Raw genomic sequence first — 144,179 nt, 5'->3', positions numbered from 1 at the left:
CCAGCTCCGCCTCAGCAGCCTCCCTGCCTCTGGCCGGGCACTGCCAGCCACACACCCACTTGAATCCACTGTGTCCCTGGAGGCCGCTACACGTTTTGGGTTTTGGAGCGGGCGGGCCCCCCTCGGCTTCCGTAGGCCATTCGCCTGTGGAGCCTGCCAGACCCCTGGCTCTAGGAGGAAGCCAAGGTGACGCGGGAAACTCACCGCAAGTGCTAGCTAGCGGCAGTGGCCGGCGGCGGGGTGAGCACACACACCTGCGGGTGTCCCCAGGCCACAGACACTACTGCCGTGCCTGGTCAGTTTTCAAAGGAGCCCTCTGGGAATCCTCCCCCTAGGGGCTTGTGGGTGGGGCCGACACAGGGTGGGAGGGTGGGGAGGGCTGCTGCTGGCACACACCCACTCCTGAAGCCCACTGGGGCTGTAATAGGAAGATATGCTCGGAGCTCGGGCATGGGCTGTCCAAGAGGGCCTCATGAGAGTGTACGGACACGCCCAGGGGCCCTCAGGTTTTGCCTGCAGGACCAGAATCTGGGCACTCCTGCATCCGGTGCGCCTCCTGGGTTCACGCCACTAGCCTTGGGCTGGGATGAGGTGCCACCTTGTGCGTGGAAGCCCCGCCCACAGGCAAGAAGCCCCCTAGGCCCACGGCTGCGCCCAAACCTGTAGCCTGCCTGTATGGGGGCAGCCACAGAGACGGGAGGTCTTAGTTGGCAGTCCCCACTCCCGAAGCCTCCGCTGGCAGTTCCATGAAGGGCTGGAGCCTGCTGCAGCTCAACAGCCAGACTCCCTCTGGCCGGGCACTGCAAGACACACACCCACGTGTGTCCCCTGTGTCCCTGAAGGCCTCAGCACGTTTTGGGTTTTGGAGCGGACGGGCCCCCCTCAGCTTCTGTAGGCCATTCGCCTGCGGAGCCTGCCAGACCCCTGGCTCTAGGAGGCTGCCCAGGTGGCTCTGCCAACTTCCCCCAGGTGCTAGCTAGTGGCAGTGGCAGGCCACAGGGCAAGAACAAATGGTTTTCCCCGGGCCTCACACACTGAGCCCTCTGGGAATCCTCCCTCTAGGGGCTTGTGGGTGGGGCAGATGCAGAGTGGATGGGGGGGGGGCTGCTGCTGGCACACACCCACTCCTGAAGCCCACTGGGACAGTCCAAGGGAGATGAGCTCGGAGCTCAGGCACAGGCTGTCCAAGCTGGGCCTCCTCAGTCTGGACAGAAATGCCCGGTTGCCCTCAGCTGTTACCTACAGGAACGGAGTCTGGGGACTCCTGCGTCTCCGAGAGCCTCCTGTTCCTGCCACCAGCCTTGGGCTGGGAGGAGGTGCCATGTTGTGTTTGGAAGCCCCGCCCATAGGCAAGAATCCCCTAGGCCCATGGCAGCACCCAAACCTGTAGCCTGCCTGTCCAGCTGCAGCCACTGAGACTGGGAGGTCTGAGTTGGCAGCCCCCACTCCCGAAGCCTCCGCTGCCAGTTCCCCGAAGGGCTGCATCCAGCTGCAGCTCAACAGCCTCCCTCCCTCTGGCCGGGCACTGCAAGACACACACCCACTTGTGTCCCCTGTGTCCCTGGAGGCCGCAGCGCGTTTTGGGTTTTGGAGCGGGCGGGCCCCCCTCGGCTTCCGTAGGCCATTTGCCCGCAAAGCCTGCCAGACCCCAGGCTCTAGGAGGCTGCCCAGGCCGCGCTGCCAACTGAAACCAGGTGCTGGCTAGCGGCAGCGGCCCGCAGGAGGGGGAGCAGACACACCTGCGGGTGTCCCCGGGCCTCACACACTGACTGCCCTGCCTCCCCGGGTTGCAAATGAGCCCTCTGGGAATCCTCGCCCTAGGGGCTTGTGGGAGGGGCCGATGCAGGGTGGGAGCGTGGGGAGGGCTGCTGCTGGAACACACCCACTCCTGAAGCCCACTGGGGCTGTAATAGGGAGCTGAACTTGGAGCTCGGGCATGGGCGGTCCCAGCAGGGCCTCCTCAGTCTGGATGGACACGCCCGGGGGCCCTCAGGTGTTGCCTGCAGGACCAGAGTCTGGGCACTCCTGCATCCCTGAGCGCCTCATGGGTTCCCGCCACCAGCCTTGGGCCAGGATGAGGTGCCACCTTGTGCGTGGAAGCCCAGCTCATAGGCAAGAAGCCCCATAAGGCCACAGCCAGGCCCAACCCTGCAGCCTTCCTGGCCGGCTGAAGCCACAGAGACGGGAGGTCTGAGTTGGCAGCCCCCACTCCCGAAGCCTCCGCTGGCAGTTCCACGAAGGGCTGGAGCCTGCTGCGGCTCAACAGCCTCCCTGCCTCTGGCCGGGCACTGCCAGCCACACACCCACTTGAATCCACTCTGTCCCTGGAGGCTGCTACGCGTTTTGGGTTTTGGAGCGGGCGGGCCCCCCTCGGCTTCCGTAGGCCATTCGCCTGTGGAGCCTGCCAGACCCCTGGTTCTAGGAGGAAGCCAAGGCGACACGGGAAACTCACCGCAAGTGCTAGCTAGCGGCAGTGGCCGGCGGCGGGGTGAGCACACACACCTGCGGGTGTCCCCAGGCCACAGACACTACTGCCGTGCCTGGTCAGTTTTCAAATGAGCCCTCCAGGAATCCTCCCCCTAGGGGCTTGTGGGCGGGGCCGACGCAGGGTGGGAGGGTGGGGAGGTCTGCTGCTGGCACACACCCACTCCTGAAGCCCACTGGGGCTGTAATAGGAAGATGAGCTCGGAGCTTGGGCATGGGCTGTTCCAGCAGGGCCTCCTGAGGGTGGACGGACACGCCCGGGGTCCCTCAGCTGTTGCCTGCAGGACCAGAGTCTGGGCACTCCTGGGTCCCCGAGTGCCTCCTGGGTTCCCGCCACCAGCCTTGGGCCGGGATGAGGTGCCACCTTGTGCGTGGAAGCCCAGCCCACAGGCAAGAAGCCCCCTAAGGCCACAGCCGGGCCCGACCCTGCAGCCTGCCTGGCCAGCTGCAGCAACACGGAATGGGGGGTCTGAGTTGGCAGTCCCCACTCCCGAAGCCTCCGCTGGCATTTCCCCGAAGGGTTGGAGCCAGCTGTGCCTCAACAGCCTCCCTCCCTCTGGCCGGGCACTCAAGACACACACCCACTTGTGTCCCCTGTGTCCCTGGAGGAAACAGCGCGTTTTGGGTTTTGGAGCGGGCGGGCCCCCCTCGGCTTCCATAGGACATTCTCCTGCGGAACCTGCCAGACCCCTGGCTCTAGGATGCTGCCCAGGGGGCACTGCCAACTGACCCCAGGTGCTAGCTAGCGGTAGCGGCCTGTCACGGGGGGGGGGGGAGCACACACACTGACTGCACTGCCTCCCCAGGTTGCAAATGAGCCCTCCGGGAATCCTCGACCTAGGGGCTTGTGGGTGGGGCGATGCAGGGTGGAAGGGTGGGGAGGTCTGCTGCTGGCACACACCCACTCTAGAAGCCCACTGCAGCTCTAATAGGGAGATGAGTTTGGAGCTCAGGCACAGGCTGTCCCAGCAGGGCCTCCTAAGGTTGGATGGACACGCCCGGGGTCCCTCAGCTGTTGCCTGCAGGACCAGAATCTGGGTACTCCTGCGTCCCCGAGCGCCTCCTGGGTTCCCGCCACCAGCCTTGGGCCGGGATGTGGTACCACGTTGTGCGTGGAAGCCCCGCCCGTATGCAAGAAGCCCCCTAAGGCCACAGCCGGGCCCGAATATGCAGCCTTCCTGGCCGGCTGCAGACACAGAGACGGGAGGTCTGAGTTGGCAGCCCCCACTCCCGAAGCCTCCGCTGGCAGCTCCCCGAAGGGCTGGAGCCAGCTCCGCCTCAGCAGCCTCCCTGCCTCTGGCCGGGCACTGCCAGCCACACACCCACTTGTGTCCCCTGTGTCCCTGGAGGCCACTACACGTTTTGGGTTTTGGAGCGGGCGGGCCCCCCTCGGCTTCCGTAGGCCATTCGCCCGTGGAGCCTGCCAGACGCCTGGCTCTAGGAGGCTGCCCAGGCTGTGCTGCCAACTGCCCCCAGGTGCTAGCTAGCCGCGGTGGCAGGCCACGGGGCAAGCACACACACCTGCGGGTGTCCCTGGGACTCACACACTGACTGGGCTGCCTCACCGGGTTACAATGAGCCCTCTGGGAATCCTCCCCCTAGGGGCTTGTGGGCGGGGCCGATGCAGGGTGGGAGGGTGGGGAGGTCTGCTGCTGGCACACACCCACTCCTGAAGCCCACTGGGGCTGTAATAGGGAGCTGAACTTGGAGCTCGGGCATGGGCTGTCCAAGAGGGCCTCATGAGAGTGGACGGACACGCCCGGGGGCCCTCAGGATTTGCCTGCAGGTCCAGAGTCTGGGCACTCCTGCATCCCCGAGTGCCTCCTGGGTTCCCGCCACCAGCCTTGGGCCAGGAGGAGGTGCCACCTTTTGCGTGGAAGTACCGTCCACAGGCAAGAAGACCCCTAGGCCCACGGCCGCGCCTGACTCTGCAGCCCCCCTGGCCGGCTGCAGCTACAGAGACGGGAGGGCTGAGTTGGCAGCCACCACTCCCGAAGCCTCCGCTGGCAGTTCCACGAAGGGCTGGAGCCAGCTCCGCCTCAGCAGCCTCCCTGCCTCTGGCCGGGCACTGCCAGCCACACACCCACTTGAATCCACTGTGTCCCTGGAGGCCGCTACACGTTTTGGGTTTTGGAGCGGGCGGGCCCCCCTCGGCTTCCGTAGGCCATTCGCCTGTGGAGCCTGCCAGACCCCTGGCTCTAGGAGGAAGCCAAGGTGACGCGGGAAACTCACCGCAAGTGCTAGCTAGCGGCAGTGGCCGGCGGCGGGGTGAGCACACACACCTGCGGGTGTCCCCAGGCCACAGACACTACTGCCGTGCCTGGTCAGTTTTCAAAGGAGCCCTCTGGGAATCCTCCCCCTAGGGGCTTGTGGGTGGGGCCGACACAGGGTGGGAGGGTGGGGAGGGCTGCTGCTGGCACACACCCACTCCTGAAGCCCACTGGGGCTGTAATAGGAAGATATGCTCGGAGCTCGGGCATGGGCTGTCCAAGAGGGCCTCATGAGAGTGTACGGACACGCCCAGGGGCCCTCAGGTTTTGCCTGCAGGACCAGAATCTGGGCACTCCTGCATCCGGTGCGCCTCCTGGGTTCACGCCACTAGCCTTGGGCTGGGATGAGGTGCCACCTTGTGCGTGGAAGCCCCGCCCACAGGCAAGAAGCCCCCTAGGCCCACGGCTGCGCCCAAACCTGTAGCCTGCCTGTATGGGGGCAGCCACAGAGACGGGAGGTCTTAGTTGGCAGTCCCCACTCCCGAAGCCTCCGCTGGCAGTTCCATGAAGGGCTGGAGCCTGCTGCAGCTCAACAGCCAGACTCCCTCTGGCCGGGCACTGCAAGACACACACCCACGTGTGTCCCCTGTGTCCCTGAAGGCCTCAGCACGTTTTGGGTTTTGGAGCGGACGGGCCCCCCTCAGCTTCTGTAGGCCATTCGCCTGCGGAGCCTGCCAGACCCCTGGCTCTAGGAGGCTGCCCAGGTGGCTCTGCCAACTTCCCCCAGGTGCTAGCTAGTGGCAGTGGCAGGCCACAGGGCAAGAACAAATGGTTTTCCCCGGGCCTCACACACTGAGCCCTCTGGGAATCCTCCCTCTAGGGGCTTGTGGGTGGGGCAGATGCAGAGTGGATGGGGGGGGGCTGCTGCTGGCACACACCCACTCCTGAAGCCCACTGGGACAGTCCAAGGGAGATGAGCTCGGAGCTCAGGCACAGGCTGTCCAAGCTGGGCCTCCTCAGTCTGGACAGAAATGCCCGGTTGCCCTCAGCTGTTACCTACAGGAACGGAGTCTGGGGACTCCTGCGTCTCCGAGAGCCTCCTGTTCCTGCCACCAGCCTTGGGCTGGGAGGAGGTGCCATGTTGTGTTTGGAAGCCCCGCCCATAGGCAAGAATCCCCTAGGCCCATGGCAGCACCCAAACCTGTAGCCTGCCTGTCCAGCTGCAGCCACTGAGACTGGGAGGTCTGAGTTGGCAGCCCCCACTCCCGAAGCCTCCGCTGCCAGTTCCCCGAAGGGCTGCATCCAGCTGCAGCTCAACAGCCTCCCTCCCTCTGGCCGGGCACTGCAAGACACACACCCACTTGTGTCCCCTGTGTCCCTGGAGGCCGCAGCGCGTTTTGGGTTTTGGAGCGGGCGGGCCCCCCTCGGCTTCCGTAGGCCATTTGCCCGCAAAGCCTGCCAGACCCCAGGCTCTAGGAGGCTGCCCAGGCCGCGCTGCCAACTGAAACCAGGTGCTGGCTAGCGGCAGCGGCCCGCAGGAGGGGGAGCAGACACACCTGCGGGTGTCCCCGGGCCTCACACACTGACTGCCCTGCCTCCCCGGGTTGCAAATGAGCCCTCTGGGAATCCTCGCCCTAGGGGCTTGTGGGAGGGGCCGATGCAGGGTGGGAGCGTGGGGAGGGCTGCTGCTGGAACACACCCACTCCTGAAGCCCACTGGGGCTGTAATAGGGAGCTGAACTTGGAGCTCGGGCATGGGCGGTCCCAGCAGGGCCTCCTCAGTCTGGATGGACACGCCCGGGGGCCCTCAGGTGTTGCCTGCAGGACCAGAGTCTGGGCACTCCTGCATCCCTGAGCGCCTCATGGGTTCCCGCCACCAGCCTTGGGCCAGGATGAGGTGCCACCTTGTGCGTGGAAGCCCAGCTCATAGGCAAGAAGCCCCATAAGGCCACAGCCAGGCCCAACCCTGCAGCCTTCCTGGCCGGCTGAAGCCACAGAGACGGGAGGTCTGAGTTGGCAGCCCCCACTCCCGAAGCCTCCGCTGGCAGTTCCACGAAGGGCTGGAGCCTGCTGCGGCTCAACAGCCTCCCTGCCTCTGGCCGGGCACTGCCAGCCACACACCCACTTGAATCCACTCTGTCCCTGGAGGCTGCTACGCGTTTTGGGTTTTGGAGCGGGCGGGCCCCCCTCGGCTTCCGTAGGCCATTCGCCTGTGGAGCCTGCCAGACCCCTGGTTCTAGGAGGAAGCCAAGGCGACACGGGAAACTCACCGCAAGTGCTAGCTAGCGGCAGTGGCCGGCGGCGGGGTGAGCACACACACCTGCGGGTGTCCCCAGGCCACAGACACTACTGCCGTGCCTGGTCAGTTTTCAAATGAGCCCTCCAGGAATCCTCCCCCTAGGGGCTTGTGGGCGGGGCCGACGCAGGGTGGGAGGGTGGGGAGGTCTGCTGCTGGCACACACCCACTCCTGAAGCCCACTGGGGCTGTAATAGGAAGATGAGCTCGGAGCTTGGGCATGGGCTGTTCCAGCAGGGCCTCCTGAGGGTGGACGGACACGCCCGGGGTCCCTCAGCTGTTGCCTGCAGGACCAGAGTCTGGGCACTCCTGGGTCCCCGAGTGCCTCCTGGGTTCCCGCCACCAGCCTTGGGCCGGGATGAGGTGCCACCTTGTGCGTGGAAGCCCAGCCCACAGGCAAGAAGCCCCCTAAGGCCACAGCCGGGCCCGACCCTGCAGCCTGCCTGGCCAGCTGCAGCAACACGGAATGGGGGGTCTGAGTTGGCAGTCCCCACTCCCGAAGCCTCCGCTGGCATTTCCCCGAAGGGTTGGAGCCAGCTGTGCCTCAACAGCCTCCCTCCCTCTGGCCGGGCACTCAAGACACACACCCACTTGTGTCCCCTGTGTCCCTGGAGGAAACAGCGCGTTTTGGGTTTTGGAGCGGGCGGGCCCCCCTCGGCTTCCATAGGACATTCTCCTGCGGAACCTGCCAGACCCCTGGCTCTAGGATGCTGCCCAGGGGGCACTGCCAACTGACCCCAGGTGCTAGCTAGCGGTAGCGGCCTGTCACGGGGGGGGGGGGGAGCACACACACTGACTGCACTGCCTCCCCAGGTTGCAAATGAGCCCTCCGGGAATCCTCGACCTAGGGGCTTGTGGGTGGGGCGATGCAGGGTGGGAGGGTGGGGAGGTCTGCTGCTGGCACACACCCACTCTAGAAGCCCACTGCAGCTCTAATAGGGAGATGAGTTTGGAGCTCAGGCACAGGCTGTCCCAGCAGGGCCTCCTAAGGTTGGATGGACACGCCCGGGGTCCCTCAGCTGTTGCCTGCAGGACCAGAATCTGGGTACTCCTGCGTCCCCGAGCGCCTCCTGGGTTCCCGCCACCAGCCTTGGGCCGGGATGTGGTACCACGTTGTGCGTGGAAGCCCCGCCCGTATGCAAGAAGCCCCCTAAGGCCACAGCCGGGCCCGAATATGCAGCCTTCCTGGCCGGCTGCAGACACAGAGACGGGAGGTCTGAGTTGGCAGCCCCCACTCCCGAAGCCTCCGCTGGCAGCTCCCCGAAGGGCTGGAGCCAGCTCCGCCTCAGCAGCCTCCCTGCCTCTGGCCGGGCACTGCCAGCCACACACCCACTTGTGTCCCCTGTGTCCCTGGAGGCCACTACACGTTTTGGGTTTTGGAGCGGGCGGGCCCCCCTCGGCTTCCGTAGGCCATTCGCCCGTGGAGCCTGCCAGACGCCTGGCTCTAGGAGGCTGCCCAGGCTGTGCTGCCAACTGCCCCCAGGTGCTAGCTAGCCGCGGTGGCAGGCCACGGGGCAAGCACACACACCTGCGGGTGTCCCTGGGACTCACACACTGACTGGGCTGCCTCACCGGGTTACAATGAGCCCTCCGGGAATCCTCCCCCTAGGGGCTTGTGGGCGGGGCCGATGCAGGGTGGGAGGGTGGGGAGGTCTGCTGCTGGCACACACCCACTCCTGAAGCCCACTGGGGCTGTAATAGGGAGCTGAACTTGGAGCTCGGGCATGGGCTGTCCAAGAGGGCCTCATGAGAGTGGACGGACACGCCCGGGGGCCCTCAGGATTTGCCTGCAGGTCCAGAGTCTGGGCACTCCTGCATCCCCGAGTGCCTCCTGGGTTCCCGCCACCAGCCTTGGGCCAGGAGGAGGTGCCACCTTTTGCGTGGAAGTACCATCCACAGGCAAGAAGACCCCTAGGCCCACGGCCGCGCCTGACTCTGCAGCCCCCCTGGCCGGCTGCAGCTACAGAGACGGGAGGGCTGAGTTGGCAGCCACCACTCCCGAAGCCTCCGCTGGCAGTTCCACGAAGGGCTGGAGCCAGCTCCGCCTCAGCAGCCTCCCTGCCTCTGGCCGGGCACTGCCAGCCACACACCCACTTGAATCCACTGTGTCCCTGGAGGCCGCTACACGTTTTGGGTTTTGGAGCGGGCGGGCCCCCCTCGGCTTCCGTAGGCCATTCGCCTGTGGAGCCTGCCAGACCCCTGGCTCTAGGAGGAAGCCAAGGTGACGCGGGAAACTCACCGCAAGTGCTAGCTAGCGGCAGTGGCCGGCGGCGGGGTGAGCACACACACCTGCGGGTGTCCCCAGGCCACAGACACTACTGCCGTGCCTGGTCAGTTTTCAAAGGAGCCCTCTGGGAATCCTCCCCCTAGGGGCTTGTGGGTGGGGCCGACACAGGGTGGGAGGGTGGGGAGGGCTGCTGCTGGCACACACCCACTCCTGAAGCCCACTGGGGCTGTAATAGGAAGATATGCTCGGAGCTCGGGCATGGGCTGTCCAAGAGGGCCTCATGAGAGTGTACGGACACGCCCAGGGGCCCTCAGGTTTTGCCTGCAGGACCAGAATCTGGGCACTCCTGCATCCGGTGCGCCTCCTGGGTTCACGCCACTAGCCTTGGGCTGGGATGAGGTGCCACCTTGTGCGTGGAAGCCCCGCCCACAGGCAAGAAGCCCCCTAGGCCCACGGCTGCGCCCAAACCTGTAGCCTGCCTGTATGGGGGCAGCCACAGAGACGGGAGGTCTTAGTTGGCAGTCCCCACTCCCGAAGCCTCCGCTGGCAGTTCCATGAAGGGCTGGAGCCTGCTGCAGCTCAACAGCCAGACTCCCTCTGGCCGGGCACTGCAAGACACACACCCACGTGTGTCCCCTGTGTCCCTGAAGGCCTCAGCACGTTTTGGGTTTTGGAGCGGACGGGCCCCCCTCAGCTTCTGTAGGCCATTCGCCTGCGGAGCCTGCCAGACCCCTGGCTCTAGGAGGCTGCCCAGGTGGCTCTGCCAACTTCCCCCAGGTGCTAGCTAGTGGCAGTGGCAGGCCACAGGGCAAGAACAAATGGTTTTCCCCGGGCCTCACACACTGAGCCCTCTGGGAATCCTCCCTCTAGGGGCTTGTGGGTGGGGCAGATGCAGAGTGGATGGGGGGGGGCTGCTGCTGGCACACACCCACTCCTGAAGCCCACTGGGACAGTCCAAGGGAGATGAGCTCGGAGCTCAGGCACAGGCTGTCCAAGCTGGGCCTCCTCAGTCTGGACAGAAATGCCCGGTTGCCCTCAGCTGTTACCTACAGGAACGGAGTCTGGGGACTCCTGCGTCTCCGAGAGCCTCCTGTTCCTGCCACCAGCCTTGGGCTGGGAGGAGGTGCCATGTTGTGTTTGGAAGCCCCGCCCATAGGCAAGAATCCCCTAGGCCCATGGCAGCACCCAAACCTGTAGCCTGCCTGTCCAGCTGCAGCCACTGAGACTGGGAGGTCTGAGTTGGCAGCCCCCACTCCCGAAGCCTCCGCTGCCAGTTCCCCGAAGGGCTGCATCCAGCTGCAGCTCAACAGCCTCCCTCCCTCTGGCCGGGCACTGCAAGACACACACCCACTTGTGTCCCCTGTGTCCCTGGAGGCCGCAGCGCGTTTTGGGTTTTGGAGCGGGCGGGCCCCCCTCGGCTTCCGTAGGCCATTTGCCCGCAAAGCCTGCCAGACCCCAGGCTCTAGGAGGCTGCCCAGGCCGCGCTGCCAACTGAAACCAGGTGCTGGCTAGCGGCAGCGGCCCGCAGGAGGGGGAGCAGACACACCTGCGGGTGTCCCCGGGCCTCACACACTGACTGCCCTGCCTCCCCGGGTTGCAAATGAGCCCTCTGGGAATCCTCGCCCTAGGGGCTTGTGGGAGGGGCCGATGCAGGGTGGGAGCGTGGGGAGGGCTGCTGCTGGAACACACCCACTCCTGAAGCCCACTGGGGCTGTAATAGGGAGCTGAACTTGGAGCTCGGGCATGGGCGGTCCCAGCAGGGCCTCCTCAGTCTGGATGGACACGCCCGGGGGCCCTCAGGTGTTGCCTGCAGGACCAGAGTCTGGGCACTCCTGCATCCCTGAGCGCCTCATGGGTTCCCGCCACCAGCCTTGGGCCAGGATGAGGTGCCACCTTGTGCGTGGAAGCCCAGCTCATAGGCAAGAAGCCCCATAAGGCCACAGCCAGGCCCAACCCTGCAGCCTTCCTGGCCGGCTGAAGCCACAGAGACGGGAGGTCTGAGTTGGCAGCCCCCACTCCCGAAGCCTCCGCTGGCAGTTCCACGAAGGGCTGGAGCCTGCTGCGGCTCAACAGCCTCCCTGCCTCTGGCCGGGCACTGCCAGCCACACACCCACTTGAATCCACTCTGTCCCTGGAGGCTGCTACGCGTTTTGGGTTTTGGAGCGGGCGGGCCCCCCTCGGCTTCCGTAGGCCATTCGCCTGTGGAGCCTGCCAGACCCCTGGTTCTAGGAGGAAGCCAAGGCGACACGGGAAACTCACCGCAAGTGCTAGCTAGCGGCAGTGGCCGGCGGCGGGGTGAGCACACACACCTGCGGGTGTCCCCAGGCCACAGACACTACTGCCGTGCCTGGTCAGTTTTCAAATGAGCCCTCCAGGAATCCTCCCCCTAGGGGCTTGTGGGCGGGGCCGACGCAGGGTGGGAGGGTGGGGAGGTCTGCTGCTGGCACACACCCACTCCTGAAGCCCACTGGGGCTGTAATAGGAAGATGAGCTCGGAGCTTGGGCATGGGCTGTTCCAGCAGGGCCTCCTGAGGGTGGACGGACACGCCCGGGGTCCCTCAGCTGTTGCCTGCAGGACCAGAGTCTGGGCACTCCTGGGTCCCCGAGTGCCTCCTGGGTTCCCGCCACCAGCCTTGGGCCGGGATGAGGTGCCACCTTGTGCGTGGAAGCCCAGCCCACAGGCAAGAAGCCCCCTAAGGCCACAGCCGGGCCCGACCCTGCAGCCTGCCTGGCCAGCTGCAGCAACATGGAATGGGGGGTCTGAGTTGGCAGTCCCCACTCCCGAAGCCTCCGCTGGCATTTCCCCGAAGGGTTGGAGCCAGCTGTGCCTCAACAGCCTCCCTCCCTCTGGCCGGGCACTCAAGACACACACCCACTTGTGTCCCCTGTGTCCCTGGAGGAAACAGCGCGTTTTGGGTTTTGGAGCGGGCGGGCCCCCCTCGGCTTCCATAGGACATTCTCCTGCGGAACCTGCCAGACCCCTGGCTCTAGGATGCTGCCCAGGGGGCACTGCCAACTGACCCCAGGTGCTAGCTAGCGGTAGCGGCCTGTCACGGGGGGGGGGGGGAGCACACACACTGACTGCACTGCCTCCCCAGGTTGCAAATGAGCCCTCTGGGAATCCTTGCCCTAGGAGCTTGTGGGCGGGGCCGACGCAGGGTGGGAGGGTGGGGAGGGCTGCTGTTGGCACACACCCACTCCTGAAGCCCACTGGGGCTGTAATAGGAAGCTGAACTCGGAGCTCGGGCACAGGCTGTCCCAGCAGGGCCTCCTGAAGGTGCATGGACACGCCCGGGGTCCCTCAGCTGTTGCCTGCAGGACCAGAGTCTGGGCACTCCTGCGTCCCCGAGTGCCTCCTGGGTTCCCGCCACCAGCCTTGGGCCGGGATGAGGTGCCACCTTGTGCGTGGAAGCCCCGCCCGTATGCAAGAAGCCCCCTAAGGCCACAGCCGGGCCCGAACATGCAGCCTGCCTGGCCGGCTGCAGCCACAGAGACGGGAGGTCTGAGTTGGCAGTCCCCACTCCCGAAGCCTCCGCTGGCAGTTCCATGAAGGGCTGGAGCCTGCTGCAGCTCAACAGCCTCCCTGCCTCTGGCCGGGCACTGCAAGACACACACCCACTTGTGTCCCCTGTGTCCCTGGAGTCCACTATGCGTTTTGGGTTTTGGAGCGGGCGGGCCCACCTCAGCTTCCATAGGCCATTCGCCTGCGGAGCCTGCCAGACGCCTGGCTCTAGGAGGCTGCCCAGGCTGTGCTGCCAACTTCCCCCAGGTGCTAGCTAGCCGTGGTGGCAGGCCACAGGGCAAGCACACACACCTGCGGGTGTCCCTGGGCCTCACACACTGACTGGGCTGCCTCTCCAGGTTGCAAATGAGCCCTCTGGGTATCCTCACCCTAGGGCCTTGAGGGCGGGGCCGATGCAGGTTGGGTGGGTTGGGAGGTCTGCTGCTGGAACACACCCACTCCCGTAGCCCACTGGGGAGGTCCAAGGGAGATGAGCTCAGAGCACGGGCATGGGCTGTCCCAGTAGGGCCTCCTGAGGCTGGACGGAACCCTCCCGGGGGCCCACAGGTGTTGCCTGCAGGACCAGAGTCCAGGCACTCCTGCGTCTCCGAGCGCCTCCTGGGTTCACGCCACCAGCCTTGGGCCGGGATAGGTGCCACCTTGTGCGTGGAAGCCCGCCCACAGGAAAAATGCCCCCCAGGCCCATGGCTGTGCCCAATCCTGTAGCCTTCCTGGCCGGCTGCAGCCACAGCGATGGGAGGTCTGAGTTGGCAGCCCCCACTCCCGAAGCCTCCGCTGCCAGTTCCCCGAAGGGCTGGAGCCGGCTGTGCCTCAGCAGCCTCCCTGCCTCTGGCCGGGCACTGCCAGCCACACACCCACTTGTGTCCCCTGTGTCCTTGGAGGCCGCAGCACGTTTTGGGTTTTGGAGCAGGTGGGCCCCCCTTAGCTTCCGTAGGCCATTCGGCTGTGGAGCCTGCCAGACCCCTGGCTCTAGGAGGAAGCCAAGGCGGCGCTGCCAACTGAACCCAGGTGCTTGCTAGCGGCAGCGGCCCGCCTGATGGGGAGCACACACACCTGCGGGTGTCCCCGGGCCACACGGGACTAGAGGAGGAGCAACTGGGACAGAACCTAGTGCCTCAACTGAGGCTGGAACCCAGTGTGCTGGTGCTGCAATCATAGGATTAACCTAGTGAGCTGTGGTGCCAGCCAAATTATTCCATTTTTTGAAACATTTATCAATGGCATAGACTATAGTCAGAGCCAAAGTCAATTCCCTAGTCTTTGCTTTACTTGAATATTTTGCCATCTTAAAATATTTATATACTGGGCCGGCGCCGTGGCTTAACAGGCTAATCCTCCACATTGCGGCGCCGGCACACCGGGTTCTAGTCCTGGTTGGGCCACCGGATTCTATCCCAGTTGCCCCTCTCCAGGCCAGCTCTCGGCTGCGGCCCGGGAAGGCAGTGGAGGATGGCCCAAGTGCTTGGGCCCTGCACCCGCATGGGAGACTAGGAGAGGCGCCTGGCTCCTGGCTTCGGATCAGCACGATGCGCCAGCCGCAGTGGCCATTGGATGGTGAATCAACGGCAAAAAGGAAAAATTTTCTCTCTGTCTCTCTCTCTCACTATCCACTCTGCCTGTCAAAAAAAAAATTTATATACTTCAGAAAGAAGAAGTAGGTTGAAATATATTGAGACTTTTTTGAAAAAAGATTTTATTTATTTGAGAGGCAGAGTTACAGGGAGAGGAGAGATAGAAAAGTTTTTTTTTTTTTTTTTTTGGACAGGCAGAGTAGACAGTAAGAGGGAGAGAGAGAAGAAGGTCTCCCTTTTTGCATTGGTTCAGCCTCTAATGGCTGCTGTGGCCAGCAGGCTGCAGCCAGCACACCACACTGATCCAAAGCCGGGAGCCAGGTGCTTCTCCTGGTCTCCTATGCGGGTACAAGGCCCAAGAACTTGGGCCATCCTCCACTGCACTCCCGGGCCACAGCAGAGAGCTGGGCAGGAAGAGGGGCAACCGGGACAGAATCCAGCACCCCGACCAGGACTAGAACCTGGGGTGCCAGCGCTGCAGATGGAGGATTAGCCTATTTAGCTGCAGTGCCGGCCCCAGAAAAGTCTTCCATCCACTGGTTCACTCTCCAAATGGCCCAAACTGCTGGAGATGGGCTGATCCAAAGCTAGAAGCTTCTTCTGGGTCTCCCAGGCCATAAACAGAGAGCTGGATCAGAAGAAGAGCAACTGGGGCCAGTGCTGTGTCTTAGTAGATTAAGCCTCTGCCTACAATGCTGGCATCCCATATGGGCACCAATTTGAGTCCCAGCTGCTCCCCTAATGATCCAGCTCTTTGCTGTGACTTGGAAGAGCAGTAGAGGATGGCCAAAGTCTTCAGGCCACTGCATCCACATGGGAGATCTGGAAGAAACTTCTGGCTCCTGGCTTTGTATTAGCCTAGCCCCAGTTGTTTGTGACCATTTTGGGAGTGAACCAGTGGATAGAAGACCTTTCTTTCTGTCTCTCCATCTCTGTAACTCCACTTTCAAATAAACAAACAAATAAATAAATAAATCTTAAAAAGAAGAAGAATAGCATCCAGGAACACATACTGTTGCCCATGTGAGATGCTGGCACCATGGGTGTAGTGTTAGCCTACTATGCCACAGAGAGAGAGAGAGAGAGACCTTTAATCCACTGATTCATACTTCAAATGCCCACAGTAGCCAGGGTGGAACAAAGTCATAGCTGAGAGCCAAGAATGTAGTTCTGGCCTCTCATTTGAGATGCAGAAGCCTACTTGCTTGAGTTGTCAGCACTGACTTCTGGTGTCTAGATTTGCAAAAATCTAGAATTAGGAGCCAGTGCTGGAAGCACAGCCAGAAATGTTATTGTAGGACTAGGGCACTAGCATAAATGACTGCCTCACTTCTAGAATCTTTTGCCTTGCCATAGTTGAAACTACTAGACAGCCTTCTGGAAGCCATCCTGTTTGTATCATGACATCACTGATGGTTTCTTCTCTTTTTACTGGTATCTTGTTGATTCCATGCTGCAATTCACCTTGACAGGTTTGACCCTATCTGGTCTGACATGTCTGTTTCCTTCCAGCTTGTATTTCTTGCACAGTATATATACCACTATATCTATGCCCTGTTGAGTGTTTATTTGTAGCTGTCCAAATGGCACCTCATGCCACACAATTCTAAATTGAAAACCTGGGCTGACATTGTGACATTGTGGTATAGTGGGTTAAACAGCTGCCTAGGATGCTAGCATCCCTTATGGGTTCTGGTTTGTTTCCTGGTTGCTCCACTTCCAATCCAGCTCCCTGCTTACGGCCCCTGTGAAAGCAACAGAAGATGGTCCAAGTGCTTCGACACCTGCCACCCATGTTTGAGACCCAGATGAAGCTTCTGGCTGTTGGTTAGTCTGGCCCAGCTCCGCCTGTTACAGCTATTTGGAGACTGGAGCAACAACTGGAAGATCTTTCTCCGTCTTCTCCTCTCTCCCAAAACTATGTCTTTCAAAACAAATCAGTTAATCATTAAAAATAAATAAGATGAAAAACACATAATTTATTTTCTTTTTAAATATTGCTACCAAGTATCCTTGACCCAAATCATCAGAATGAAAATTTTCCTGGAATGCTCTTCTGTCTTTTTTCCCCAGAAACCTTTTAGTTAAGGAATACAAACTTCAAGCTTTTCATAATTAAAACTTTAAGAAAACAGTGATTCTTCCAACCATACCCACCCTCCCACCCACACTCCTACACGCTTTCTTTCTCCTCCTATTTGCATTCTTATTTTTCACTAAGATCTATTTTCAAATAACTTTATACACATATGATTAATTATACTAATTAAATATTTCAACAAATAATATGAAAAAAACTCTTCCTCAATAGTTGAGACAAGGGCTATTCAGTCATTGCTTCTCAAAGTGTAAATTTCATTTTTATAGATTACCTTAGGTGCTCTATTAGTTATCACAGATCAGGGGGAACATATGGTATTTGTCCTTTCTGGACTGGCTTACTTCACTAAGTATGATGTTTTCCAGTTTTATCCATTTTGTTGCAAATTAAATGATGTTTTTAACCTTTGTCAGTATTCCATGGAGCACATATCCCATAAGTTCCTTTTTAAAAAATGATTTATTTATTTATTTTTTTAGCGAAATACTGATTTTAATTAAACATAATAAGGTAAACTCTAGGCATCATCATCTTCCAGTCTAAAAATTAGCAAAAACTGTTGAAACAAGGCACAGTTTTTTCCGCATACTTGTTCCGTGGCTCCAGTTACAAAAAAAATAATAATAATAATAAAATAACTTTTAATGAAAATGTTGAACATAAAAATAGAAGTCTTAGGCCGGCGCCGCAGCTCAGTAGGCTAATCCTCTGCCTTGCGGCGCCGGCACATCAGGTTCTAGTCCCAGTCGGGACACCGATCCTGTCCCGGTTGCCCCTCTTCCAGGCCAGCTCTCTGCTGTGGCCAGGGAGTGCAGTGGAGGATGGCCCAAGTTCTTGGGCCTTGCACCCCATGGGAGACCAGGAGAAGCACCTGGCTCCTGCCATCGGAACAGCGCGGTGCGCCGGCCGCAGCGCACCAACCACGGCGGCCATTGGAGGGTGAACCAACGGCAAAAAGGAAGATCTTTCTCTCTGTCTCCCTCTACTGTCCACTCTGCCTGTCAAAAAAAAAATAGAAGTCTGAGATTTTAAAAAAAAGATGTATAAAAAGCCCCACAAAACTCATCAACGTTGTCTCTTATCCTACAAAATAGCACCAGTAAGAAGAGTAAAAGGTGTTAAAAATCGTCACAGACAGCATTTCTGAAATGCAGCCTACTTAGCCTGGCCTCCCCTTCCTCTAAAAACATGGGATAAAAAAGGATTCTAAAATCTGCAGGGGAGGGGCGAGCTGCTGCTGCACATCCCCTGGCCATCTCTTAGATGAGAGGAAAGTGAGAACCTGTGCTTTCACCCCTGGCTGTAGGGGCAGGATGAGGCCTGAGGGTTGGAGTGGGGGGGGCATCATGTGGGAGGTCCCTCCTTCATGCCCCTCACACAGGAAGAGGGGACAGCCAGGACTTGTCTACATAATATGGCAGCTTATACAACACAACCAGCCCACCCCTTCCTGAGGTCCCCTGAGAAGTGTCCTGCACTTACTGGGAGGGACTTAGCTACAAGTGGCCCCTGCCCTTGGGTGTGTGGGGGAAAACAGCCCTGTACATGGTGATGACGTCATCCCTGCTGACAGTCACCATTGTGGAAAATACAAAGGTCCTGACAGCAGCCTCCAGTCCTTGCACCCCTTGCAAGAGGAGAATGTGCCAGGTCAAAATCAAGACCAACATTTACATCCATTCCTGTTGCTAGCCCTAGAGACAACCCAGGCCCTGAAAAAGAACCTTCGCTACATGTCTCAGAACACAGAGGGGCAGGCTTTGTTAAAAATCTGGTTTACAGTTGCTGTCTTGAGCCATCTGCCAGCAACAACCCAAATATTGGAGAGCTGTCGGCACTGTGGTTTTGGTATCTTAGCCATCGTTTCCTCTGAGCGGTAACCCAGGCCGGGGGAGAAACTACCTACTTCAAGTTTTTAACATTTAGAAGTAAAAATGAGCACCGTGTGTGGTCGCTCTCAGCAGCCAGGTCTGAACTGTGCACAAGCAGGTGGCACCTTGCGGTCCCCTGGAAGAGACAGGGTCAGGCGGCTCTGCTCCCACCAAGCAGGAGAGAACTGAGGTACACGGTGAGACCCCACCAGCTGAACTGAGGCAGGGCAGAGCCTGGTGCTGCCCCTGCGTGCACCTGTGCAGGACTATTCACAGGCAAAGTAGTCCTTCAGTGGGGGATTTATTTATTATTTATTTGAAAGTCATAATTACACAGGACAGGCAGAGAGAGAGAGAGAGTCATCCATCTGATGGTTCACTCCCCAGTTGGCCTCAACAGCCAGAGCTGCACTGATCTGAAGCCAGGGACCAGGAGCTTCTTCCAGGTCTCCGATGTGGGTGCAGGGGCCCAAGGACTTGGGCCATCTTCTACTGCTTTCCCAGGCCATAGCAAAGAGCTGGACTGGAAGTGGAGCATCCAAGACTCACCAAACCAATGCCCATAGGGGATGCTAGCACTGCAGGCAGCCGCTTTACACACTACACCACAGCACCGGCCCTGATAATCTTTTTCATCTGTATTTCTCAGCATGGCACTGATTTTGGTAGAACTTAACCTTCAGATCTCTCTTTTTTGCTTTCTTTGGACATTCATAGGCTTCCCAACTTTCCTTTTTTTCTCATGGTAATCCAAATGATACTCATATTTTATGGTGTAATTCAATAGTCATAATGTTCCATGTTGCACTCAAATCCAGAATCTTGAATAATGCCAGGCCCCCTTGTTCTCCCCAGGGGTAGCTACCCTTGGCCCCTAGACCCTTTCACAGAGAAATAAGTTATGTGCTTTCTGTGTACCCCATGTAGAGGCTTAGAACATGAGGGGGAATCATAGCAATCTGCCCATTTTGGGGGCAGAAGTAGGGAGAGACCTCTGAGTTCACACGAGACACTCTTCACAGAGGCCTTGATTATGCACCCTTGCTGCACATGTCTCTGCCCTCTGCAGTGTCCTTCCTCTGCAATCCCACTGTATCCATTGGCAAGGACTCTCAGGGTTAGATTGCTTAGGTGTTGTGTTTCCTCTGTATCACTCTTGGCCTCTCTACAGCTTAAACCCTCCATACTTTTTTGTCAGTAATGTTGCTTCTGACAAAATAAAAAATAGACTTAGATATATGTTTGCATAATTTTAGATGGGGTCAACTTTTTGAGACATGATGTTTTAATCTTGCCTTTTATGATTTTTGAAAGCCATGTTTTATGTATATTTCATTCTCCTTTCCTTTGGCCAATTTTGAGCATTTAGAAGCATTTACTTGGGGTCTATTTAACCCATTCACATATTGAACAGTGTTGTCATTGCCATAACCTTCAGTTATCAGTTACTTGAGAGATGACAGATTGCTCTTGATTCCCAAAGGATTGCTTGTACTTTTTATAAGAACTGGAGGAGGCAACCTTAAACAATAATATATAAAATAAGAATACTCTCTGACTCCTATTACTTGTCCAGCATGGTCATGTTTCATCTTTTTTTAATGATTCATTTATTTATTTGAAAGGAAGAGTTACAGAAAGAGGAGAGAGATTCTATCTGCTGATTCATTACACAAATGGCTGCAATGACTGCTGCTATGACAGTCTGAAGCCAGGATTCTGGAAGAATCTTCCACATCTCCTATAAGGACCATGCCCTTGGCTCATCTTCTGCTTTCTGAGATACCTCAGCAGGGAACTGGATTGGAAGTGGTGCAGAGAGGCTTGAACACGCACCTATATGGGATTCCAGTGTTGCTGGCAGTGGGTTAACCTTCTATACCACAGTGTTGGCTCCAATATTATTTTATTTTATTGAACCACCCAAATAGGAGTTTTCATGGGGATTCTTTGAGTCTTGCAGGTATAAATTGTGTGCAAGTAATAATTTTTTTCAAGATTTAAAGGTTAAGCTATAGCCTGAATCCAATATGGGTACCAGTTTGAGTCTGGCTGCTCCACTTCTGATCCAGCTCTCCTAATGCACCTGGGAAGGCAATGGAAGATTGCCCAAATCCCTGGGACCATGTAGCCATGTGGGAGACCCAGCAGAGCCTCCTGACTCCTGGCTTCAGTTGATTCCAGCCCTGGCTTTTGCAACTGTTTTGGGAGTGAGCTAGCAGATGGAAGATCTCTCTCTGTGTCCCACTTCCTCTCTCTCTAACCCTGACTTTCAATTAAATAAATATTTTTTACCAAAGAAATATTTTAAAATGTATTTTCTCAATGCCTTTGTTGATGATCATGAAATTTGTTTCAGTAGACCTCTGAATATCATGAAATATGACAGGGGTACTTCATAAATGTTTGGGAAATAGAATTGAGATGTAAATTATTTTTTGGTGCTGCAAATCTTGAAACCATATATACTCAATAATTTTTTTTAAATGTATTTATTTGAAAGACAAGAGTTACAGAGAGGGAGAGCCAGAGGGAAGAGAAGTCTTCCATCCACTGGTTCACTCCCCAAATGGCCACAAGGGCAAGACCTGGATCAATCTGAACTCAGGGGCTAGGAAATTTTCCAGCTGTCCCATGTGGGTGCTGGGCCCCAAAGACTTGACCATCTTCCACTGCTTTCCCCGTCCATAACAGAGAGCCTATTGGAAGTGGAGCAGTCAGGACTTGAACCAGCACTCATAGGGGATGCTGGCACTGCAGACAGCAGCTTTACCCACTATGCCACATAGCTGGCCCCAGATTTTTTAATATTGAGATTTTCATTATCCCTGGAATAAACATTAAAATTCCTTCTCTCCTGTCCTTTTTTTATTATGTCCTTCCCTACCAGTAGGTGTCAGAGTTTCCTCAGATCCTGTTCACATTCCTTTTCACATTATGTTATCCTGTTCTTTATGATATTTCATTCACTCTGATCACTGATATTCTGCTACTTAATCTCTACACTGAACTCTACCTCATGTTTCTAGGTGCATTTTGTTGATCCTGACATAATTAACAACAGAAACTTCAAACACAATGTGTCCAATTTCAGTCTCATGTCTTTTCATCATATTCTTGCTGATTTTTTTCCCAATTTCAACATCCTATGCTAGTGCCCACGCAGTCTTTCATACATACATCATGGAATTGAACTCCACTTTTGATCCTTTGCCCAGCCAATTATAACTGAATTGTGTTCTTGTTTCCTGTCTTTTTTTTTTTAATTTTTGACAGGCAGAGTGGACAGTGGAGGGAGACAGAGAGAAAGGTCTTCCTTTTTGCCGTTGGTTCACCCTCCAATGGCCGCCGCGGTAGGTGCGCTGTGGCTGGCGCACCGCGCTGATCCGATGGCAGGAGCCAGGTGCTTCTCCTGGTCTCCCATGGGGTGCAGGGCCCAAGGACTTGGGCCATCCTCCACTGCACTCCCGGGCCACAGCAGAGAGCTGGCCTGGAAGAGGGGCAACCGGGACAGGATCGGTGTCCCGACCGGGACTAGAACCCAGTGTGCCGGTGCCGCTAGGTGGAGGATTAGCCTAGTGAGCCGCGGCGCCGGCTGTTTCCTGTCTTTTCTGTTCAGTATTCTTACTACTATATCTAAAGGTTAGTGGTCATGTCTCTTTTTGATTTCTCCTCTAATTCTTCCTCTCTGTGACTCCATTCTCTTTCCAGAGTTTGGCTCTTAAAATGCAAATCTTCTGAGGGTCGGTGATGTGACATAGGTTAAGCCTCTGAGTGTGGTACCAGCATCCCATATGGGTTCCCATTTGTGTCCTGACTGCTCATCTTCTGATCTAGCTCTCTGTTTGTGTCCTGGAGAAATAGTAGAAGATGGCCCAAGTGCTTATGACATGCACCTACATGGGAAAGCTTGAAGGAGCTCTTGGCTCCTGGCTTCTAAGTGACTCAACTCTGACCATTGAGGCCATTTGGGGAGTGAAGGAGAAGATGGAAGACCTCTCTCTCTCTCTCTCTCTCTCTCTCTCACTGTCTCTCTCTCTCTTTCTCTCTCTGCCTACAACAAAGCCATCCAGTCCTGGGCTTTTCTTTTTTTGGGAGGGAGTTTAGTACTCATTCAATTTCTGTCTTGGTTATGGATCTGTTTCAGTTTTCTATGTCTTCATGGCTCAATTTAGGTAGGTTTGTTGTGTCCAAGAACCTATCCATTTTCTAGGTTTCCCAGTTTGTTGGCATACAGCTCTTTATATAATTTCTGATGATTCTTTATATTTTTGGGTGTCTGTTGTTACAATTCCTTTTTCATCTCTAATTTTAGTGATTTAGGTCTTCTTTTTTTTTTTTTTTTTTTGGTTAGTTGGTCCAATGGTGTATCAATTTTGTTTATTTTTTCAAAAAACCAGTATTTGCTTTTGATTACTTCTGTGTAATCTTATGATCAGTTTTTGGAATTCCATTCCTTGATCTTCTTCTATCTCATCATCTTCACAATCTAGTACTGAAATGCTGTTCTTTTGGGGGTGTCATGTTGTCTTTCTTATTGTTTCTTGAATCGGTTGGTTTGTTGTTTGGCATTTGCAAATTAAACTCTGCTGGGTTGAATATTATTTCGTTCAAATATACTTGGAATCTCAGAATGTGATTTTATTCTGAAATAGAATCTTTGCATAGGTAAGTAACTAAACCAAGACCTTTCAAGATCAGAATGGGCCCTAAATTTAATGTGTTTTTTCTTAATATTTTTTATTTATTTGAGAGGCAGAGGTAGAGGTAGAGAGAGAAAGAGAGAGAGAGGGAGAGAGAGAGAGGGAGAGAGAGAGAGAGAGAGAGGTCTTCTACCTGCTGGTTTGCTCCCCAGATGGCCACAGTGGCTAGAACTGTGCTGATCCAAATCCAGGAGCCAGGAGCTTCTTCCAGGTCTCCCATGTGGGGGCAGGGGCCCAAGGACTTGGGTCATTTTCTACTGATTTCCCAGGCCACAGCAGAGAGCTGGATCAAAAGTGGAGCAGCCAGCACTCGAAGTGGTGCTCATAAGGGATACTGGCACTGCAGGTGGAAGCTCCACCTGCTACGCCACAGTGCTGGCCCCCAATATGTATTGTTTTTATAAGCAGGTCATATAGGGACCAGTGCTGTGACACAGAAGTTTAATCTCCACCTGTGGCACCAGCATCCCATATGGGCACCGGTTCTAGTCCCGGCTGCTCCTCTTCCAATCTAGCTCTCTGCTGATGGCCTGGGAAAGCAGTAGAAGATGGCCCAAGTCCTTGGGCCCCTGCACCCATCTGGGAGACTTGGAGGAGCTCCTGACCCGTGGCTTTGGATCAGCCCAGCTCCAGCTGTTGCCACCATTTGGGGAGTCAACCAGCAGATGGAAGATCTTTCTCTCTGTCTCTGCTTCTCACTGTCTGTAACTCTACCTGTCAAATAAATAAAATAAAATATTAAAAAAAGAAAGCCATATGAGGACACACAGAAGAGAGATGTCATGACAACAGGGGCGGAAATTAGAGAGATACAGCTTCTAGCCACTAAATGCCAACGACTGCAGGAAATCATCAAAAGCTAGGTAAAGGCAAGGAGGCATTCTTCTCCAGAGCCATTAGAAGGAACTTGGCCCTGCCGACACACTGATATCAGACTTCAGGCCTCCAGTACAGAAAAAGAATATATATTTATTCCACATTTTTATATGCCTATCCCATTTTAGTTGTTTTAAGTTACCTATTTTGTCATAATTTTATGGCAGCATAGGAAACAATACACATTCAAATGCTTCTATCTTTTACTCTGAAACATCAGATTCTGCATTTATTCACTAGCAAGGCATTAATCTTTCAGTCTGTCCTTCTCCAAGATAAATCTGCATTGCTTCAAACATTTTTGATGTAGCACAGTTACTACAACCTGGTTGATTCTGTATCCTGCAACTCTATGGAATTCATTTTTGGATTTAATAGTTTTTTTTTTTAATTTTCCTTTTTAAAGATATATCTATTTTAGTCCAGCCACCACCTGCCATTCCGCTATACCATGTGTACACTGATTAGAGAGTCCTGGCTCCTCTACTTCCTATCCAGCTTCTTGCTAATGCACTAGAAAATCAGGGGAAGATGGTTCAGGTGCTTGGGCCTCTGCAACTCATGCTTCTGGCTCTCCAGCCATGCCACTGTAGACATGTGGGCAGTGAACCAGGATCAAAGATCTCTCTATCTCCCTGTAACTCTGCCTTTCAAATAAATGAAAGAAATCTTGAAAAATATTTATTTGCTATGTTTGCTTGCTATAATATTTATTTGAAAGGCAGTTACAGAGAGAGAGAGAGAGAGAGAGAGAGAGAGAGAGAGAGAGAGAATCAGTTTTTCCATCTGCTGGTTCACTTCTGCAATAACCAGGGCTGGGACAGGCCAAAGCCAGGAGCCAGGAGCTTCTTCCAGGTCTCCCACGTGGTTGCAGGGGCCCAGACACTTGGACTTTGGACCCAGGTGTATTACCTGAGAACTGGAATGGAAGTTGAGCAGATGGAACCCACACTGGTATCCATATGAGATGCTGTCATTACAGGAGGCCACTTAACCTCCTCTGCCACAGTGCTGGTCCCTATTTGTCTTAAAAGCAGGAGACTCTGAGATAGGCAGAGATAGATGGGGAAAGAGAGTGAGAATGCGAGTTTATTTCTTAAATGGCTACTACAACAGCCAGATCTTTGGCAGGCTGAAGCCAGCAGCCAGAAAATACATCATTGTCTCTTACACTGGGTAACAGGCACATAAGGCTTGGACCATCCTCTACTGCTTTCCCAGGCATATTAGCAAGAAACTAGATCAGAAGCAAAGTAGCTGGGATTAGAGCTGGTGCTCTGATATGGGATGCTGGCAACACAAACAATGGCTTGACATGCTGCACAATTCAGGACAATGAATAGCCTCTCATGGAATCATTAGGGTTTCTAAATAGCTAAGTTCCAGTTTTATTTCTTTTTGTCACTAATTGCTCCCACTACATGTTTCAGTCCTATACACAATTGAGGTGATGAGAGCAGACATCCTTGTATTTTTGTTGTTACAGGAAATGTCTTTCTTTTTTTTAAGATTTATTTATTTATTCCAAAGTTAGAGTTACACAGAAAGAGGAGAGGCAGAGAGATAGAGGGGTCTTCCATCTGCTGGTTCACTCCCCAGATGGCTACAACAGCTAGAGCTGTGCCATCAGAGGCCAGAACCCAGGAGCTTCCTCCGGGTCTCCCACATGGGTGCAGGGGCCCAAGAACTTGGGGCCATCTTCTACTGCTTTCCCAGGCCACAGCAGAGAGCTGGATCAGAAGAAAAGCAGCTGGACTAGAACCAGCACCCATATGGGATGCCGACACTTCAGGCATTAATCATTCAGGCTTTAATCCATTGCACCAAGCGCTGGCCCTGGAAATGTTTATATTTTCAAGGAGTCAGGAGAAACAGAGAGAAATATTCCATGCTCTGGTTTATTCCTGATGGCTGCAAAGGCCAGCCTTGGGCCAGCCCAAAGACAGGGGCTTCTTTTGGGGCTCACATGGGTTACAGGGGCCTAAGCACTTGGAGAATCTCCTGCTGACTTTTCCTGGTCATTAAAAGGGAGCTTCATCAGAAGTGGAGCATCTGGGACACAAACCAATGCCATATGAGAGGTTGGCATTAGATGGTGACTTTACCAAGTATTCCACAATGTCTGCCTGAGAGGAAAAGTTTTCAAATTTTCACTGTTGACTGTGGTGAGCTTGTCATTTATGGCCTTTATTTTATTGAGATACATTTCTTTTTTAAAAAGATTTATTTATTATTTGAAAGTCAGAGTTACACAGAGAGAGGAGAGGCAGAGAGATAGAGGGAGGGAGGGAGGGAGGGAGGGAGGGAGGGAGGGAGGGAGGGAGGGAGAGGTCTTTCATCCAATGGTTCACTCCCCAGATGGCTGCAATGGATGAGCTGTGCCGATCCAAAGCCAGCAGCCAGGAGCTTCTTCTAAGTCTCCCACACAGGTGCAGGGGCCTAAAGACTTGGGCCATCTTCTACTGCTTTCCCAGGCCATAGCAGAAAGCTGGATAGAAAGTGGAGCAACCGGGTCTTGAACCAACACCCATATGGGATGCCAGTGCTTCAGGGCATGGTGTTAACCTGCTGCGCCACAGCGCTGGCCCCTGAGATACATTTCTTGTACACTTAATCTCTTGACAGTTTTTTCCTTTATCAGGAAAACAGGAATTTCACCAAATGCTATTTTTGCATCAACTGGCATGATCAAATGTTTTTTCCATTTAAAAAATTTATTTTCATTTAATTTTTTAAAATATTTATTTATTTATTTAATTTTTATTTATTTCTGACAGGCAGAGTGGATAGTGAGAGAAAGAGAGACAGAGAGAAAGGTCTTCCTTTTTGCCGTTGGTTCACCCTCCAATGGCCTGCTGTGGCCAGCACATCTCGCTGATCCGAAGCCAGGAGCCAGGTGCTTCTCCTGATCTCCCATGCGGGTGCAGGGCCCAAGCACTTGGGCCATCCTCCACTGCCTTCCCGGGCCACAGCAGAGAGCTGGCCTGGAAGAGGGGCAACTGGGATAGAATCCGGCACCCCAACCGGGACTAGAACCCGGTGTGCCGGCGCCGCAAGGTGGAGGATTAGCCTGTTAAGCCATAGCGCTGGCCAAAATATTTATTTATTTAAAAAGCAGGTTTACAAAGAGACAGAGGCAGAGAGAAAAAGAGAGAGGGATCTTCCATCCACTGGTTCATTCCCCAAATGGAGATAATGATCAGAGCAGGACTGATTTGAGGCTAGGAGCCAGAAGCTTCTTCCAGGTGCCCCACATAGGTGCAGGAGTACAAGAGGTTGGGCCCTCTTTTGCTTATTTTCCAGGCCATAGTAGAGAGCTATGTCAGAAGTTGTGTAGCAGGCACCTATATGGAATGCTCTCCCTCTCCCTCCCCTTCTCCCCCACTCCCCCTCTCCCAGTTGGCAACTGGCCCCAAGATTTAATAATTTTTAACACTTTGCTATATGCAATTCATATGTCGATGTAATACGTTCATGTTGCATCACACTTTTTTTAAAGAGTTATTTAATTTATTTGAAAGAGTTACAGAGAGAGGTAGATACAGAGAGAGAGGTCTTCCATCCGCTGGTTCACTCTCCAGATAGCCACAATGGCCAGAGCTGTGCTGATCTGAAGCCAGGAGCCAGGAGCCTCTTCTGGGTCTCCCATGCAGGTTCAGGGACCCAAGGACTTTGTCACGAGTGCATATTGTCATGTAGCTCAACAGTAGCAAGTGCAACATAACTACTTGGCCTGAGCACATAACTTAACATAACTACTTAACACACTTATCAATATCACTAGTATCACTATCAGTAATATAATTACTATCACTTAGTATAACTTATAGCTGACTTAACACACTTGCTGAATTACTTAGCTTAACACAACTACTTACCTTAATATATACCTAACTTAACAATATCACTTATTGGCCAGAAAATCAATATTCTTACACCACAAGTCACAACAAACACTATTAAAGTAATCTCAAGTACTATCACAATGAACAACACAAGCACAGCGAAAGATTCAATACATGACATTGGTTTGCTACGTATCTAGGCTTGCATCACTGTCGTGAATGTGTTTCTCCTGTGGGGAGTGTGCAGTGTCCAGGGTTCAACATCCCAGCAGGGACGGTCCTCAGATCAGTCACTTCCAGGCAGCAGGCCTGGAGTTCTCAGATGAACGGGGAAGTGTGAGGCAATGGGTAGGTGATAAGATGGTGAGGTGGTGAGGTGAGGCGATGACTCGGGTAGCACAATGACAGCCCTGCTACTAGTGCATGGCGGCGAGGCAGTGAGGTGGCAAGGTGGCAGCTTCACTGGTCAGGCAGGGCAGCACAGTAGCAACACAGCAGCTCCGCTGGCCTCTGGATCCCATTGTTGCCTTGTACCGCATAGCTAGAAAGCTAACCAGCTGACTCTTCGGCTCAAAGTGTGAGGAGATCCAGAGGTTCGCATGCACTGGGCCATACACACACACACACACACACTCACAGAGACAGTGGATATTACAGCTCAGGGACAGCTCTGCAGGTCGGCTTGTGCTGCTGTCTGCTCCATGACAGTAGTGGGCTGCCTCTTCAGCTCTGGATGTGTGGAGATCCAGAGGTTCACACATACCAGGCCCTTGGTTCAGTGGCAAAGCCAAAAGTGTTACAGCAACTTTTATTAGACAGGAACTAGACAGGAACAGGGCAGCTCATGCGGCTAAGGCCACTCAGGAAACTGTGGCTGGAATGGCTCAGGAACGGGTGCAGCTCAGGAAGCTGTGGCTCAGACAGGTCAGGAACGGGTCAGGAACTTGTCAGTGACAGATCAGTGACAGCTCAGCTCCGCTCCGCTCTTCTTTCTTCTGCTCCCAGTGGTTTCACACAGGCCATGGTCCTTGAAAAGATGAAGAGCAGTGCAAGGGTTCCCCTTTTTATCCCCATTTTCTGGCAGTCCTCCAGCTTGCCATCCCCTGACTTGTCCAATCAGTGCTGTTTCCTCCTTGCTTATGTTTGAACAGTCCAGTCTGTGTGGGTAGGAATGTATTGCCTATAGCACACTGTTATCTGACTGACCAGAGATGTCTGCTCGGTATGATTAGGAGCATCTCCCTAACAGCCATTAGGTATTGCATCAGCTCCTGACTTATCATGAATAACTGCACTTTACTTTCTTGTGTGGCTAGTGGTAACTTTTTACTTTTTACTGTGGAGTTTCCACAGTTCACCTCCTTTCCAGGTAGCGGTGATCCGTGACTTATTTTGAGACTCCTGTGGGATTACCCACAGACTTGGGCCATCTTCCACTGCTATCTCAGGCCATAGCAGAGAGCTGGATCAGAAGAGGAGCAGCCGGGACTAGAACTGATGCCCATATGGGATGCCAACACTTCAAGCCAGGGCTGTAACCTGCTGTGCCACAGCACTGGCCCCATGTCACACTTATTGATTTGTATATCTTGAAATGTGCTTGTGTTTTATGAATAAAAGTTGTGGTAAATGATCCTTTTATTTTTCATATGTTTAAGATCATATCATTAGCAAGCAGAAAACTAGCCCTTTTATTTGCAAGTTTTACTTTCTTATCCAATTGCTTTGATGTGAATCTAAGTGTTAGATTCAGCAGATGTGAGAGTGCGTATCTTTATCTTGTTCTTGAACTTTGAGGGATACTTTTCACCAAGAATAGTGTCATCTTTAGCCTTGTCGTTTCTGGCTTCTATTATAATATGGTATATTTTTTTCTATCCCTAATTTCTTTCCTTTTTAATGATTTATTTAATTATTTAAAAGACAAAGTTACAGAGAGAGAAGCAGAGAGAGACAGAGAGAAAAAGAAACCTTCCATCCACTGGTTCACTCCCCAGTGGCCACAATGGTTGGCGCTAGTCCAGGCTAAAGGCTGAAGCCAGGAGGTTCTTTGTTGTATCCCATGAAGGTGGTAGCTGAAGTGTTGCAGTTGGGATGTGAATCAGCACCATGTGGGATTCTGGCATCACAGGCAGCAGTTTTAACTGCTTTGTACAATGCTGACCCCTCTTGCAGTTCTTATAGTCTTTTTTTTTAAAAAAAAAAGTTTATATACTTCATTTATAAGGCAGAATTACAGAGAGAGGGAGAGACAGAGATCTTCCATTCACTAGTTCAACTCTCCAAATGAATGCCCAACTGATGGCAGGGCTGGGCCAGGTCAAAGCTAGGAGCCAGGAGCTTCATCCAAGTCTCCAACATAGGTGCAAGCAGTTGGGTCATCCACAGCTGCTTTCCCTGGCATATTAGCAGAGACCTGGATCAGAAGTGGAGCAGCTGGGACTTGAATCAGTGATAATATGGGATGCTGATGCTGTAGACAGTTGCCTAACCATCTGTACTGCAACACTGACCCTGTCTCTCTCTCTCTTTTTTAAAGATTTATTTATTTGATAGTCAGAGTTACACAGAGAGGAGAGAGGCAGAGAGAGAGAGAAAGAGAGAGAAAGAGAGAAAGAGGTCTTCCATCCGATGGTTCACTCCCCAGATGGCCACAACAGTTGGAGCTTTGACAATCCGAAGCCAGGAGCCAGGAGCTTCTTCCAGGTCCCCACTTGGGTGCAGGGGCCCAAGGACTTGGGCCATCTTCTACTGCTTTCCCAGGCCATAGCAGAGAGCTGGATCAGAAGTGAAGCAGCTGGGTCTAGAACCGGCACCCATATGGGTTGGCAGTGCTTCAGGCCAGGGCGTTAATCTGCTGCACCACAGCATCAGCCCCTGGCTCTGTCTCTTGAATTTTTTAAATAATGAATCTGGGTTGGTTTTGCCAGATGCTTTTTTCTTTGCAACTGTTACAGAATACAAAATTAAGAGAATTTATATAACCTAAGAACCAATTTTTGAAAAACAAATTCTAGCAGAAAAAAATAAATATATAGGAGTGAATTTAATCTAGGAAGATAATTACCTGAATGCTGAAAATTTTATAATATTGATAAAAGAAAATACAAGAGAAATAATTGAAACATTACTCAAGTTCATCAATTAGAATAGTATTAGGATATTCTTACTATCCAAAGCAATATACAGACTCAATGCAATTGCAAAGTTTCAGTGTTATTCTTTAACAAAACTTTTTTAAAGATTTATTTGAAAGAATTGCAGAGAGACAGAGAATGAAGTGTTCCATCCACTGGTTCACTCCACAGAGGGCCGCAAAGGCTGGGGCAGGGTGCTGATCCAAAGCCAGGAAACAGGATTTCTTCCAGGTATCCAAGGACTTGGGCCATCTTCCACTGCTATCCTAGACCATAGCAGAAGGCTGAATCATAAGTGGAGTAGTCGGTACTTGAACTGGTACGCGTATGGGATGCTGGTACTGCAGGTGGTGGTTTTAGCCACTGAACCACAGTGCCAACCAGCCCGTCTTTAACAAAATATTTTAAAGTCCCCAAATTGTACAGAACTGTGAAGGATAATGAATAGTCAAGTCAATATTGAAGTAAAAGAAGAATGCTGGAATGGTCACACTACTTAATATATTTTACAAAGCTATAGTAATCAAAATAGCATGTCACTGGCATTAAAGCAGATACACTAAGCAATGGGCAGAATAGAGAACAAGTCATTAAACTATAGCCAATTGATTTTTAAGGTGTCTAGAACAGATGATGAAAAATGAGTAGTTTCTTCAATACAAGATGTTTGGAAAAGTCAACCTATTTTTTGCATTTGAAGAGAAATTATCCAGATAACATCAAGAGCCTAGAGTGCTTCATGAAATTTATGGAGTAATGTGAGGGTATTTTAAGGATGAAAAGAGAGGAGGTTGTAGGCATTTCTTTAATTTATTTATTTGCTTACTTATTAATTAACAGAGAGAGAGGGAGAGATCTTCCACCTGCTGTTTCACTTCCCCAGATGGTGGCATCAGCCAGGGCTTGATCATGCCAAATCCAGGATCCAGGAGCTTCTTCATGGTCTCCTGCTTGGGTGGCTGGGACACAAGTACTTGTGTCATCTTCCACTGCTTTTGCAAGGCCATTAGCAAAGTGTTGGATTGGAAGTGCAGCAGCCAAGACTAAAACCAGTACTCATATGGGATGCTGGAGTCATAGTTGGCAATTTCACCTGTTACACCACAACAGCAGCTGCTGTAGGTGTTTCTTTAAGAAAAAACTCCCTAGTTCTGGGTTTAGCTGTAGTGATCTTCTGTATAAATAGAAGGTTTACACAGCCAGCTTCTGCATAGCTTTATCTTGCAGGTGCATCACCATTCTACATCAGTAATAAATGCAACATGCTAGCATTTCTGTACCTCAAATGAAACCAGAGAAATTAGTGATTTTTCTGCCAGAAAACTTTCCGTTGAAAACCAGGAAGAGTCATTGATTAAGACTTTGTGTGCATGGGCTTCCACTTTAGTGTAGAGGATAAAGCCACTGCTTGCCTTGGCAGCATCATATGGGCATGGGTTTGAGTCCCAGCTGCTCCACTTCTGATCCATCTTTCTGATAATGCACCTGGGAAATGAGCAGAGGATGGCCCAAGTCCTAGGCTCCTGCAACCACTTGGGAGACCTGGAAGAAGCTCTTGGCTCTTGACTTGGGTGGGCCCATCTCTGGCTGTTGCAGCCATTTGGGGAGTGAACCAGCAGATGGAAGATCTCTCTGTCTCTCCCTCTCTCTCTTTGTAACGCTATCTTTCAAATAAATAAATAAATATTTAGCAAAAATAAACAAGACTTAGAATGAGGCCAGACATTGCATTTTAAGACATGTTGAGTTAGGAAGCAGTCCACACAGCAGACTCATAGAATGACAATCATTTTAAATAGCATATAGATGTAGCATTAGGTGTGAGAATATTAAGTATCATATCTAGTTCCCATCTCTTTTTCAAGATGGGAGAGCACTCTAGAGATTATAGTTCTAGCAGAGTCTTTTTGTGTCAGTTACTTCCATCATTCATTAAAAATCTTTATTTATAACTTTTTTGCTTTATCTAATTTGCTTTAGAATTCACACCAGTGACTCACTGCATCTTGACTTTTGTTTCTTCCTTGTGTTCAAGATCTATTTCTGAAATCTCAGCTGATCAGTCATGTTCCATCTGTCTCTTGTTGCAAAGTTGTATTTGACCTGGTTTTTCATGCAGACCCATGTCAAGATAGAAACATTTGATGAGAAGATGTCAGTGTAAATATGTTTTTAGTCACATTTGATTAACAATGAAGATTTAGGAGTGGTCTTCAGGCTAACTTTATCTGTAGTCCATTGTTAAACTTAGATCTATCTGTTCTGTATACAGAAGTCATCGCCCTGAAGTACCTAGCCAGGATTATTTTGCTGGGAATTGTACTTCTATAGAAGTAAGCCATTCAATAGGCCCAAAATTCAAAATAAAAGTGTTTAACAAAACCAACCAGATGATAACAAATTGAGTTACATCTATGCATATAAGCTATGCAGAAGTTATATGTTAAAACAGTGAACAAGGTTACAAGTGAATAGCAGAATACCATAATTAACATCACATAAGTACACAAGAAATGACTATTAACCTCAGTGAAAGTTTTCAGGCCCATGAACATGGGATGGTATTGTGGCCCAGTGTTTCAGCTGCCATCTTTGATGCCTACATCCCATATGAGTGCCAATTTGAGTCACTTCTGATTTGACTCCATGGTAATGGACCTGGGAAAGCAGTAGAGGATGATATAAGTGCTTGGACCCCTGTCACCCATGGGGAAGACTCAGATGAAGTTCCTGATTCCTGGCTTCAGCCTTGCCCCATTCCATATATTGCAGCCATTTGTGGAAGACCTCTCTTTCTCTGTCTCTCCCTCTTTGTCTGTATTTCTGCCTTTCAAATAAATGAAAAATTAAATATTTTAAATAAAACAAGAACAATGAACAGAGTTGTGATCTGAAAGAAGGGGTATTACAGTGTGCTAGCTACTTACATTAAATACGTATAATGTCTGGTCCAGAAATTCTAAAAGTTTAAAATTGAATCCAAGACAGGCTTATGTTTTCTTTTTTAACTGCAATATCTGGTATTTTCAAGTTTTGGGGTTCATTAAGAAGTGACAACTCTATTCACTAATTGCAAGGCTAGGAGTTCATCATGCCAGATATTCTGTGCATAATCTTTGTGTTTGCTAATGTTTTCAAGGATATTGTGGTATGATGATAATAGATTCTTCTTTTTTTAAAATTTATTTATTTTTATTTGAAAGCCAGAATTACAAAGAGGCAGAAGCAAGGGGGAGAGAAAGATGTCTTCCATCTGCTTGTTCACTCTTCCAAATGGCCACAATGGCCAGTGCTGGGCTGATCTGAAACCAGGAGCTTCTTCTGATTCTCCCACACTGATGCAGGGGTCCAAGGGCTTGAGCCATCTTCCATTGCTTTCCCAGGCCATAGCAGAGAGCCAGATCAGAGATGGAGCAGCCGGCACCTGAATCATTGCCCATATGGGATGCCAGCACTGCAGGTAGCAACTTTGCTTGCTATGCCACAGTGCCAGCCCTGATAATGGATTCTTACTGAGATCATACAATAACGTTGCCACAAGAAATCAAAAAAGTTTTGCATGTTAGAGGAATCAAGTAGGTGGAAAAGTAAACATTTCCATCTGTTTACAAAACTATACTAAAGTATATTAACCAATAGAAATTGTAGAAATCTTCCTGAATCTAGATGAAACACTGAAATGCAGAACCAAAAATTTTTAAATAAAAGCATAGAAATCCATAAATATGATTCATTCAATCTCATTTAACTAATTCTTGTTTGAATTCCACTAGCAGGTTTTTTGAAAGAATTATTTTATTTATTTGAAAGACAGTTACAGAGAGAGACAGAGACAGAGAGAGAAAGCACTTCCATTTGTTAGTTCACTCCCCAAATGGCTGAAACAGTTGGTGCCAAGCTTATCTGAAGCTAAGATCCAGGAGCTTCTTCTGGGTCTCCCATGTGGATGTAGAGGCCCAAGGACTTGAGTCATCCTCTGTTGCTTTCTCAGGAAGATGAATAGGAAGCTGGATCAAAAGTGGAGCTCCCAGGACTCAAACTGGTGCCCATATGTAATGCTGGAGCTTCATGCCAGGGCTTTAACCCACTGTGCCACAGCACTGGCCCCTCTACTAGCAGTTTAATGGGGTTTTTAGTTTTTTCTTTCCCTCAGCATTCTGGAAATTATTGTCTAAAGTAGCCTAAGATCTGTATTTAAGAATTTTTTTGTTAAACTGATTTCAAGTGTTTTTAGAGAATACAAAATTATGGATGGCACAATCTTTAAATATACATGGTTAAAATGAAATTGATTAATTGACATGAGCCACTTACATTCATTCCATACAGCATGTTACAAAGCAACTAAAGAGAGTGTCATCATTGTGGCATAGCATGTTAAGCTGCCACCTCTGATGCCGGCATCCCATATGGGTTGCTCCACTCTGATCCAGCTCCCTGCTAATGCACCTGGGAAAGCAGCAGAGGATGGCCAAGTGTTTGGGCTCCTGCACCCTTTTGGGAGGTATGGGTGATCCTGTCAGACTGCCTGCCTTGCCCATGCAGGAGGTTGAAAAGGCATGGTGCACCATGCCTCCCAGGAGTGACCCCATGGCCTCCCTCCTGGCAGGCAATGGGATCCCTGGGTGCATTTCCCTTAACCACCACCAATCAGATAAACTACTCCTGGGTGTGGCCCAGGCCCACCTGGAAATCTACTCTTCCAGCTTAATGGAGAAGCATAGCAGTGCCAATGTCAGCTTCATCCTGTAGAATTAGTATTGCCCTGAATTAGTTATGCTCCCGCTGCCTGCCCTTTCAAAAGTATACATGGTTGTTAATAAAGCAGACATGATCACCAAAGCCTGGCCCATCCTTGGCTATTGTGGCCCTTTGGGGTGTGAACCAACAGAAGATCTGTCTCCCTCTGTCTTTTCTTCTCTGGAATTCTGCCTCTCAAAAAAATAGATAAATCTTTTTAAAAGGAAAGAAAGAAACGGAATGAGTTTACAAACCTATTGTCTCCCGTCCCGTAGGCCTCTGGGTCTCCTTTTTATCAAGATAACCATCATGACTGATAACAACACAACAGAATTATCAGATTTTAAAACTTATATAACTTTTAGGAAATTTATATATCAATGGTATATCTATATTAATATAATTTAAAATTGAGCATAATTTCATGACAGTACTTTACATACAATCTAAATTGCATAATCATCTATTACCTCTACAAGATAGGATATATCCTTTGAAACATCAAGGGTTCCTGTTGGAACTCTCAAAGTGAAAAAATTTAGAACCTTGATTCTGAGAAATCTGTTAAGGATGCCAAAGGGGCTTAAAATATTTGGTCAAAATAAACTCCCTATTAATTTTGAAATAACATCCATCCACTTAGAGTGATTCAACCAGTTATAAACCAGATTTATTTTATCTGATTTTTTTTAAAGATTTACTTATTTGAAAGAGTTACACAGAGAGAGAAGAAAAGGCAGAGAGAGAGGTCTTCCACTTGCTGGTTCACTCCCCAATTGATCACAATGACCAGAGCTGTGCTGATCTGAATCCAGGAGCCAAAAGCTTCCTCCCACTTGGATGCAGAGGCCTAAAAACTTGGGCCATCTTCCATTGCTTTCCAAGGCCATTGGCAGGGAGCTGGACCAAAGTGGAACAGTTGTGACTCAAATCAGCACCATATGGGATGCTGAGTCAGATGGCAGTTGTACCTGGTACACCACAACACCAACCACAACACCAACCCTGTAGGCATCTCTTTAAATAAAGTTCCTAGTCTTGAGTTTAGCTGTAGAGATCCTCTGCAATTTTTTTTCAGCTGGTACTAAACAATTCAGCTTTTATTAATTTATATCTTGCATCTTAAAAAGGAAACAAACAAAAAATAGATGAGTTAGCAGAGCCTGGAGAGCTCCCTGCACAAATGCAGACAGAGGCAGACAGGATTCAGGAAGCTGGATGAGCACAAGGAGGCAGCACCCTCCGGGAGAGGGCCTGGACCCAGGGGTGCCTCAGGATCTGGGCCAGGGGCAGCCACTCTGACGGCTGGGATCTCAGAAGCCTGGATATCAAGTCTCGGGCTCCCAAAGACATTGTTACAGGAAACTTCACATCCACCTTAAGGATGCGTCTGTATGTCTCTGTGAGAGATACTCTCAAAGGGTGAATTTCCCACCAGCAGCTCGTAGCAGAGCACCCCAAAGTGTTGCACTGCCAGTTTCTGCACAGATTTTTTTAAAGATTTATTTATGTGGAAGGCAGAGTTATAGAGAGACAGAAGCAGTGAGAGATCTTCCATCTGCTGGTTCACTCCCCAGATGGCTACAATGGCCAAAGCTGAGCTGATTCAAAGCCAAGAGCCTTGGTGATTCTTCCAGGTCTCCCATACAGGTGCAGAGGCCCATGTATGTGGGCCATCTTCCTCTGCTCTCCCAGGCCATAGCAGAGACCTGGATTGGAAGTGGAGCAGCTAAGACTCAAACCAGTGCCCATATGGGATGCTGGCACTGCAGGTGGCAGCTTTGCCCACTATACCACAGTGCCAGCCCCTCTGCACAGCTTTATCCTGCAGTTGCATCACCATTCTATATCAATGAAACCAAGAACACACTACTATTTCTATACCTATAATGAAAGCCAGAAACATTAATAATCTTTCTTCCAGAAAACTTCCAGTCCAAACCAGGAGTAGAGTTATGAATTCAGGCTTAGTGTGGATGGGGCTGGCACTATTGTGTGGAGGGTAAAGCCACTGTCTGCTTCACCAGCCTGTGTCCTAGATGGGCACAGGTTCAAGTTTCAGCTGCTCCACATCTGATCCATCTCCACGCTGAGATACCTGAGAAAACAGCAGAGGTTGGCGTAAGTGCTTGGACCCCTGCACCCACTTGGGAGACTTGGAAGAAACTCCAGGCTCCTGACTTCAGGTCAGCCCAGCTCTGGCTGTTGCAGGCATTTGGGGAATAAACCAGCAGGTGGAAGATATTTCTGCCCCCCCCACAACTCTGTTTTGCATGTAAATGAATAAATCTTTATATTAAAAAAAAACCTTAGAGTTGGTCTAGACATAGCATTTTAAGACATGTTGAAAACACTTTGCCAGTGTTTAATGTGCAAAATCACACTCTCCAGTCTTATCTATAGAACAAAGATGAATAGCTAGATTTCATATGAATGGAACAGAGATATGGACTAGCTACAAAGAAAGTTTGGGTAACACAGATTTCTGTATACCTTTTCCATCTTTCTTGAACCCAGGGAAGGCCCAAAATATGTCTTTAATCAATATTCAGACCATCAACATCCCTCTTTCCTAACTCAAGTCAGTGTGAATTGTGACTCTTACTTTCTCCTAGACATAGGCATGGGTGAGGGCTTTGAGTTTAGCATTCTGTACTAAGATACCTTGTAGCAATGCTACTCCTTCCCAAGTTTCCTGGGGAGTTACTGATGCATATTCAGCATGTGATTCTTGTCTGTGAAACTGTTTCCACCCATGATTGTTTCTAGTCTGTAGTTTCTAAAGCAAAGGACATTTCTTCCAAGGGCCATCTGTATATCTATACCATTATTCACAGGCCATACCAAATTATCAATGTAAGATTTAGCCCAGGGGCCAGCACTGTGGTGTAGTGGCTAAAGCCGCTGCCTGAAGTGCTAACATCCCATATGGTCACTGGTTCAAGTCTTGGCTGCTCCACTTCTGACTCAGCTCTCTGCTATGGCCTGGGAAAGCAGTAAAAGATGATCCAAATCCCTGGGCGCCTGCACCTGCTCAGGAGGCCCAAAAGAAGCTCCTGGATTCTGACGTTGGATTGGCCCAGCTCCTACCACTGTGGCCATGTGGGGAGTAAAACAGTGGATGGAAGACCTCTCTCTCTCTCTCTCTCTCTCTCTCTCTCTTGCTCTCTCTCCCTCCCTCTGCCTTTCAAATAAATAAATAAAGATTTAGCCTGCTATAGTTTATTGGATTTCAAATCCCATTTCAGTTTCCATAGCAGGGTCAGACCAGGTGATTTCACGGGCTTTTTATGGCCTACACTATGGATGTTCCCTACTTCTGCTAAAGGGACATTTGTTAGATCCAGCCTGCTAGTACACACTTGTTGAATGTCATGATTATTCACATATATGTGTCCCAGAGGGGTCTCGTGGCAAGATGGGTGGACTATCTTCTACTGCTTTCCCAGGCAATAGCAGAGAGCTGGACCAGAAGTGGAGCAGCTGGAACTCAAAGCTGTGCCCATATGGGATGCCGGCACTGCAGGCAGTGGCTTCACCTGCTATGCTACAGTGCCAGCCCCACTTTTATATAATTTCTATGACATTTATATCAATAACATATCCATGTTAATATAACAACATTTAGCATGATTTTGTATAATAGAACTTTATATAAAATCCAAATAGACTAAGTAGTTATTGCCTCTATAAGATGAGATGCATATCCTTTGACATATCCAAGGGTCCAGCTAGAAATCTCAAGGTCAAAATGCTTACAACCTTGATCCTGAGAAATCCTATCAAGAATGCAAAAAGGGCTTCACATGTTTGGTCAAAGCTTTTCTTGTCATGGAATCCTCTCTGGATTTGGGGGACCAAAAGTTGGGAATTTCTTACACCCAGGGGGCTGAAGCTCATGGCTCTAAGGCAATCACCATGCTGAAAAATTATTATATTGACTCCTCAGGTATCCTAGTCTCTACTGTGGACAGCATATTGATTGTCAGAGTGCTTTGCTTGCACACTAGAGTTTCTCACCTGATTTCACCCCGATATAAAAGTTGTAGGAAATCATGGGAGTAGCCATTAGGAGCTTAGGTCTTGAGACATCACCAGACACTGGGTTCCACATTCCCCTTCCTTCCCACAACTAAGTTCAGCTAAGTCAAAGAAAAAGGGTAGCTCTTTGTATTTTCTTTCTGAAAACATCAATGCTAAACACATTTAAGTGAAGTCTTCTTTAGAAATTTCAAGTTGGATGGGCTGGCACCATGGCTCACTTGGTTAATCCTCTGTCTGCGGTGCTGGCATCCCTTATGGGCACCAGGTTCTAGTCCCAGCTGCTCCCCTTCCAGTTCAGCTCTGCTGTGGCCCGGGAAAGCAGTGGAGGATGGCCCAAGTGCTTGGGCCCTGAACCTGCATGGGAGACCAGGAAGAAGCACCTGGCTCCTGGCTTCAGATTGGTGCAGGTCCGGCCATTGTGGCCATTTAGGGAGTGAACCAAAAGAAGGATGACCTTTCTCTCTGTCTCTCTCTCTCACTGTCTATAACTCTACCTGTCAAATAAAAAAGAAGAGAAAGGAAAGGAAAGGAAAGGAAAGGAAAGGAAAGGAAAGGAAAGGAAAGGAAAGGAAAGGAAAGGAAAGGAATTTCAAGTTGGAGAGAGAACATTTATCCAAGTTCTATGATCTAGATATCTGATTATTTTTAGCATCTTTGAGCAAGAATTGTTAATGAGCTTTTCATCTTCAATCACCAAAGTCCTTCTTGAAAATCCCATGTCCCACTCTCCCTTTGTCTGACCCCCATTCATATTAGGCATCTGCGTGAACACATGGGACAGCACCCAACATTGCACATACGGTTGTCATTATGACCCACAACCTGCATACATTAACCAGAATCTCATCTGGTGGTCTCTCAGCATCACCCACCCAGGTTGCTGCACTCAACTCAGGCTCATCTAAGTTCAGAGGAGCATAAGGGGAAGAGCATGCAGTCAGGAGGCCACACTGCCTTGCAGGGCTACCCCTGCCACATCACCTTCTGAAAATATTGTTGCTATGGCAACTTTCCAACCTTGAGGCCAGTGCTTCATACTTCTTCTGACTGTAGGTCTACACACATCCCTTGGCCTCATCAGGCAGTCCAGGAGCAGACTCGCTCCATGCATACTGCAGTGCTGGCCAGGCAGAGGCAGGATTAGCTCAAACCACTGCCACCAGTCATCCCTGATGTGTCAACAGCGGCAGCCAGTACCACGAGGCCACAGCTCACAACACGTCTTCAGGCCTTCTGTGAGCATCCTACTCTGTGGGCAGATGTGTGATGCGGCAAGCCTCTGATCTTCTGCTGGACCCTTTGACCAATGGGCTCTAGAGGGGCAGGGCTTTCCCTCCCCAAATGTTTTCTACACTGTCAAGACAGTGCCTGCCCAACTCTGGTCTTAGGGGATTTGTCATTGCTAGAGCACTTCTGAAGTGTGAACAGGATTTTCTATTTATTTTTTCTGCTTTGTAAGGAGGACTCTATGGTTGAGCATGACCAAAGTCCTCTGCCTCAGTTTTCTCCCCTTCAAGTACACCCATAAGGTGAGAATAGATTCATGAGCCTTCCATTTACATGATACCTCAAGATTCTGTTCATTCAGCCATTCACATTCACATGTGCCCTGTGATGTGGGGCTATGGGAGGTCTGGTGGCTTGAGAGGTTTATGCTAAGAAGACAAGGCCAGAAAAGAGCCTTCCTATGAAAGAGGGAATCTCAGGGTTAAAAAGATTCTGGCTTCAAATGTGGGGAGCTCCCACAGTCCCCTCAGCCAAAGCCAGAGATGATTTTCTCTTTCTTGGTTATGCCTCTCTGCAAAGACATGGACACTAGGATAGAAGTTGGGAGATCCCAGCCTTGTCCAGGTTAATGATTGGTTTGACAGCCTGCCAGTCAAGATCCATGTGCTGATCCCAGCTTCAGTTACCAAGCTTCTACCTACCATCTGCCTATTTTCATTTCATACAATGGTGTCATTTCTGGGCTCTGCTACCTCTGAGATCTGACCCTTTTAAAAAATATATTTGTTTATTTATTTATTTATTTGAAAGTCAGAGATAGAGGCAGAGAGAGAAGGGGTCTTCTTTACACTGGTTCACTTCACAATTGATGGCTGCTATAGCCAGAGCTGCACTGCTCAGAACCCAGGAGCCAGGAGGTTCCTTCAGGTCATCCCATGAGGGTGCAGGGGCACAAGGACTGGTGCCATCTGCTTTCCCAGTCCACAGCAGAGAGCTGGATCAGAAGTGGAGCAGCTGAGAATTGAACCAGTGCCCATATGGGATGCTGGCACTGCTGGGGGTGGCTTTACCCTCTACACCACAATGCCAGCCCTGAGATCTGACCTTAACCTGGTGGTTTCTGCCTGATGGGCATGGCATCCACAAATGATGTAGGTGATTGTATTGTGCACCTACAACTTTTCTCACATTGTTTTTAATTATCTATGTCCTTGTCATCCATCCACCAGGACTGAAATTGCCTTTAGGGTAATCATGATATTCACATTATTCATGTTGCATCAATTATACCCAGGAGAGTACCAGGCATAATACAGACAAGTCACCCCATCTCCATTCATCCTCTGCTCCTCGTTCCCACAGTGCTAGGGGCTCTTGCTCTTCTCCTCCTCCTCCACCCCTCCCTCTGCACAGCTACCATCACCATGAGACCCTCACACACCCTGCTCCTCTACTCCCTCTGACCCCATATGCTCTCCAGTTCCAGTGGATCCAAATGGGATGACATATCAAGTATGGAAGTTTAGTTGTACTCATGAAGCAAAGAAACAGTGCTCCACTATCACTAAGTGAATTGTTGATCTTGGCCTTGAAAGCTCTGATTGTCGTGCTCAGTTCTATGGTCCTATGAAAACTGAGAGCATGGCAGAAATTAAGGAGATGCCTGCCTGCATATCACATTCAGTTAGGAGCCACAGAGCTCTGCAGCATTGTTGTTGGAGCCCTTTCCATTTATTCACTGCTCAAACCTATTGCTTTATTTCCTGCTTTGTGTCCATCCACTTGTATCAGAGTAGCCAGGACAGAGTGAGTTTTTATGAGTCATGATGGTGAGCCAGTGGCTAGACACCTTACATGGACTTTATAATGTGTATTTTGGTTATTCCAGGAAATTGTTTTTTAAAGATTTGTTTATTTATTTGAAGTAGTTACACAGAGAGAGAAGGAGAGGAAGAAAGAGATGGAAAGGTCCTCCATCTGTTGGTTCATTCCCAATTGGCTGCAATGGCCAGAGCTGTGTCAATCTGAAGCCAGGAGCTAGGAGCCTCTTCCAGGTCTCCCACATGGGTACAGGGGCCCAAGGCCTTGGGTCATCTTCTACTGCTTTCCCAGGCCATAGCAGGGAGCTGGATCAGAAGTGGAGCAGCCAGGACTTGAACCGATGCCCATATGGGATGCTGGCACTGCAGGTGGCAGCTTTACCCACTATGCCATAGTGCTGGCCCCTCCCCAGGGAAAATTTTTTTACTTCTTTTCTGCTTAATTGTGCTTTAGTTACCTAAGGTTGGTAAATATATAAATTGTGAATTAATGAGGTATTCCAAATTTAGCTTTGAATTACACGATTTTGTGGGTGTATTTATTCATTCATTTATTTATGTATTTGAAAATCAGAGTTACACAGAGAGAAAGGTCTTCCATATGATGGTTCACTCCCCAATTGGCCACAATGGCCAGAGGTGTGCCAATTTGAAGCCAGCAGCCAGGAGCTTCCTCTGGGTCTCCCATGTGGGTGCAGGGGACCAAGTATCCTCTACTGCTTTCCCAGGCCATACCAGAGAGCTGGATTGAATATGGAGCAGCAGGGTCTCAAACAGGGGCCCATATCAGATGCTGGTACTTCAGGCCTGGGAGTTAACCTGCTGTGCCACAACACCAGCCCCTGAATTTTACTTTTTTATTTAGACCTTTCTTATAGACATGGATTATGTGTTTTAGTTTCTAAGTAACTGCATCATAATGAGGACCATTGTAGATTGTAGCAGTTAAAAATATTTGGCTTGATGATCAACATAAGGCTTATAGATAAGTAGCTACCCATGAGATTGTGTCCTGGATTTAGGGGAAGTTTATAAGTCAGTTGGAGGTAGCCTTTTATTACTGATGAACATGAACGTACTGAGAACACCTTGTCCATTAAATAATAAAATCCAAATGAAGGTTTACACATGAGTTCCCTCCTGCCTCATCTACCACTGAAATCCTGTTGTTTCTGCCTTTTGGATCTCCCTGTAATTTGTTGCCTGTTCTTCATTCCCACTACCACCATACCTTGGTTCAGATCCTACTAAATTACCATTGATATACTTTTTAATTGAACTCTCTGCTTTTTGTTTTTCTTACCTTTGTGTCAAAAGCCTCTTAGTTCATCCCAACCTTTTCTGATTGCTCAGGATCTCTTATTCCAATATCTAGGAAAATCATGTGGCTGGTAGTTCTTTCAACACACCACACAAAAGAATGCTCAGTAAATGCTTACTAAATAGTGAATGGAAAGCCTTACAAAGCTAGGGTGAACATTTAACCTGCTTGGCCCTGGATGGTTTCTGTTTATACATTTCAGCCCTGTGTCATTATTAATATGTTTCTTTTATTATCAAAGTTGTCTCTGAGCAACAAATTATACATTCCTCTAATTGTGGCAGTCATCAAATAGGTATCTATTTCATTGTCTCTTCAACTATGTAGTTCTTGGGGATAAGAGATTGTATTTGTTTAATTTTTATAGCCTCATTTATTCATTCAACTAAAAGAATGACTCTATCAAGATGCTGAGTTTTAATGTCAAAGCAAACATGTTTCTTGCCCTCCTGAATTTTCATTCTGGCAAGAAAAAGCAGTCTACACAAAGAATATTTCCTGACATAAACATTAGTGTGAAGGCCGGCGCCGCGGCTCACTAGGCTAATCCTCCACCTTGCGGCGCCGGCACACCGGGTTCTAGTCCCGGTCAGGGCACCGATCCTGTCCTGGTTGCCCCTCTTCCAGGCCAGCTCTCTGCTGTGACCAGGGAATGCAGTGGAGGATGGCCCAAGTGCTTGGGCCCTGCACCCCATGGGAGACCAGGAGAAGCACCTGGCTCCTGCCATCGGATCAGCGTGGTGTGCCAGCCACAGCGCACCTACCGCGGCGGCCATTGGGGGGTGAACCAATGGCAAAAGGAAGACCTTTCTTTCTGTCTCTCTCTTTCTCACTGTTCACTCTGCCTGTCAAATAATTATAATAATAATAATAAACATTAGTGTGAAATGAATAGATACATTTAAGCATTCCTCATCCAGCAATTCTAATCCCATGAATTATAATTAACAGAAGTAATCACAAACAGAACTCCATGTCATCCTGCTTCCATTTACATTTCTACTTAAAATCTTAAAAATCAAACACCACACATATACCTAAGAATGCATAATATTTATATGCTATCTTGATATTAAACATGAGAAAAATAACCATATAGCAATAGCAACTTTGAATCTCCTTTCTTTTTTAGAGAAGTTATAATCCTATGTGTTTCTCTACAGTGAAGATTAGGATTGTAGATACTCTTCCTCTTCCTCACTTTTTATTTTAGAGATGAGAAATCTGGGTTTTAGAATCTGGGCCCCAAGATAAAAGAAATATTTCTTTTTTTAAAGAAGATTTTTTTTTTATTTGAAAGGCAGAGTTACAGAGAGGCAGAGGCAGAGAGAGAGAGAAGTCTTCCATCCACTTGTTCACTCCCCAAATGGCTGCAATAGCCATAGTTAAGCTGATCCAAAGCCAGGAGCCAGGAAATTCTGGGTCTCTGATGTGGATGCAGGGTCCCAGGCATTTGGGCCATCTTCTACTGCTTTCCCAGGCTAGACCAGAAAGCTGGATTGGAAGTGGAGCACAGGAACTTCAACCAGCTCCCATATAGAATGTCGGTGCTGAAGGAGGAGGCTTAGCCCACTATGCCACAGTGCTGGTCCCTAAAGATTTCTTAAACCAATATTTCACTTTGGTTGGCCTTTAACCTAGACTTTTTTACCATACTTCCATGGGCAAATTTAATTCTAATCTCTTTCCACCTCAGCTTTCTCTTTGTAAATTGAGAATACTGTCTCCAGAATTAACCTAAGGTATAATTGATACAAAGTAAGGCATTTACTCTGGTAATCTGGCCCCTAGAAGATATTTGGCAATGTTAGTCCTGTATCCAGTTCTCTCTCTCTCTCTCTCTCTCTCTCTCTCTTTTTTTTTTTTTTTTTTTTGTACTTGGTGAATTAGAGGGTGGTGTAAAATGCTTTGAAAAGAACCACAAATAAAAGACACAAATAAAAATTGTATTCTCAAATCTAGATGTTAAACTATGCTGTGTACACCTGTGCTAAGAGTTACATTGAAATCCTTGTCATTCATTACTTGAGAGAAGCTGTCCAGGAATAAAGCAACCAGTAGGATTTTTCTGAGGGAAACAGCGTGTGTGAGGCAACCGGGATTTGGGACTCAGCAGCAGTGGCTGTCACTTCTTAAGATTTTGTTCAAGAAAGGAAGAACAGCAGCTGACCCTTGAGATCTGGGGTGGGAAGGAAGGGAAGGCGGGATGTAAACAAAAGCAAACGCCCTCTGGTTCCCAGCCTGTCTCCGCCCACCCCACACTGAAGTCCTAGGAGAGGGCCAGTAAGTCTATCCAGGAATGCCCTGGCCTGGACTCCATTTCCCAGAGTCACCCGGTGCTCTTACGTTTTCCTGCTCTGAACGCCTGTGCGTGTGCATGCGGAAGAACGTGCGCATGCGCGTGCCTTTCCAAGTGGCTCAGAGTTGGGAACAGAAGTTCATTTACTGATCAGAGAGGGCCCTGAGAGGCCGCGCTGCTCCTTCTCCTGCATTCACTGGGCAGTCTTGCTCTGCAAGTGCAGTTGCAGGCAGTTCGGGAGCACACGCCCCAGACCTGCCGCCCGCCGCTTCTGTGCCTCTGCATCTGCCACCGTGGGTCCCAAGTTCCAGCGACTCCTGTCCCACACTCCCCGCTTTGCTCCCCGTGTGTCCTGAAGAAAGGGGACCTGCTACCGAGATTTTCCACGGCAAGTATGGAGAACAGGAGGGGGCATCTATGCGTGTGTGGGAGAGGGGTGGGTGGGATGGCGGGTGGCGGCTCCCAGACCTCGATCACTTGCTTCTCAGTGATCCTGGGAGCTTCTCCAGCAGAGTCAAGGCTGGGGCCCAGGTGTTGTGTCTCCCACAGCCACTTCCCAGTCTCCCAATTCTCGGCCGGTCCCACAGGCTGCCTCGCTCAAATTCTCCTTAAAGTACACTGGACGAGGAACGGCACAAGCAGGGCAGTTGAGAGCACGCAAAGGAAGGAGTCCCATTCCCTATGTTTAAATAAGCCCAGTTCTCACTTTGGGTGGGTCAGAGAATGCCTTGTGGCTGGGCCTCTGGCTATATCCCCTGGTATTTCCAGCTGGGCGGGGCTCGGTGGCCCTCAGCTGGAGCCTGAGGCAGTGGAGAGGTGGGGATGGAAGATCAGAGTAGGGTCTGGCTCCTGGCCCCCATGCTGGACCCTGTGGACACATCTGACAGCTGGGGCGCTCTGTGTTTGGCTGACTTTCCCAGCAGCACGTGAAGCTTGTGCAGTAGCTTTGTGGATTGATCGCTCCTCCGTGTTTAATTAACAGACTCTTTTTCAATCTGGAGCTTGAGGCCATGGAAACATAGCTGATTTATTTTCCTGCTTTTCAATTTCTGTCTTCAACCCTTCTTTCTTCTCATGTTATTAGGGATGTCAACTTTTATTACCTGCTGCTAACCCCTTTGCAAAGTGAGTAGTGAACTGAAATTAATGCAAGTCTACCGTGTGAGTTAATAATGAGCTACTTCAATCTGGATTTTCATAATGGAGAGCTACGAAAACATAAATACAGAAAAGTATCAATTTTTCTTGTCTAGTTCTTTACAGTCACTCAATGCTCCACCGAGCTGATTATCTTACAGTCCACATGGTTTTAATTAAGAGGGCCAGTTAATTTTTTTTTTTTTAATTTGACAGGCAGAGTTGGACAGTGAGAGAGAGAGACAGAGAGGAAAGTCTTCCTTCCGTTGGTTCACCCCCCAAATGGCCACTATGGCTGGTGCACTATGCTGATCCGAAGCCAGGAGCCAGGTGATTCCTCCTGGTCTCTCATGTGGGTGCAGGGGCCCAAGCACTTGGGCCACCCTCCACTGCCCTTCCAGACCACAGCAGAGAGCTGGACTGGAAGTGGAGCAACCGGGACAGAATCTGGTGCACATATGGGATGCTGGCACTGCAGGCAGAGGATTAACCAAGGGCGCCGTGGCGCTGGCCCATTACTTTTTTTTTTTAAATTATTTATTTATTTGTTTGAAAGGCAGAGTTACAGAGAGGCAAAGACAGAGAGAGAGAGAGAGAGAGAGATCTCCCATCTGCTGGTTCATTCCCCATATGGTCACAATGGCCAGAACTGCATGGATCTGAAGCCAGAAGCCAGGACCTTCTTCCAGGTCTCCCACACAGGCACAGGGGCCCAAGCACTTGGGCCATCTTCCACTGCTTTCCCAGGCCAATAGCAGAGAGCTGGATCAGAAGTGGAGCAGCCAGGTCTTGAACTGGCACCCATATGGTTTTACCCGCTCAGACACAACACCAGATTCAAGTTACTTTTCTTATTCTGGGTTCTGTGTTTAACCCCATGACATTTTAAACATGGGAGGATATTAGTGGTAGATTTTCAAAATGACTGGTCTGTGGAAGCCTTCTTACAAGGTGTTAATGTGAAGAGGGGTAAGGAAGAAAAGAGAAAATGTGCCCCTCTCCCTGCACAGAGATGCCCACACAGTACTGTAAAAGATGTGGCTTTGGGCTGGCACTGTAACTCAGTAGGTTAATCCTCTGCCTGTGGTGCCAGCATCCCATATGGGCACCAGTTTCAGTCCCAGCTGCTCCTCTGATCCAGCTCTCTGCTATGGCCTGGGAAGGCAGTAGAAGATGAACCAAGTCCTTGGACCTCTACACCCATGTGGGAGACCCAGAAGAAGCTCCTGGCTCCTGGCTTTAGATCAGTGCAGCTCTTCTGGCCATTTTGGCCAACTGGGGAGTGAACCAGCAGAAGGAAGACCTTTCTCTCTATCCATCTCACTATCTGTAATTCTACCTCTCAAATAAATAAATAAAACATCTTTTAAAAAAAGAGCAATGTGGCCCTGAAAACTAGTGCTATAGACTTTCAGTATAATGAAGTTTTCACTTGATTAACTCAGTGATTCATAGATTCTGTTAGAGTCCTGTTGTCACCAGATTACTAATCTGTGAAACTCATTTAACATAGTGAGGTTACCTAGGAAGTAAAAATAGAAAGGGAATCCTGGATAGAGGTTGCTAGGGTAACAGCATTCTTCCTCTGAAACCCAGTGTGTTTTTGACCTTTTCTCCCATGTACTCCCTATCACAGTGCTTGTGAGTGGACAAGCAGTTATGTGTTTCTGCTAAAAAGAGTTGCTTCACACACAGGAAGCAACTGTAAGACACTTTCTCAGCAACTATGTTGTGTGTACATTAATACGAACTTGAAAACAGCCAAGAACAGGCTTCCTGGACTACTCAGGCTAACTCACTTTTCTTGGCACATCATCCCCTGCTCTGCTAGAAGTTTCCAGCAAGTTCTTTAAAATTTTTAGGAGAGACATGTTTCATATGAGAGACATAATCTGATAATGTAGCAGTGATGTCTTTAAGAAAAGATGCCATGTGAGGAAGCAGTCTGATGTGTCCACTCATCTTCCTATTAATAACTCTCATTGATGTCTAGCACAGGGTGGCAGAAGCAATCCTCCTTCTGAATTGCATCAAGCCAGGAGGATTCATCTACAGTTCATCTGAGCTTTCTTTGTATGAGGGAATAACCAAAATACAACATTGTATAGGTTTTTTTTTTTTATTCATTTTATTTACTTGAACAGCAGATTTACAGAGAGATGGAGAGACAGAGAGAGGTCTTCCATCCATTGGTTCACTCTTCAAATGGCCACAATGACTTGGGCTGGGCCAGGCTAAAACGAGAAGCTAGGAGCTTCTTCTGGTTCTCACACTTGATTTCAGGGGCCCAAACACTTGGGCCATCATCCTTTGCTTTCCCAGGTGAATTAGGGAGCTATATTGGAAATGGAGCAGCCAGGTCTTGAACCAGTGCCCATGTGGGGTGCTGGCACTGCCAGAGTCTGCTTAACCTGCTACACCAGTCCCATGTGCATTTTTCAAAGGGGGAGAGGGGTTAAATTTTGTCTAATATGATTCAGAATAAAGATTATAATTTGTAGTAGATGATGATTTTGGTTATATTTTGAGTTTCATTAAATTTCTATATTTTTTAAGTTAATGAGTACTAGTAGTTACCTTATTTTTTTTAAAGATTTATTTATTTTACTTGAAAGTCAGAGCTACAGAGAGGAGAGGCAGAGAGAGATAAGTCTTCATCTGCTGGTTCACTCCCCAAATGGCTACAGTGGTCGCAGCTATGCCAATCCAAAGCCAGGAGCCAGGAGCTCCTTCTGTGTAGTAGTTATGTTATGTTATGTCATCCTTGCTTTGGATAAACAAACTCTCTCCCATCCCTCATTTAAAATGCTTTTTAAAATAGGTTTATTTTGAGGGCTGGCACTGTGACATGGCAGGTGAGGCTGCCACCTACAGTGCTGGCATCCCTTATGGGTGCTTGTTTGAGATCCAGCTTCCTGCCGTGGCCTGGGAAAGCAGTGGAAGATTGCCCAAGTTTTTGGGTTCTGCACTGCATGGGAGACCTGACAGACGCTTCTGGCTCCTGGCTTCGGATAGATCCAGCTCTGGCCGTTGCAGCCATTTTCAGAGTGAATCAGTGCATGGAAGACCTCTCTCTGTGCCCTGCCTCTCTGTAACTCTGCCTTTTAAATAAATAAATTTTTACATGCTACACCATGGAGCTGGCCCCAAGACCTAACAGGTTTTCTGGGTGCTTATCCTGGGGTTCACTTTGAGCACTAAGCATAGTTATTCTGTGTGACTGAATATTTCATGTTCCTTCTTATGGAAAAGTTTTTCTCATGATCTGAGTAGTTGGCTACATCTGCCCATAGTGGAAACTAAAACTTAATTTGGCATCTGAACACCCAGAGTGCTGATTCCTGTAATCTTCTGAATTTAATCAGAAAATGTGTTTTGAAACATTTGGTTTATGAGTAGGCAGGGCAGTTTTCCTGGAGCCCGTGCGAATTGGTGAACTGATGGTGTTTTTCTACCCCACATTATATTCTGAAATTTACTTCATTTTATTTTCTTAAAATAACTATATTTGTAATTTGCTCCCCCCTTCTGAAGTGTTTGTGCTGAAGTGTTTCTGAAGTGTTTGTCCTTCTTATAACCATAGACATAAGTAGCCCTTTTCATTCTCTTTATGATGCTATAAGAGCAATGGGACATTGCAATTCTCTCCCCTGGCAGCACATCTTCCTCAATGTTTCTCTTTGAATTAGTCCCTGGGTTAACTTGGCTGCACAAAAGGCATATACCTAAACCCAGTGTACCTATTGAATGAAAGTCATCATAAAATCAATGTGCCTTGTAAACCTCTCATCTTTTGTTTTGAAATGTGTTGTGAATGTGTCTTATGTCAGTGTCTGTAAGCCAGAGACTTCCCACTTGAGGCAGAAGCCTGCTGAGGGACAGCACAACTGTAGCTTTGCTCTGTTACTTTACTGTGGCTACTCTCTCACACTTTCTCTTTATTTTATTAAGATTTAAAAATTTTATTTTAAAGCAGAGTTACAGAGAAAGAGGCAGAGACAGAAGGATGGGGATCTTGCATCTGCTGGTTCACTCAAGAGACTGCAATGAATAATGCTGACTCAGCCTGGAAGTCCAACCCAGTGTTCCACATTGGTGCAAGGACCCAAGTACTTGTGCCATCTGTTTCTGCTTCCCCAGTTGTGTTAGCAGGGAGCTGGATCAGAAGTGGAACAGCTGTGACTCAAACTGGCACTCATGGGGCTGGCATTGTGGCACAATGGGGAAAGTCACCATCTGCAATCCAGCTTCCCAGATGAGCAGCAGTTCATGTCCCAGTTGCTCCACTTCTAACCTAGCTCCCTGCTGTTGGCCTGAGAAAAGCAGCAGAGGATGACTCAAGTGTTTGGGCCATTGTAACCCATGTGGGAGACCCAGATGAAGTGCCTGGCTCCTGGTTTCTGTGTGCTTCAGCCCTGGCCATTGCAGCCATGTCAGATGGAAGATCTCTCTCTTTTATAGCATTTATTTATTTATTTGCAAGGCAGAGATAGAGAAAGGGAGAGAATGAGAAAGAGATTTTCCATCTGCTGGTCTACTCCCTAGATGGCTGCAATGGCCAAGACTGGGCCAGGCCCAAGCCAGGCACCAAGAGTTTCATTCAGGTCTCCCACTTGGGTGGCAAGGACCCAGGTATTGGACCATCTTCTACTTTTCCAGGGCCACTAGCAGAGAATTGGTTAAGAAGTGGAGCAGCCAGGACATGAACTTGTGCCTATACCAGATGCCAGCACTGCAGGCAGCAGCTTTACCTGCTAATCCACATCTGACTCTCCCTCCTCTCTATAACTCTGACATTTTTTTTTAAGATTTATTTTATTTATTTGACAGAGTTACTGATAAATATAGAGACAGATAGAGAGGTCTTTAGTCTGCTGGTTCACTTCCCAAATGGCTGCAATGGCCAGATCTGAGCTGATCTGAAGGCAGAAGCCAGTAGCTTCTTCCAGATCTCCATGTGGACAAATGGCCAAGGACTTAGGCCATACTGTGTCACTTTCCAAAGCACATTAGCAGGAAGCTGGATTGGAAGTGGAGCAGCCAAGACCGGAACCAGGGACCATATGGGATGCAGGGATGCCTCAACCAGCTATGCCACAGCACTGGCCCCCAAAACTCCGACCTTCAAATAAATCAATCTTTTTTAAAGGGTGGACACACATATTGGATCCCAGCATTTTATTTTGTGGTGGCTTAATCCACTGTACCACAAAGCCAGACCCACCCTTTATCCTTCTGATGACTTGTGTGTCATGATCTTGGTGATATCTGCTGAACAACTGTTGGTATTGTTAGACTCTTCTGTTTTATTTTGGTTCTCATTTGTTGAGTTTATTTTGGCTGCCACTTTTGGGTAGCAAGCTGTGATGTCATCAGTGGCTAAAGCTGCCATGTGTTAGGCTGGCACTGATTCTACCTTTCCATTTCTTCAAATAGAAGTGGAAAATGAAATCCTCTTAAGACTAACATGCTACAAAGTAACAACTGGAAATCAAGCTTCCTTTCTTCTCACCTAACAGACCCAACTGGTCTCTGTGTTTCTCATTTTAGCCCAAACCTATATCAGATTCATAGAGCAGAAGGAGGCTTATTTTTTAAGGCAGAATTCATAGATGTGGTTGTCCATTCACCTCTGAGAATTAAAGCCATCACTCTGCTTTTTTACTGGTTTTCAGTCTGTGGTGGTACCATCCTTCACAGGAAGACTGATTCCTCACAGAAGAATACACCTAGGTGGAGAAAACTTTATGGAATGGGCTTTCCAAAGTGAAATGGAATTCTGGCCTGGACATCCTTGAGATCATGATCAGCAGAGTGGGGAAATTCTTAGCTATGTCTATTCACATACTTTCCTTTTCGTTCAATGTATTCCTCCCTTACATAGTGCTCTGTGCTCTCCTTCTGTTGCACAACACAAGGAGTGTCTGTGATTGAGGCTGTTTGTGTACCACTGCAGTATCTGGAGTTGACTTTGTCTCCATCTCTAACCAGAAACTCAGATGCAGAGTGAGGAGGAGAATGCCAGCCTGCCACACAGGGTTTGGGCCCCTTGCTCCTTTACTTTTCTTCAGTGCAGGAGCAGCCTTAAATAGAGCTGTACTGGGTAATATTGTTTCTTTTAGATTTGAGGGCTTGGATAGCAAAAGAAATACATATTTTTTTTTCTTATAGAATGGATTGAGGAGGCACTACATAAAGTCAGCAGCAACTTTCTTGGATCCTGTTACATGTCAAGATGAGTCAGAATATTCAGGGCCATTTGTTAAATTTTTAAAAAAATTAAAAATATTTATTTGAAAGGCAGAGTTACAAAGAGAGAGAGACATAATCATTTATCCATTGGTTCACACCCCTATTGGCCACAATAGCTGCAGTTGGACTGGATTAAAGTCAGGAGCCAGTATCTTCTACATTTCCCATTTGGGAGTAGGAGCACAAGTACCATCTTTTGTAGCTTTCCTAGGCACATGAAGGAACTGGATCAGAAGTAGAGCAGCAGCTGGGACATGAACTCATGCACAATATGGAATACCAGCATCACAGGCAATGGCTTTCCCACTATGCTCTACTGTCTGTTTTTATTATTACTATTTTTATTTGAAAGGCAGAGTTAGAGAGAAGCAGAGGCGGGGGGGGGGGGGGGAGAAAGGCCTTCCATCTTCTGGTTTACTCCCCAGATGGCTGCAATGGCTGGAGCTACCCTGAACTGAAGCCAAGAGCTTCGAGTCTCTTCCAGTTATCTCACATGGGTGCAGGGGCCCAAGGACTTGGGTCATCTTCTACTGCTTCCCCAGACTTTAGAAGAGAGCTGGATCAGAAATGGAGCAGCCGAGACTCAAAGCAGTGCCCACATGGGATGCCAGCAGTGCAGGCAGCAGCTTTCCCTGCTGGGACACAGTACCAGCCCCTCTATTGTCTCTTTTATGGAAATATATATTTAAGGAATATTAGAAGGCCATTCAGGCCCTCCCTACAAAACATTTTGAAATAATGATTGACAGTCCAGAAGACTGCTTCCAAAGGGCGAGAGCTGCAGGGACAGAGAGGCAGTGATGTAGAAAGTGTATGAGGAACAAGGGAAGATATGAAGACCAGAAGACATCTTGAAAAGTATTCTGAAGGATAAAGTAATAGGACACAGTTCATTTGTGCAGATTTCTATTATAGGGTGTTCCTTTTTTTTTTTAATTAGAGATAATTTCTAACATAATTTGTGATATACTTGACTCACTTTTCAGTTTTCTTCTTACAGATAAGATGTGCTTATAAGATATAGAGGGGCTGGTACTGTAGTTTAATCCTCTGCCTGTGGCACTGGCATCCCATATGGGCACGGGTTCTAGTCCCAGCTGCTCCTTTTCTGATCCAGCTCTCAGCTATGACTATGACCTGAAAAAACAGTAGAAGATGGTTCAAGTGCTTAGGCCCCTGTACCCAAGTAGGGGACAGAAGAAGCTCCTGGCTCCTGGCTTCAGATCAGTGTAACTCTATCTGTTATAGCCATTTGGGGAGTGAACCAGCAGACAGAAGACTTTTATCTCTGTCTCTTGCTCTCACTGTCTAATTCAACCTCTCAAATAATTAAAATCTTATAAGATGTAGAGAAGTACTGGAATTAAATGCAATAGTACACTCCTAAATATGCAGTTAGCATTAAATTTTTGTTGAGAAAGGGATGAGCTTGGCTTTATGTGTGTCTTGCTTAGAGCAGAATTTTTTTAAAAACTTTTATTTAATGAATATAAATTTCCAGTGTACAGCTTATGGATTACAATGGCTTCCCCCTCCCATAGCTTCCCTCCCACCCGCAACCCTCCCCTCTCCCGCTCCCTCTCCCCTTCCATTTGCATCAAGATTCATTTTCAATTCTCCTTATATACAGAAGATCAATTTAGTATAAAGATTTCAACAGTTTGCACCCACATAGAAACACAAAGTGAAACATACTGTTTGAGTACTAGTTATAGCATCAAATCAAAATGTACAGCACATTAAGGACAGAGATCCCGCATGAGGAGCAAGTGCAGAGTGGCTCCTGTTGTTGACCCAACAAATTGACACTCTAGTTTATGGCGCCAGTAACCACCCTAGGCTGTCATCATGAGTTGCCAAGGCTATGGAAGCCTTCCAAGTTTACCGACTCTGCTCATATGTAGACAAGGTCATAAAAGACAGAGTGAGGATAGTAACCAATGATCCTAAGAGTGGCATTTACCAGGTTTGAACAATTATACAGCATTAAGTGGGGAAGAGGACCATCAGTACACACAGGTTGGGAGTAGAGCCATTGGTGGTAGAGTAGAGGTTATGATTACAAAGGAATGAGGCCCAAGTACGCTAGACAGGGTCTAGAACAAAGGACAGAGTCATTATTAGAGGAGCTAAGAAAGGTGCTGTCTAAGCTACAATTAAGTTTTCTGATTGAGAGGCAAATAGAACCTGATAGAAGGGGCTTGATAATAATCTGTTGGGCTTTAGGCCTTGTAAGTTAAGAGGCCCAGACCTATCTATCTCTTTGCATGGGGTACATCCTAAGGGAGGTGTGAACCTCCTAGGGGAAGGCACTCTGTTGACTTTCATTACTTGGCTGGCCTGGGAGGAGAGCTGGCCAGGTAAAGGCAGGTGGCATCTCTAACAAGAAATTTACAGTTCTGCCTGCAATTTTGCTAACCCTACTTGGCTGTCCCCTCAGCTGCAGTGGTCACTTTGGAAGCTGGGCTGAGTGAAGGGCTTTTCAGCTTAGAGCCAATAAGATCTGTGGCTCTGACCTGGGCATCCTTCGACTCCAGGGCAGGTCCATTTCCAGTGATCCAACTCTTGGCAGAGCTGCCAGGGCTCTTCATAAGTTGACTTCTGCTGAAGCCAAGGCTTACCACATTGAAAGCCACTGCAGTGGACTGGCCTGTTGGGTCTCCTTGAGGGCAGATCACTGTACAGATCAGCCATTAATAGGCCTGCCACCCATTGCTTCTGATGCCGAGCTTTCTTTTCCTCCTGGTTTGTGTTAAAGCAGACCAGAGGATGCAAGTCAAGGGAGTGCCCAAGTCCCATCTCTAATCTTCAGTGGCCTGAACTACAAGTCTATAGTCACAGGCATGTTCTGTAGTAGTTTTTCTAAGGTAGACAATGCCCATGAGGAAAATTATATTCTCACTTTAAAACTTTCTTTCCCTTTGGTCTGAAAGGGAGGCTTTTTCTACTTACTGTATACTACACTGATGGCAAAGTGAATCTAGCTATGAGATTATTATTTAAGCTCTTATTTTGCTATGCTATTACAGAAAAATGTTAGCCATCTCTTTTATAAGGTCTAAAGATTAAATTGTGCATCCTACAGATTCCTTCATAATAGAATTAGTTTCCTACCTTGAAGAGAATAGAGAAATGAAAGAAGTTGGGCTTAGAATAGAGAAATGAGGGAGTAAGTCCTGGATCGCTTGCTGACAATAGCAATATCACATGAATACTTAGTAAACAGGTTCAACCATTAGATAACAACTTAAGAAAACATTTACCAGAAGGTCCAATGCCTTCTATAAATTTTAAGAATCATGTATTTCAAAACACCTCTTAAATATCTAACATGGTGTGGTTTGTTTAACCAGTAAACTTAAACACAACCATATAAAATGATTTTAGTTTCTTTCTACCAACAAGTTTAAAACATATGATACAGAGATTAAGGTCACACAAATTAAAATATATCTTTGATTGATTTTAGCAGCTTAAATTTATGGACAATCTTATCTATAAGCCATTTAAAATAAAACTCAATAAAATTTCCCCATGAGGACATACAATATGTACACACATATAACATAGCATAGTAGACCAATATAGCAATTTTAACAATAGCTTTTAAAATCTTTAACTCTTTTTGTAGATTGCCAATTGATTTGAATTGCTTTTTGTTTTTAGTAACTTCAGTTAACCATACTTTCTCTCAGTTGGTACTGTTAATACATTATTGGCTTCATCTGTTTACAGAGCCATCCCAAAGTACTGAATACAATAGAAGTGGCTGGAAAAAGTCCATAGGAACCTATAGGAGGACAGCTAAACACAGAACCAACAACGCTTTAGTTTTATGAGCAATAAATCAGATACAACTGTGGATGACAAAAGACTTTAAGTTGCCATGTTTAAAATTATAAACTCATCAGCCAACAAGAGGCACTTGCTTACTTCACAGTATTTTTGAAATTACCTGTAGGATTTTACAAGTATTTAACCCTTTAGGCCTCTGGGGCTTTCTCATTAAGATAACTATCATGTCTAGTGACACAAGATCATTAGACTTTTTAATTCTCAAACATTTGTATTAATAGCATTTTCCATTATAGAAACTTAAAGTCTGGTACCACATCACATCTTGACAGTACTTCTAATATAATCCAAATAGCCTGATTAGTTGGTGTCTCTATAAGATGAGAGACATAGGTTCTTCAATTTTTTTCAGTTGGGCCCAAACTGGAAAAACCAAAGTCCAGCATTTACTGGAAATTTTAGAGGCCAGATTGTTTGAAACTTTGATTTTTTGAATGCCTGTCAAGAATGCCAAGAAGGCTCAAAATCCAAAATATCTCATTGAAATAAGATTCCTTAAAATCATGACATAACATAGACCAAATTTGATCATTGTTACAAGGTGATTATTCAAATCTTTGAAAATAAGCATATATTTAAATAACCCTTAGCTCTTAATAAAAATTCAGCTATTTTTGAACAATTAGAATTTAACAGACATCAAGAGAACATAATAGATTACTTTAACACATTGCTTTACCAGAGCATCAGAGTTTAATTCTATGTCAAAGAGAAATTGAGCTTCCTGTGATCTTTTGCTGTGAGGTTTCCTTTCTTTACCTTCTTTCATATTGGTGACCATGTTTCTGTGTTTCTGTGTGTAACACATCTTTAAGCATCTTTTGCAGGGCAGGATGAGTGGCAACAAATTCTTTCAGTTTCTGTTTTCTATGAAAAGTCTTAATTTCACCTTCATTCACAAATGAGAGCTTTGCAGGATATAATATTCTGGGCTGGCAGTTTTTCTCTCTTAGTACCTGGGCTTTGTCTCGCCATTCCCTTCTAGCTTGTAGGGTTTCTGATGAGAAGTCTGCTGTAGGTCTAATTGGAGATCCTCTAAGAGTAATCTGACGTTTCTCTCTTGCACATTTTAGGATCTTTTCTTTATGTTTCACTGTGGTGAGTTTGATTACAACATGTCGTGGTGAGGATCTCTTTTGGTCATGTTTATTAGGGGTTCTATAAGTTTCCTGTACTAAGGTGCCTCTATCCTTCTCCAAACCTGGGAAATTTTCTGCTAGTATCTCACTGAAAATGCCTTCTAATCCTTTCTCCCTCTCCATGCCTTCAGGAACTCCTAGAACCCGAATGTTGGGTTTTTTAAGAGTATCCTGTAGATTCCCGACAATATTTTTTAGATTTCTAATTTATTCTTCTTTTCTTTGGTTTGCCTGTTTCCTTTCCTGTTCTCTGTCTTCTAAGTCTGATATTCTCTCTTCTGCTTCACCCATTCTGTTTTTAAGGCTCTCTAATGTGTTTGTCATTTGATCTATTGAATTCTTCATTTCATTATGATTTCTCGTCACTATCACAGTTTCTTGTTCTACTAGTTGTTTCATTTCGATTCCTCCTTAATATTTCATTTTCCCAAGAGTAATTTTCTATCTTGTCCATTAAGGATTTCTGTAGTTCAAGAATTTGTTTTTGAGAACTTCTTAATGTTCTTATCAATTTTTTGAGATCCACTTCTTGCATTGCTTCTATCTCATCATCTTCATAATCTTGAATTGGGGTGTTTTTTCATTTGGGGGCGTCATAGTGTCTTCCTTGTTCTTCTTACCTCGGTTTTTGCGTTTGTTGTTTGACATGTTGGAGATATTTGGTTTCTTCACTGTGGTGTTTTTTCTTGTTACACTATGGCTCTATATTAAGTGGACTGTCTGCTTTCGGTGGAGCCTTAGAGGCTTGAGATGAGTGTGGACTGAGAGCTGTGTTTGGTTCCTCAGGGTTGAGGGTGTGTCAAAGATGACACTCCCAGGTTAGGTGTGGTAAATCTCTCTTCCTATCTTTTTTTGATTCAAAAGTGAAGTAATTCCGCACAGCTGAATGTAATTGGAGGTAGTTAGCAGGCAAATGATATACCCACAGGAGCCAGAGCTTGGAAACTCTTTCCCAAGGACCACACAGGGAATCTGTGCTGCCCTCGGTGTGGGCTCCAATTCTCCTGCAATCTCCCACTGGGTTGCCATGTTAGATGCTAATCTCCTGTTATTTCACCCCTCCCCCCAGAGTCAGGTTTTTCTGCTAGGCTCAGGGCCGGTGCAGACCTGAGGTCGCCCTGCTTATGACGTATGTCCAAAATGGCAGCTGCTCTTTGTCTTGCTAGCCCTTGAGTGGTGAGCGGAGAGAGAGAAACTCGTGTCCATATCGGTCACTTTTTTTTTTTTTCTCTCTCTCTCTTCTAGTTAGCCTGGTGAACTTTTCCCCACGGAGTTTCAAGCCTCATTCCCTCTAGTCTCCTCTTTCCACTTGCCCGCTGGTGTCTCTGGCTATGGAGATTCGGCTCACCTCGCGTTCCAGCACTGGTGCATTGAGTCTGCCGCTAGTGTCCCAAACTTGGGCTCCCACGCTCTCCACGCAGGTTCACTGTGAATCACTAGTTCCAGAAGAGTTTCCTCTGCTGTTTTTTCCCCTACTCTTCCTTGACCCTGCAGTATCTCCACTTTTATTAACCTGTCTCTTCCCTGGACTAATAGTGTGCTCCCTTCCTATTCCGCCATCTTGCCGCTCCTTAGAGCAGAATTTTTATGACTGAATTTGAGATAATTAAAAATCAGTTTCATAGTTGAAACATTGACCATTTTTACTACTGCAGCCTCCCCCTCACTCTGTATCCCTATGCAGATAATCCACATGAAGGTACAACAGAAAGAGCAGCCTGCATATCTGGAGTAATGCAAATATGCCCTTTGCTTAAACAAGGGGATTGATCGACTGGAGTTCTTTGTGATTCAGTTTGCGTTTTTCTGTAGAGTGAAATATAGTGATTTGGGTAAAGTATCTCATCTTCTAGTAGATGATTCCAATTGGCTTTCTTATCCATCTACTTCACATCACAGGTGATTCCCAAGACAGGTATTGGGCTCTATCAAATAAAAAAAAAAAAAGTAGTCTCTTCAGAGTTGATGTATTTCTCCTGGAAAATTGGAGAAATGTTTTGTAAGAATCAGTTCATGGAGGATGTGTACTCCCCTAATAATGAGACTGAAGTGATTCCCTTTAATTGCCCCTCCCTGAGCTAGTTCTTGAGGCTCATTGATCAGGACAAGAATGCTAATATTTATAGGCCAATTATGAATGATGCATGTTTGTCTTACACATGAGATGTCTGCAGATCTGTTTCTCAAGGCCTTTAAGATAAAATAAGAAAATTTTGTAACAAAAGAGAAGGTTGGCATTGCCTGTTGCCTTGGTCTAGGATCTGTGCATTTATTACCCACTTAGTACTCTGACTCCTATTGTGCGCATCTCCTGATGGTTCTTTTTTGGCCATTCCTGTGTCCAGATTCCTTAATGGGTGACAATCTTTGTCCAGACTTCCAGTCTGATAACTCAGCCCAAATTGGAGTTGACTAGTTTGTGTACCCACTTTAGGATTAAGGTGGTCCAAAACTGCCAGTGCCCAATGACTGGGCTGCCTTTATGCTCACTCAAGAGGTAAGACTCTGGGCACAGGTCTCAAGTGGTTTGTTTGGTCCTCTTCCCTTTATCTCCCTGGTGACCAGGCTGATTCTCAGGTAGGCAGGGAACTTGTTGGCTCACAGAAGTCTCAGATTTCTGTTTTGCATTCATCTGCAAAATATTTGAAAGTTTCCTCTTGGATCACCAAAGTCCTGAGTAGGGAGTTTTATTTTGTATTGAGATGTGTCTTTATAAAGACAGGTGTCACTGAAGACTGTGTGTCCTCAGAATTAACTGAACTCACCCAGGCCTGGATGGGGTTCCAGGATCCTTGCTTCAGGCTGAACATTGCCTGCTGTTGTGAGCATTTGGGTGGGTACCAGAAAATGGAAGAAATCTCTCCCCCACTCCATCTCCCCCTGTCTTTCAAATAAAATGAAAAACAGATAAAAATTAGGAAAAAATTACTTTTTCCTTGTGTCCTAAGGAAAAAGTAATTACTGTTGCTTCAGGTAGAACTCATTTGTACACTTCACAAATACTCATCAATCTCAGGTTAAAGGTTTGTTGATCACTGCTGGATGGACTGCCTACTCAGCTCCCATTCTGTAATGCATCCCCTTCCATCATCTGCAGTTCACTTTGGGTGCTCATAAAACACCAAACTGCCTGCTGACTTTGCAGCCCTGTGTTCTTTATGCATAGCTTGGCCATCATCTCACTTTATTTAGCAGCATGCTAATTTTTATGAGTACTTCACAGGCAAAGAATAATGAATTCATTGATTTTCTCTGAGCTTTTGCCCTAAGTGGTTTATTTTCTGAAATTGATTTTGGGTGATATGTAGCACTTTGCTAGATTAGAAGCTGGGGTGCAGAATTTGATATTAGAGAAATAGGGCTGTCACTGCCACTTGCACTGTGCCCCACCCTGCAACCTATGCCTGCCTTTGGATTCTGTTTTTATAGTGTTGGAATGAGGCAGTAGTGATTCAATAAAGGAATAAATTTTCAATTGTTAAACATTTTTATTTTTATTAATACAAAGAGAACAGATTGCATAAGAATGTAATTCCAGAAGAACATAACCATACTTCTCTATTTCCTCCTCCTTTCTTCCTTTCTCTTTTTAAGGATTTAATAAGCTGGCTTTTTTCCCTAACCTAGTCTTTATCCCTTCATCTCCAGCCTTCCTGTCCATTTGTTACTACTTTACAATCTGGTACTTTAAGCTTTTTCCCCCTTCTTTCATGCATGTTTTTGCCTACTCCTACCCCAATTCCAAAGAAGGAAAAATGAATAAAAATCATGATATTGATTCAATGACAGGAATCCTATCCAGAAATACAGAAAAAAGTTACCTCCTTTTTCTTTTTATTAACAATTTATTATTGATTTACCTTTCTGGAAGAGGCAGCTGGAAGTTCTCCGAGGTCTGTCCTTAGGATGTGAGGAGAGCCAGAGATATTGGATAGACTCTTTACAGTCTGTTTTACTGTGAGAGATGTTGTTCCACTTGCCTGTGGCAGAAAAAAATGAAATTTCAATGATTTTTTTCTGCATTACTAATTTTTATGATGAGTCTTTTCTTTATCAATGGATAGAGACCTGTCAAATTTGCCATGAGCAAAAAATTTCACAGACACAACTGCTTCCAGAGGAGATGCATGCCTCTCCATTCCCATGTGGCCTTCCCCTGAGATCTCCATGTGGCTTCTCTTGGTCTCCTGAAAGCAAAGAGAAGATTCCAACCACAGAAAAAGTTCACTACGACAGTGGTGTTGTTTCTTGGAAATTCCTGTCCAAAAAGTAATCATTTAAGAACACCAGGGGCATTTTATTAGTTTCACAGGACTCTCTTCTTCCTGGCTTCAGTGGAAAGGAAAAATAACCAAAGTTGAAGTATGATTCTAGGCAAAGCACAATTATTTTTCTGCATAATGAAAATCCTCATTTTTTTCTGCACATTGTTAGTCTTACGTGGGTTAGAAAGAAAAATACCATTTAATGTCTTAGAACTCTCCAGTGTTAAAAAGTGCAAGAATTAAAAATTGCTATTTTATGCTCTTATAAAGCTCCAAAAGCATTAACATTGTGCATTTCTGGGTGATTGGAAAATTCTAAATTTGAAGTCAATTAATTGGCTTTGCAGAGTAGGAAGAAAATAATTGGTTTATTAATTATTTATAAAGAGAGACTATGAGAGAAGCTATTCATTGCTACCAATTGTCTATGATAAGCTTTAGTGTTTATGAAACCATGATTCATTTTATTTTATGAACTATGTCCACTTGAAGTTGCAAAAGAAAACATACAATAGTGGTTGCAATTCACTTTAACAGATTTTTTGAAATATTTTATTTATTTATTTGAGAGGCAAAGTTTCTGACAGTGAGAGGTAGAGACAGAGAAAGGTCTTCCATCCATTGGTTCACTCCCCAAATGGCTGAAGAGCCAGAGCTGCTCTATCCAAAGCCAGGAGCCAGGTGCTTCTTCCCAGTCTCCCATGGGTACAGAGGTTCAAGCACTTGGGCCATCTTCTACTGCTTTCCCAGGCCATAGCAGAGAGCTGGATTGAAAGAGGAGCAGCTGGAACTAGAACCGGTGCCCATACGGGATGCCGGTGCTGGAGGTGGAGGATTAACCTACTGCACCATGGCGCTGGCCCCACAATTCTCTTGAGAACAGAGACATTTATTCCTGAGTCTTTTACTCTTCATATATTTATGAGATGATGTCTGATTTCTTTTGGAGTTCTCTTTTGTTCTTTGATTATTTTCTATGACTAGTTTCTTAAAAGGACTTGCATTGTTAACATCTACAGTTAGGCCAATGAAGTCCTGACAGGGCACTTGTCTCTAGAATTAGAGGAGTGCTCATCATTCTCATACTGTGTTCTGTCGCTGTTCAGCCTGTGACAGTGAGACATGTAAATAAAAAAATAGAAATTCAGCATGTGGTTATCCCACAAGGAATCTTACCTTGTCTGCATCTGAATAATTGTGATAGCCAGGTGTTTTTAAGTTGCTAAATATTCTCCTAATTTGTATTTATTTAAAGACTATTGACTTAATACCATAATTTTTATTACCATAAGTTGATTGCAGATAAGGAATTTACAAATTCATACCTTGACTAGAAGTTTTACTTTGTAACAATCACAGACTAGCAGAACTCATAAACCATTAACCCTCATTTTTCTAAAATAAGAGGTTGTAATTAATATGAGTATATAAAGAATATATTTTTTGGGATGGCGCCATGCTCAATAGGCTAATCCTCTGCCTGTGGCACCAGCACACAGGGTTCTTGTCCCAGGCAGGGCACTGAATTCTGTCCCAGTTGCTTCTCTTTCAGTCCAGCTCTCTGCTGTGGCCCGGGAGTGCAGTGGAGGATGGCCCAGGTTCTTGGGCCCTGCACCTGCATGGGAGACTGGGAGGGGGCACCTGGCAGCATGGTGCGCCGGCTGCAGCATGCCAGCCACAGTGGCCATTGGGGGCGGTGAACCAACAGAAAAGGAAGACCTGTCTCTCTGTCTCTCTCACTGTCCACCCTGCCTGTCAAAAAATATATATATATATTTTTAAGATTTTATTTATTTATTTGAGAGGTAGAATTACAGACAGAGAGAGGGAGAGACAGAGAGACAGGTCTTCCTTCTGTTGGTTCACTCTCCAGATGGCTGCAATGGCCAGAGCTGCACGGATCTAAAGCCAGGAGCCAGCTGCTTCTTCCTGGTCTCCCATGTGGGTGCAGGGGCCCAAGCACTTGGGCCATCTTCCACTGCTGTTCCAGGCCAAGCAGAGAACTGGACTGGAAGAGGGGCAGCCAGGACTAGAACCGGCACCCATACAGGATGCCGGCACCACAGGCAGAGGATTAACCTCTGCACCGCAGCACCAGCCCCAAGTACATGAAGAATTTAGAACAGAAAATATACCAACCTCATGGAGTTTATCTCCTTTTCAAAACTTTTAAAAATCTTTAGTATGTAAAATGCTAATTTAAGGTGCTGTAATTAAATTCACACAAACAAGAGATGTTTTAGTATGTTTTACTTCATTATTTAAGTTAGATACTGTTAGGAAATTCTAAATTATTTTGTGGATAAATTGTAATTTCATTTCATAGGTGTATTTGAGTAGAAACACAAGCTTTTATAATCAATTATTTATGTTTAAAACATATGCTTATGTATGTTTTATATTAAAATAACAGCATTTTATGAAGTTTAGATATATCTTGTTCAATACAAGCCTATTTTTTTTTAAGTTTTCTTTAAAAAGAATCTTTGTATTTATTTTTTTAACACAGCAAATTCAGAAAAAAGCATTTGGGAAACCAACATTATTAATACTAACTCTGAAAGCCTTTCTACCTCTTTACTGAATGATTTTTCCTTCTGTCAACTTTAAACTCTAATGAATAAAAATTGTGTTTTGAACATAAGTTTTTCATGTTAATCTAACACTTTAGGGCATTTGTTTTATAAGTCTTAAGGAAAACAATAAGGTAATCTTTCATCTAGACAATTCTGGAATTTTTTATTAGATTTAGAATTTTACAGCAAAGTAATATGATCTCTTTGTCCAAATATTATGGTGTTTAAAAAATTTCTCTTCATGTATGTAAATTAATAAAGCTTATTTCCAATATATATTTTCTGTGTTTTCATTTGCTGAAGCAGGGTTCAAAGGGTGTTTTTAGGATCTTGCCAACATCAGCCCTATGTACCTATAAATTATTGGAGCCATTAAATGGACAATAAAAACTGGTTGAGGCTACTGATGAATGCTTCAAAAGGAATCTGGTACACATAGATTTTATTGTCATATTGAATTCAACTGAGGTCTTTCTTGAAACTGTACTCTTGATAGGCTGAAGACAGAGTAATGGAGTTAATTCTTTATGCCAAAGATACGTGGATCTGTTGTACAAAGGCTTCATTCTCTGTTGATCATCAGTAACTTGAGGTCTTTCTGTAGATTCTGAATGGCAGTGCTTACAGCTTCATATTGCAAAGCACTGGCAGCATATTTGCAGTATTTCTGAGCTCTCACAAAGTCCTCAGGGGTGAGGTGGGTATCGCCTTGGGAAACTGTACTGAAAGTGCAGGATCAATGGCTGGACTACTCTATAGAGTAGGTTGCATAGTATTCCTTGTTACACCGATGCTATGAGGCACTTTTGCTGTTGTGTTGGCTGGGGCATGTGCACCCAGAGGAATCTGTATTCAACTATAGCTGTCTGATGGCATGCTGCCTGGGTCAACTGCTGAAGATGATGATGGCTGAGGTGTGTTGAGTGGGCAGAGATGCTACTACAGCATCTTCATTTTCTTCACCATCAATATCTTCCTCAATTGCAATAGAGCCTGCTTGAGGAGTCTCCTCATTCTTTAAGCAATTATGGATATATGTTGCCTTCCACCTTGCATACTTTGTGTTTCACATTTTCATCAGTGTTATGTTAAACACGGTTATGACATCTATTAAAAGACTTGCAGTATAGAAGAACTTGATCATGTTTTTTGTGAAATAGCCCAGCACAATGTTCATTGTCTGCATATATGAACATTTTCCAAGAATAATTCCCCAAATGAGCAGAACCAACTGCTCCTTGGGTAATAGCTTCATTATCACCCAACTGTTTCTTTTTGTTGTTGTGAAGAACCTGAGCCTGGATCAAGGCACAGCTATTTTAGACTAGGCCTCCATCTTGTAACTCAGGACTGACCAGACCCTGAACCCTAAGGCAAAATCTCCTGAAAGAAGAAAAATAAACTCCCCTTGTGATAAACTCCCCTAGCAACAGCCATTCAGCAGATAGCAGGGAAATACCTGCTATCCAGGTGTCTTTTCAGGTAGTTAAGGTGATTGATAACATTCCAAATCCCTGCAGTTTGGCACGTACACCCTAGCGGCTCGGACCCTATACTTTAGCCAGTCATTTTAAAAAGCATCAACCCCAAAGCCATCCAATCACCTTTACTAGTCTATTCCCAACACTGGATTTACTAATCAATTTTAAGAGATGTTCTTTACATTCTCACAGAATGAGATGATTTGCTGAATGGTGCTATAATGTATAGAATGTCTCTGAAAACCCTGTATAAACCCCACAAAGGAAATGGGATGGATCCTCATCAGAAGAACACTGTGATGATTGGAGGAGTGGACCCTAGCTTGAGTTAGAACAATAAATCTCTTTGCTTTTGCATCATTGAAGTCTCTCATTGGGATAATTGTGTCCCATCCAAGGCTGGTCTAACAGTTGTTATTGTTAAGATTTATTTATTTATTTGAAAGGCAGTTACAGAAAGGCAGAGAAATGGAAGGAGAGTTGGCCTCTGCCATCCTCTAGTTCACTCCCCAAATGGCTGCAATGGCCAGAGCTGTGCTGATCTGAAGCCAGGAGCCAGGAGATTCTTCCAGGTCTTCCACATGTGTGCAGGGGCCCAAGGACTTGGGCCATTTTTCTACTTCTTTCCCAGGCCAGAGCAGAGAGCTGAGTCAGAAGTGGAGCAGCTGGGACTTGAACTGGAGCACATATGGGATGCCAGCACTGTAGGCCAGGGCTTTAACTTGCTGCACAACAGTGCAAGCCCCCCAAATGTTTCTTAAGAGCTCCTAACTGACCTGTTAATTTTGATAAAAATTTATGACACTCAGGAGTTTTATTATCAATATTCATTCTAGTTTGCATGGCATATAAATGACCCCCTTGGTAAAATACATAATGATCAGCAATGGCTGCCAACACCCACCCCTCAGATCAATTCTTGAGCAACTATTCAGTAATAGGCCACCACAGAGCCCTACTTGTCATGCTCCTGAGCCATCAGGTGATGCTGCATGTTCTTTTATTTTTTTAATTTTTTTTACTTTTTAAAATTTTGACAGGTAGAGTTATAGACAGTGAGAGAGAGAGACAGAGAGAAAGGTCTTCCTTCTGTTGGTTCATCCCCTAAATGGCTGCTACAGCTGGCACTGTGCCAATCCAAAGCCAGGAGCTAGGTGCTTCCTCCTGCTCTCCCATAGGGGTGCAGGGCCCAAGAACCTGGGCCATCCTCCACTGCCTTCCCGGGCCACAGCAGAAAGCTGGACTAGAAGAGGAGCAACTGGGACAGAACCAGTGCCTCAACCGGTACTAGAACCCAGGATGCCAGCGCTGCAGGCAGAGGATTAGCCTAGTGACCTGCGGTGCTGTATGTTCTTAAACTGTGGGGAGAGTGGGGGCAGTGGAGCAAGCTTGGCCATCTCCACTCTAGCATATCACCACTTTCTCAAGCCTATACTTTTTTCAAGTACATATTCTTACTTCACAGAAAAACAGTTAAAACCAGACTGACTGTTGTAAAAATAATTCAGTGGTTATAGAAGTCTACTCATACAACATTTAAAATTGTGATTTTAAAAAAAGATTTATTTATGTATTTGAATTGCAGATTTACAGAGAGAGAGAGAGAGAGAGATTGATTGACATCTCTGCTGGTTCACTCCCCAAATGACCACAATGGCCAAGGCAGGGCTAGATTGAAGCTAGGAGCCAGGAACTTCATCCAGGTCTGCCACATGGGTACAGGGATCCAAGCATGAGAGCCATCCTCCACTGCTTTCTCAGGCTCATTAACAGAAAGCTGGATCAAAGTGGAGCAGCCAGGACTCAAACCAGCACTCATGGGATGCCAGTACTGCAGGCAGTGGCTTAACCCACTAAGCCACAGTGCCTGCCCCCAAATGATTTTTGGTTTCTGTATGATAGCCATACTAACTGGGGTGAGAAGAAATCTCATTGTGGTTTCTGTTAGCATTTCCCTGATGGCTAGTGATCCTGAACATTTTTTTCATGTGTCTGTTGGCCATTTGAATTTCTTCCTTGGAAAAATGCTTGTTAAAACTGCATGTTAATATAACAGGAAAAATGGCTGTTGCCCATTTCTTGAACTGGATTGTTTGTTATGTTGTTGAATTTGTTGAGCTCATTAGAGATTTTGGATATTTTTACTAATAGTTTGTGAATGTTTGCTTCCATTCTGTCAGTTGCTTCCTTTGTTGCAGTTCAGAAGCTTCTTAGCTTGATATAATCTCCTTTGACTATTTTTCCTTTTATTGCCTGTGCTTCAGGGGGTCTTTTTCCAAAAGTCTTTGCCTATGACAATGTCTTGCAGAGTTTCCCTGATATTTTCCCCTAGTAATCTGATGGTATCACATAGATTTAGATATTTGATCTAATTACAGCTAATTTTTGTACAAGTTGCAATATGGGAGGGGAGAGGGATCGGGAGAGGGGAGGGTTGCGGGTGGGAGGGAAGTTGTGGGAGGGGGAAGCCATTGTAATCCATGAGCCATACACTGGAAATTTATATTCATTAAATAAAAGTTAAAAAAAAAAACAAGTTGTAATATGGGGATCTTGTTTCCTACTACACTGTGAAGAACAATTTTTCCAGCACCATTTTTGAAGAGATTGTCCTTTCTCCAGAATTGCCTTAAATTTGTTTCTCACAAACTAATTGGTTTTAGATGTGTGGATTAATTTTCAGAGGTTCTATTCCTGTTTCATAGGTCTACATGTCTTTTGGCATGCCAATAACAAGCTCTTTTGATTATAACTGCCCTATAGAAGATCTTGAATTCTGGAATTGTGATGCCTCCAGCTTTGCTTTTGTTAAGATTGCCTTGCATTTCATACCAATTTTGACATCATCTTTTTCCTAACTCTGAGAAGAATGTTGTTGGTATTTTGATTGAGATCACATTGAATCTGTAAATTGCTTTTGGGGGGCTGGCACTGCAGAATAGTAGGTTGAGCCTCTGTCTGTGGCATTGGTATCACATGGATGCCAGTTTGGGTCCCAGCTGCTCCTCTGATCCAGCTCTCTGCTCATGGCCTGTGAAGGCAGTAGAAGATGTCCCAAGTGCTTGGTCCCCTGTATCCATATGGGAGATGAGGAGGAAGCTCCTAGCTCCTGGGTTCAGATCAGCCCAGCACCAGCCATTACAGCCATTTGGAGAATTAACCAATAGTTAGAAGGCATTTCTTTCTGTCTCTCCCTCTCTCTGTCTATAACTGCCTCTCAAATAAATGATTATAAAAGTAAAATTAAAAATAATTTCTTTTGGTAGTATGGAAATTTTGATATTAGTTCTTCCAATTTATGACATGGAAGATTTTTCTTTTTTGTGTGTTTTCTAATATTTCTTTAATGTTTTGTAATTTTTCTTGTAAAGATCTTTCACACCCTTGACTAAATTTATTCCAACCATAAAAAATTTTTATGGTTATCGTGAAAGGCACTGATCTGATGAGTTATTTTCCAGCCATGGCATTTTTGTGTGTATAATGGCTATTGATTTTTGTGTGTTGATTTTATATCTTACAACTTTACCAAGCTTTCTTATGAGTTTCAATAATCTCTTGGTGGAGTCTTTTGGTTTCCCAATATTTAGGATTATGTCATCTGCAAACAGATTACTGGACTTTATGCTTTCTAATTTGTTTTCCTTTTTCTTGCATTCTTGCCATTGCTAAAACTGTTAGTAGTGTATTGAACAGCAGTAGTGATGGAGAGAAACTTTGGTTTCAGATCTTAGTGGAAATGCTTCCATGATTTCCCACTCAATATGATGTTGGTTGAAGATTTGTCATATATTGCCTTGATTGTGTTAAGGAGTGTTCCTTCTATTCCCAACTTGCTTAAGGTTTTTGTAATGAAAGCTTGTTGTTTTTTGTTTTTTGTTTTTTTTTTTTTTATTTTTGACAGGCAGAGTGGACAGTGAGAGAGAGACAGAGAGAAAGGTCTTCCTTTTGCCGTTGGTTCACCCTCCAATGGCCGCTGCGGTAGCACGCTGCGGCCGGCGCACCACGCTGTTCCGATGGCAGGAGCCAGGTGCTTCTGCTGGTCTCCCATGAGGTGCAGGGCCCAAGCACTTGGGCCATCCTCCACTGCACTCCCGGGCCACAGCAGAGAGCTGGCCTGGAAGAGGGGCAACCGGGACAGGATCGGTGCCCCGACCGGGACTAGAACCCGGTGTGCCGGCGCCGCAAGGCGGAGGATTAGCCTAGTGAGCCACGGCGCCGGCCTGAAAGCTTGTTTTTTATCAAATACTTTCTCTTCATTTATTGAGATCATCATGTGGTTTTTAATTCTTTAGTTTGCTAGTGTCACATATCACATTTATTGATTTGCATATGCTGAACCATCCCTGCCTACCAGGGGTACATTCCACTTGGTCCAGGTAAATTATCTTTATGATCTGTTGTTGGATTTTATTAGCTAGCAATTTGTTGAGAATTTTTGCACCTGTGCTTATCAGAGATATTGTTCTTTAATTCTCTTTCTCTATTGTATCATTTTCTGGTTTAGAAAATAAGGTGACACTGGCCAAATAGAAGGAGTTTGGGAATACTCTTCTCTTTCAATTGTTTTGAATAGCTTAAGAAGAATTGGAATTGATTCTGTTTTAAAAGTCTGGTAGAATTTAGCAGTGATACTTTCTGGTCTTGGGCTTTTCTTTGGAGGGTTTTTGTTACTGATTCAATCTCTGTCTTGGTTTTTGGTTTGCTTAGGTTTTCTATATGTCTTCATGACTCAGTTTTGTTATCTGGTATGTTTCTTGATTTCTTCTAGGTTTTCTGATTTGTTGATCATTGTATGTGATGCCCACATTCTATATTACAGTGCTAATATAAGTTTTCAGTGTTCCACTTCCAAACCAGGTTCCTGCTTAATATCTCTGGGAATCATGGGGTAGTGGCTCAAATTCTTCAGTTCCTTTACCTAAGTGCAAGATCTACTACTTATTAGGGGACCTGAGAGCCTGGTCCAGCCACAGCTGTTGCAGACATTTAGAGAGTGAACCAACATATGAAAGACCTCTCTGCTTCTCTCTCCCCACCCACTTTCTGTGTATTTTTCTGCCATTTTTAAAATCATTTTTAAAGCTATTTGTTTATTTGAAAGTCACAGTTACAGAGAGAGAGAGAGACATAGAGAGATCTTCCATCATCTGGTTCACTCCCCTGGTGGCTCTAATGGCCAGTGTAGGGCCAGGTTGAAACCAGGAGCTTCTTCTGAGTCACCAATGGGGGTGGCAGGAGCCCAAGTACTTGGGCCATCTTCCACTTTTTATCAGACCATTAGCATAAAGCTAAATCAGAAGTGAAACAAGTGTGACTTGAACCGGTGACTATATGGGATGCCAATATAACAGATGGCAGCTTTGCATACTGCAGCACACCAGCCCCCTCTCTGCCTTTCAAATAAACAAATCTTTTAAAAAGAAATGAAAATGTACTTAAGATAGTAAAAGTCATCTATTGGAATGATTACATTTTAAAACATTTATTTATATATTTGAAAGGCAGTGTTAGAGTGAGAAAGGGAGAGACTGATCTTCCTTTAGGTTTGTTCTCCAAAATGGCTGCAATGACTGGGGCTAGACCAGGCTGATCTCATAAGATAGGAGCTTCTTCCAGATATCACATGGGTTCAGGGGCCCAAGCATTTGGGCAATCCTTTGCTGCTTTCCCAGACACATAAGCAGGGAGCTGGATAAGTTTGGAGCATCAATATCTGTGACATCCTCCTTGCAGTACAAGGATATAGAGCCCATCTGGCACAATTAACGTCCTGTTTATGGGTGAGCCAAGTATAACAGCTTCCAACTCTCAAGGTTTGGACTAGATGGGTTCTGAGGAATTGTGTTATAACAGATATAAATCCATAATTCTTGGTTTAAGCTTTTGTTAGCAGATAATGGCTGTGACTACTTTGGGTCTCTGGATTGTCACCAGTGAAGGCATCCAGATTAATAGTAATGAGATCAACAGTCAGCAGAATGATGTCCAGCTGAACTTAAATGGTTTTTCTTTTTTATTGTTAGAATAGTGACCTCCTGCAGTACCCTGGCATCTGGACATAGACAGTAGACATTGGAAGCCGTCCCCTTTGCCAAATGGAGTATGCCAAGTTTTGGGTCTATCATTTATTAAGGAGGCCTTAGTAGCCATCCTCACATTTTACTGTTATATATCCATGGCCAAAGTCCTACTAGACATCAAGGTTTGTTGAATCACAGGCTCAAGGTGTGTAGGTGACTGTTTTTCCAGTATAGCACACTTAATAGCCATCTAATTTAATTTTACTGGCACATAGCAGGGTTCCAAGAGAGGTTATTTCTTGCATCACAGCCCTTGAGAAGTAATGGATATCATAGATGATGCAAAGAATTTAGAAGGCGTATGAGCTCCACAAGTGAAGAAGTCACTGAGAGCACTAATGATAGTGCCTACATGATTTAATTTGACTGATTTTAGCACTTTTCATTGGAAAGGGGCCATTTAAGCTGGGCTGATTTGTAGCATCCATGACAATTAATTTTTTAAATGAGGCATGCATTGCACCAAAACCCAGGAAGGACTAAAATGTATTAGCATCGTATGTTCTGCACAAGTGTGTCAAACAGTCTCATTGAGGGAGGAAGTCATCAATGTGATATATTCTGTGCTCTGATAAAAGGTGGGTAGTTAAACTCTTTGCAAAAATTGTGTTTGATGGCAAAGTCAATGAGATGCTTGTGTATACCCTAGAAGTGTCTTTTCAAAGTGAAGGCAAACTAGACTAAGGGGCTGTTGGAAAAGCTTTGAAAAACACATTTGCCACTTTTGTAATAGTTGACAGGTCATTTTTGTATTAAGAGGCATCAGATATGTTAATATGAGATATTAGATATAAAGTGTGGTGGACATAATCAATGGCATGTAGCATTAAGATTTTAGTAATCTACCATGAGATGCCATTTACTTTTTTCCAGATCCAACAGGAACAATTGGGCTGCCAAGTGGGAAAGAGCTGGAATAATCACCTTTTTGTTAATTAAGTCTAATGTAATAAATTTTAATGCATGAAGACATTGAGTTTCCTTTTATTATGTCATCTTAATTATTCTAGTTTGGGACCTGTGGAGTGTTATTTTCCCTAGTTAAGTTGTAGCATAAAATTTTTATTTTAATAATTGCTGTTTTAGGCCTTCTCTCCCACCTGTGGGATTTTCTGAGTACATCTGACTATTGGAAATTTAGGTAATACTATAGTTAAAATGAGATGTACCAAATAAATTATTTTTTCTTCTGATATATATTTTGGAACTTTTCTAAAATGGTATTGAGTACCCTGTTTAAATTTAGTGGGATCCCCTGGGTAAGACTGTTATTTGAGCCACATTACTGATTACACCTATGAAACTGTGAATAAATGTATCTAGAACCTGGAAAATTTGATGTCTTATGCTGAAGAGACATAAGAATCAATGTCTCTATCTTTTTTAATTAAATAATTTAAAAATAAATTTTAGATGTCTAAAAGGATGAAATTATATTTTTTTCAGAAATTTATACCTACATACAACTATAATTTATACATTTTACATTTTCCTTCTTTAGGTTTTTAATAAGATTTATTAGGGCTGGCTCTGTGGTGTGGGCAGAGGCCCACATACTTGGGCCATCTTTTGCTGCTATTTTCCCAGGTTCAATAGCAGGGAGCTGGATCAGGAGTGGAGAGATTGGGACACAAACAGGCACAAATATGGAATGCCATTCTCATCTAGTAAAACTTGATCAGACAACACTGATTGTTTCTAGTAGTGATATTTCTATTAGTGATAAGAAGCTCAAGCTTGACCTCAAATTTAGTCCTTGACAGATCCTGAATTAGTTTCACTCTGTGATCATCACTCTTTTTTTCTTAGGGACTATATTTTTCATTATTGATTCAGTAAAATCAAGTATTAGAGATCCTATTTCTAAGTGCTTGAAATTATAAATGCTGGTCATTACTCAGAAGGTGTATATAGGGGTTGGCACCATGGCTCACTTGGTTAATCCTCCACCTACAGTGCCAGCATCCCATATCAGCACCGGGTTCAAATCCTGGTTGCCCCTCTTCCAGTCCAGTTCTCTGCTGTGGCCCAGGAGGGTGGTGGAGGATGGCCAAGTGCTTGGTCCCCTGCACCCGCATGGGAGACCAGGAAGAAGCACCTGGCTCCTGGCTTTGGATTAGCGCAGTGCTGGCCATAGCGGCCATTTGGAGAATGAACCAACAGAAGAAAGATCTTTCTCTCTGTTCTCTCTCTCACTATAACGCTACCTGTCAAAAAAAAAAAAAAAAACGGTATTTAAAACCAGTGAGAGGAAATGAATTGTAAAAGATCAATCAACAGGCCAGCACCGTGGCTTAACAGACTAATCCTCCACCTTGCAGCGCCGGCACACCGGGTTCTAGTCCTAGTCGGGGCGCCAGATTCTATCCCGGTTGCCCCTCTTCCAGGCCAACTCTCTGCTATGGCCCAGGAAGGCAGTGGAGGATGGCCCAAGTCCTTGGGCCCTGCACCCACATGGGAGACCAGGAGAAGCACCTGGCTCCTGGCTTCGGATCAGTGTGATGCGCCGGCCGCAGTGGCCATTGGAGGGTGAACCAATGGCAAAAAGGAAGACCTTTCTCTCTCTGTCTCTCTCTCACTATCCACTCCTCCTGTCAAAAAAAAAAAAAAAAAAAAAAAAAAGATCAATCAACAACAGTTGAGTGTTGCATGCTGCCTTCCCACTTTCTTCTCAGGAATCCCCACAGAATTCACAATCGTAATTCTAAAATCAGCAACTCCTGCTGTCAGAAGTGTGTGGCTACCACTATAGGGAGCAATAATTTTTAGAAAGGACAAGGCAATCCACTATTTCATTATACTATTCTTGTTTGATGCCTACAACTTCATTTTCTGTTTACATTGTATGATGCTGGGAACTAAGCAATAATTTTCTTCTGGGTCTGAGATGAAGCTAAATAAGATAGAAGTTCAAAACTGAGGTCCCTGAATTTGTAGAATGAAGTCACTGAAAGGCAATTACCAGATCAATGATGGTATAGGCATTTGAATAGCACAATTCATACACTATCTATAGAAAAAATGACCAATAGCTGTGGGCCAACAGTCAATGGCCCATGAGACCATCACACAAATCCTCAAGAGTTTGACTATAATTTCATGCCAACTTTCATTTAGACAAGAAGAGAAGTAAAAGCAGGAGCTCCATGACACCCTAATATTTTTCTCTTGCCTAATTTGTGGCAGCAACCACTACTTCAGTGCAGGTTTTTGTGTTTTTTTTTTTTTTAATATAGCTTTGTTAAAAATATACAGATAATTGGCCGGTGCCATGGCTCAATAGGCTAATCCTGCACCTTGTGGCGCCAGCACACTGGGTTCTAGTCCCGGTCGGGGTGCTGGATTCTGTCCTGGTTGCCCCTCTTCCAGGCCAGCTCTCTGCTGTGGTCCGGGAGTGCAGTGGAGGATGGCCCAAGTGTTGGGCCCTGTACCCCATGGGAGACCAGGAGAAGCACCTGGCTCCTGCCTTCGGATCAGCGTGGTGCACCGGCTGCAGCAGCCATTGGAAAGGAAGACCTTTCTCTCTCTCTCTCTCACTGTCCACTCTTCCTGCCAAAAAAAGAAAAAGAAAAAAAAATATACAGGTAACTGGATGTGATGGGTAGATGAATTTCAGGATGTTTTGGGTAAAGAATTACTAGATAGTGCATTTTTAAATATTCACAAAGATTTTACAAGGCATTCATGCTGTTTTCAAACAATATTAATCCACCAAATTATTACTATTTTACTGTGAAATATGATCCATTGATGGTCTACAAATTGTTTTACTAGGTAAGATCAAGCATCATTTTAAAGGATTAAAAATGATTTATTCAGGGATAATATTTTCTTCTTTAAATGCTAAAGTTAAAAAGAGTCCTTGGAGGGTTTTTCTAAAAATATGTAGAAGTATTTGAGGGTTTTAGAACCACAATTTAATTATGAGAATTGAAAAAAAAATACTATATTTAATGACAACTTCCAAAAATTCTTTCCACATTTTAATTTCTCCACTTATAGTATGTTTCTTTCAAATGTATTTGCCAAGCCAGGAATTAATGAGGAATTGGAATATTATGTGAGCACTTCATGTGGTTACACACGTTTTTAGGTACGCCCACTGTATCCTAAGAGGTTCATTTTCCAGCAGTTTTCTTCCTAATGGAGGTGTGCACTGTTTTACAGGGAAGGTAGCTTCATCTGCCCATGATGTCAACAGGGAAAGATGATGGAAAGTCTCCTTTGTTGTCCTTCTCAGCATATGCCATTGCAATCACTCCCACCATCTTTAGAGAATTTCTGGTCCTGAAGCTGTCCCCATATTGCTCAAGAACTGTGTGATTTGTTTCTGTGTCTGTGAATGTTAGTGTGGGGGTAAAAGAAACTTTGTAGAGAAGGACCGGTTCCGGTCTCTTGGTGGCATAGGTGCAGTTGTAGATCGGAGACATTATAATCTCTTATTCAGGTACAACCTTATAGACCTTGGCTGGTTCAAGAAAGGATACCAGTGGTAGATCCTCAGTTCCAAAGCCATAGAAGGGATGAATAATGTTGGATTTTCAAGCTTTTTTTTTTTTTTTTGTCAGAAGATGAGGGGCTAGCGCTGTGGCTCAGCAGGTTAATGCCCTGGCCTGGCCTGAAGTGCCAGCATCCCATATGGGCACCAGTTCTAATCCCGGCTGCTCCTCTTCTGATCCAGCTCTCTGCTATGGCCTGGGATAGCAGTAGAAGATAGCCTAAGTCTTTGGGCCCCTGCACCCACATGGGAGACCCAGAAGAAGCTCCTGGCTCCTGGCTTCAGATTGGCACAGCTCCTTTGTGGCCATCTAGGAAGTGAACCCGTGGATGGAAGACCTCTCTCTCTGTCTCTACCTCTCTCTGTAACTCTGCCTGTCAAATAAATAAAAATAAATCTTTTTTTAAAAAAAAAGATGATGTGTCTGATAGAAGTCCAGTGGGTCTCTAGGTATACAGAAAGGGGTTCTAAAATTTCTGTAGATAACTGGTCTCATACAAGATGGCCATGGGCTGGAGATGGGTGTTCAGACCATTTGAGCTGAATTGTATATGAGCTGAATGTAGGTTGCACCTCTGTCACTGTTTACTCATCTCTAAGATGAGCGTAGCAGCAATACTAATGAAATATCCTTACTGTGAGATGTGTGCAGGCTGACTTACACTGTGTTGCAATTGCATTTATGGGGTTTCTGGTGTATCTTCTTTAAATGAAGTTTCCGGTATCCTGCACAGTATAGCCTGTCCAGTGTTACTCATTTGAGGTTACTGAACTTATACAATGCCTAGTTTCTGGGAACATGGAAGTTTGGGTACTGGGGGACAGTCCCATTTCCTTTGGAAATTAGTAATTGTTATGGTATTTGAAGAAGGGAGCTCCGCACATAGGAATCTTTTCTAACAGAATACAACTTAATGCTCTCTGAGACAACACCTCAAGACTCAGAGCAGAGACAAGAGTCATTGAAATGTAAAGATCCTAGTTGCATGGTCCAAGCAGTTATGGATCATACTGACCAGAGTGAGCAAGATATACTTGATATTACCTTACCTCATCCATTATTTTCAAGACTTGGTGGTAATAGAAGTTCTGGACCAGCATTCAAAAGAGAGGCATGAATGGATTAGAAGACAGTGGTCTTAAGGATGTAGCCTGGGGTGGAGGGATAACCTCTCATATCTGAGAGTCACCATCTGCACTGCTTCCTACCACATGCCCATTACTTCATTCCACTACCAGGATCTCTAGAAATGGAGGTGTGTAAAACCTAGTCTGTCATATACTTGGTACCTGGGCTATGCTGCTGCCCCCTGTATTCTAATAGTCCTTCCTGATAGCTCAAAGAAATTTTGCTAGGATCTCTGTAAAAAAATGAAACAAATTGTATTTCAGGAGAAAAGTGGTTTGAGTAATGTCACATGATTTGTAAATACCCGGCACCCTAACTTCTGTCTAATGTTCTCTATCTTGCCACATTTAATTAAAAAACATTTATTTTTCAGATCCATTTCAGAAATTATCACCAGTTCAAATAATACTGCTTTAGAAAACTTCCCTGAGCATGTCTTCCCTTTTGCTCCTAATGCTGTTTGGAGTGTGACTTCAAAAAGCATATCATGAGGCCAGTGCTGTGGCACAGCAGGTTAATGCCCTGGCCTGAAGCACCCATATCCCATATGGGCATGGGTTCAAGACTTGGCTGCTCCATTTCTGATCCAGCTATGGCCTGGGAAAGCAGTAGAAGATGGCTCAAGTCCTTGGGTCCCTGCACCCATGTAGGAAACCCAGAAGAAGCTCCTGGCTTCAGATTGGTGCAGCTCCAGCCATTGCAGCCATTTGTAGAGTGAGCCATTGGATTGAAGACCTCTCTCTCTCTCTGTCTCTCCTCTCTTTGTGTAACTTTGACTTTCAAATAAATAAATAAATGTTTTAAAAAAACAAAAAGCATATCATAAAAATTTTCCCCCTCTCAGTAATTTATTCTTGAACAATATACAGTATACATGCAGCTATAGAAAATTACTGTGAACCTTTATCCTGCTTTCTGAAATAGTAAAATTATATTAAATCAGATTCATGTGATAATAAGCTTCTTAAAATATAAACCAAAAGAACACAATGACCATATATAAGCCGAAATGTGAAGAGCAATCTTCTGGTCTCCAGATAATTTATTTGTGTGAATCTCAAGACTTTTATTTTATTTTATTTTATTTTTTTTAGTATCAGCAGCTTTTCTAAGGTCTAATTGAGAGGCAAAATTGTGTTTATAGGAGCTTTTTTCTAAGTTTTTTAAAAATTTATTTGAAAGTATTGTATATAGAGGAGAGACCCAGAGAGATCTTCCTTCGGCTTGTTCACATCACAGATGGCCGCATTGAGCAGGGCCGGGACAGAATGAGGCCAGGAACCAAGATCTTCTTCTGGGTCTCCCACATTGGTAGCATTTGCCCAAGTACTTGGATCATCTTCCATTGCTTTTCTCAGGCCAACAGCAGGAAGCTGGATCAAAAGCAGAACAGCCAGAACATGAACCAGTGCCCACATGGGGTGCTTGCATTGCAGATGGCAGGTTTTCTTGCTATGTGACAATGCTGGGCCTGTTTTATGGGAACTTCTAAATGAAATTTTGAAGTTGTATGCATTGTAATTTGCATGTAATTCAACTTTCTGCCATACTTACTTGTATGTATCAGCATTTGATGTAGGACAAATCAGAAAACACGATGGCTTAGCAAACAGCCATTTGATTTGCAGTTCTGACTCTGTGTTATGGGCTTCACTCAGCTGGACAATTCCTATGATTAGTCTGGGAGCAGAAATGAGAGTTTCATCATTTGGGGAACTGATTGAGACTTCACTTAAGTGTCTCGGGTTTGTGGTGAATCTTGGCTACATACCATCTCTTCAACAGGAAGGTTTTTCAGAAGATAACTGTCAGAAAAAGAAAATCTGAGAAGGCAAATACTTTACAAATTGTCTATTTCTGGGGCTGGTGTGTGGCATAGCAGGTAAAGCCACCGCCTGCAGTGCCAGCATCCCATATGGGTGCCAGTTTGAGACTCGGTTGCTCCACTTCTGATCCAGCTCTTTACTACAGCCTGGGAAAGCAGAAGATGGCCCAAGTCCTTGGGCCCCTGCCCCCATGTGGAAGACCTGGAAGAAGCTCCTGGCTCCTATATTTGGATCTACACAGCTCCAGACATTGCAGCCATCTGGGGAGTGAACCTGCGGTTCAAAGACCTCTCTTTCTCCCTCTCTCTCTCTCTCTGATTCTCCTTCTCTCTCTGTGTAACTCTTTCAAATAAATAAATATTTTAACAAATTGTCTATTTCTATCACATTTGTTGGTATCTCATGGGGTAAATCAAGTGAAATGGTGAAATTCAGGGTCTTTTTTTAAAGATTTATTTGAAAGAGTTACACACAGAGAGAGGGAGAGGCAGAGAGAGAGAGGTCTTCCATCCACTGGTTCACTCCCCAGTTGGCTGCAATGGCCAGAGTTGTGCCAATCCAAAGCCAGGAGCTTCTTCTGGGTCTCCCACATAAGTTCAGGGCTCCAAGGACTTGAGACATCTTCTATTCCTTTCCCAGGCCATAGCAGAAAGCTGGATCAGAAGTGGAGTAGCTGGGAATCAAACAAGTGCCCATATGGGATGCCAGTGCTGCAGGCAGCAGCTTTACCTGCTAGGCCACAGTGCCAGCCCCAATCCAGGGTTTCTTTGCTATGGCCTAGGAAGGCAGTAGAAGATGGCCCAAGTCCTTGGGACCCTGCACCCACATGGGAGACCTGGAAGAATCTCCTGGTTCCTGGCAGGTAAAGCTGCCAGCTACTCCACTTCTGATCCAGCTTTCTGCTATGGCCTGGGAAAGGAATAGAAGATGTCTCAAGTCCTTGGACCCCTTGTTAAACCAGTGATAACTTCTGTTTAATCTCTGCGACTTAATATAGGTGGGTGCATTTTCCTATATATTTCAACTTTTACAGGTTTATTCCTCCACAGTGAAGCTGATGTTTTCTTGGTTAATGTATTTATTATTCTTTATTCATTCTATCATATTCTTTTTTTTTCCCACTGTTCAGTTCAGAAGGAAACCAGAGGTTTTGTTTTTGTTTTTGTTTTAAGATTTCATTTATTTACTTGAAAGAGTTGCAGAGAGAGAGAGAAAGTCCTCCATCTGCTGGCTCACCCTCCAAATTATTGCAAAGGCTGGAGCTGAGCCTATCCAAAGCCAAGACCCAACAGCTGTTGGGTCTCCTATGCAGGTGCAGTGGCCCAAGGACTTGGACCATGTTCCACTGCTTTCTTAGGACATAGCAGAGAGCTAAATTGTATGTTGAGCAGGGAGATTGTATTGCAGACATCCCCAGGTTCTCTTTTTGGACAAATAATTGCATTGCTTTCACTTTAATTATGTATAATGTTCTTTCAAATGTTTATCATTTGAATGTTTTGGGCAAGTAATTCTATTGCTTTCACTTTAATTATGTATAATGTTATTTCAATTTTTTATCAGTAGAAAAATCATAGACAAGGGCAAAAGCTAATTTGTATTCTTTGTCTTACTTGTATTTTCTCTCTTACTTAAAAATATTTATTAGTTTAATAGAGAAAGAAGTTGATGGACTGAGATAGGGAGCTTTGACACATTAATTCACTTCCTAGATAACCATACCAAACAGAGTTGGGGCAGAACTGAAGCCAGGATTGAGGAATGGAATCTAGGCCTCCTTCATTGGTGACATCATCACAGCTTCCCCAGGTCTGCATTATCTGGGAGCTAAGAACTGAAGCTGGCATTGGAAATCAAACATAGGCACTCTGAGGTGGCATCATAAATGCTAAGCTAAATGTCTGCCCTGTCTTTTAATATATTTTTTCTCTGACATATTGGAAGTGATATGCATGGTGTTTTCCTGGAAATTCTTTTCTGTTCATTCCCATCGTAGTTTCACTGATGGTTTTTTGCCTTTTTTTCTCAATGCTTCTACAAACTTCTCCTTAACATTACCCATTCACAAGTCAATATTACCCCTCTTCTAGCCTGCTGTGCAATTCCCCTTGGAAGATGTGCCCTTTGTGATTTGAGCCTCCTGTTTCCCTCCAGCTTGGGCATTTTTCACAGCCTGTAGATCATGGGTTTGACTCTATTGAATACTTCTGTGTGGCTTTCTAAACACTCAACAAGTCTAATGTAAAACCATATCCTTCCTTTTTCCTTCATATCCATACACAACTGTCAGTGTTTGTTTTGTGACAGAGTTAATAGTTGACTGGAAGTATAATGTTACAGGTGATGATAGCATTTGAAGACCTGGCTGTGTACTTTAGCTGGGAGGAATGGCAGAACATGAACAATGCTCAGAAAACCCTATACAGAGATGTGATGCTGGAGACCTACAGCAGCCTCTTCTCCTTGGGTGAGTGACACCCATCACATGCCCAGTGATAACAATTTCTTGCTATTTGACAAACAAGGGAACACTTTATAATGTTTAATATTGCGCAGATATAGAATTTGAGTCCATGAATAATCTGACTATCTACCATCTAACAAAAGATTCAAATTGGAACATTTGTTGCATAGCTCTTGGACCAAGCTGTAGTCCTTTAAATAACCCAAGATAGTGATTTCACAAATTCTTACATTGTTTTCATTAACAGGGCACTGCATTACCAAACCTGACTTGATCTTCAAGTTGGAGCGAGGAGCAGAGCCATGGATGGTGGAAGAATGCCTGAATCAGAGCCTTCCAGGTCAGCCTACACATAAGACACAGGAAGGCCAAGACAGAAAGTATGCAGATGTTGACTGGTTCTCTTTCCACGAATTTTTCTCAAGCCTTACTCCTGATGACAGCTGGTTTTGTGCATCAGACACAGGCATCCTAGAGTATTTAGAGATACCAGTATCTTTCTAACTTTTGTTCTTAGTGAAGATGTTCTTTGATTTAAAAAAACCCAGTCATTTTCTGATGTTACTAAGGCTTTTATCTAGGTTTGATACACTCCCCAAATTCTAACTTGTCCTCTACACTTTCATACCTTTTCTTTCATGCACTTATTAGTTCCTTCAGTGCTTGTTAACTAGGTAATGTACAGAAAGTTTTTTTTTTAAGATTAGTGTTTCTTTCTGTTTATTTTTAAAGATTTATTTATTTATTTATTTGAAAGTCAGAGAGAGAGAAGGAGAGGCAGAGAAAGGCAGAGAGAGAAAGAGAGAGACAGAGAGATCTTCCATCCACTGGTTCACTTCCCAATTGGCTGTCATGGCTGGAGCTGCACTAATACAAAGTCAGGAGCCAGGAGCTTCTTCCAGGTCTCCCACATGGGTACAGGAACCCAAGGACTTGGGCCATCTTTTACTGCTTTCCAAGGCCATAGCAGAGTGCTAGATCAGAAGAGGAGCAGCTAGGACTTGAACTGGTGCCCATAAGTGATGGCAGCACTGCAGGTGGTGGCTTTACCTGCTGTGCCACAATGCTGGCCCCCAGAAACTTATTTCTAGCTCATTGCTCAGAGTTCCCACTCATGATTTTGCCCAGGCATAGAACTTGCTCAGGACTGAATCAATAAATGTGAACTTTCTCTTTCTTAGTCTCTTTCTTTTATTTCCTCTATGCCTCTCAAATAAATAAGAAATTATCATTTGTTGGAAACATTTGAGGAGTGAGCTATAGCTGGCAAACCTGTTTCAGTCTCTCATTCTGTCTCTCTGACTCTCAAGTAAGTAAATAAGTAAACGTTAAAAGATGGTCATGTGACCGGGGCTGTGGTGCAGTGGGTTAACACCCTGGCCTGAAGCACTGAAATCCCATATGGGCACCAGTTCGAGACCCAGTTGCTCCACTTCCAATCCAGCTCTCAGCTATGGCCTGTGGAAGCAGTAGAAGATGGTCCAAGTCCTTGGGCCCCTGCACCCGAGGGAGACCCAGAAGAAGCTCCTGGCTCCTGGCTTCAGATCAGCACAGTTCTGGCCATTGTGGCCAATTGGGGAGTGAACCATTGGATGGAAGACCTTACTCTCTCTTTGCCTCTCCTCTCTCTGTGTAACTCTGACTTTCAAATAAATAAATCTTTTAAAAAAAAAAAAAACAAAAGGTGGTCATGAGTAAGCCTCTGTGCTGTGATGTTAGAAATTATGAAGCTAGGAAAGAAAGACACTGTAGTGCAGTGTGTTAAAGCTCCAGCCTGCAGCACTAGCATCGCATATGGGTGCCAGTTCAAGTCCCAGCTGATCCTCTTCTAATCCAGCTCTCTGCTAATGCACCTGAGAAAGGAGCAGAGGTTGGTCCAAGTCCTTGGCCCCCTGTACCCATGTGGAAGACAAGAAAGAAACTCCTGGCTCCTAACTTTATCTTGGTCCAGCATTGGTCATTGTGTCCATGTGGGGAGTGAACCAGCAGATGGAAGACTTCTCTCTGTCTCTGTCTCTCTATATAATTCTAGCTTTCAAATAAATAAAGTAAATCTTTGAAAAAAAAGAAATTATAAACTAAGCATGAACTTGTGTAAAACATAAAAATAAATGATCCTAGACTCACCAAAAAAGTAATGAGATTTTGAGACCCAAGGTCAAGTAGCCTTGTGGGTTTATGTTGAGTGGCTCAGATTTCACTAAGGGTGAAGTTTGAAGTATGATTTCTCTCTTATTTTTCAGTATCATTGAAAAATAAGCAAACAAAAAGATAAAGCATAGGAAGTGAAGCTTTCTATGAAAATAGGAGACAACAGAATCAAGTCTCCAGAAATTCTAATTATCACACAAGAATGTTTATAGAAAGAATTGAGAGGAGGTAACCAGCACTGATGATTTCTGAATGAGCTAGAAAACACTTTTCAAAGATGAGCACATCCCGGTTTGCAGAAACAAATTCTTCAAACTGATAGGGAGTGTTTAACTAAAGTGGTAGATTGGGACTTTTCTCTACCTGTTGTACTTCTGAGAAGCTGAAGGTGTCAGATGTCCTTAGGAATTTGGGGAAGCTGTCATAGAGTAGAGACAAAGTAGTTTTTCATTTGAAAAATCCCACAAATGATGTTTACCTAGAAAGACTGAACATGAGACAATCTTAGGTTCAAATCATACTCCTTAAATGTTGTCCTGCTTAAAGTACAGGCACATTTCACTCTTCTCCACCTGCAAGTAAATGATCAATAAAACTTTTTCATGTTTATGGTTGAAATATCAGAGAAGCAAAAAACAATTTTTATAAAAATAAGCTGGAGAAAAAGGACAGAGAAAAAATGGTTGCTAGGTAGTGGGTGAATATTTTTATTAAATATTTGTTCATTCTTTAAAATATTTTATAGTTATTTCATCTTTATGAAAGGCACAGTGATAGTGAGAGGAGAAAGAGGTCCTCTATTAGCTCACTTCCCAGATGCCTGCAACACTTAGGTCTAACCAGTCTGAAGCCAAAAACTTTAGAATTCATCTAGTCTATCCTGGTGTATCACAGGTTTCCAGGCACATGAACCATTATCTGCTTCCTCCCGGTTTACATACGCAGAGAGCTGTACTGAAAGCAGAGTAGCCAGGGCTCGCACTGACGCTGTTTTGAGATGGAGGCATACCATACATCATAGCACAAAAGTCATCCTACCATACTTGAAAATTTCCCATGGTAAAAAGGATCATGTTTGAACATAGGGAAACCTCATGGTACAATTTAATATATTAATGTATTAAGGAGAAAAACCATATTTTTTATTTTTTTATTTTTTTTTGACAGGCTGAGAGAGACAGAGAGAAAAGTCTTCCTTTGCCATTGGTTCACCCTCCAATGGCCACCACGGCTGGCACACTGCACTGATCCAAAGCCAGGAGCCAGGTGCTTCTCCTGGTCTCCCTTGCAGGTGCAGGGCCCAAGTACTTGGGCCATCCTCCACTGTACTCCTGGCCCACAGCAGAGAGATGGCCTGGAAGAAGGGCAACCAGGATAGAATCTGGCACCCCAACCAGGACTAGAACCCAGTGTGCCAGCACTGCAGGAGGAGGATTAGCCTATTGAGCCACAGCACCAGCCAGGAGAAAGACCATATAATGGTCATAAATAAGTACCTCATACTGATTTTATCAAAATCTAGTACCACTTGAATAACAAGTAACTTCATTCCCTTTATATGAGTATGCCAGGAGAAACAGTTACATGTGATTCAGTGACATGATTGCTTTTTTCTCATTTCAGTGGTCATGAAAAGGGATGACCTGATTAGGATCAACCAGGAAAGTCAGGACAAAAATCTGAATCAAGATTTTATGAAAAATAACAAGACATCAGCTCTCAAGAGAGTTGAATTAAGAAAAACCATTAGTTTAAATTCAAGCCATATTCCAACACTGATTGTTAAAAAGGGAACCTATTCACGATTGAAGCCCGAGGAATTCACGAGATGTCACACTGTGTATCTCTACAGTGGACCTGATCAACTACAGGATGGAGACAAATTTGATAACACTAAGATACCTGGAAATTCTCTCCAGTTCTGTGAGCCTTTTGGTCAGCATGACAAGATTCACATCATGAAGCAGCCATTTGGAACCACTGCACAAGCAAAATTCTTCACAAGAAAGATGCTCTGTAAATATGAGAGGGTTCATATGGCAGAAAACTATAATAAATCAACTGTCACTTTTGGAAAAGTAACTCAAATAGAAAAAGCTATCCATGAAAATCCTAGCCTCAATATGCATCAACAAACTCACACAGGAAAGAAATTTTATAAGTACATTAGGTATGTTGAACCTGTCATTCACCAGCCACAACTTGCAATAAATCACAGACTAAATACAAGGGGAAAATTCTCTACATGTAAACCTTGTGAAAATTCACTCAGTTTTAATTCACCTTATGAATGTAATGGACACAAGTTAGACCTCATCATACACCAGCAAATTCACACAGGAGAGAAACCTCATAAATGTAATGACTGTGGAAAAGCCTTTGGACGAAAGTCACACCTCATCATACACCAGCGAATTCACACAGGGGAGAAACCTCATAAATGTAATGACTGTGGAAAAGCCTTTGGACGAAAGTCACACCTCATTATACACCAGAGAATTCACACAGGGGAGAAACCTCATAAATGTAATGACTGTGGAAAAGCCTTTGGGCACAAGTCATACCTCCTCATACATAAGCGAATTCACACAGGGGAGAAACCCCATGAATGTAATGACTGTGGAAAAGCCTTTGGACACAAGTCAATCCTCATGAAACATCAGCGAATTCACACAGGAGAGAAACCTCATAAATGTAATGACTGTGGAAAAGCCTTTGGATGAAAGTCACACCTCATCATACACCAGAGAATTCACACAGGAGAGAAACCTCATAAATGTAATGACTGTGGAAAAGCCTTTGGACACAAGTCAGTCCTCATCACACACCAGAGAATTCACATGGGGCAGAAACCTCATAAATGTAATGACTGTGGAAAAGTCTTTGGGCAAAAGTCACACCTCATCATACACCAGCAAATTCACACAGGTGAGAAACCTCATAAATGTAATGACTGTGGAAAAGCCTTTGGACACAAGTCATACCTCCTCATACATCAGCGAATTCACACAGGGGAGAAACCTTATAAATGTAATGACTGTGGAAAAGCCTTTGGACGAAAGTCACACCTCATCATACACCAGCGAATTCACACAGGGGAGAAACCTCATAAATGTAATGACTGTGGAAAAGCCTTTGGACGAAAGTCAAACCTCATGAAACATCAGCGAATTCACACAGGGGAGAAACCTCATAAATGTAATGACTGTTGAAAAGCCTTTGGACGAAAGTCAGTCCTCATGAAACATCAGCAAATTCACACAGGGGAGAAACCTCATAAATGTAATGACTGGAAAAGCCTTTGGGCAAATGTCAGACCTCATGAAACATCAGCAAATTCACACAGGAGAGAAACCCTATGAATCTAATGACTATGGAAAAGCTTTTGGCCATAAGTCAGGCCTCATGAAACATCAGCAAATTCACACAAGGCAGAAACCTCATGAATGTAATAACTATGGAAAAGACTTTTTATGAAAGTCACTCCTCATACCACACAAGAATTCACACAGGGGAGAAACCCCATGAATGTAATGAGCGGGGGAAAGCATTTGGACAAAAGTCAGTCTTTAGGAAACATCAGAGAATACACAGGGGAGAAACCTCATGAATGTAATGACTTTGGAAAAGCCTTTGGACAAAAGACAAACCTCATATCATAGCAGAGAATTCACACAGGATAGAAAACTCATGATTGTAATAACTGTGGAAAAGCATTTAGCCATAAGTCAACCTTCATCATGCATCAGAGAATTCACACTGGGCAGAAACCTTATGAATGTAATGACTGGCAAAGCCTTTGGACAAAAGTCAAACCTCATAATGCACCAGAGAACGCACACAGTGTTGAAATTTCATGAGTGTAATGACTATGGGAAAACTTTTGGTCTTAAGTTCCAACTCCAACTGCATCAGAGGATTCACACAGGGCAATAACACTATAAATGTAATGGCTGTGGAAAAGCCTTTTTCTATAAATTATACCTCATATCAAAACATAATTCACACAGGGAAGAAACCTTATGAATCTAATGAGTGTGGGAAAGCCTTTTGTTACAAATCATAGCTCATATCACAGCAGAGAATTCACACTGGGGAGAAACTTCATGAATGCAATGACTGTAGAAAAGCCCTTGGCAATAAGTCACATCTCAGAATGCATCAGAAAATTCACATGAAGAGAAACCTTTTGGACATAATGACTTGGAAAGCTTTTTCCCATAATGCAGTCCTCATTGCACATCATCTAATTCATATGGGGGAAAACACTTTGGATCTAATGCATATGGAAAAGCCTTTATCCATAAGTTAACACCTCATAAAACATCAGAATTCACATGGGGGAGAAACCTTCTGAATGGAATGAGTGTTGGAAAACTCTGCCAAAATCACACAATATAACATCAGAAAATTTATTACATAATAGAAATCTTGTAATAAGTGTGGGAAAGCCTTTTGTCAGAAGTAATACCTCATAACACATGTAGTTCAAACAAGGGAGAGAACTTTTTCCAAAATCAACATAACCATGTGACAGAGCCTTTTGCTGGAAATTACATCCCATACAATAGGCACTCCCATAAGGAAGAAAGATTAGGACCAGTGCTGTGGCACAGTAGGTTAAAGCCCTGGCCTGAAGCACTGGCATACCATGTGGGCACTGGTTCTAGTCCTGGCTGCTCCTCTTCTGATCCAGCTCTCTGCTATGGTCTGGGAAAGCAGTAGAAGATGGCCCTGCACCCACATGGGAGACACAAAAGAAGCTCCTGGCTACTGGCTTCTGATTGCTACAGCTCCAGCCATTGCATCCATCTGGGGAGTGAACCAGCAAATGAAAGACCTCTCTCTCTCTCTACCTCTCTCTGTAACTCTGTCTTTCAAATAAATAAAGTAAATTGTTAAAAAAGAAAGAAAGGTTAGAAATATTAGTGTGAGAAAAAGCCATTTGTCAGAAATTGATCACTATACATCAGAATTCACACAAAGGGTTTCTTTGGAGTGTAATGAATGTGGAAGTATATTTTCATGGTATTCAGGCTGTCATAAATATGCAACTCAAAAAAGGTGATATCCTTCAAGTGCAGTAGATATGAAAAAACCATGACCAGAAATTAAACAGGCTCGCACCATGGTGCAGTAAGATAATCCAGTTCTAGTCCCAGCTGCTGCTTTTCCAATCCAGCTCTCTGCTGTGGTCTAGGAAAGCAGTGGAAGATGGCCAAAGTGCTTGGGCCCCTGTACCCATGTGGAGACCAGGAATAAGCTCCTGGCTCCTGGCTTTGGATCAGGGCAGCTCTGGCCATTGTGGCCATCTGGGGAGTGAACCAACAGAAGGAAGACCTTTATCTCTGTCTCTCTCACTGTCTGTAACTCTACCTATCAAATTAATTAAACATCAACGAACGCCACAGAATTCATACAGCAAAATGTCAATTTAATGAATGTGAAAAAATTGTTCTGCCATTAATCAATTCACATGAAGAGACTCAGAAATGAGAAAACATACATGCATAGAAAAGTTATATACCATACATCATCTCTCAATGGTTACCTGACAACTCACAGAAAGAAAAAATCCTATGACTGTATTGTAATGGGAAATACCTTTATTATTAGGCAAACTGCCACAAAACATAGCAAGATTACAGAGAGAAGTCCCTGAAGTATAATTTGTTTGAAAGAATTCTTTGGTGGAATCACACCTTAGTAAGTATTGGGGCAGTTTTCATGATGAATTGTGACAGAGAGTGGTTAACCGTTCTTCAGAAATTTTTTCTCTTATACAACCTGTAGTTTTGGTTTCTCATTATTGTGAGTGGGATCAAGTATATGAACTGAACTGTACTCTCTTATGTAAATTTTGTTAATAAATATCTAAAAGTTGAGTAACAGTTGTTGCAACAGTTATTTGGAACACCATCTTCATCAATTACAAAGTTATTTGTTTTATGGATGCTTTGTTGGCCACCCAGGATTCTTTCCCCACATTATTGTGCAAACCAGTGATGTGACCATAGGTATTTCAAGTGACATAATGGGTAGTCCAGCCCTGGAAAATAAGTGTTGTGTGCAGCACAAGGGAATGAGTTTGTGGTGACCTATATACCCATGAGAAATTTCAACTTATCTGTGTGCACATCTGGATTAGACTCCACTACCCAAGGTCTATTTGAATATGCAAGTAGATGTTATCCCACACATCACCCTCATTCTTTAAAGGGACAATCTGAAACCCTATAAGTCGCAACACTTATCTGAATTTTCCTGTATTACTGAATGCATAATGCCTTTTTCATTCATGATCCCCCTTTTCCACTCTACTTCATTCAATTCCTAATTGCCTTGAAAAGAACATGGAATGAAGTCTATCCAGGTGGTACCCATTGCAACAGAGAAGCAGGAGCATAAATGTAGTACACTTTTTTAAAAAGATTTATTTATTTATTTATTTATTTATTTGAAAGTCAGAGTTAAACAGAAAGAGGAGAGGCAGAGAGAGATCTTCCATCCAATGGTTCACTCCCCAATTGGCCACAACAGCCGCAACTGTGCTGATCCAAAGCCAGGAGCTTCTCCAGATTTCCCATGTAGGTGCGGGGGCCCAAGCACTTTGGCCTTCTACTATTTCCCAGGCCATAGCTGAGATCTGGATTGGAAGTGGAGCAGCTAGGTCTCAACCAGTGCCCATATGCGAAGCTGGCACTTCAGGCCAGGGCATTAACCTGCTGTGCAACAGCACTGGCCCCTGTAGTACACTTGTATTAATTTAACTTTACTATAATTTTTATAACCTTTTTTATTGTATTACTCCCTGCTCCTACAGGTGGCCCTCATTTTTGTTGAAAATGTGTTTTTATCCCTTCCAATTTACAAAGTCCTTACTTGATTTACATAAATCTGATTTACATTCAGTTAATTCCTCAAGATACCCTCAGGAGGAACACTTTACCTAGGTTGCATGGCCATCCCTTGATAACAGGGCTACAAATGCTAGGATGCATCTAGCTTCAGTAGCTCTTTTATTTCCCATCTAGATAATAGCTGTGCAAGTAATCCATTCCACCTCCATTAGAAATAGCTCTTCATCTCTGTTTAAGTCCTCACAGCTTCTTACAAGTGTTTATCAAATTAAATCTTATAAACAGATTTAATAGAAAATGAATGGTGTGGCTGCTGGTAGTTTCAGTGAGGTTGTATGATTTGGTGGACTGCTGTTTTGTCTGGGTTATCTTTCATATTACTTAGAACTAATTTTTCACAATATTGCTTGCCTGAGCACTTTTTCTAGGGTCCCAGCTAAACAGGTGTTTTGAAGACTCGATTTACTGTTAATTCTCATGGTACAACTCATTAAGGACAGAGGTCCCACATGGGGAGCACAGATCATTATGTGGTCCTTGGACAGAGCAAATATTATACCCATTTGATTTAGTACTCAGGCACTGGGCTCCATTGAAGATAAGAGCTCAGCTGAACAGAATATAACTCCTTTCCGATTTAAAAAAAAAAAAAAAAAGGAGAAGATTTACCATGCCAAACCTGGGTGTGTCACCTCAGGCATACCCTTTGCCCTTGAGAACTGAACAAAGCTCTCTGGCCATACCCACTACAAGCCTCTAGAGATTCACTGAAAGCAGAAATTCCATTTATCTATAGTCATAGTACAATGATAAAAACTACCACAGCAGGAAAAAAAAAAAATGCGAGTATCTCCACAAATGCCGAACAAATGCAAGAATCCAAGAAACAAGAGTGCTTATCCTGGTCTCCCATGGGGTGCAGGGCCCAAGTACTTGGGCCGTCCTCCACTGCACTCCCTGGCCACAGCAGAGAGCTGGCCTGGAAGAGGGGCAACTGGGACAGGATCGGTGCCCCGATCGGGACTAGAACCCGGTGTGCCAGTGCCGCAAGGTGGAGGATTAGCCTAGTGAGCCACGGCGCCGGCCCTGTCTCTTTTTTTTTTAATCAGTAGAATATTCTGCCCAGCTGGGCTCTTCTCCTCAATGGAAACCAATGCCTGAGTACTAGCCCCAGTGGGTATAATATTCATCTGCTCTGTCCAAAGAACCACACAAAGGATCTGTGTAGTCCTCAGTGTAAGTTCAGATTCTCCAGCAATGTCTCATCAGGTGACCAGGAACCCCCAACTTGTGGCATCTCAAACCGAGAGTGCTCAAAGTCCTAGCCACACTGCGAGTCTCCCCACACACCCTCAGTTTTTTATTTTTTCACAGTCCTGCTTTGGAAGCTTCACACAGTCACAAGTTCCTAGTTCCCTGTTTTTCTCCCCACGAGAGTCAGGAGTCTCCACTCAGCTGTTACCAGGTGCAAACACAAGTTGGCACAGCTGTTATGTATGTCCAAAGTGGCTCCTGCTCTATCAGCTTGCACACATTTGTGAGATGATTGGAGAGAGATAAATGTGTCTGTATTGTCCCTTTTTTCCTCCCCTCTAGTTTGGCTGGCACACTTTCCCCCACGGAGATTTAAACCTCGTTCCCTCTAGGTTCCTGCCACTTTTTTTGCCAGTGGCTCGGGCTATTGTGGTCTTGTCTCACCTCACCTTCCAGTTCTGGTGCATAGGCTCTCAGTTGTTGGAGTCGTGATCCATGGGCACCATGCCACCCATGGGGGTCCACCAAGTCCCTCTAATGTCAGTAGAGTTTCCTCTGCCATTTTTTCCCTAACTCTTCCCTGAGACTACTCTATCTCCACTTTTTTAAAACTATCTTTTCCTGGGCAAGAACAGTAAGCTCCCTACTCCGCCATCCAATTATTAGCCCATCTCTATATGATTATGACTCCGTTTCTGCCAAATTACTAATTTATACACCATATAATCAAAATTAAATGCCTTCAATGGAATGCATATTTATTTTATCATTTACTACTGTCACCTGAATGTGTAATGAGTAACCTGATTTGTGACAGTCCTAACATAGGGAAATGATGGGCACCATGGTTTGGTTTATAATTGTGTGGTCATCAACTCACTCTAAATGCTGGAAGTCCCAGCAACTGTTATGTGTATAGAATTTGAGTACATTGCAGTGCCAGCACCATCATGGTCATCAGCATAGGATACATTCTTAATGTTTCTAGATGCTCCTGGAACTGTAAATTATTTTCTGATTGTGTAAAATTTTCCAAACTACAAGTCTGTATCATACTGTAATTTTTGCAGTTTATTCTGGACTGTTTTTTCACCAAATACTCATCCACATATTTGTTTTTTAATTATGGCTCACATTAAAATACACATTGTTACTAAGGGCAAAGCAAAGTTTTAACTTCCATGTGCATCAGGTTTCTATTTTTTATTTTGTCTTTCATTAATTTCATCTGAGTATGTCAATATCCACATGGAAACCAATATTAGCACTGCCAAGGTGTGATGATTCTTTGGGGCACTTACATTTTAATGTCATGAATGCACTAAATAATGTTCAAGTTGTCTTAGCAACCTCCATCTTTATGGACTATCAAATAATTTTAGAATGTTACATTCTTTTTTTTTTTTTTTTTGGACAGGCAGAGTGGATAGAGAGAGAGAGAGAGAGAGACAGAGAGAAAGGTCTTCCTTTGCCGTTGGTTCACCCCCCAGTGGCAGCTTTGGCCAATGCACCACATTGATCTGAAACCAGGAGCCAGGTGCTTCTCCTGGTCTCCCATGTGGGTGCAGGGCCCAAGGACTTGGGCCATCCTCCACTGCCTTCCCAGGCCACAGCAGAGAGCTGGACTGGAAGAGGGGCAACCGGGACAGAATCCAGCACCCTGACGAGGACTAGAACCCGGGGTGCCGGCACCACAGGTGGAGGATTAGCCTAGTAAGCCATGGCACCAGCTGAATGCTACATTCTTTTACACTTTCAATGACACTTTCTTATAGCTTCTTTATTTTTATAGAATCAAAATTGTCATTCTCTTTAAAATTTCCATGCATTAGATTGATACAATTTTATCTTGGTTTTAAAATTACTGAATTAAATGGCATAAGCTTTCTTTGATTTAAGAGAGCACAAATTTTCTGTATTTAAATGTGTATTTAGGGCTATTTTTATTAATGTATGTTACATCTCCTTGTAACCTTGTTTCTGCTTCTACTAAATTTACCATTTGTACACACAACTGTCAATATACAACATATATTGAAATGAATATTTCTCTATTTTCCTATTTTTCATGTTGATTTAAATTTATTATTACCACCTTAATAAATAGTCAATAACCTAATTTGTGCCAATTCTAGTGCATGGAACTGCAGGCTACCATGATTTATTTGATCATTGTAAGGCCATCAACTATCTAAATTCTGGAAGATATCCAAATTTTATTTTCATAGTATTTGAGAACAATTTAGGGCCAGTTCCATCACTCATTAGCAGGAGATTTCATTCTTAGCCTTACAGACATTCATGGAACTTAAAATTAACCTTTAATTATGAAAATTTAAGTTAATTTTTAAATTCACTGGAGTCACTCTTTTGCACAAATATTTTAGTCTAGGCCAATCATAAGCCTGTGAATCTGTGGCCATGGAGATTTAACTTTTATTATAAGATCATCATCACTCCCAACATTCTATAAGTTGCCCTGGAAACTGTCAGGTACACAGTGTCTCAGGGTCATTTTAGCCAAGGATAATAATTCTTTTTCCTCAATGTAATATATTTATGAATATATGTAACATATATAACATACATATATTTTATACATATATAAATTTGCCACTATGTGTCTAGATACTAGTACATTTTCTGAAATTTATGTGGGAAAATAGTGGGATCTTAATGTTATTTTTATCCCAGAATTATGTATGTTTATTTAATTTTAGAGGTTGGTAGACTTGGAAACACAGAGAAACAGAGATTATGAGCTACAACTTGGTGGCTTACTCTTCATTCTTGTAATGATCAGAAACTGGATTATTACAGAAATCTGAGCTATTCTTTTCTGATGATAAATGCATTATAAAAATGTCAAAGTGTTGCTCTATATACATTTATATTACAAATTATATATATGTACATTTACATTGTAATGTCATAAACACACACAGATATATATGATTATATATACAAACACCTTTAAAGTTCTGGTTATTGGTATAAATTTTTTGAATTTTAAATATTTACTTATTTTTTAAATTTTATTTAAGTAATATAAGTTTGATATATTTCATATATACAGATTAATGAATGTGACACTTCCCTCAATACCTTCCCTCCCACACACACTCCAACCCTTTCTCCTCTTCCCTCTCACATTCCCACTTAACTTTTACAAAGTCTGTTTTCAGTTTACTTAATGATTTTATAGTTTACACTAAGTAAGAATTCAACAAGTCAGCAAATAGTATGAAGAAAAAAAATAAATTAAAAAAAATTACTGTTCCTCAGTGGAAGAGACAAGGGCTGTAAACAATCATCAAATCTCAAAATGTGTATCTAATTCTAATACATTACATTTTAGGTACTCTATTAGCTACCTCAGATCAGGGAAAACATATGATATCTGTCTTTTGGGGACTGGCTTATTTCACTAAGTATAATGGTTTCTAGTTGCATCTATCTTGTTGCAAAAGACAGGGTTTCTTATTCTTTCTTCTTTTTTTTTTTATAACTGAGTAGTACGCCACAGTGTGTATATACCATAATTTTCTTAACAAGTCAACAATTGATTGATACCTGGATTGTTCCCAGATCTCAGCTGTTGTGGATTGTGCTGCAATGAACATGGGGTTATGGATAACTCTTTCTTTCATATGCTAATTTGGATTGGGTAAATTCCAAGGAGTGGGATGGCTGGATCATATGGTAGGTCTATAATCAGATTTGTAAGATATCTCCATACAGTCTTTCACAGTGGCTTGCACCAGTTTACAATCCCACCAACAGTGGACCAGGGTAACTTTTTCCCCACATCCTCACCAGCTTTTGTCATTTGTTGATTGCTATATGCAGGCCATTCTAACTGTGAAACCTCATTGCGGTTTTGATGTGCATTTCCCTCATGGCTAGTGATCCTGAACATTTTTGCAAGTGTCTTATGGCCATTTGAATTTCTTCTCTCACAAAATGCCGGTTCAAATCCCTTTCCCAGTTCTTCACTGGATTGTTTGTTTTGTTGTTTAATTTCTTTAGCTCTTCATAGATTCTGTTGTCAATCCTTTACCAGTTGTGTGGTTTGCAAATACTTTTCCCCATTCTGTCAGTCACCTGTTCACTTTGCTGAGTATTTATTTTTCAGTGCAAAAGCATCTCAGCTTGATGTAATCCCATTTGTCAATTTTGGACTTGATTGCCTGTGCTTCTGGGGTCTTTCCCAGGAAGTGTTTGCCTATGCCAATGTCTTGCAGAGTAGGGTTCACTCAATGTTCTCTAGTAAGTTGATGGTATTGGTCATAGATTTAGGTCCCTGATCCATTTTGAGTGGATTTTTGTGTAAATTTTAAGGTATGGATCTTGTTTCATACTTCTGCATTCAGAGATCCAGTGTTGCTAGCACTATTTGTAGAAGAGACTGTTATTGTTCCAGGGATTGATTTTAGCTTCTTTGTCAAAGAGAAGTTAGTTGTAGATATGTACATTATATTCTGGAGTTTCTATTGTGTTACATTGTTCTATACATCTAATTTTATTTTGTGCCAGTATCAGGCTATTATGGTTACAACTGCCCTGTACTATCTCTTAAAATCTGGCTTGGGATGCCTCCAGCTCTTTGTTGTTGTTGTATAAGAGTGATATAGCTATTTGGGGTCTCTTGTTTTTCCATATGAATTTTAGGATCTTTTTTTTTTACATCTGAGAATGAAAATTACAAAACACTAAAAAAAGAAATATATGAAGACATTAAAAAATTGAAAAATCTTCCATATTCATGGATTGGAAGAGTCAACTTCAACTGGCACTGTGGCTCAACAGGCTAATCCTCCGCCTAGTGGCACTGGCACACCGGGTTCTAGTCCTGGTTGGGGCACTGGATTCTGTCCTGGTTGCCCCTCTTCCAGGCCAGCTCTCTGCTATGGCCCAGGAGTGCAGTGGAGGGTGGCCCAAGTGCTTGGGCCCTGCACCCCATGGGAGACCAGGATAAGCACCTGGCTCCTGCCTTTGGATCAGCACGGTGTGCCGGCCGCAGTGCGCTGGCCGCAGTGGCCATTGGAGGGTGAACCAACGAGAAAGGACGACCTTTCTCTCACTGTCCACTCTGCCTGTCAAAAATTTTTAAAAAAGGAAGAGTCAATTTCATCAAAATGTCCATACTACCAAAAGCAATTTATAGATTCAATGTGATCCCAATCACAATTTTTTGCATATCTAGAAGAAATGATTCTGAAACTCATTTGGAAACACAAGGGACCCTGCATAATTAAACCAATCCTATACAAGAGAAATAAAGCTGGAGGCATCACAATATCTAATTTCAAGACATAGTACAAGGCAATTATAGTCAAAACAGCCTGGTACTCATGCAAAAAAATGGTAGACAAATCAAACAGAATATAAACTCCAGAAATCAATCCATGCATCTGCAACCAACTTATCTTTGGCAAAGGTGTAACTTTTGTTTACATTCCTTTGTTTTCCTTATTTTCTGCTTTTAATGTAGATATAATGTGCTATCTTAAAAAAAATCCCTTACATGTGATTATCTCATTATTATTTATATTATCAAGTAACTGACTTCATTCTCACTAATGAAAGTATAATTTATATTCCAATTAGTATACCTCCAATGGTGGAACTAGAAATGTGCCAGGGGATTTCAAATCAATCTTACCAAGGAGGCAGGTACCAATGCCAGTGCACTTGGTAAAGTGATAAGTATAAATACACAACCGATCAAAAAGATAGGGTATGTGTCGAAGAGATTTCACAAATAAAACCAGTGTAAGCAAATAATGAAGGATAGAATTAAAAGGGAGAGAATGATCCTGCAGGGGAAGCAGGACACACAGCAGACTCATAGAATGGCAAATGCCCAAAACAGCACTCCTGCCTCAGAATCAACCCTTGGGACATTCGGATCTGGCTAAAAGGTCCATGAGAGTCTCACAGGCATGGAAAGCCATGACATGGTGGCAAAAAACAATCTAAATGAAAGATTCTGGTGAACAAGACCCCAGCAGAAGGAACAGGCCATCAAGGAGAGAGGCGCCTTTCTCTGAAGGGAGGAAGGAACCTCCACTGTGACACAGCCTTGACTAAACAAGTTCAGAGTAGGTGAACCCAAGGGACTTCCATAGCCTAGACCAACTCATAGCAAGAGTCTTGGGTGATTGCTGACATCATAAATAAAAGTGCCAATTGTTAAATCAACAACAGGAGTCACTGGGTACATGCTCCCCATGTAGGATCTCTGTCCTTAATGTGTTTTACTATGAAACTTAAAAACACTACTAGTGGAACAATACCCTATACCTTGTGCGGTTGTGTGAATGCAGCCTGTTGAAATCCTTGCTTAGTATATACTAAGTTGATCTTCAGTATGTGAAGGTAATTGAAAATGAAACTCAATAAAGGGCGGGATGGGAGAGGGAGAGGGGAGGGCCATGGGAGGGAGGGAGGTTGAGGGGGAAGCCACAACAATACAAAAGTTGCACTTTGTAAATTCACATTTATGAAATAAAAAATTTTTAAAAAATCCCTTACATGTGATTATCTCATTATTATTTATATTATCAAGTATCTGACTTCATTCACACTAATGAAAGTATAATTTATATTCCAATTAGTATACCTCTTTGTATATTTTGTTTTTCTTTGAATTTACACTCGTCAATTGTGTAAATTGTTAGTAGCTTAATGAAAGTCCATCCTAGGACTAAAACTATCAGTATGCAGCTCAAATTTTATGTTAGAACATCATAAACAAAGGCAAATTTTGTGAATTTTTGCCACTTTTATGTATACAGTTCATTGGAAGCACTTTTGGCCAATATTATCATTCTCTGTTTCCAGGTAATATACCTTTAACTTTCTCTGGTTTATGAGAATGTACTTAAATCTTTGATTATTAGTATTTTCCTAAGTGTCACTGTAGATGTCAGTATCTTACATGTCAGCATTTTTTTGATAAATGGTATGATATTCTCTTTATCATTGTTGATTTTTTCTTTGATTTCTCAAATTTAATGCACATTTAATATATGTTGTATATGTTTGTCATTCTATTATTGCTCCTATATTTTTCCTGTCACTTCCAGTAATAAGAATATAGGTTATATATTAACATGCACATATTTTTTAATTTTTATCTTTTATTTCTATGATACATACACATCAGGATGTAGTGTGTATCAATCCTAGTACAGAGAACTGTAGCCTTTCCTGGCTAACTTTTTCATTGTGATTTTGTCAATTTGATGAAAATTCTTTATGTTTACTTTTCAGTGTTCCTTGATTTAAATTCCTTGAATTTAAAAATTTTCTGACAGTAAAATAATTTTCTGGGTTATTGTTCACCAAGTTTTTTTATGTCTACTGATCACACTATTTATTATCCTAATTCTAACTATAATGATCAAAATGCAATTTATGTCATAAAATTTGCATTTTATTGTCTTAATTCACTAATATGACCCCTTTATATGATCAATATCCAATTATAAGCCAATCTAACTACTATTAAACTTAGTCCTTCATTTTTTATCAAAAGAATCCTTTTATATAAGGAATACAGACTTCATGAATTTCATAAGTACAGTTTTAAGAATATAGTGATTCTGGCCGGCACCGTGGCTTAACAGGCTAATCCTCCACCTTATGTTGCCAGCACACTGGGTTCTAGTCCCAGTTGGGGTGCCGGATTCTATCCTGGTTGCCCCTCTTCCAGGCCAGCTCTCTGCTGTGGCCCGGGAGTGCAGTGGAGGATGGCCCAAGTGCTTGGGCCCTGCACCCGCATGGGAGACCAGGAGAAGCACCTGGCTCCTGGCTTCGGATCAGCACGATGAGCTGACCGCAGTGGCCATTGGAGGGTGAACCAATGGCAAAAAGGAAGACCTTTCTCTCTGTCTCTCTCTCTCACTATCCACTCTGCCTGTCAAAAAAAAAAAAAAAAAGAATAGTGTGATTCTTCCCATGGAGCATGACCTCTCACTCACCTTCCCACTCTCTTCTTCCCTCTCTTATTCCACATCATCTTTTATACTAAATTTTATTTTCAATTAATTTTATACACCAAAGATTAATTTATAGTAAGTGAAGAGTCCAACAAACAAAAAAAAAAAAAAAGGAAGACAATGGCTGTTCAAAATCATTGCTTTTCCCAGGTTAATTTCCTTTTCTTGTTTTTTGAGAAATTTTTTTTAAAGATTTATTTATTTGAGGGCTGGCACTGTGGCACAGTAGGTTAATCCTCCATCTGTGGTGCCAGCATTCCTTATGGCTCCAGTTCAAACTTGGCTGCTCCTCTTCCAATCCAGATCTTCGTTATGGCCTAGGAAAGCATAGAAGATGGCCCAAGTCCTTGGGCCCTTGCAACCACATGGAATACTTGAGGAAGCTCCTGGCTCCTGGCTTCGAATTGGCACAGCTCCAGCTGTTGCAGCCATTTTGGGAGTGAACCAGCCAATGGAAGACCTTTCTCTCTGTCTCTCTTCCTCACTGGAAAGACAGTTTAACACTTTAACCCTTAAAATCTTTTTAAGGCCGGCGCCGCGGCTCACTAGGCTAATCCTCCACCTTGCGGTGCCGGCACACCAGGTTCTAGTCCTGGTCAGGGCACCGATCCTGTCCTGGTTGCCCCTCTTCCAGGCCAGCTCTCTGCTGTGGCCAGGGAGTGCAGTGGAGGATGGCCCAAGTGCTTGGGCCCTGCACCCCATGGGAGACCAGGAGAAGCACCTGGCTCCTGCCATCGGATCAGCGTGGTGCGCCGGCCACAGCACGCCTACCGCGGCGGCCATTGGAAGGTGAACCAACGGCAAAAGGAAGACCTTTCTCTCTGTCTCTCTCTCACTGTCCACTCTGCCTGTCAAAAAAAAATCTTTTTAAAAAGATTTTATTTATTTATTTGAAAGTCAGAATAACACAGAAAGAGGAGAGGCAGAGAAAGAGAGAGAGAGAGAGAGAGAGAGAGAGAGAGAGGTCTTCCATCTGATAGTTCACTCTCCAATTGGCTCCAATGTTCAGAGCTGTGCCAATCCAATGCCAGAAGCCAGGAGCTTCTTTTGGGTCTCCCACTTGGTCACAGGGGCCCAAAGACTTGGGCCATCTTCTATTGCTTTCCCAGGCCAAAGCAGAGAGCTTGATCAGAAGTGGAGTGGCTGGGACTTGAACCAGCACCCGTATGGGATGCTGGTGCTTCAGGCCAGGGCATTAACCTGCTGCGTCACAGTGCCGGCCCCAAGAAACTTCATTTACTTTAAAGAAGCACCCAAGAATGACACATCTTTTGCAAGCACTTAGACATAATTTTAGCTTATGAGACATAAGGATATCCTGCACTTAGTCCATTAAAAAAAAGTAAGTCTTTGGGAACAAGTTTTATCATTAATTAAAGAAGCACCTAAGAAAATAAGCAATGAAGTTGGACACTTTGATGTAACTGAAACTTATGAGACATAAGAATATCCTCCACTTAATATACTAAATATACTTAATATACTTTGAAAACAAGTTTTACTGCTAACTCTCCCGACACAACTCTTTGAGGGCAGAGGTCTTGCATGTGAAGTTAGTGCACAGTGACTACTGTTGTTATTTTAACAATTAACACTCTTATCTATGGCATCAGTGATCACTGAAGGCTCTTGACATGAGCTGCCTAGGCTATGGAAGCCTTTTGAATATACAAGTTCTGTAAGAATTTAGAAAAGACAATAAGCAAAGTGGAAGTTTTCCTCAAAGAAACCTTTTCTTTAAGGAATACAAATTTCATAAGTATAACTTTATTAATATATTTATTCTTCCTACTGTACCCACCCTCTCACCCACACTCTGATCCCTGCTCCTCCTCCTTCTACCATTTCCAGTCCCATTCTGCATCAAGATTCATTTTCAATTAGCTTTATACAAAGAAGATAAACTCTAAAATAAGTAAAGATTTCAATGATTTGCACATACACACACACATACACAAAACAGAATAAGTTTTACAGTATAATTCATTAAGGACAGAGGTCCTGCAGAGGAAGATAGTGGGCAGTGTCTCTTGTTTTTAAATTAACAATTAACACTCCTATGTATGATGTCAGTGATCAGCCAAGGCTCTTAACATGAGCCACCTAGGCTATGAAAGCCTTTTGAATCCACAAGCTCCATCAGTATTTAGATGAGGTGGTAAGCAAAGTGGAATTTCTCTTCTCCCTTCAGAAGAAAGTACATCCTTCTTTGATGACCACTTCTTTCCCCTGGAGTCTCACACTTAAAGGTCCTTCATGTAGGAAACTTTTTGCCACTGTGTCTTGGCTTTCCTTGCCTGAAATTCTCTCATGGGCTTTTCAGCCAGAATCGAATGCCTTAGATGCTGGCTCTGAGGTCAGAGTGCTTCTTAAGGTGATTGTCATCCTATGAGTCTGGTATATGGACTGCTTCCCATGTTGCAGCACTCACTCCTTTTTAATTCTGGCATTATTTCTAAACAGTGAATCCTATTTATATGATCATTTTAACACTTAATCATATCCATAATATCACTTTAACACTTAAAATGCTATTTTTACTCCCAACTTAAGAGGATTTGGAGTCCCATGGCAAGTTTTTAAAGTGTACCCTTAGGGGGCAGTGCTGTGGCGCATCAGGTTAAAACCCTGGTCTGCAGCACTAGCATCCCATTTGGGTGCCAGTTTGAGTCACAGTTGCTCTACTTTCAACCCAGCTCTCTCCTGTGGTCTGGGAAAACAGTAGAAGATAGTCCAAGTCCTTGGACCCCTGCACCCACACAGGAGGCCCAAAAGAAGCTCCTAACTCCTGACTTTGGATCAACATAGCTTTGGCTGTTACAGCCATCTGGGGAGTGAATCAGCAGATAGAAGATTCTCTCTCTCTCTCTCTCTCTCTCTCTCTCTCTCCCTCCCTCCCTCCTACCCTCTCTCTCTCTACCTCTGCTTCTCTGTCACTCTGCCTTTCAAATAAATAAATAAATTTCTAAAAACGAATAAATAAAATAAACTCTATCCTTAGATGTAAGTCCATAGGAATATATTCAGAATTATACAGCTTTACAGTTCCAAACATCATACTTATAATTTTAGAAACGGCATTTCTTCCCACTGTGCCCACCTTCTCACCCACACTCCCACCCCTCTTTCTCCTCCCTTTCTCATCCCCAATCTTATTTTTTATTATGATCTATTTTCAATTAAGTTTATGCACATATAATCAACCCTTTCTTAAATAAAGAGCGCAACAAATAGTAAGAAAAAAATTCCTCAACAGTCATGACAGGAGCTGCTCAGTTATTTCTTCTCAAAATGTCAATTTCAATCCTACAGATTGCCTTTTAGTTTCTCTACTACTTATCAAGGGTCAGGGAGAATGTATTGTATTTGTCATTTTGGAACTGGCTTATTTCACGAAGTATATTTTCCAGTTTCATCCATTTTGTTGCAAATGACCGGATTTCTTTTTTTTTTTACCACCGCGTAATATTCTATGGTGTACATATCCCATAATTTCTTTATACAGTATTCAGTTGACAGGACTTGAATTGATTCCATGTTTTAGCTATTGTGAATTAAACTGCAATAAATATGGGGATACAGATAACTTACATATGGTGTTTTCATTTTCCTTGAGTAAATTCTCAGGAGTGGGATAGCTGGGTCATATGGTGGGTCTATATTCAGATTTCTGAGCTATTGCCATATTGTCTTGCACGGTGACTTTACCAGTTTACATTTCTACCAACAGTGAATTAGGGGACATTTACCCCCTACCCTCACCTGCATTTGTTGTCTGTTGATTTCTGTATGAAAGCCATTCTAACGGTTTGAGGTAAAACCTTATTGTGGTTTTGTTTTGCATTTCCCTGACAGCTAGTGATCCTGAGCATTTTTTCAGGTGTCTGTTGGCCACTTGGATTTCCTCTTTTGAAAAACACCTGTTTAAGTCATTTGCCCATTTCTTAATTGGGTTGTTAGTTTTGTTGTTATTGAGTTTCTTGATCTCTTTATATATTCTGATAATTAATCCTTTATCAGTTTTAAAGTTTGCAAATATTGGGGCCAGTGCTGTGTTCAGCAGGTAAAGCCACTGCCTGCAGTGCCAGCATCCCATATGGATGCTGGTTCGAGACCTGGCTGCTCCACTTCTGATCCAGCTCTCTGCTATGGCCTGGGAAAGCAGTAGAAGATGTCCCAACTCCCTGGGTCCCTGCACCCACATGAGAGAACTGGAAGAAACTCCTGGCTCCTGGCTTTGGATCAGTGCAGCTCCAGCCATTGCAGCCAATTGGAGAGTGAACCATCAGATGGAAGACCTCTCTCTCTCTCTCCCTATCTGCTTCTCCTTCTCTCGGTGTGTAACTCCAACTTTCAAATAAATAAATAAATCTTTAAAAAAAAGTTTGCAAATATTTTCTTTCATTCTGTCCATTGCCTTTTTACTTTGCTGAAGTTTCTTTTGCAGTTCAGAAGCTTCTCAATTTGATGTGTTCCCATATGTCAATTTTGGCTTTCATTGCCTGTGCCTCTGGAATCTTTTCCAGGAACTCTTTTCCTATGCCAATGTCTTGCAGAGGTTCCCCAATGTTCTCTAATGATTTTATTATATCAGGTCATAGATTTATGTCTTTAATCCATTTTGAGTGGATTTTTGTGTAAGGTAGTGGTCTTGCTTCCTATTAATGCATGTGGTGATCTAGTTTTTTTCAGATCCATTTGTTGAAGAGACTCCTTGTTCCAGGGATTGATTTTATTTTTTTAAAGTTTATTTATTTATTTGAAAGTCAGAGTTACACAGAGACAGGAGAGGCAGAGAGAGAGAGAGAGAGAGAGAGAGAGAGAGGTCTTCCACCCACTGGTTCACTCCCCAAATGGCCGAAATGGCTGGAGCTGCAGTGATCTGAAGCCAGGAGCCAGGTGCTTCTTCTGGGTTTCCCAAGTGGGTGCAGAGGCTCAAGGAATTGGGCCATCCTCTACTGCCTTCCCAGACCATAGCAGAGAGCTGGATCAGAAGAAGAGCAGCCAGTTCTCAAACGAGCACCCATATGGGATGCTAGCACTTCAGGCCTGGGCATTAACCTGCTGTCCATGGTATTTTGATTGGTGTCACATAGAGTCTGTAATTTGCTTTCAGAAAAATGGATATTTTGATGATATTTTGGGTAATATTTTGTTAAGGATTTTTGCACCTATGTTCATCAGAGATATTTTTCTATATTTATCTATAGTTGGGAGAGTATTACTGATACAATCTCTATTTTGGTGATTGGCGTGTTTATGTTTTCTATAAGTTCATGACTTTGTTTTGGTAGATTGTATCTTTCTAGGAATCTATCCATTTCTTCTAGGTTTTCTAGTTGTTGGCATACAGCTCTTCACAATAATTTCTGATGATTCTTATTTCTATGGTATCTATTATTACATTTCCTTTTTCATCTCTGATTTCATTGATTTGACTTTTCCAATTTTTTCTTGGTCAGTTGCACCAATGGTGTATCAATTTTATATTTTTTTAAAAAACTAGCTTTCCATTTCATGGATTTTTCAAATTTTTGTATCAGTTTTATTTATTTCTTCTCTAATTTTACTTTCTTCCTACTTTTGTGATTGGTTTGTTGTTGATATTCTATATCCTTGAGTTGCATTGATAGCTCATTTATTTAGTACCTTTCCAGTTTTTTCATGTAGACATTGATTGCTATGAACTTCCTTCTTAACACACTTTTGCTATATCTCATAGGTTTCAATATAATATATTGCCATCTTCATATGTTTCCAGAAATTTTTTGATTTCTCTTTTGATTTCTTTTATGACCCACTGTTCATTCTGGAGCATGCTGTTCAGTCCCTATGTTTAATTATGTTCTAGAGATAGTATAGTAGTTGGTTTCTAGCTTCATTCCACTATGGTTTGAGAAGGTACATGGAATGATTTCAATTATTTTGAATTTGCTGAGACTTGCTTTGTGACCTATCTTATGGTCTATCTTAGAGAATGTTCCATGTAGTGATGAGAAGAATGTGTATTCTGCCACTGTGGGGTGAAAGATTATGTAGATACCCTTTAGGTCCATTGCATCTACAGTGTCAATTAACTCTGTTCCCTTGCTGGTTATCTGGCTGATCTGTCCATTGATGAAAGTGGGGTATTGAAGTCCATGTCTCCCTTAGGTCTACTAACATTTTTTAAGTAGCCAGCTGCCCTGTAATTGGGTACATATACACTTATTATAGTCACATCTTCCTATTGGATTGATCCATTAATCATTACATAATGCCCTTCTTTGTCTCTTTTATCAGTGGTTATGTTAAAGTCTATTTTGTCTTATATTAGAATCGTAACACCAGCTCATTTTTGGTTTCTGTTAGCATGGATTGTCTTTTTCATCCTTTCACTTTCCATTAGCATGTATCTTTGTTGATGAACTGTGTTTCTTACAAGTAACAAATAGATGGGTCTTGATTATCAATCCATTCAGCCAGTCTGTATCTTTTAACTGGAGAATTGAGGCCATTTGCATTCCAGGTGAGCATCGATAAGTAGTGACCTGACCCTCCATTTTTCCATAAATATTCCTATCATTTACTTTGGATTCATTTTGTATTTCTATTGGGGTTTTCTGCCTTCTCATTCTTTCATAATGATGGCTATCTTTCTGTGTTTCTGTGTATGGCACATCCTTAAGTATCTTCTGTAAGGCTAGACAAGTTTTGATGAATTCTTTCAATTTCTGTTTGTTATGGAAGGTCTTTATTTCACCTTTATTCATAAATGCAAGATTTGTGGGGTACAGTATTCTGGGTTGCCAGGTTTTTTTTTTTTCTTTTAAGACTTGGACTATATCTCAGTATTCCTCTTTTGCCTGTAGGGTTCCTAATAAGAAGTCAGCTGTGAGTCTAATTAGTGATACGCTGAAAGTGATTTGTCACTTTTCCCTTGCTCAGTTTAGAATTTTATGTTTTTCTGTAGAAAGTTTGACTACAATGTGTATTGGTGAATATCTTTTCCAGTCATGTATGTTAGGAGTTCTATATTCTTCCTCTACTTGAACATCTCTGTCTTTCTTCAAATTGGGGAAATTTTCTCTAAATATTTCATTTAATTGGTTTTCTATTCCCTTTTCTTTTTGCTCTCCTTCAGGAACTCCTAAGACTTGTATGTTGGGTCATTTGATAGTATCCCATAGATTTCCAACACTTCTTTCTTTCTTTCTTTCTTTCTTTCTTTCTTTCTTTCTTTCTTTCTTTCTTTCTTTCTTTTTTTCTTTTTGACAGAGTTAGACAGTGAGAGAGAGAAAGGTCTTCCTTCCATTGGTTCACCCTCCAAATGGCCACTATGGCTGGCGCTGCACCGATCTGAATCCAGGAGCCAGTTGCTTCCTCCTGGTCTCCCATGTGGGTGCAGAGCCCAAGCACTTGGGCCATCTTCCACTGCCCTCCCGGGCCACAGCAGAGCTGGACTTGAAAAGGAGCAACCAGGACTAGAAGCTGGGGTGCTGGCACTGCAGGCAGAGGATTAGCATAGTGAGCAGTGGCGCTGGCCTCCAACACTGCTTTCAGGTTTCTTCTTGTTTTGTTTTGTTTTGTTTTGTTTTTTTATCTGTCAGTAAGATTTTCAAATATTCATCTTCTAATTCAGATATTCTTTCTTCTGCCTCTTCAAGTCTGCTGTAAAGACTTTCCACTGCAGTTTTTATGTGATCCATTTTCTTTCATTTCTAAAATTTTATTTTGATTTCTCTTTATATTCTCAGTTTCCTGGGAGTTTTCATTCATGTCTTGTATTGTTTTCTTTAGTTCATAGATATGCTTCTGATTTTTTTTTAGTAATTCTATGATTAATTTTCTAAATTACTTTTCTAGCATTTCCTCAATCTTTTCATCTTAATATACTAATATTTAAATGTTGTGTTCCTCTGGGGGTCATGGTGATTTCCTTATTCTTGTTTCTTAAATTTCAGCTCTTATTTTCTGGCATTTGTGGAGTTGATTTTTAATTTTTTCTTGTGTTGGTTTTTATCTTTGGGGTTATGCTTCTGTGGCTTCATGGAATGTCTGCCTTTTCAGTGACTACCAGGAGGCATGTGGTGGGTGTGGCCCAGAGGCTTGGGTTAATGATGTAGGGTGGGGCTAGTTTCAGGGGTAACACCAACATTGGGCATGGTAAAACTCCAAAGCCAGCTATGCCCTACACCTTTTTGTGTAGCTACAAAGGCTCCAATGTCTTAGCATATAGGGCTCCCACAGATGCCAAGACTATAGGGTGCTGTTGGTGCAGGTTCTCCTCTGTCTCTCATAGTTGCCCTGCCACCTTCTTGCCAAGCTCTGAGGCAGTGAGGGCTGTGGGCCATTCCCTCCATTGGTAGCTCTGGATCACATGTGCACACTAGGGTCCCTGGTCTAAAGCCTGCCTGATGCTGCTGGCAGCTCTGTGTCCAGGTGTCCCATCTCAGTGAACTGTTATGTGCATGCCTGCAGTCTTCTGAGTTGTAGCACTGGTTTAAAAGTATGCCTACTCCCTCTATTGGTAGGGTCATGAGTTTTGTATTGGAGAGATTGGTTTGAATCAGCTGTCCCCTCTACTTCCACTAGGACCTCAGGTGACTGCCAGCAACTGCTAGCTCCCGAGGCTGCAGTCTGCACCCACTGCATGCTCTCTCTGGCTCTATGTCCATGGATTGGTGTAGATAAATCTGCCCTCGCTGTCTCAATAGTGCTGCCAGCTCAGGCTGTCTGTGGCTTCTATTCTCCGGGTGCGCATTAACACTCATCATGCAATTTCAAGCTATTTCCCCTCCTGTTGTGGGGCTTCCCAGGTGGTTTTCTCTTCTCTGCCAAGCGTGTACCTCCTATCCTATTCTCTGCAGTTTTTCTTCTTAGCCCTGCATAGCAGGCTGCTCTCTAGCCCTCAATTTTTTTCTCTCAAACTTAGTTCTTAGGTGACTTTTTCCTTGTGACATCAATGTGGTGAAAATTATTGAATTTTCTTTGCAACTATTTCATGCCCCCAAATTCCCAAAGCCATCTTGATGCAATCTTTCTCAGTTCCCAAAGAATATGTTGTTTTATCTTTTCTGGAATTCTAGAGGACTATAAATTAAACTTTCACTTTCAATTCTCAAAACTATAGATACAAACATATTTCCCTCAGGATTTTCTGTAATTGCCAAAATCTTTCCTTTTTGCCATTCATTTTTCCCTTATTTTCCATTTGAAAGATAATTAAATGGACTATTTTTCAATAAATGCTAATATGCATGCTTATTTTTAAAAAAATATTTATTTGAAAGGCAGCATTACAGAGAGGCAGAGAGAGAGAGAGAGAAAGAGAAAGTCCTCCATCCACTGGCTAACTCCCCAAATGGCCACAATAGCTGGAGCTGGGCCAATCTGAAGCTTGGAGCCAGGAGCTTCCTCCAGGTCCCCCACATAGATAGGTACTACCGTCTCTCTTTCATAGAAGAGAGCTGTATTGGAAGTGGAGCAGCCAGAACATGAACCAGTGCCCATATGGGATGTTAGCACTGAAGGTGGCAGCTTTACCTACTATGTGACAGCACTGGCCCCTAAATGTTTCTTTTATTAACATTTCTATTAACAGTTCTAGTCACAGTTATGAAAATATATTATACCCTAATAAGAGGAAAGATTTTAATCTTTAATTTGTATTTGATTTTATGAATATTGCCCAATTACAGCATCAGATCATAGTATGTACCGGTGCTAGCACTGTGAACATGCAGCTTTCTTTTCATGTTGGCTTTTCTATTGTGTTGTCAATTCATGTAAAATTCTGTAAGTAACCTAAGAAATTTTTATCTTCAAAACTTCTCAAATCCATCTGGAGTCAGGGTATTCTTACTCTTTCAAAGATTTTTTTACTCTTTATATATTTTTATGGGACAGCACTTTTCATTGATGTTGAGGTTTTCAATAATATAGTTCTAGATGCTGGTGTTCCTTTAAAATCAATATGAAAAGGATTAATCCCTTCTGAATTTTAGTTTCTGAGAAATTTTATAGGATTTTTATACATAGCATTAATAATTATTCACTGTGTTTGCTCAGACTTTTTTGGCTATCATTGTTTTTTCAAAAATATGTATCCACTCAAAGTTATCACATCATTGTTGTCATAGCATTTAATTTCCTGTTTTCTTTTGCCTTTGGATTTAATGCTATCATCTATAAAATATTTCACTTTCTTAGTGTATCCTGGTCCTAGCACCATGAATATGTAAACGTATTCATTGGCTTTTTAATTGGAAGATTATCAGCTTCCTGAAATTCTTCTAAGTTGCCTTGGAATCTTTTGTATATCCAGTATCTCTGCATGGTCTAATACCAATGTACAGCTTCATGGTATCAGAATCACATAATTGGTGTTCCTGAGGCCTCCAGAGGCCGGCCTCAGCCTCTAGGTAGGACTTGGGGCCCATTTGGAGCACCGGGCTGGCTCTTGCATGCCCTGGGGCAGGTGAGAGGCAGACCAAGCTCAGTGCGGCCAGGCCTGCTGTCCTGACCGCGGGCCTCTCTCAGGCTGCAGATAAAAAAAAAATCACATAATTTTGCCATTTGGGAGTTTTTAGAGAACTCCAAATTTATCACTTCTGCTGACATTTTTGATAGTATCATTCTACATGAGGAGATCTTTCCATAGATATTCTTCTATAAGGTGACATTTTTGTCTCTTGATTTAAGATTCTGTAATATGCAATCATGTTTAAAATGTAATTTTAAAGGACTATTTTCACAAAATCCCCTTGTATTTACTTGCCACTTGGTAATCACTCCTTCCAAACTACTCTTCTCTAATCCCAATTTATAAGGTGATATAACATCACTTGTTATTTATTTTTCTATGATTTTATTATGGTCACCAGAGTATATAATAAGTGCCTAGTGTAACAAGTGTTTGGGTTGTTGTTTACTATGCTAATTGAGAGGTTATCAACTCAATGGAAACTTCTAAGCTTTCCTGTCCATTTTCAATTGCAGTTTTTCAGTACTGTCCATGTTCAATACATTCTTTCACCCATTCAAGTTTCTTTTCTTTCACTGAATCTGGATTGTGATGAGATTCAATTTAACATTGGTTTTGAAATATTCAACAATGTCATTCTGGACAAAGTTATCTTAGTTTTATAGCTATCTATTGAATTAAATAGTGATTTTCCTTTATTGCAAATGCCAAAGCTTTATAATATTCTTAAATAAAATTTTAGGGGCTGGCTCTGTGGTGCAGTGGGTTAATGTCCTGGCCTGAAGCACTGGCATCCCATATGAGTGCTGGTTTGAGTCCCAGCTGCTCCGCTTCTGATCCAGCTCTCTGCTTTGGCCTGGAATAGCAGAAGATGGCCCAAGTTCTTGGGCTCCTGCACCCACGTGGGAGACCTGGAAGAAGCTTCTGGCTCCTGGCTTTGGATTTGTGCAGCTCCAGCCATTGTAGCCATCTGGGGAGTGAACCATCGGATGGAAGACCTCTCTCTCTCTCTCTGCCTCTCCTTCTCTCTCTGTGTAACTCTGACTTTCAAGGAAAATAAATAAATCTTTAAAAAAATAAAATAAAATAAAATTTTAATTGTTTTTCTTTTTAAAAATTTATTTATTTGTTTGTTTGTTTATTTATTTATTTGAAAGGCAGAGCCAAAGAGAGAGAGAATATTCCATCCACTAACTTACTAGCTCACTCCCCAAATGGCCACAATAGTCAGAACTAGACCAGGCCAAAACCAAAAAACAAAATCATCTTCATGAGTGCAGGAGCCCAAGCATTTAGGCTGTCTTCCACTTCTTTCCCAGGTGCATTAGTAGGGAGCTTGACCAGAAGTGGAGCCTTTGGGACTTACTCTACTATATCTCTTACCAAATTATGCAATGCTACTGACAGTGATCACATTATATGTTATCTATGAGAATGTGAGTCTTTTTTACCTTTGTCTTGTACTAATTACTATTGCTTTCCTATACCATCAGTATCACAGCTTGTGCCAACCCTAACACTATGAGTATGTGGCCATTGTGGTTTTTTTTTTTTCCCCCTGGGAAATAATGAACTCACTGAAAATTCTTCGTGTTGTCCTGGCATCTTTTATGAAGAGTTGATCAGACATTTCTAGGTCTGCTGTAGTGATTCATTCAATGAAACTCATATGTTTATTACAGTCTAAAGTTTTTTATGAAACTCTAACTTGATCATTGACTTTGAAAATGTCCAGGATCAATTCTCTTTATATACAGAAGATCAATTCAGTATAAAGATTTCAACAGTTTGCCCCACATAGAAACACAAAGTGAAACATACTGTTTGAGTACTAGTTATAGCATTAAATCAAAATGTACAGCACATTAAGGACAGAGATCCCACATGAGGAGCAAGTGCACAGTGACTCCTGTTGTTGACCCAACAAATTGACACTCTAGTTTATGGTGCCAGTAACCACCCTAGGCTCTCATCATGGGTTGCCAAGGCTATGGAAGCCTTCCAAGTTCGCCGACTCTGATCATATTTAGACAAGGTCATAAAAGACAGAGTGAGGATAGTAACCAATGATCCTAAGAGTGGTATTTACCAGGTAAGAACAATTATACAGCAATAAGTGGGGAAGAGGACCATCAGTACACACAGGTTGGGAGTAGAGCCAATGGTGGTAGAGTAGAGGTTATGATTACAAAGGAATGAGGCCCAAGTGCGCTAGACAGGGTCTAGAACAAAGGACAGAGTCATTATTAGAGGAGCTAAGAAAGGTGCTGTCTAAGCTACAATTAAGTTTTCTGATTGAGGCAAATAGAACCTGACAGAAGGGGCTTGATAATAATCTGGTGGGCTTTAGGCCTTGTAAGTTAAGAGGCCCAGACCTATCTATCTCTTAACATGGGGTATATCCTAAGGGAGGTGTGACCCTCCTAGCGGAAGGCACTCTGTTGACTTTCATTACTTGGCTGGCCTGGGAGGAGAGCTGGCCAGGTAAAGGCAGGTGGCATCTCTGACGAGAAATTTACAGTTCTGCCTGCAATGTTGCTGACCCTACTTGACCATCCCCTCAGCTGCAGTGGTCACTTTGGAAGTTGGGCTGAGTGAAGGGCTTTTCAGCTTAGAGCCAATAAGATCTGTGGCTCTGACCTGGGCATCCTTCGACTCCAGGGCAGGTCCATTTCCAGTGATCCAACTCTTGGCAGAGCTGCCAGAGCTCTTCACAAGTTGACTTCTGCTGAAGCCAAGGCTTACCACATTGAAAGCCACTGCAGTGGACTGGCCTGTTGGGTCTCCTTGAGGGCAGATCACTGTAAAGATCAGCCATTCATAAGCCTGCCACCCATTGCTTCTGATGCCTAGCTTTCTTTTCCTCCTGGTTTGTGTTAAAGCAGACCAGAGGATGCAAGTCAAGGGAGTGCCCAAGTCCCATCTCTAAACTTCGGTGGCCTGAACTACAAGTCTATATTCACAGGCATGTTCTGTAGCAGTTTTTCTAAGGTAGACAATGCCCATGAGGAAAATTATATTCTCACTTTAAAACTTTCTTTCCATTTTGCCTGAAAGGGAGGTTTCTTCTACTTACTGTATACTTCGCTGATGGCGAAGTGAGTCTAGCTATGAGTTTATAATTTAAGCTCTTATTTTGCTATGCTATTACAGAAAAATGTTAGCCATCTCTTTTATAAGGTCTAAAGATTAAATTGTGCGTCCTAGAGATTCCTTAATAATAGAATTAGTTTCCTACCTTGAAGAGAATAGAGAAATGAAAGAACAAGTTGGGCTTAGAATAGAGAAATGAGGGAGCAAGTCCTAGATCGCTTGCTGACAATAGCACTATCACATGAATACTTAGCAAACAGTTTCAACCATTAGATAACAACTTAAGAAAACATTTACCAGAAGGTCCAATGCCTTCTATAAATTTTAAGAATCATGTATTTGAAAACTCCTCTTAAATATCTAACATGGTGTAGTTTGTTTAGCCAGTAAACTTAAGCACAGCCATCTAAAATGTTTTTAGTTTCTTTCTACCAACAAGTTTAAAACATATGATACAGAGATTCAGGTCACACCAATTAAAATGTATCTTTGATTGATTTTAGCAGCTTAAATTTATGGACAATCTTATCAATAAGCCATTTAAAATAAAACTCTTAATAAAATTTCCCCATGAGGACATACAATATGTACACACATATAACATAGCATAGTAGACCAATATAGCAATTTTAATAATAGCTTTTAAAATCTTTAACTCTTTTTGTAGATTGCCAATTGATTTGAATTGCTTTTTGTTTTTGGTAACCTCAGTTAACAATACTTTCTCTCAGTTGGTATTGTTAATATATTATTGGCTTCATCTGTTTACAGAGCCATCCCAAAGTACTGAATACAATAGAAGTGGCTGGAAAAAGTCCATAGGAACCTATAGGAGGACAGCTAAACCCAGAACCAACAACGCTTTACTTTTATGAGCAGCACATCATATATAACTGTGGATGACAAAAGACTTTAAGTTGCCATGTTTAAAATTATAAACTCATCAGCCAACAAGAGGCACTTGCTTACTTCACAGTATTTTTGAAAGCACCTGTAGGATTTTACAAGTATTTAACCCTTTAGGCCTCTGGGGCTTTCTCATTAAGATAACTATCATGTCTAGTAACACAAAATCATTAGACATTTTAATTCTCAAACATTTGTATTAATAGCATTTTCCATTATAGAAACTTAAAGTTTAGTACCACATCACATCTTGACAGTACTTCTAATATAATCCAAATAGCCTGATTAGTTGGTGTCTCTATAAGATGAGAGACATAGGTCCTTTGATTTTTTCAGTTGTGCCCAAACTGGAAAAACCAAAGTCCAGGGTTTACTGGAAATTTTAGAGTCCAGGTGGTTTGAAACTTTGATTTTTTGAATGCCTGTCAAGAATGCCAAGAAGGCTCAAAATCCAAAATATCTGGTTGAAATAAGATTCCTTACAATCATGACATAACATAGACCAAATTTGATCATTGGTACAAGGCGATTATTCAAATCTTTGAAAATAAGCACATATTTAAATAACCCATAGCTCTTAATAAAAAATCAGCTATTTTTAACAATTAGAATTTAACAGACATCAAGAAGAAAGTAATAGATTACTTTAACACATTGCTTTACCAGAGCATCAGAGTTTAATTCTATGTCAAAGAGAAATTGAGCTTCCTGTGATCTTTTGCTGTGAGGTTTCCTTCCTTTACCTTCTTTCATATTGGTGACCATGTTGTGTTTCTGTGTGTAATACATTTTTAATCATCTTTTGCAGGGCAGGATGAGTGGCAACAAATTCTTTCAATTTCTGTTTGCTATGAAAAGTCTTAATTTCACCTTCATTCACAAATGAGAGCTTTGCAGGATAAAATATTCTGGGCTGGCAGTTTTTCTCTCTTAGTACCTGGGCTATGTCTCGCCATTCCCTTCTAGCTTGTAGGGTTTCTGATGAGAAGTCTGCTGTGAGTCTAATTGGAGATCCTCTAAGAGTAATCTGACATTTCTCTCTTGCACCTTTTAGAATCTTTTCTTTATGTTTCACTGTGGTGAGTTTGATTACAACGTGTCGTGGTGAGGATCTCTTTTGGTCATGTTTATTAGGGGTTCTATAAGCTTCCTGTACTAGGATGTCTCTGTCCTTCTCCAAACCTGGGAAATTTTCTGCTAGTATCTCACTGAAAATGCCTTTTAATCCTTTCTCCCTCTCCATGTCTTCAGGAACTCCTAGAACCCGAATGTTGGGTTTTTTAAGAGTATCCTGTAGATTCCCGACAATATTTTTTAGATTTCTAATTTATTCTTCTTTTCTTTGGTTTGCCTGTTTCCTTTCCTGTTCTCTGTCTTCTAATTCCAATATTCTCTCTTCTGCTTCACCCCTTCTGTTTTTAAGGCTCTCTAATGTGTTTGTCATTTGATCTATTGAATTCTTCATTTCATTATGATTTCTCGTCACTATCACAGTTTCTTGTTCTACTAGTTGTTTCATTTCATTTTGATTCCTCCTTAATATTTCATTTTCACGAGAGAGATTTTCTATCTTGTCCATTAAGGATTTCTGTAGTTCAAGAATTTGTTTTTGAGAACTTCTTAATGTTCTTTTCAATTTTTTGAGATCTGCTTCTTGCATTTCTTCTATCTCATCATCTTCATAATCTTGAATTGGGGTGTTTTTTCATTTGGGGGCGTCATAGTGTCTTCCTTGTTCGTGTTACTTCGGTTTTCACATTTCTTGTATGGCATGTTGGAGATATTTGGTTTCTTCACTGTGGTGTTTTTTCTTGTTACACTATGGCTCTATATTAAGTGGACTGTCTGCTTTTGATGGAGCCTTAGAGGCTTGAGATGAGTGTGGCCTGAGAGCTGTGTTTGGTTCCTCAGGGTTGAGGGTGTGTCAAAGATGACACTCCCAGGTTAGGCGTGGTAAATCTCTTTCTTTCTTTCTTTCTTTCTTTCTTTCTTTCTTTCTTTCTTTCTTTCTTTCTTTCTTTCTTTCTTTTTTCTTTCTTTCTTTTATTCAAAAGGGACGTAATTCCACACAGCTGAACGTAATTGGAGGTAGTTAGCAGGCAAATGATATACCCATAGGAGCCAGAGATTGGAAACTCTTTCCCAAGGACCACACAGGGAATCTGTGCTGCCCTTGGTGTGGGCTCCAATTCTCCTGCAATCTCCCACTGGGTTGTCAAGTTAGATCATAATCTCCTGTTATTTCACCCCTCCCCCCAGAGTCAGGTTTTTCTGCTAGGCTCAGGGCTGGTGCAGACCTGAGGTCGCCCTGCTTATGACATATGTCCAAAATGGCGCCTGCTCTTTGTCTTGCTAGCCCTTGAGGGGTGAGCGGAGAGAGAGAAACTCGTTTCTGTATTGGTCACTTTTTTTTTCCCTCTCTCTCTTCTAGTTAACCTGGTGAACTTTTCCCCATGGAGTTTTAAGCCTCGTTCCCTCTAGTCTCCTCTTTCTGCCTGCCCGCTGGTGTCTCGGGCTATTGAGGTTCGGCTCACCTTGCATTCCAGCGCTGGTGTGTTGAGTCTGCCGCTGGTGTCCCAAACCTGGGCTCCCACGCTCTCCATGCAGGTCCACTGTGAATCACCAGTTCCAGAAGAGTTTCTTCTGCTGTTTCTTCCCCTACTCTTCCTTGACCCTGCAGTATCTCCACTTTTATTAAGCTGTCTATTCCCAGACTATCAGTGTGCTCCATTCCTATTCCACCATCTTGTCGCTCTCTCTGATTTACTTTATAGAAGAGAAATTACACAGATAAATTTCAGTTTATCTAATTTAAAAAAATATTTATTTATTTGACAGATGGGAAAGAGACAGAGGGGTCTTCCATTCACTGGTTCACTAACCAATGGCTGCAATGGTCAGAACTGGGCCAATCCAAAGCCAGGATCCAGGAGCTTTTTCTGGGTCTCTCACATGGGTTCAAGGGTCCAAGCAGTTGGGCCACCTTCCACTACTTTCCCAGGTCATTAGCACAGAGCTGGATTGGAAGTGGAGCAGCTGAGACATGAACTGGCACCTGTATGACATACCAGTGCCACAGGCAGAGGCTTAACAATTATGGCACAACACCAGCCCCCACTTTATCTAAATTTATGGTAAACCCAAGAGTTGCACCACAATACAATTTTCTTTCTTTCTTTCTTTCTTTCTTTCTTTCTTTCTTTCTTTCTTTCTTTCTTTCTCTCTCTCTCTCTCTCTCTCCCTCCCTCCCTCCCTTTCTTCCTTCCTTCCTTCCTTCCTTTCTTTCTTCTTTCTTTCTGTTAATTTTTCTGTGTCATGAAGCTTGCACATTGCATCCAAGGACATGGACCAGGGATAGAGGCTTATGATTACTGTGTGCAAGAACTCTCCTCTTGAGGGTCAAAGCATCTGGCAAGGAAACTCCTAGATTAAGTCCTCAAGCGCCTCTTTCAATAACAAGTGAGAGAAGGTGTGCTAACTGGAGAGCATCTTTGGTTTAATTAACTCTAGGAGGCCTGAGTGTTGCTGGGGTCCTCATTGGGCTATAATAATGGATCATGAATCAGTTGAATATGACTATTCACCACTAGAGGGCTCTGTAGCATCAATTACATTTTCACAATCATTGACATCTGATTCCCCACTGTTGTCTCCAGCTGCTCTTCTGGGGAAGAAAATCTGCTCCACTTGCAGAATACTTAAGTCCAGCACTGGAGGAAGCATATTTGAAAGAGCCCACAGCTGAGGTCAAGGCATAAAGACACTTGAATCCATGTGAGAATGACTGAGAATACTGTCTTGATTGGGTTGGGTAAAAGTCATCATGAAGAGGATCAGGGACCTCTGCATCTCCAGGTGTATTTCTACCTCCCAGCTGTGAACCCAGAATAGGGCATCCATTGATTAAACAATGATTCCATACTTCTATGTGGTGCTTCTCTGCTTAGCATTGCCTGTTGAAATCTTGTTCCCTTATATTTTTACCCGGCATGATTTGTCTTAATTTTCTCACTTCTCCCTGATAATATTCAACAATTTGCACACTGTGCTCTACATTTGCACACCTGGCAGCACTTTCTCTTGATGCACATTATAAACCTGATAAATTGCCCTAATAATTTTTATTATTTCATCAGTGTAAAAATGCCAGTATCATGTTCTTTAATGAGTTTGGCATAATACTGAAAGGTGTTTGACACTGAAGACACTGTGGTTTTGCTTGCTACTATTACCTGGATTGGGAGTTATGTTATCCTCTGATTATACCTTCAAATTGAACTAAAGAGAGCCTAAATTCTAAAACAGGAATAAAATTGCTGATAGTGGAGGTTAAGCTGAAGAGAAAGAAGCCAAGATTGGGCACTCTGATGGTGTGAGTGAGCTGTTTATGGGTGATCTGTTCCTTAAATAAAACCTGCTGCTGTGGGTTTGCCAAGTTACATACCACTCAATAACCTTCTTTCACGTATCTTTAAGAATTCTGTCCCAAATCTCTTCCCTTAATTTTTCTTTCACAGTTACAGAAAATGAAGTTTTGAACAAAACTGATGGTTATGGATTTCAATTATTTGCAGAAATTCTGTCTTGCTATCACTGATGCTAAAAGTTTCCTCTTATCTCTCCCATCAAGAATCCTTCATGGCCCACACTGCGCTGGTGCTGTAGAAACTTAGAGCACTGAAGGTGTAGTCCAAAATGGAGGCTGTCATGATGAAATTCTCTGAGTGCATTATTTTAATATCATGCATTTTAAATAATCACTTATTGCATTTTCGTGTTGCTATTGAAAACTCACAGTATCATGTTATCTTTTGCCTGTTTAGCTGAGCTATACTGCAATCTTCTTTATGGATATGATCATCACTTTTTACCCAGAGATTAGTATCCGTTACACATCTCATCTGAGGCAAGTATCAAGGAATGAGGTTGTGTTGGTAAATAATTTAGTTATATTGTGTGTTCTGTGGAATTTAACTTTTTTTTAAGATTTTATTTATTTATTTGAGAGGTAGAGTTACAGGCAGTGAGAGGGACGGACAGAGAGAAAGGTCTTTTGTCCTTTGGTTCACTCCCCAAATGGCCACAATGGCTGGAGCTGTGCCAATCTAAAGTTGGGAGCCAGGAGCTTCCTCTGGTTTCCCACACTGGTGCAGGGGCCCAAGGACTTGGGCCATCTTCTACTGCTTTCCCAGGCCATAGCAGAGAGCTGGATTGGAAGAGGATTAGCCAGGACTAGAAGCAGTGCCCATATGGGATGCCAGCATCACAGGTGGAGGATTAACCTACTGCACCACAGCACTGGCCCCTCCGAATTTAAAGTTTAAAAGAGATAAGTTAGCATAACCACCTCAAAGATCCTTTGGTACATCATTCTGAATCATTACAAATGAGCCCTCCTTTGAAAGAAGAAATGAAGTAGCTGACATGTTGAACCACTGCCTGTAATGCCAGCATCTCATGTGAGCACTGGTTTGAGTCCCAGCTGCTCCATTATGATCCATCTCCTTGTTACTGCATCTATTTGGGGGAATGAGCCAGCAGACAGATCTCTCTCTCCCTGCAACCTTCTCTCTCTGTATCTCTGCCTTTCAAAAAATACAGTAAATCAGTAAATCTTATTTTAAAAGAGCTTAGGGTCCAGCACTGTGGTGTAGTGGGCTTAGCCTCTGCCTGTGGTGCCAGTTTGAGTTCCAGCTGTTCCTCTTCCAATCCAGCTCTCTGCTTTGGCCTGGAAAAGCAGTCAAAGATGGCCCAAATGCTTGGGCTCCTGCATCCACGTGGGAGAGAAGAGCGAAGCTCCTGGTTGCAGATCAGCCCAGCTCAGTCAAGTTGGCTATTTGAGGAGTGAGCCACTGGATAAAAGATCTTTCTTTTTGTCTCTCCTTCTCTGTAACTTTACTTCTCAAATAAAATAATAATTAAAAAGAAGAATTTAGCCTCAAGTTTGGAACTTTTAGTAATTTTGATGGGTTGAGAGGAAATTTGTAAAGTCTGTGATACAACTGAGAGCCTTCTGAGTCCTAGCATGTAAGAAGAGAATAGCGAGCAGACAGCTGGTAGACAAGACTTAAGAGGGTACAACCCATAGCATTGTCAGTGGGAAACCATCTACACAGTAGGAAGAGGAGTGTGACTTGATGAGATTTTGGTTTGTAAAATGGTCTTTAAATTAAGTACTGAAGAACATCTCCAGAGAAAACTTAAGAGAGTACTGCTGAATTGTAAATATTCAATGATAGCTATTAACAAGACTTGATGAAAGAAATGGCACCTTTAAGGGAAATGTAATTCAGAGAAGAGAGATAAGAATTAGTGAATCTTTTCTCCTAGAATGGTACTTACACCAATTGTAGGTATTAAGGCCCTAATTTGGTGTGTTGAAGAGGATTCCACTACGATCTGGGATAACTTGAGCATCAGAACAGATAATTTCAGATTATAACATATTTAACAAGATAAGAATCTATGAACTCATAATGATATAGTATATAATGACACAATAACTAGGACAGAAAAGTGAACCTTTTGATGCTAGATCAAAATATAAATAAATAAACAATATTGGGAATTAAAACACCAGCCTTTCATAGTGTTGATGATTAAAAATAAGGAATTCAATATCAAAGGCACTGGGTGAAAATTTAATAGGAAATAGGATACTGGCATAATATTAGAATATTTTTGAATAAAAATCCACACATTCCAAAGAGGAATAAAAATTTGTATATAGGGCCAACATTGTGGTGCAGCAAGTTCTGCCATTGCTTGCTACACTGGCATTCCATATCAGAGTGCTGCTTCAAACCCAGTTTTCTGCTTTTTTTTTTTTTTTTGATAGGCAGAGTGGACAGTGAGAGAGAGAGACAGAGAGAAAGGTCTTCCTTTCCATTGGTTCACCCCCAATGGCCGCTGCGGCCAGTGCACTGCGGCTGGCACACTGCTGATCCGAAGCCAGGAGCCAAGTGCTTCTCCTGGTCTCCCATGCAGGTGCAGGGCCTAAGCACTTGGGCCATCCTCCACTGCACTCCCTGGCTACAGCAGAAAGCTGGACTGGAAGAGGAGCAACTGGGACTAGAACCCAGGGTGCCAGCACTGCAGGTGGAGGATTAGCCTATTGAGCTGTGGCACTGGCCAGTTCTCTGCTTTTGATCAAGCATAATGTCAATGCACCTGGGAAGGCCCCTGAACATGATCCAAGTACCTGCCACCCATGTGAAAGACCACGAAATAGTCCCTCCCTCCTAGCTTCAGCTTTACAAAGAGATTACTGTTGAAGTGCTTTTGGAAATGAACCAGTAGATAGACCTAGACATAGACATAGACATAGACATAGACATAGATCCCGCTCTCACTGTCATTATGCCTTGAAAATAAATAAATCCTTTTTTAAACAGTGCCTAAATCTACTTTTTGCAACCTACTTTTTTTTTTTCAAATTATACAGTTTCACACTGAATGACACAAAAGGAAACTTAAATTACCAATAGTTTACATGTAAGCTTGATTCCAGTCTTAATGAAAAGAAGTAGAACAAACAAAAACAAAACCCTCAAGAAAGCTTCCAAATTGCACTCCCATTTTTTGAACTGGCAACTCTCACTGCTCCTTAAATCTTTGATTGCTGCTTTCTGTGTAACAGGCTATAAAGCCCCCAAAACCCACAACTATAACCCACTGAAGGTGATACAAAGACAAGTAAGCACCATTAGTCACCCGCTGTAATACACTGAACCAGATTTTAAAGGTAAACTGCAGACATCCTGACCAATACAGCAACATAAAACATTCACGCCACTGGCCAGTGGTGACCAGTGATGCGATGACAGGAAGGACTTTTCAGAAACATCATAACACCAATTCTCAAGAGAATAACTACTCTACTTGAAATTCACATCTGGTGAAATGGGGCCTGGTTCTTATTTCTATATTTCCAAACAGTAAGTAACATCACACAATTTTACAAGTTAAAATGTCATTTGTGATTGTTACATCTCTGATTCTATAATTTCAGGTATTTCTGGGGGTGGGGAAAGGATTGAGTTTAATTGTAAAAAATGTACAAAAGCCACATATCATTAGCTGTATGTGAAATAGCAACAGTCTCTATGTGCTGTCACAGCTTCCTATTGTGAAACTCCCATTTTTTTATGAGTGTAACATCTCAAAAGCAATATCAGACAGTTTTTTTTTCAACATTAAATAGCTATTTGGCAGGGCCAGTGCTGTGGTGCAGTGGGTTAACACCCTGGCCTGAAGTGCCAGCATCACTTATGTGTGTGGGTTTGAAACCTGGCTGCTCCACTTTTGATTCAGCTCTCTGCTATGGCCTGGGAAAGCAGTAGAAGATGGCCCAAATTCTTGAGCCCCTGCATCCACAAGGGAGACACAGAAGAAGCTCCTGGCTCTTGGCTTCAGATTGGCACAGCTCCGACCATTATGGCCAATTGGGGAGTGAACCATCAGATGAAAGACCTCTCTCTCTCTCTGCCTCCCCTCTTTCTGTGTTACTCTGACTTTTGAATAAATAAATATTTTTTTAAAAAGTTATTTGGCATATAGCCTTTGCTATAAAAATCACATCCGAACAAAGTTTCAGCTCTGGATGCAACAGACTGTCACTGGCTAAGCAGTAACTACAGTGTACTGACCTCATCCAGATGGCAGCAGAACCCACCAGCACAGCCCCTTCTCTGTGATGACATCACTCCACATGCCCACTGCTCTCCTGCATGCTGCTCTTGAGCTCCAGCCTTTTGGTTTGCAACCAACCAACCACAGTTGGCTCTAATCACACCCATATCATGCTGCAAATCTCACACGTTTGAGAAAGGACTTACTGTTACAGACCCCCTGGTGTGTGGGGTCTGGGATGGCTGAGCACACCCTGGCACCTGCTCCTAAGAAGTGACACAAAGGACCCCAGATCTGAGCTTGCCCTTTGAGTGTTTACAGCATCTCTTGGTTTGTTTTGAAGAGGTCAATTATTTCTGAGTTTTCGGTCCAGCAACCTGACAGCTACCAAGAAATTAATTCTCCCATTCCTTAATCAGGCATTTGAAACTTATTAGCACTGTGTGTATTTCTACATCTTTGTGTTTTGTTTTGTTTTGTTTTGTTTTGTTTTGACAGGCAGAGTGGATAGTGAGAGAGAGAGACAGAAAGAAAGGTCTTCCTTTTTGCCGTTGGTTCACCCTCCAATGGCCGCTGCGGCCGGCTCATCGAGCTGATCCAAAGCCAGGAGCCAGGTGCTTCTCCTGGTCTCCCATGTGGGTGCAGGGCCCAAGGACTTGAGCCATCCTCCACTGCCTTCCTGGGCCATAGCAGAGAGCTGGCCTGGAAGAGGGGCAACCGGGATAGAATCCGGCACCCCAACCGGGACTAGAACCCAGTGTGCCGGCGCCACAAGGTGGAGGATCAGCCTGTTAAGCCACGGCACCAGCCATATTTCTACATCTTTGAATAATGACTATTGCCCTGAAGGGAACAGTGAGAGACACTAGGCAGGTTTTCCTCTGGTAGGGTAAATCACACTTAGTAATATATGATTCAAATTAGATCATTTTTTATTTTGATTTAAAGATCCTACCATTGCTGGCACTGTGGCTCACTTGGTTAATCCTCTGCCTGCAGTGCTTGCATCCCATGTGGGTGCCAGTTCTAGTCCCAGTTGCTCCTCTTCTAGTCCAACTCTCTGCTGTGGCCTGGGAAGGCAGTGGAGGATGGCCCAAGTGCTTGGGCCCTGCACCCGCATGGGAGACTAGGAGGAAGCACCTGCCTCTTGGCTTCACATTGGCATAGTTCTGGCCATAGCAGCCATTTGGGGGGTGAACCAATGGAGAGGAAGACTTTTCTCTCTGCCTCTCTCTCTCACTTTCTACCTCTGTCAAATAAATTTAAAAAAAAAAAAAGATTCTACCAATTTCTGCTTACTACATTGTACTTCAGAACTCTTTCACATTAAATATGACTAGTATGCATTTCCATATTTTGAAAGAGAGTATAAAAACATCTCACAGCTTTTAGTAAGACTTTCCATTTCCCTTTTGCAGCAAAGAGACAAAATCAGTTCAACACACCACTATGAGAAGGGGAAAAAAAAAACCTCAACAAATAAAAACAATATTCAAGCCACAGCATTTAGTATATCTACATCCAGCTCAACATCACCATTTATAATATATCAATAGTTTTTATCACATTTTCTCTGTTGGGAACCTTTCTTAATATGTTCTGATTATTTACAACTGTACAAGCAAAGCACACTCCCAAAGTACACATATTTAATACAGTATCAACTATTTGCATTTACAGGACTTTTCAACAATCTGAAAAAAGATCAACTGTTTAAGATCTTTAAGGTATATTACAAAAACTACTGCTAGTTCTTGTACTATGGTATGCTTACTCAGTAAAACTAGTGACAAAATATCCACACAGTAACTGAGTAACTGATCCACTCATGCCAACCCAAGGTGAGTCTCCATGAACTCTAAGCTGCCTTATACAAAAGTTAAGGCAAAGTCATTTTCAAGTTTAAATACAATTCAAGTCTTTAAATATTGGATGGAAATAATTTTAAAAAGAAGTCTTGTTAAATAACATTTCATGTAATAAACTGTATGGTTACATGTAGCAGGAAATATTTAATGTCTGCTGCTTAGAATACTTAAAGAAAAATTTTAGGCATTTTTAAACAAAATAATTTATATTTAAATTTATTATAAACTTGTTAACTTTAGTGCATCCTTGTTCTTCAGAAGTGCAACACTTCTAGAAGTGAATCAATGAGACCCTCATCTTGGAGGTAAAAAGAGCAACAATTTGTGTCCTCCACCAGCCAAAGAGGGGAATAAAACCACAAACACCACTCTCTCACCATTACATACTTTAAATCCATGTGCTGATGCGAGGTTCAGGAAGACATCCCCATGGAGTTAAGATGAGGACTCTTCCTAGAGAGTACCTTGGGGTGGGGGAACATGGACAGAAATGTGCATGGAGCAGGTGCAGTAGGCCAAGAGCCAGAGCAGCCAGCTCACAGGGATGAAAACCACTCCATGGTACAACATCCTGGCAACGTGTCAGTGGCCAACAACGTATATTTTCATTTAGGTTCTATTCACGTGTTTTGAATTGATTTTAGGTAATAGCCACTTGTAATTGAGGGGAGAAGCTGGGTACTTGCTGGCAGGATGTCAAAACTCAAAGCTTCCAGGTTTCTCTAGGGTGCGCTCTACAGGTTCTTTCTGCCCACTGGATCCAAAATGGCCTATATGTACATTTATATGTATTTTTAAATGCTAGACTCACTTGTTAACAATTTAGATGAAAGTACAGCTCCCATGCCAGTGTGTCAGACCTGACACTGCCAACCCCCTTCCACCTCAAGGCCAAGGCCGCCATCTGCTGGAGCATCTGAGATACGCACTTGTAGATCAATATTTAAAAAATAAAGTAGCATAGTTCCCTTAATTTAGAAAAAAATCACTATATATAGCTTGCATTCAGAACCACACAGAGGCTTAATAGAAAACACCAATCTGTTGGGATAAATGCATTTTCTATCCTGAAAAAAATCAGACTTACACATCACCTCCAGTTAAGCACCAACCAAAAATAGGGTTAATTAAATCCTGAAAACTATATTTTTTTCCAAGAGGGGGAGAATCTGACTCATAGAAGAAAAATAACTTGCAAGCATTCCATGGGGTTCACAGACACTGCGAGTGCCTAACCAGCGACTCATTCTCATACTGAGTGGGAAGAGTGTTTCACTTGTGGCTTATACAGCTCTATGCAACCGCTTCTAGACATAGGATTTTCACTGAGGAGACTTGGGGGCAGTGTTCTGTCATCTGTGAAGACACTTTCCAACAGCTGAGGGTGAGGGCCAGTGCCCAGGCTGCTTCTCCTGGTCTTTGGGGACTCTGGGAGTGGACGTGAGGGCGAGGGCTCCCTCTATTTCTCCACAGGCACAGCAAGCTTCTTCTCCTCCTTCCTACAACTGCGGGGGTTTGACCTTTGTTCTTTTGGGGGTTGCAGTGGGGGAAGAAGGTGCTCTTTACTCGTTCTCTGACAAATCTCCACGTAACTGGGCTTTCACAGTTCTCTGGCAGCTCCATTCACCTGCACCGATTTACATGCAGTTGTAGTAAGGACAGAGAGAGTCTGTCCACACTGTGGGTTTCCCTCTGCTTTTCTACACCTTGGGATCCTCAGGTAAATGGGCTGGGGAGGGGGATCATTCATATGTTGCTGATACAGCACAAGAAGCCAGCAGTGAGGGCTCTCTGGGGACCACTACAGGAATAGTGTTCCTACTTGCATCTGCATGGAGGCCCCTTTCCTTTGATAATCCTATTATCAAGCTAGATGGCCTGTTTTCAAACAAGTCCTGTCATCAAATTGCCTGCAGCTCCAGGCAATGGGGGGAAGTTGAACAGCCCTAATTCAAAGTTTGTGATGGAGGCTTTGGTCGTGTTGGAGACTGAGTCTGGCTGCTTGTAAACTTCTCCTCCCTTTTCTTCCTATAGCCCAAGGAATTTTTCCTGCTTCTGGGAGGATACTGTCTGAGTGAAGTCAGAGGAGAGGCTGCAGGCTTGAAGGTTGGAGACGTAAACCCATGTATAAATCCAGTATTTGGAAATAGAATTACCAAGGGTGGATAAAAATAGTTATGCATGGTTGACAATGGGGGGAAGTCAGACTGCGCAGAAGAAACTGTTGTTGGGGACTGTATAGTGGAGGTAAATAAATGATGTGTAACACTGCTATGTATAAAGGTTCATGTCAAGAGATTTATTTTTTTTAACTTTTATTTAATGAATATAAATTTCCAATGTACAGCTTATGGATTACAATTGCTTCCCCCCCATAACTTCCCTCCCACCCACATCCCTCCCCTTTCCCGCTCCCTCTCCCCTTCCATTCACATCAAAATTCATTTTCAATTCTCTTTATATACAGAAGATCATTTTAGTATATATTAAGTAAAGATTTCAACAGTTTGCCGCCACATAGCAATACAAAGTGAAAAAATACTGTTGGAGTACTAGTTATAGCATTAAATAACAGTGTTATTAATAACAGTGTACAGCACATTAAAGACAGAGATCCTACATGATATTTTTTAAAAATTGATTAATTTTGTATGCAATTTCCAATTTAACACCAGGTTTTTTTTTTTCACTTTCAATTATCTTTATATACAGAAGATCGATTCTGTATATGCTAAGTAAAAATTTCATCAGTTTGCACCCACAGACACCCAAAGTGTAAAAATACTGTTTCAGTACTAGTTATAGCTTCACTTCACATTCGACAACACATTAAGGACAGATCCCACATGAGATGTAAGTACACAGTGACTCCTGTTGCTGACTTAACAATTTGACACTTTTGTTTATGGCGTTAGTAATCTCCCAAGGCTCTAGTCATGAGTTGCCAAGGCTGTGGAAGCCTTTAGGGTTCACCGACTTTGATTTTATTCCGATAGGGTCATAGTCAAAGTGGAAGTTCTCTCCTCCCTTCAGAGAAAGGTACTTCCTTCTTTGATGGCCCCATTCTTTCCACTGGGATCTCACTCTCAGAGATCTTTCCTTTAGGTCTTCTTCTTTTTTTTTTTTTTCTTTTCCATGGTGTCTTGGCTTTCCATGCCTAAAATGCTCTCATGGGCTCTTCAGCCAGATCTGAATGCCTTAAGGGCTGATTCTGAGGCCAGAGTGCTATTTAGGACATCTGCCATTCTAAGAGTCTGCTGTGTATCCCGCTTCCCATGTTGGATCGTTTTTTCACTTTATGATTCTATCGGTTAGTATTAGCAGACACTTGTCTTGTTTGTGTGATATCTTTGAATTTTAGACCTATCAGAGTGATCAATTGTGAACTGAAATTGATCACTTGGACTAGTGAGATGGCATTGGTACATGCCACCTTGTTGGGATTGTATTGGAATGCCCTGGCACGTTTCTAACTCCACCATTTGGGGCAAGTCCGATTAAGCATGTCCCAAATTTTACATCTCCTCCTTCTCTTTTTCCCACTCTTATGTTTAACGGGGATCATTTTTCAGTTAAAATTTAAACACCTAAGAATAATTGTGTGTTAATTACAGAGTTCAACCACTAGTACTACAACAACAACAACACCAAAATACTAAAAAGGATAAAGTATTACATTGTACATCGAGAGTCAGGACAAGAGCTGATCAGGTCACTGTTTCTCATAGTGTCCATTTCACTTCAACAGGTTTTCCCTTTGGTGCTCAGATAGTTGTCGCCGATCAGGGAAAACAAATGATATTTGTCTCTTTGGGACTGGCTTAATTCACTCAGCATGATGTTTTCCAGATTCCTCCATCTTGTTGCAAATGACTGGGTTTCATTGTTTTTGACTGCTGTATAGTATTCTATAGAGTACATGTCCCATAATTTCTTTATCCAGTCTACTGTTGATGGGCATTTGGGTTGGTTCCTGGTCTTAGCTATTGTGAATTGAGCTGCAATAAACATTAATGTGCAGATGGCTTTTTGTTTGCCAAATTACTTTCCTTTGGGTAAATTCCAAGGAGTGGGATGGCTGGGTTGAATGGTAGGGTTATGTTCAGGTTTCTGAGGAATCTCCAGACTGACTTCCATAGTGACTTAACCAGTTTGCATTCCCACCAACAGTGGATTAGTGTCCCTTTTTCCCCACATCCTCTCCAGCATCTGTTGTTGGTAGATTTCTGAATGTGAGCCATTCTCACCGGGGTGAAGTGAAACCTCATTGTGGTTTTGATTTGCATTTCTCTGATTGCTAGTGATCTTGAACATTTTTTCATGTGTCTGTTGGCCATTTGGATTTCCTCTTTTGAAAAATGTCCATTGAGGTCCTTGGCCCATCTCTTAAGTGGGTTGTTTGTTTTGTTGTTGTGGATTTTCTTGATTTCTTTGTAGATTTTGGTTATCAACCCTTTATCTGTAGTATAGTTTGCAAATATTTTTCCCATTCTGTCTGTTGCGTCTTCACTTTCCTGACTGTTTCTTTTGAAGTACAGAAACTTCGCAATTTGATGCAATCCCAAATGTTAATGTTGTTTTTGACTGCCTGTGCTCCTGGGGTCTTTTCCAAGAAGTCTTTGCCTGTGCTTATATCTTGCAGGGTTTCTCCAATGCTCTCTAATATTTGATGGTTTTGGGTCATAGATTTAAGTCTTTAATCCATGTTGAGTGAATTTTTGTGTAAGGTGAAAGGTATGGGTCTTGCTTCAAGCTTCTGCACATGGAAATCCAATTTTCCCAGCACCATTTATAAGGCTGTCCTTATTCCAGGGATTAGTTTTGGATCTTTGATCAAATATAAGTTGGCTGTAGATGTTTGGATTGATTTCTGGTGTTTCTATTCTGTTCCATTGGTCTATCCATCTGTTTCTGTACCAGTACCATGCTGTTTTTATAACTACTGCCCTGTAGTATGTCCTGAAATCTCGTATTGTGATGCCTCCGGCTTTGTTTTTGTTGTACAAGATTGCTTTTTTTTTTTTTTTTTTGACAGGCAGAGTGGACAGTGAGAGAGAGAGACAGAGAGAAAGGTCTTCCTTTTGCCATTGGTTCACCCTCCAATGGCCGCCGCGGTAGCACGCTGCGGCTGGCTCACCGCACTGTTCCGATGGCAGGAGCCAGGTGCTTCTCCTGGTCTCCCATGGGGTGCAGGACCCAAGGACTTGGGCCATCCTCCACTGCACTCCCTAGCCACAGCAGAGAGCTGGCCTGGAAGAGGGGCAACCGGGACAGGATCGGTGCCCCGACCGGGACTAGAACCAGGTGTGCCGGCGCCGCAAGGCGGAGGATTAGCCTGTTGAGCCACGGCGCCGGCATGATTGCTTTGGCTATTCGAGGTCTCCTGTGTCTCCATATGAATTTCAGCATCATTTTTTCCAGATCTGAGAAGAATGTCTTCAGTATCTTGATTGGTATTGCATTGAATGTATAAATTGCTTTTGGGAGAATAGACATTGTTGAGAGATTTAAATCCATTCTTTGGCAAAAACAGGTTTATAGCTATTGCCTTTCTTTTAGCTGCACCTTAATTGGTTTTCCTTGAAAAGTTTTGACTTTTCACAGGTATTTGTAAGCTTGTTGTGCATCAGCTTCTGTTTCAAATGTAAAAAATCAATTATCATTATAGGCAAATTCACAGTTTATAAATTTCAGTAAATTATTTCCTTTAAATAGTGCTTCTACTTCTTCCCCAGGGGTAGATTCAGATATTTCTTACAATATTACTATGCAACGATTTTTATTTGGCCTCACTTTTTCTCCCTTCTCATCCACCTGGACTAAAGGTAAAGATCTTAGCACTTCAACAACAAAATCCACACTAGTACTGAGTTTCTTGTTATGGTCAAGAGTAGCTACCATTGTAATTAGAGCATACTGCTCACTGTCCATCTGTGATGTAAGATACACAGCACTAGCAAGAGTCTCCCTAGATAAACAGAATTCTAGGCCAGCGCCGTGGCTTAACAGGCTAATCCTCTGCCTTGCGACGCTGGCACACTGGGTTCTAGTCCCGGTTGGGGCGCCGGATTCTGTCCCGGTTGCCCCTAATCTAGGTCAGCTCTCTGCTATGACCCGGGAATGCAGTGGAGGATGACCCAAGTGCTTGGGCCCTGCACCCCATGGGAGACCAGGAGAAGCATCTGGCTCCTGGCTTCGGATCAGCATGATGTGCCAGCCGCAGCGGCCATTGGAGGGTGAACCAATGACAAAAGGAAGACCTTTCTCTCTGTCTCTCTGTCTCTCACTATCCACTCTGCCTGTCAAAAAAAAAAAAAAAAAAAAACAGAATTCTAATTTTTTAAGTACTTCTCCAGGATCTTCCTGGCTTTCTGGTTGAGATTCATTTCCTCCTGTTTCACTATTTTCAGGTAGAGATTTGTATTCTGCGTGATCCATAGCCAAAGCGTTTGTGTCTGTTTTGACTCAGGTAAATCTGGTAATGCTGCATTCTCATGACTTTTGTCACCATCACCATTGACATCCAATCCCTGTGGGCTACAGTGTGCACCATGGCCGGCTGTCTCCTCCCATGCAGCACTCAAACTGACAGCTGCACTACTTGCTTCCAAATGTAACATGAGTCCCCCACACTTTTGCATTAGAGTTTAGCTCTGAAACCTTAGTTGATGGCACCTGACTCAAAGCTGGGATGGAATTTGAGAAGTGGTTTGAGATATAGGACCATTCATCAGATGAGAGCTGTCCTTGCCCTCTTGGCCTCACTGTGCCTGCAATTCAGCCACAACTTTAGCATCCTGACCAGAAGTCGTGGGTTCCACTGGGAAAAATTTAATGTAAACTTCCAAATGCTGCCAGTGCCGCCTGACCGGCCTCTGGCGGGCTCCTTGCCAGCCCCAGTGCCTGATGACCATGCAACACATGGGGAAAGCTGAGGAGGGAGACTGTAGGAAGAGGTGGCACTGGGGGCCAGCCCCATGCGGGAAGGAAGGGCGGGCACGGGCCGGGTGCAGTGGCGGAAGCGGATTCTTCTCCTTTGGGGATGAAAAGCCTCAATTTTGAGAATCCGGATCCCCAACACTCCTTCCCTTTGCATGAGAACACACCTAAATAAATCCTTAAAAGGTTGTATGTGTGGGGCCAGCGCTGTGGCATAGCAGGTTAATGCCCTGGCCTGAAGTACCGGCATCCAATATGGGCATGGGTTCTAGTCCTGACTGCTCCTTTTCTGATCCAGCTCTCTGCGATGGCCTGGGAAAGCAGTAGAGGATGGCCTAAGTCCTTGGGCCCCTGTACCCATGTGGGAGACCTGGAGGAAGCCCCTGGCTCCTGGCTTCAGATCAGTTCAGCTCTGGCCCAGCTCTGGCTGTTGTGGTCATTTGGGGAGCGAACGATCGAATGGAAGACCTCTCTCTCTCTGCCTCTCCTCTCTCTGCTTTGTAACTCTGACTTTCAAATAAATAAATAAATCTTTAAAAAACAAGAGGGTTGTATGTGAATCAATCTGGCAGAAATTCACTAAGTACCAAGTTGATAGCATCCATCATAGAGCAGATGGGAGACTGAGCAGAGCCCAGCATCGGACCAGGGTGTTTCTGATGAGAACACAGGGCCCACGTTTTCTCAGAAAGGAACACTGGAGGGGCCCAGCTTGAGTCATCTCTGCTCTTGATATCTATTGCAGGCTTACATATTAGGGAAGCGTCAAGGAGAATTCCAGAAAAAGAACATTGAATCCCAATGGGAGAAAAGATATTTTGACACAGTTGGAAAAAGATGTGATAGTTATGTGGGTTGGGCTATAACGTTGAACTAATCTTGCTTTCCTAAATTGGGGTTCATATGCTTTTTATCCGGGGACCACCCTATAGTCAGCAGAAACATCTTAGGTCAGGGGAAAAGTGCTAAAAGGATACTAACTGGGCATTCACAATGAATGGGACTCACTCACAGTATTTCTGTAAGTTTGAAATAATTTCAAAGTTAACTACTCTCTCTCTCTCTTTTTTTTTTTTTTTTGACAGGCAGAGTGGACAGTGAGAGAGAGACAGAGAGAAAGGTCTTCCTTTTGCCATTGGTTCACCTTCCAATGGCCGCCGCGGCTGGCGCGCTGCGGCCGGCTCACCACGCTGATCCAATGGCAGGAGCCAGGTGCTTATCCTGGTCTCCCATGGGGTGCAAGGGACAAGTACTTGGGCCATCCTCCACTGCACTCCCTGGCCACAGCAGAGAGCTGGCCTGGAAGAGGGGCAACCGGGACAGAATCCGGCACCCCAACTGGGACTAGAACCTGGTGTGTCAGTGCTGCTAGGTGGAGGATTAACCTATTGAGCCGCGGCACCAGCCCAAAGTTAACTACTCTTAAAATGACCAAATTGTAAGATGACAATATCCACATCATGTTAGTAAAGCAGGGACAGCATCAAATACTATGAGGGATAAACCTTACCCAATTCCTATAAGGCCAAAGTTGTAAAACTTGTCCCCTTCTAAGAATCTACATGCCTGTGTTTAGACTGCACAAAAAAAATAGAATAATATTCACAATGCATATCTTGTGAATATATTTGTGATAATTTGTAAACAGCTTGATCTTTCTATTTTAAAGGTTTTGAAAACCCTGTTGCTCTTTAAAAATAATTATTTTATTTTTGTACTTGTAAAGTAGACATGGGGTATATCTCAAATCTATTGGTTCACTCCCCAACTTTATGCCACAACTGGGGCAGGACCAAGCCCAAACCAGCAACCTGAAACACAATCTGGGTCTCTACAAAGGTGGCATGGACTCAACTCCTTTAAGCCTCATCACCGTCTCTCAGAATGCACACCAACATGAAGCTGGGACCAGAAGCAGAGCTAGAACTTTTCCCAGGCTCTCTGACATGGGATGCAGGCATCCCAAGCAGTGGTCCAACCACTATGTCAAATGGCCACTCCTTAATTTTTAATTTAGTTTTTATTTGAAAGTCAGAGAGACTGAGAAAGACAAGCAGCAGAAATCACTCATCTGTTGGCTTACTACACAATGCCCACCACAATCAGGACTGAGTTAGATGAAAGATAGGAGCCAGGAGCTTCATCCAGGTCTTCCATATGGTTGACAGAAATGGTTGGGCCATTATCCACTGCCTTTTTCACAGACTAGCAAGAATCTAGAATGGAAGAGGAGTTGCCAGGACTCAAACCTGCACTCCTCTATGAGATGCCAATGTCAGAGGAGCAGCTTAACCTATTGAATCACATGCTAGTTCCTGCATCAATTCAAACCATTGCACTCATCCTACCCTGTATATATTCAAAGAATGCAAAGCTGGACATCCCCTCCCTTTCCTTATTATAAAAGCCTCAGTCCTGCTCCACCTCAGAAGAACCATGGTTCACTTTAAACTGAGTCTGTCTCCCAATTTGCAATCCTATTCTGCGTCTGAAAAACATCTCTCTGATTTTATTTTAATCTCACTTATGACCATTTGCTTTATATAATCCAGGACGCTCTGGTCTTGTCTTCTTGCCTACTGGCAGATTTTGGAAAATGTTTTATAATATGTATTTTCACTTCCTTCAGGTGAATACCTGAGGGTTAAAATGTTAGATAAGTGAATGCTACATTTTTTTTCCGAAAACTCTTCGTTGAATTAGAATCCATATGTCTTAATACTCATGAAGCAGATGTTCTTCAGAATCACATCCTCTACAGCTTTCCCTCAGAAGTCTCAAGCAGGGCCTGAGCTTCTGTGGTGACATCCATAATCATATCCTTGAATGTGACTAACTCCTAAAATATGGACATCCTTGCTCAGCCAAGGCCATCTGTACCAGTGTCTAGGAGAGAAGGTCATAACTATTCCAAGCACGTGGCTCTATGGATAGAAAATTTTTTTTATTTGACAGGAAGAGTTAGACAGTGAGAGAGAGAGACAGAGAGAAAGGTCTTCCCTCTGTTGGCTCATACCCCAAATGGCTGCCATGGCTGGTATGCTGTGTGGATCTGAAGCCAGGAGCCAGGTGCTTCCTCCTGGTCTCCCATGTGGGTGCAGGGCCCAAGCACTTGGGCCATCCTCCACTGCTTTCCTGGACCACAGCAGAGAGCTGGACTGGAAGAGGAGCAGCTAGGACCAGAACCCAGTGCCCATATGGTATGCCAGCACCCCAGGTGAAGGATTAACCAAGTGAGCAGTGGTGCCGGCCCTGATAGAAAATTTGAACCATGGTTGGGATTACCCTCAAGTATTTCCCTGTGCTGGCCTTCCATGTGTCTTTCCCACACAATCACTGGGATATGTATACAATCTGAACAGTCAGTGATTTCAGTATATGGGAGTGTCACAGCTATGCTGTGAAATAACCTGTAGATGTCTGAGTAAAGTGGGAAATTATACATGATTATAAATTTTTGAACTTAAGACTATTTCCTTATCAGTTTCAAATGCATCTCCTAACTCCTTATGATGCAGCTAAACATGAATTAATTCTGACATATCAACTATGACCATGAGTTAACTATGCTCTGATATGAACCTTAGGTTCCTCCACAAAATGACTGAACATTTAAAGAGGTGAAGAGCTAAAGTATATGTGTTTCTTATGTAGCAAATAATAAATGGGATTTATGTCTGTTTGTGTTAAGGTGGAGAGGATGATGAAACAGTGACCAGCATTATTCAGATTGAACAGTCTAAACACAAACCTGGGGTTCAGCAGGTGCAGCTCTTTCACCTCTATCTCACCATTGTGTTCATTGTCACATATAAGCAGTTCCAGACAAGCTCGGATTCCTGAACTGCTGCAATATGATGATCTTAGCCTGATTTCTTCTGTGGTGAGGACTCCCTTCTCTCTTCTCTGGGGTTTCCAATCATCAGTTATCATTTTCCTTGTATATGTTACTATTATTATTTATTTGAGAGGCAGCATTTTAGACAGAGAGAAGAGACAGAGAGAGAGAGAGCTCTTCCATCATCTAGTCCACTCCCCAAATGGTCACAATGGCCAGAGCTGGGCCAATCCCAAGCCAGGAGCCAGCATCTCCTCTGGGTTCCCATGAGTGCAGGGGCCCAAGCACCTGAGCCATCTCCACTGCTTTTACAGGCCATTATCTGGGAGCTGGATCAGAAGCAGAGCAACCAGGACATCAACCAGCACCCATATGAGATGCTAGTATCACAGGAGGAGGATTAATTTCCTATGCCATAGTGCCAGTCCCATTTTCTTGTCTCTTAATCCAGTCTATCTGCTAAATGGGAAACAGAGTATTTACAGTTCAATCATCTCAACATTCATTCCAAAAATTGTCATGTAACATTATTTTTTATAGTTACATGCCTTTTAAATCTACAGCCAGGGGGCCAGCATTGTGGCATAGTGGGTAAAGAAACTCTCTGTGACACCAGCATCCCTTATGGGTGCTGGTTCAAGACCTAGCTGCTCCAATTCCAATTCATCTCCCTGCTAATATCCCCAGAAATACAGTGGAGGATGGCCCATGTGCTTGGGCCCCTGTACCCATGTGAGGGATCTGAAAGAAACTCCTGACTCCTGGTTGCAGCCAGAGCATTGTGGCCATTTGAGGTGTGAAACAGTGGAGAGGAGATCTTGTGCACTCACTCTCTCTCTCTCTCTCTCTTCCTTTTTCTGTGTAACTCTGACTTTCAAATAAATAAATAATTATTTTAAAAAATCTTAAATCCACAGCTAAAAGTAAATAAAATTACTCTTCATATATTATATGTATTTTAAAAATATGGATAAGAGGAGCAGGCAGGTCTAGTAGTTACATGCCTGAATCCTACATTACAGTGCATAAGTTTGATATCTTCATCCAGAACCATACTCCAGTTTCTTGTTACTGCACACCCCGGAAAGCAATGGTGATGGTTCAACTAACTGAGTTCCTGCCACCCATTTGGGAAACCTATATAGAGTTCTTGACCCCACATTAAGTATCGGCACAGTTTTGACCATTGCAGATATTTGGGGAGTGAACCAGTGACAAGGAACTTTAAGCCTAATAGTTGCCTTTATTCTGCAACAAATCTTTTACAACTACCTTGATACACAAAATCTTTTCAAAACCAGACCAGCGCTCAAATCTATAGTTTGCATGCTCACACGCTGATGCTTAGATGTTCCAGTATCTAATTTGGTCACAGTAGTCTGGATAACCAAGGTATGTGTTGGGGTGTGCAAATGGGGTCTCTTCCTCCAAAAAGTGTGCACAGACTAACCCGGTGTGGTTTCTTTACTGATAAAGATTATAACAGCCTATTGTAGAGCACGTGCATGTGTTCATAGAACTAAGGTTTCTCTGAAACACATTTAGCAAGACATATTAGATAAACATTGTGAGAGTCCTGAATCCACACTGGTCTGAGGCATCTCCGCCAGTCTTTCCTGGCATCAGGAAAGCAAAAACACAGAGGTGCTGTGCTTATGGAGAGACTCATCATTCCCAAAATCAGGCCTGAGAGACTCTCTGTGCCTCACTGTTCCCACAACTGCCCCTATTATAAATCAGGCTGACATCCTGTGCCTCCTGGTATCAGGTACCTTCTCCAGCTGCTCCAGCCCACATCCCACACCCCTTTGTTTGGCTTCTCCAACCTATCTCCCACCTCCCTTGGGACAAGTTCCCTCTAACACCCCAGCCCTACACCTGAGCCCAGAGAGCCTCTCCCTCTGAGGATACTCCTGGCAGTTCTTGACTCTAATAAAACTTTTTCTTTGCTCAGCATGTGTAGGCAGCCCATAGGCAAGTCAAGGTCAATCATGGCTTGTGGAATTCCTGGGATGAGAAAGTCACGTACTCCCATGTTGAAGGAGGATGATTAAACAGGAGCACTCTGCTAAAATTAACTAGGTTCTGACTGTGTTGTAGAAACTCCGATAAGTTGCTTGCATGTGCTGTTAACTTCTGAGTTGCCTTGAGCTGCAGCTGATTATGCATAAATATCTCTGAGACACTGGAATAAATGAGCCTTGATCAGCCTTGCTGTCTTGGCTCCATTCTCTGAGCCCTTGTCCCTCTTTTCATTCCCACTCCCTCCTTCAGGTTCCGTTCCCAGGTGGCAGGCCTGAACAAGCATGGTCTTGGTTGTAGTTCTCCATCATGGTTGCAAACCCTAACAAGCATGTCTGAGAAAGCAGCTGCATGTTCTTGTGAAGCCTACGTTCTCACAAGGGCTCAATTCTCTTCTTGTTAGTAGTCATAAGCTATCCTTAATCAGTACCTGAGGTCACACTCTGTGTTCTGGGAAGAAAATGTCTTCACTAAGAGTGCTCTGGCAGAAATCTTATTCTCCACAGTCACACTTTATCATCTTTACAAACCTGCCTGGAAACAACCAGGTTGACCAGATCTGAGTTTACTGTGTGTGTGAATGAACGTGACTTTTTACTTCATATCTAAATGCTGTTCCTCTATTTTAGATTGCATATATGTTTGTGTGCTTATGCTTTGATTCATAGTAATTCCTCATGTTATATAATTGATTTGCATTGAATACAAACTGCAAATAAAATAAAGGAAATATTGAAAGAGAAGAAAGAATTTATCCAAATGTCCCCATATATCCCATACATTTTTTAAGTTTAAGTTGGTGACCACAAATGGATAACTCCATCTTGCTCTTCTATCCAACCCTCTCATTTCTCCCTCACTCAATGCTGCACAGCCTCTCCCAGTACCTCACTGATTGAGCTCACTGCAGGAGTGTCTGTCTCCCCACTGCACTGTGAACTTCTGCCTTCACTCAGCTCTATCTTCTGTGTTCACCACTCACTTAAATTCACTTCGATCACTCCAATGGTTAATGAGGGAATTATTTCCTTAGCAACTCCATGATATAGAAGAGAAAAATCAGTCTTTCATGTTTTTTATCTAAAGGAAAATTCTTCATGGAGAAAGAAATGTTAATGTAAATGTTGGAAAGATATTATTGATCATCCTCTGGTCTGCTATAACTTGAACCAGGGTCCTACCAAAATAAAGCTAGAACTTTATTTATTGGATGCATTTCAAAGTCTCAGGCCAAGATGAGAGGCTGCCCATTTTCTTGCAAAGGAGGATCCATTCATAGGCCCCAACTGCAGTTACATCATCATGAACTCAGCAGAGACTGGTGTATCTTCCTGTATTCTCACCCAAAGACAGTGTGATAACTAAGGGGACCAAATTGGAGAGAGAAAGGAGACATCATTGCAATCTTCCCAACATTCCTAGGTAACACCAGTTATGACTCTACTCACTTGGGAATAGTGTGCCACCAGCCCTACCTTAAGCACCTGAAGAGTGACATATGACCAACAGAGGGAGCCCTTTTCTTATCCAGGGTCAGGTAGAAGAGGGCTTGAGTACTGTATCTCACAAGGACAGTTGTCATTCTAAGGTAAGTGACATATACATGTGTCGACACACACACACCAGATCTCTAGGATTTTTTCATCTAAAAATTCCATTTCTACTGAGTTGCATACCCTTCCTACCATCCATAACCACTCTTCTACTTTCTGTTTCTAGTATTCTGACTATTTTATTTATTTTAAAGATTTATTTTATTTATTTGAAAGACAGAGTTACAGAGAGTGGTAGAGCCAGAGAGAAAGGTCTTTCATCCACTTATTCACCCCCCAAAACACCAAGATAACCAGAGCTGAGCCAATCTGAAGCCAGGAGGAAGGAGCTTCTTCCAGGCTTCCACTCAGGTGCAGGGACCCAAGGACTTGGAGCATCTTCTCCCGCTTTCCCAGGCCATAGCAGAGATCTGGATCAGAAGTGGAGCAGCCAGGACTAGAACAAGCACCCATATGGGATGCTGGCACTATAGGCAGGAGTTTAAACCCACTGCCCCACAGTGCCAGTCCCTCTGAATACTTTATTTATTTCATATGATTGGAATCTTGCAGTATTTTTCCTTTGGGGACTGATACTTGTGGCTAATTTCATTTAGTAAAATATATTCAAGGTTCATCCATGTCACAGGATTTCCTTTTCTTCTGTGCCTGTGTAACTTTTCACTGAGTACAGGCCACACTAGAAATCTTGGCTACAGTGAATTATGCTGTGGTGAATAACATTTATACTTTGCTTATGTTGAACGTTCAATACTTTTAGATGTATGCTCAGAAGTGAGAGTATGAGATCACATAAAATTCTATTTTTAATGTAATTAAGAGACACTGTTTTCTGTGGTGGTTGTGCCATTTTACGTTACCACCAACAATGCACATGTGGCTGAAAATCTTTGTATCTTCACCAACACAATTGGGTGTTCCATTTTTTTAAAGAACAGGAGCAGGAGATCTTATTGGCCATTTCCAGGCCATGGTTATGAAGATCTATTTGCATCTGCACTCAAAGTGATTCAGCATTGGGCTTCGTTGTCAGTGTGGTGCAATTGCTCCTCACCTAGGGAGAAGTATACGATCCTGTTAAGTATATTTTCAACTTCGTGCAACGGTTCTTTATTTTTTAAGATTTATTTATTTGAAAGTCAGAGTTACACAGAGAAAGGAGAAGCAGAGAGGGAGAGAGAGGTCTTTCATCTGATGGTTCACTCCCCAATTGGCCCCAATGGCCAGAGCAGCACCGATCCAAAGCCATGAGCCAGGAGCTTCCTCCAGGTCTCCCACATGGGTGCAGGGGCCCAAGGACTTTGGCCATCTTCTACTGCTTTCCCAGGCCATAGCAGAGAGCTGGATGAGAAATTGAGCAGCTGAGACTCAAACCGGCATCCATATGGGATGCCAGCACTTCACAGCCAGGGTGTTAACCCGCTGTGCCACAGTGCCCGCCCCTGTGCAATGGTCCTAAACGTAGGTCTGGTGGTATCATAACCCCATCTGGCTATCAATACTGCTTCTGTTCCGTGTAATTTTCTGTTAGCAAGGTCAAGCACATATTTCTATCTGAACATTTCTCTAGCTTACGATTCACATAAAAGATGAGCACCATCACATCATTCTTCTTCCCATTCTGTCTGCCATGACCTAGAGTGTAGACCTAACAGGCTGACCCAGATTTTAACTCTTCCAATAAATTGTTCCTATATGAGACAGGACAGCCTACATGAGGCTCCCAAAAAATACCCAGAAAAGGGGAAGTAGTGTTGCAATGCCCAAGTGGGATCAGCGTGGTGACCTTGCCTAGAGTTTCCTTCTTTGGGACAACCCATGTCACCATTGGGTCCTTCCTGCCCAAATGTCTGGGTTATCAATAGTGAGAGCTGAGCCAATATCTGCAGGTTTTCTTGAGTCTGGGCACCTGGAAAGTCAGGACAGAGCAGCAGAACAGATGGCTTTCTCCAGTGGGGCTTCAGCAAAGAAAGCTTGACACAATGAGTTCCAGGTTCTATTGTTGACTTTCATCAACAAATTGATTTCATTTCTTGGGATCCTATTTCATGGGATTCCCCAGCAGAAAAGACTCTCCAAAGTCTCATACTCCTTCTGCCTCATGCCATGTCCATAATCACATAGCTGAATCCAAAAACCCCAGGGAGTGCTGGGTACAATCAGGACCCAGCTTTGCAGAGACAGAACTGAGTTCCAACATGGTTCTCTCTAAATGCTGTTATGTGACCCTGAAAAATCACTGTCCCTCCTAAAGACTCTGTAGCCTGGGCAATGGCAAGTAGAATGGCAGTTACTGGGAGTTAGGGATAGTGGAATTATAGGAAATTTTCATTCATTGGGCAGAGTTTCACTCTCATAAGGAAAAACAGTTCTGAATATTGGTCACACAGCAATGCTTATACTCAACACTACTCAACATACACTTAGAAATGCTTAAATAATAAAATTCATCAGCTATATTTTGTTTTGTCAGTACCACACTAACAGTACATTTAAAAAGTGTTCAAATAGGGGCTGGAGCTATGGCACAGCTCCAGCCTGTGATGCCTACATCTTATATGGCTGCTGGTTTGAGTCTTGGGTGCTCCACTTTCCATGCAACTCTTCACTAATGTACCTGCGAAAGCAGTGGGAAATGTCTCAAGTACTTGGCCCCGGCACACACATGGGGAACCTGGAAGAAACCCCTGTCTCTTGGCTTCAGATTGGCCAGCTCAGGCCATTGTGGCCATTTGGGGAGTGAACCAGTGGATGGAAGATCTCTCTGTCTCTACCTCTCTAACTTTATGTTTGAAATAAACAAAACAAATCTCTAAAACAAAACAAAACAAAAAAACTGTTGATGTGAAAAAAGTCAAATACACATCTCATAAAAGTTATGTTATGCTTTCTCAGAAGTGCAGTTAATACTTACTAATTTTGTGCAATCTCTTATATTTGCCCATTTCCACAACCTTTCTGATTCCATTTTGATGAGCTGCTATGTTGATTTTTTTAATAGGAATCAGCAGATGCCATCTTCCATCACTAAAGACACTGATGACAAAGAGCAGAAGCCATGCTTAATGTGAGTGAGGCCTGGCTCCCCTCCCTCCTGGCTGTGTTTGAGAGAAACATAATTTGGTCACCCCTGGCATCTTACACTAGGTGGAAGCAGGTGTGCCTTGTGCTGAACAGAGAGACCATTTGTTCACAGCCAGGGCTAAATCCTGGGGCCTGTGCATTCCCTCATAAAATGTGCACACTTGAGCCCCAACTCCTCATGCACCAACAATGCCACAGCAGGAAGAACAAGCATGACCCTTGCCCCTGCAGCAGGAGCTAGTTCTATCCTCACTTACCACTTGCACTGACAGGTGGGATGGATCACTCCCTGAAGAAATCCTGGGATGATGCTCTCAGTAGAAGACATGGATTTGTGCCAGGGAAAAGCATCAGAGCTTGAGGATCATACAAGCCCAACCCCATTTCTGTATAACAAAATATTTCAAGCATTACAGTTATTAAAAATGTCTCTTGGGTCCACTGTCTGCAATGATGACACCCTATATAGGGACTGCTTCATGTACTAACTGCTACACTTCTTTCTTTTTT

The 144,179-nt window shown here is 44.0% G+C and overlaps 1 protein-coding gene and 3 pseudogenes across 1 annotated transcript; 2 read left to right on the top strand and 2 right to left on the bottom strand.

The window, feature by feature from the left end:
• Positions 1–46,432: 46,432 nt before the first annotated feature.
• On the top strand, positions 46,433–91,039 carry LOC133755642 (zinc finger protein 717-like). The gene is given in 4 exon segments (XM_062185706.1): positions 46,433–46,682; positions 82,876–83,002; positions 83,247–83,339; positions 86,774–91,039. Coding segments are annotated over 3 exon segments (1,806 nt in total). The 5' UTR covers positions 46,433–46,682; positions 82,876–82,878; the 3' UTR covers positions 88,363–91,039.
• On the top strand, positions 62,584–62,837 carry LOC133755643 (apelin receptor early endogenous ligand-like; annotated as a pseudogene).
• Positions 66,081–68,396, bottom strand: LOC133755645 (vacuolar protein sorting-associated protein VTA1 homolog; annotated as a pseudogene).
• A 36,516-nt stretch (positions 91,040–127,555) lies between the features above and the next one.
• On the bottom strand, positions 127,556–133,147 carry LOC133755638 (la-related protein 4B-like; annotated as a pseudogene).
• Between the last annotated feature and the right edge of the window lie 11,032 nt (positions 133,148–144,179).

The sequence above is a fragment of the Lepus europaeus genome, unplaced genomic scaffold, assembly GCF_033115175.1.
Source record: "Lepus europaeus isolate LE1 unplaced genomic scaffold, mLepTim1.pri SCAFFOLD_66, whole genome shotgun sequence".
NCBI classification, from domain to species: Eukaryota; Metazoa; Chordata; class Mammalia; order Lagomorpha; family Leporidae; genus Lepus; species Lepus europaeus.
This window is presented reverse-complemented; position numbering and strand designations above follow the sequence as displayed.